The sequence below is a fragment of the Ambystoma mexicanum genome, chromosome 5q, assembly GCF_040938575.1.
Source record: "Ambystoma mexicanum isolate Mex_15411 chromosome 5q, UKY_AmexF1_1, whole genome shotgun sequence".
In the NCBI taxonomy this organism is placed as follows: Eukaryota; Metazoa; Chordata; class Amphibia; order Caudata; family Ambystomatidae; genus Ambystoma; species Ambystoma mexicanum.
This window is the reverse complement of record NC_090933.1, coordinates 1,187,320,151-1,187,464,329: the sequence shown is the minus strand read 5'-3', so window position 1 is coordinate 1,187,464,329 and position 144,179 is coordinate 1,187,320,151.

Below are 144,179 nucleotides of genomic sequence, written 5' to 3'. Positions count from 1 at the left end.
ACGGTGCCGTAATTAGCTCCAAAGTCCCTTTGCGGGTTGGATTTTTAACGCCTGCTAAAAGCAGGCGTTAAACACCAACCCGCAAAGGGACACTTGTAATCAGGCGTTAAGGGTTAACGGCGCCGACGGCGCCGTTAAACCCTTAACGCCTGAGTTGTCATGAGGGCCAATATATTATGTCAATGTCGTTACGGAAGAGATGGGGTATCGGAATGGGATACATAAATGGGAGAGGTTAGAATTTCTGTACAATGATCATCAGGGGAAGGAGGGAGTGAAGCACCTTTCATTTATTTTTTGGTAATTTGATGGGGTGATTGCTGGGGGCAAGGCAAACAGGTCCAAACAGGCCCAAGAAGGACAGTGATAATCAACATTTCTAATACCATGATGTTTAACATCATTTAAAAGTTCCTTAAAGTCATTACTAAGTTCATCCAATTTTGCAGACCAGATCATGATTTCATCATGTACAGTTGGGGAAGAGATTGTCTTTGTGATTCTTGGGATTCTCCATAATTAAATTGGGCTGTTATTTCTTCATGTAAAGAATGTAATATGAGAAAAGAAGACATTATTATTTCACTGAGCTCTGTATAAATTACATTATTTGCTTGAATTGAAAATGTTACTGTTTACCATTAGAAATGTCATCTTCACTCATATCTTTTTTTGAAAAGTTTTCTTCCAACCACTCAAGTGTGTTTGCCATTTCTGTTCAAATAAATAAATATCGATATTTACATATAAGAAATGTTTATATAATGAATGGTAATAATAGATAAATAAATACAGTATACTTACTGTTTGGTAAGAGGTTGCTTTGAAATGAGTGCATGGTGTATGTGAGTCTGTATGAAGAGTTGCCCTGAAGTGATAATATGAGGTGTATAGTTATGGTTTGTGCTTGGTGTATTCCATTGTATTGTGTGCTAAATAACAGAATAATGTATACATTTTCAAATGATGATTTGTACAACAAGCTATGTTTGGGTGTTGTAAATATAAGTTTTATGTATATGTGTTTGTTGGTTGAAAGGTACAACATTTTCTGTTTGCACCTGTGCTTCTGGGTTTTGTGAATACAACCTCATGCCTGCAGACAATCGCACTGTGCACAGATTCTGGAGCAGCTAATTGCCAGTGAGTGTGATTTCTAGGTGTAATCATTAAAAATAGTTATAAGGAATTTATAGCAAATTAAGGGGGTCTGGTAAAAACCTATGAAATTCAGTGAACAAAACGTTGTTAAGCAGACGTTATGGTTAAGTTGCACTAATAAAAACCTATGAAATTTGGTGAAAAAGCTTTGATGGTGTTAGTCTTAGCAATTCACAGTGATGGTGCGAGTTATGGTTGCTTAGCTTACCATAACTTGTGAATTTCAAGGGTTTTTCGGTTTTACTTGTAACTATAACGTCCCTTTAACAAAATGTTTTCACTGAATACATATATATATATTGTTAAGTGACTTCAATTCAGAAATCCTGCTAACTCAGTGCCTCGTCTGGGACGTCCAAGGGAAGCCCTTATTTATATATTTTGATGACAAGTTATACTCTGGATGATAAACCCTTATATAACGCCCCTCTCTTTGAATCCTTTTAAATGTGGTATGCAGAGAAGGGAAAAATATGCTAAAAATGATTTTAATTCCCTGTAGGAGGTTCAGGGTAGGTGATAGCTATTTAAAATTAGTTCAAGTCACACTGGCAATACTCAATGAGGGATTAGGAATGCGTCAAGCGCGATTACGGAAAAACTATAAGGAGTAGGTTTAGAGCTTGTTGCAAAGCTAAGATTCTTAGCTTTAAAATGAAAGTTAAATCTCGTTCGTATCACACGCGGTTCCAAGGATACGGACGATTTTGTGAAGGTAGTTTTTCAGAAATTAAATAATGATTCAAAATGGCAAAATGACGCTTTTACAGGTTCAAAATCGGAGAAGGGACACACGGTTCTATGATGCAGTTCTGGACAGGTTAAAATGGTTTGAATCAGATTATTTTAGACTAAGAGATTGGCTCTGGCACAGTTCTAGCTGAGTACTCGCACTATAAATTTGAAATAGGCTGTCAAGATCTGGTCTGCGTTTCTCTCGCAACGGACGGTCTTTAGTACCGGTTCTGCTCACAGCGATCTGGTCTGGGTCTACTAGCAGCACTGCGGTCTGGTCTGGGTCTCTGGTTCTGCTGGTCTGGATCAAGTGGATTCTGGATACAGCACTGCTTTCTGGGTACTGGCACAGGGTTCTAGGCCAGAATCAAACACCTTGCCTGGCTGTTGAATAGTTTGATTAGGTTTGCTGGATGCTGAGGCCCGCTTAGAAGAGCTCAGCTGTTTGGGTTAGGCCTCTCTGCTTTAAGTTCTGGCTTGGTTCTGGATCTATCTGGAGTTGAGTTCTGGATCTTGAAGTCGTCTGGCAAAATGCTTCGCAAGAAAATGGAAAGTGAGTGTGTTGCCTGTCCAAAGCAGTCTCTTTTTATGTGTTTTGAAAATGGGTGTGTGCGTGGGCATAACTAAGCCTGCCCCTCACAACTTATCATTGGCCAAGCTCTCCTCTCTCCCTTGATTGGGGGAAGGAATGGAGTGTAATCAGGCATCAATTTTATGGCATACAGAAAGAACACTCCCCTTGTCAATTTGCACACAAATCTATTTTTGATCCAAATACATATTTATCTATGTACCATTTTTCTAATATTATATGTCCAGTTAACATATTTTCTGTAGCACCAAACCATCCGATCCCTGTCTTTGTAAGATGTCGTGTCCACTTATGACAGAATTCTGCCCTTTTCATCAAGAACACAACCTCTAAACTTTTCCAGAATTTACACAAACATGCACAAGGAATATGGGCATCAGATGATAAAGTGTCTGATTTTTAACATACAGACATTCGGAGTAATACCTTATTTTCCGCTACTACCCCCCAGAACATACCACAGAGTCCTAACACCTCTTAAAATGTGCACAGAAAAATCACAAGAATAATGATATTAATTATATAATTTTGACAAGTTCGTACTATGAATTATCCATCTTTTTAAAATGATGCTCTGGCCCAGAGGGGTGTGGTTTCCCAAAGCACATGGTGGAATTTCTGGTTTATCCACTTCCTCCAACTCAGGTTGCTCACAGAGGCACTGCTCCTCCCATTTTCATCCAAGAGGAAGCCATTTACGATCCCCCCTAATTTAACATTTGCCTGAGCCAAGGAAAGCTCATTGTTCTGTTTCCCTGCTCCCAGGTGCTCTTCCCCTGATTCAATCAGGGAGGTGTAATCTCCTTTTGGTGGATACAGCAGAAGGCAGCCAGGCCTGCGAATGCAGTGGCTGGGCAAGTTTCAACTCCTGTCGGGGGTAGTTGCCGGGCAGAATTCAATCTCTTCTACCCAGGCTTCAGCCAAATGTCACTTTTGTTCCAGTTTTCTTCATTCAAATCAAACTTACAATGTTTACACATGCCTGATTCTAAGTTCAAAACTATGACCTTTAAACAGTTGCAACCTATGTGACACTCAAAAGTAGGTCGCTCATTTATTTTAAACATTTTGATTTTAGTGGTTTTAAATCCAATTTCAGTTAAGCTGCTGACATCCACAGCTCAGCCAGTTTTGTTATAAACATTGCTTTAGGCTCTTCATCTTTCCAGATTTTGAATGCGCACAAGACTACATTCTGCCAAATGTCTGCTGGTGTTCAGTGAGATTTTTGAATATCTTCAATGTTTAAAATAGGCATTTTTAGCTTGCATTTCAGAGAAACAAAGGTGATTTCAAAGCGCTTTTTTTTGAGCTAACATACACTGCTGTTTTTTCCTTTGGCACCACGCTTCACTCATGATGCTTCTGGCCCATCACGCTCGCACTGGTGGGTGGCAGGTCAGGCGACCATTTTGGTGTGCGCAAAACTGCTCGGTTTTCCTGGATTCTGGAGCAAATATGGGCTTTTCTGCCATCTTGGATTTTCTAAGCCCACAGCACCAAATGTTGCAGCATAATAACTTGAACGTGGGTCAAGACACCCAACAAGCCCCCCCACCCGACTGCACTTTGATTTCGAGTCGAGGAGGAGTCGGGTGCAACGGATGTTTTGATCCACGCGCTGGTATGTCCGCATCTTCTTCCGATTCCACAGATGGCACAGTTCATCATCTTTTCCGATTCCGCAGATGGCACAGTTCAGCATTTTTCCTTCATCAGGGTCGATCGATCAGTTCTCCTTGCCGGTCCTGATGGGAGTATTGGGATTTACCCCGGGCCCCTCGGATCTTTGCTCTCGGTCCCCGGGTCGTCCTCCTTGGTCAGTCTCCATGGTTTCATCTCTCCTAGGATGACAAAGCAAAGCAGCAATTCCTATTCGTAGACATTTCTCCCCCACTATTGATATAGTGGGGCGGCATATACATTTTATAAATCAAGAGACGTTTACATTCTTATTTTAAAAAACAAGATATAATCAGGAGACAATTTCATTCAAGAATCATAATATTTTAGAGACTATATGTGGGATATTTTAGGGTTGGAACTGAATTACTCTGGCGCGGCCCCTTCTGGTATTGCAGAGGACTCCTCCAGTTGTTGCAGAGTGTGCCTAGGATGGAAACACTTTAGCTGATTGATATGGACCCACTTGTCTTCCCCTTCTGCCGAACTACCTTTGGGGATGCGGATCTTGTAGGCGACTGGGGAGATCTTGTCTACAATTTCAAAAGATCCCTTCCATGTAGGCAAACATTTTCGCTGTTTGGCCTGCTTCCTCTGGAAATTGTATAGATAGACCCGGTCTCCCACATTATATTCTTTCATGGTAGTTTTCAAATCGTAATGGGTCTTCATGCTATCAGCTGATCTTTCTAGATTCCGCTGAGAATAGGCAAAAGCATGTTGGAGGTGTTTCCTTAAATTCTCAATGTATTCGTGAGTTGTGGAGGCATTTGTTAATGTCTGCTCTTGGGTCCTGTAGAGCAAATGCTGGGGAAGCACCATCTTGCAGCCAGTCATCAGCTAAAACGGTGACATTTTAGTTGCAGATGAAGGGGTAGCTCTGATGGCCATTAGGACCAGAGGTAATCGGATATCCCAACTTGGCCCAGAATCTGCCACAAACTTTTTTAAGATGCTCACAATGGTTCTGTTGTATCTCTCCTATGCACCAGAAGATGCTGGCTGGTAAGCAATATGTAGCTTCCTTTTAACCCCCACTATCTCCCACATCTTAGTCATTACTTTGCTGGTGAAGTGGCTACCTCTGTCTGACTCAATCCTTTGGGGTAGACCAAAACGAAAAGATGTGGTTGATCATCAGGGCAGCTGCTGTTTCTGCCTTGCAGTTTGGGGCCGAAAGACATTCCACCCATTTTGTAAATAAGCAGGTCACTGTCAACATGTACTTATTCCCAATAGAGGAGCGAATCATGGGGCCTATGAAGTAGATTTGCAAATCTGACCATGGCAATGTCATCCCCCTCTTTTGGAGAGGCACACGGTGTGTGAGGGATGTTGGCTGAAATTGTGCACACACAAGACACCCCTTCAAGTATTGGTTGAGGTCCTGCCCCATGTGTGGCCAGTATGCAACCTCTCTTAAGATCTCAAGTGTTGGGTGAAACCCCCTATGACCGGCGGTGGCTGCATCATGGGCGTGACTTAACATCAGGCTTCGGAATGAGATAGGGACCACCCACTGATCATGGCCAGCTTGGGATTTCCTTACCAACAAACTGTCTTGGATTCGGAATATTTTTGGACATTTCATCAACACTCTAAGGTCCTCTTTCCCAATGTAATCGGTATCCGTCAGGGGAAAGTTCTCAGGGTCCTCAATGTGTTGGTAAAACTTACCAATTGTTGGATCCCCCTTCTGAGCCGTAATCAAATCAGCATCTGGGGTCTCCTTACCCCATTGTGCAGTTGAAAGATCATTGTGAGCATTTGTCTGGGACCTAGTGATAGCAGTGACCTGGATTTCCCCCAACAGGGACTCAAACTCTATTAGATCCCCTTGGATGGCCCCGGTTTTGGCCAGCTGATCAGCTAAGTCATTTCCAGTTTTTTTCTGGTCCCTCTTCTTTGGAATGACCGTTGATCTTTTTCCAGTAGAAGGTCATCCCATTCGAGGTGACCAGATCATCAATATTTTGGATTAACTTCCCATGTTCCAAGGGTTTGTTATTAGCACATAACATGCCTCTGGTTTTCCAATCAACCAGGTGCTCCACGAACCCGTTCCGTCATAATCTGAATCTGTGATTATGACCAGTTCGTGGAGTTGATGTTATACAGCAGTGAGGATGGCCTGATGCACAGCCATCAACTCTGCCACCTGACTACTTCGGGGACCAATTTTGTATCCAGCGGAGGGTTCTGGAGACTCATTCACCCATGCATTCCCTACGACGGCCACAAGTTCTTTTTACCCGTTGTTGTCAACATGGTAAGAGCATCCATCTACATAGACAGTGGGCATTCCCTCACACTTGTCTTCTTCAAAGACTTTGTGTGGGGAATTAAGGTATGCCTCCATGTTGTCCTTGATTTTTAGACTTTCGTCCTCGAGACAGTTTTCTCTGGCACAATCATGCAAGTCAGCCAGACCTTGCGCGAGGGGACTCTTCTTGTTTTGGCCATATCTGACCTCCACAGGAAAGCCTTGCATTGACAGAATCCAGGAAGTAATTCGGGAATTACTCACATTTCCGGCTCGGATTCTGTCACTTTGGAGATATTGCAGAGGCTGGTGTGGGGTCTCCACTATGATGTGTTCCCCCTGGATGAACAGGCGGTAATTCTCACAATCACTGAATTTTTTCTCCACAGAGGATAAAGTTTTGCTCGCATAGGAGATTACTTTATTGACATTGTCATGCTTTTGGTATAATACTGCCGTCAAGCACGTATAAGAGAACCCTGTCTCCAGGAATAACTCCTTGTTTCTGACACGGTAAGCTAGGCAGGGCGCTTGTGAGGGGCTTCTTTTGAGCTGTCTTACTGCCTCGGATTGTTCTGGACCCCATTTCCACTTGATCCCCCATTCAAGAGATGAATCAGGGGTCTGGTGATCTCTGCGTAGCCCCCAATGAACTTTCTGCTGTAATTAGTCAGTCCAAGGAGGCTCCTTAGTTCCCGCAGAGTGGTGGGGTCTTTCAGTTTCTGATGGGCTTCCACTTTCTTTTCCTGGGGACAGAGACCCTGATGAGTAATCTCATGCCTCAAGAAATTAACACGGGTTCTACACCACTGTGCTTTCTGAAAGGAAAGTTTTGCTCCGGCGCCCTCAACTAGGTCAGAACATAACGGATCTCCGCTATATGTTCCCCCACAGTTGAACTTTTGATGAGAACATCATCTACATAAGCCAGGTTACCCCTCGCACCCAGGTCGGGCATGGCCTTGTGTAGGAAAATGTTGACCTCATTGCCGGAGTTGAGGTATCCGAAGGGATTCCGGGTCCATGTGTACTGCTGGCCCCCAAAGGTAAAAGCCAGCTTGTATTGGTCCTTCCTACTGACAGGCACAGTCCAGTATCCATTGGTCAGGTCTATTGCAGTGAATACCTGTGACCCCTGCATCTGGGCCAGCCCTTGGTCAATGTAGGGCAGAGGCCATCGGGAAGTATGGACCCGTTTGTTGAGCTCCCTAAGGTCGGCACAGAGTCTCCACTGGCCGTTTGGCTTCAATATTCCCAGCACCTGATTATTGAAGGTGCTGTGGACTGGACGGATTATTCCCCGGGACTCAAGGTTCTTCATTATTTCAGTAAGGGACTCCATGGATGCGAGAGGCAAAAGATGTTGCTTCACAAACACTGGAGTCATGCCAGGGTCCGCGGGAATTGTTGCTGTGTGGATGTCGGTGAGACCACAGTCATATGAGTTTACCGCAAAGAGATCTTGGAAATCCAAGAAAACTTGTTTCAACTTTTGCTTCTGTTCCAGAGTCACGCAGGCATCAGCTAGGTTGACTCTCTCTTCCACCATCTGCCTGAAGCCTGGAAAGACTTCTGGTTTTGCTATCTCAGCGGCCTCCTCCAGCTGGGTGGAGAAGTCCCTGGTCAGAGTGCTGATTTGGACTGGAGGCTTCAGGTGGGAAAGGCAGACCTCATGGACCTGGAAAATCACCTCATCCCTCCTGAAGTCACAAGTCACATCTTCCATACCATAAGGGCAAGAAGTGTACACCAGGAAGTTCCCCCCATGCCGGGTAAAGATCCTGTCTGGTGTTGTATTGTCATCACTGTCACTGTCAAAACAGTCCTCGGGTATTGGTCCTAACAGTTCATTTCCTAAATCAATGGAAAAATGTCGGTCATCAACCGCCATTCCAATAATGGTGCCTGCGGTTAGAGTAATATTCTTTAAGTCCTTGTTATCCACCTCTATTGGAATGGTGTCATGTTCTATGTTGACTAATGGTGTTGGGTTTACCCCCAACCCTTGCTGTTGGAGGGAAGCGTTTAGATGAATATAAGCATCAGGGTTTTTCAATTTTTGTCCTCTTTTAACTTTCACTTCCCGGGAGAATTGTCGGGTCCTTTCTGGGATGGTGACTTCGTCTTTAACCTGAATTTCAACTGCATAAGGTAGCAATTGAGCTGACCTAAATGCTTTTTCTGGATCATCAAAGCCCATGGGATTATCTTCTAATCGGGACCAAGCTTTGAAGTTTATTAGGTTCAAACTAATGGCAAAGCGATTGAGAATGTCACTGCCTAAGTAAAAGGCGGCAGTGACGTCTCGCACGACCCAACAATTATGGACTATGCTCTTGTTGCCAATGGAGATTTTGAGCATACACCTGCTTGGCAGGAGATGTTTGGAATGGGGTGCTTCCAGGTCCATTTCCCATTTGTCTATCAGTTTGAATGTGGGAATGGCTGGATCTTTTTGGAGTTGGCGGAACATGGCTTCGCTGATGAAGCTCTTACCGTTGTTCACACACACTCGGGCGAGAACAGAGTCCTTCCCATCATTTAAATCAACAGGGATGAACAACTGCTCTCCAATTTGCTGAACATCAGCCAGGCTCTGAGCTGATTTCACATCTTTCTGGACTATTGGAGTGGGAGTTTCTGATTGTGGATTAGTAAAGAATTTCAGAGTATTTCCTTCCAGTGTGGAATACCACCTTAAACTGGAAGGAAGGTTGATTTTCAGAAATAGAGAAGACCCCCCATCACCTGTCTGTTGTCCTACTGCTATTACTGTCACGTCTGGAATTTGGTTGGTCTGGAAGTGAAATTCTACTTGGTCAGATTTTTGTTTAACCATGTGGCAGGTGCCGTTTAAACGAACATGGTTGACGCTCTATTTTAATTTTATTGGTCGGCTAGCCTGGGTCCAGAGGACCTTGTTTACGCAGTCGATTAGGGGTGACAACCTTCTCAGGAGGCCATTCCCTAGTAAACAAGGGGTGCCTTCTGGAGTCACTACTATGACTGGGTGTTTCACCTTGTGTCGCCCAATTTTGATGTCCAAATCTGCAGTCCTCTTGACCGGAATTTCCTTCCCGTCAAAGTTCTGAAGTTGTCCAGGAAGAGAGGTGAGAGGAATACGGTAATTCTCCCCCTTCCTGCATTTAGTTCATCAAAAGCCCTTTTGGACAGAAGAGTAGATTGGGATCCAGTGTCCACCAGTGCCAAAATTGTACCCTGCCCCTGTCCTTGTACCGGGGCATAGTATCTTCCCTCCTTCTCCTCAAGGGGGCACAGATAATGCACATTTTTGGACAACCGGTGGGCTAATTTTCTGGTTTTGGACATTGAGAGAGAAGAGATCTGGGCAGAGTTCGGCAGGGAGTTTTGGGAATCTGAAAGAAAAAGTTGGCAATCGGATATTGATGTGGTTTTGGGTTCCCCTGGTTCCCGTTCTGGGCCGCCCACCCCCCTTTTTGGAGGCAGTCACCAGGATGGGTTTGAACCAGGGGTTTTTGGTATTGTTGGTTCTGGGATAGAATGATGGGCGGCGACAGCTCAATCCCCACATCTACCAAGTTTATGGATGCGGTTTTGGGTTCCACTGGTTCCGGTTCTGGGCCCCCCCCCCTTTTTGGAGGCAGTCACCAGGTTGAGTTTGAACCAGGGGTTTTCGGTATTGTTGGTTCTGGGATAGAATGATGGGCGGCGACAGCTCAGTCCCCACATCTACCCAGTCTGCATTGGAATCCCTTGGGACCCATTTTTCCTTGGGAGGGGTTCCCCCATCTCTGACGGAGAAGATCCTTTTCCCAGGATCCTCTGAGGATCCCTCTCCCTCAAATTGGAAGACCTGTAACTCCTCCACAAAATGGGTCTGTTTGGGTCCTTTGTTTCTCCTACCTCCTCTCTGCTCCTTGGGTGGCAGACTTTCAGGGGTAGGAGATTTTGTTTCCAGTTCCTGGATTTCCAGGGGCTGTTTACAGGTGGGGAAGGAAGCTTCGTCCAAGGCTTTACACCCCCCTTCCCCTTGTGCCTCCTCTCTGGGAACCAGTGGTTTCTCGGGGTGCTGCCCCCATCATTGTTCTGGAGCACCAGGCCCAGAGTTTGGGGCATTCTGCGCCGCCATGCTCGTCTGAGGGTTCTGTTGAGCCCTCAGCATGTGACCCAGATCCCGTGCCATATTTTGGACCTAGCGCTCTAACTGGGAAACCGCTCAGGCTGATACGGGGTTCTATTTTCTCCCCTGGGCTGATCCCGGAAAGGGTAGCTATCCCTTCTCTGGTAGTACCCCGGGTTGGGAAGATTTGGGTACCCCTCCACCCTTAGCCTCCCCTCTCCCGGATTAGGTGGTCTGGGCTCAGGGAATTGGGGAAAGAAGGATGGATGATTTTGGGGCTGGAAATTGGGTGGATACCTGGGAAAAAAGTTCTGCCCAGGGTTTGGTGAAATTCTGCCCTCCTGTGGGAAGTTAGGAGGGAGGTTCCCTGGGTTGGGTGCCTGGTTGGATCCCCCCCCTTGGGCTGGAGGAGTCCACACATACCCCAGGATGGGTCTGTTTCCCTTGTAACGGGGACTTACATAATCAGGGGAGTGAGGGACACCATTTGTGGGACTACCTCCTTGACTCCCTGTCTGTGACTGGCCCAAGGGCCTTCTGGGCTTACAATTATTTGGTGCATGCAGGTTTTTAGGTCCCCCCATCTCCATATCTAAAATGGGGGCAACCTTTACCTCTGCCACGTTGGCAGCAGCAGGGGTGCTGTTGGTTTTGGGGTTTTTGGGCTGATTCTTATTTTCCACCGGTTTCTGCACCTCATAGATGCGGGTGGCTTGCTCAATGACCCAGTCTAAAGATCTTTTCTCGTGAAAATTTCTCACAAGCTGGGTCATTATGTATTTGGTAAGGCATGGAAAACGTATTAACAAATTCTTTACTGTCCGTGCGCACCCTTTTTGTAGTCTGTGCAAAAGCACGCTTCAATTCCTGCACAAATTCTTGTGGGGCCTGATCCTCCCCACATTGAAAATTGTAGGCTGCCTTGCGAGCCTCTTGGGGATTTCTGTGAACAGAATTTTTTTTCAAGATGGCTGCCCTGTAGGTGGACCATCTTGAATGATTTTGGTCCTCCAGCCCCGCAAAGAAACTGGAGTATTCTGGGGGAGAATGTCCCTTTTACATACTGAATGCAGCTACTGCTGTCTTTCAAATGGAAAGTCTCCATCATTTGCTCATAAAGCTCCAAGTGTTCCCAAACAGAATACTTGGTGTTCTTGTGATAAGGCGTGATGACACTCCTTATTGCCTTAATCTGTTTTAAGGGGTCCTTAAGCAAGGCCCTTTTTGCCTTATTGGCCTTTTTTGTTCGGGTAACCCTGGTCCATTCATCCTCTGACAGAGGTGCCGGTCTAATGTTCCAGGTTTTCCCGGATTCTGCGAGCCTGGGAATGGCTGGCAGAATGTGGGGACCTGGTCTCCTGTGTCCTGTGACGTTCAGAGGAGTCTTCCGATTCCTTCTTGCTGCCAGGATTTGATGGGTACCCCCCCACTGACCTAACTGGGCAGAGGTGTTCAGGATGCCCTTAGTGGGCCTACTCTCCTGGGGTTCCCCACTAAATTGCACTGTACTTTGGTGCCCATACCCGGATGCCCGCCCATCCATTCCCGGGTGATACTGGCCTATGAGCCCCATGCTTTTGGCTGGATAGTAATCTGCCATCCCTGTGGCCCTGTGCTCATGTGCGCCAGGGGACATGGGGTGGCAGAGTCCAAGGACTGGGAGAGATGAAGGCCTCTGGTACTAGGGCTCCTGAGGTTATGCTCAGGTGTTTCCCTTTCCCAGCAAACTTCATCTCTGTTAGCCTCTGCTCCCTGTTGCAATGCAAGAGCCTGCGCTTTCAGTTCCTCAGTTAAGGCCTTACTAGACTCTATCAGTCTCTCCTGCATGGCTACCTGTTGCTGGAGCCTATCATTGTGCTGACAGAGAGCCTCATTTTCTCTCTGAGCTTCCTGGTTGGTCCTGGAATACTGGGCCACTCTTTGCTGCAGGAGGGTTATCTCCTGCGTCCCATCCCTACCGGCCTGCTCCTTTCTTGCCAGAGCATCTTCCACCCTCCTGGTGTGCTCTAGAAAATCCTGATGCTCTTTTTGGAGGTCACCCAGCCCCTGGAGGGTCAGGTGATTTTCTTCAATTTTTTCTTTTAATTGGCAGTCTTCCTGGCCTAATGTGTCCCTTTCCTGACTAAGAGCCTGCATCTGTGCCTCCAGGTCATCCCTTTGCCTTGGGAAGGCACCAGATTTCTGTCGCTCTTCCTCAAATTCTGTCTGGGTATCCAGGTCTTTCAGAATCAGTTTATTGCTCTCCTCTTTTTCTCTATCCAATTGACTTTGCAGGGTGGCTACCTGCTTTGTGCATGCCCTGTTGAAATCTATCTGTTGCTCCAGCTTTTTCTGGCTCTGTAGTAGGGAGTCCAAACCTTCTTGGTACGCCTTCTGCAAGGCCAGAAATCTGGTATCCTGGTCAGACTTTTCCTGTTGCAGGATACCCATATCCTCTTTTATTTTAATGATATACTGCCTACTATCACTCCTGGCTCCTCTGTAGCCTCTGCTGAGAAGAGACCAGGTCAGATTGGGCCTTCTCTAATGCCATCAGTTGCCTATTTGCTAGATCTTGGCCTTCTGCACATTTGTCCTGTATGGCTCCCATATATAAATATAAATATGCCGCTACCCTGGCAATCTTGTTGTGCTCATCCTTAGCCTTAGGGGCCATATATAGTTCACTCAGGGCCACATGTAGGGGACCCTGGTCTCTCCATGTATCTGACCCTGTTTCAGTGATCTGGGGTGCGATTGCCTGCAACCAGACCGCCTGTTCCTGATGAGCCCACTCACCTCTCACAAATAGCTTATGTAAGAGGTGTTCTCTGGTTATTTTGATATCTACCAAAGTCGTCATTCTGGAAATTGATTTCCTTCCTGACTTACAGAAGTTTGTATTTTATTTTGCAAAACAGACCGTTTCCTTAGAGCGTTCCTTTGAGGGGTGTTTTTACAGTGTAACACGGCGTGGTGATCCAACAGGATTTGTATCCTGTCAGTTAGCATACTGTATTAATCTGCACAAGTGATAGATCTAATCCAGAATCCTTGGCTCGAACCCGGAATCTGTTGAATGACTTCAATTCAGCAATCCCGCTAAGTCAGTGCCTCGTCTGGGACGCCCAAAGGAAGCCCTTATTTATATATTTTTATGACAAGTTATACTCTGGATGACAAACCCTTATATAACGCCCCTCTCTTTGAATCCACCTGACCTCACTGAGCCAAGAAGTAGGTTTGTTTTGCAATTTAAAAGATGTATTGGATAAATTAAACAATATATATATATCACACTATAATATAATATGACAGTGATCAACAATGGATAATATTACAATTGTACGCTTATTTAATTACTTAGGAGTTGGTATAGAGGGGATAAGGTAGCTGAGAATGCTTTTATGGTTTCAAGGAAAACAATGATGGAAAAGAATGCAGTACAGAAATAAACTGATATGGTTTCAACCAGAGATAGTATAATCACTTTTCCCCTTGTGGCAATTCACCCCCCCTATGCAATATAAAAAGATGGAAAGGAGAGCACACAGTTCTCAGGTATACAATCAAATGTAGTTCAGTTCCCGTTCCCCACAGCAAGCTTAGAGAAACAGGGATGATTGTAAACACAGGCAAAAGTACTTTTAAATGTGGGATGCAAAGAAGGGAAAAATATGCTAAAAATTATTTTAATTCCCTGTAGGAGGATCAGGGTAGGTGATAGCTATTTAAGATTGGTTCAAGTCACACTGGCAATTCTCAATGAGGGATTAGTAGGTTGAAAACGAATTTTAGCAATGCAAGCCAAAGCAGCTATTTTGACAGAAAACGAAATTGAGCGAAATGACACATCGTGGCAATTTTTTTCCGAATGCGTCGAGCGCGATTATGGAATAACTATGAGGAGCAGGTTTAAGGATTGTTGGAAAGCTTAGATTCTTAGCTTTAAAATGAAAGTTAAATCTCGTTCCTAGCACACGCGGTTCCAAAGAAACGGACGATTTTGTGAAGGTAGTTTTTCAGAAATTAAATAATGAATCAAAATGGCAAAATGACGCTTTTACAGGTTTAAAATCGGAGAAAGGACACACAATTCTATGATGCAGTTCTGGACAGGCTAAAATGGTTTGAATCAGATTATTTTAGACTAAGAGATTGGTTCTGGCACAGTTCTAGCTGAGTACTCACACTATAAATTTGAAATAGGCCGTCAAGATCTGGTCAGGTTGGCTGTGGTTCTCTCGCGACGGACAGTCTTTAGTAACGGTTCTGCTCACAGCGATCTGGTCTGGGTCTGCTAGCGGCACTGTGGTCTGGTCTGGGTATCTGGTTCTGCTGGTCTGGATCAAGTGGATTCTGGATACAGCACTGCTTTCTGGGTACTGGCAAGGGTTCTAGGCCAGAATCAAACAGCTTGCCCAGCTGTTGAATAGTTTGCTTAGGTTTGGTGGATGCTGAGGCCCGCTGAGAAGAGTTCAGCTGTTTGGGTTAGGCCTCTCTGCTTTAAGTTCTGGCTTGGTTCTGGATCTATCTGGAGTTGAGTTCTGGATCTTGAAGTCGTCCGGCAAAATGCTTTGCAAGGAAATGGAAAGTGAGTGTGTTGCCTGTCCAAAGCAGTCTCTTTTTATATGTTTTGAAAATGGGTGTGTGCGTGGGCATAACTAAGCCACCCCCTCACAACTTATCTTTGGCCAAGCTCTCCTCTCTCCCTTGATTGGGGGAAGGAATGGAGTGTAATCAGGCATCAATTTTATGGCATACAGAAAGAACACTCCCCTTGTCAATTTGCACACAAATCTATTTTTGATACAAATACATATTTATCCATCTACCATTTTTCTAATATTATATGTCCAATTAACATATTTTCTTTAGCACCAAACCATCCGATCCCTTTCTTTGTAAGATGTCATGTCCACTTATGACAGAATTCTGCCCTTTTCATCAAAAACACAACCTCTAAACTTTTCCAGAATTTACACAAACATGCACAAGGAATATGGGCATCAGATGATAAAGTGTCAGATTTTTAACATACAGACATTCGGAGTAATACCTTATTTTCCGCTACTACCCCCCAGAACATACCACAGAGTCCTAACACCTCTTAAAATGTGTACAGAAAAATCACAAGAATAATGATATTCATTATATAATTTTGACAAGTCTGTACTATGAATTATCCATCTTTTTAAAATTATGGTCTGGCCCAGAGGGGTGTGGTTTCCCAAAGCACATGGTGGAATTTCTGGTTTATCCACTTCCTCCAACTCAGGTTGCTCACATAGGCACTGCTCCTCCCAGTTTCATCCAAGAGGAAGCCATTTACGACCCCCCCTAATTTAACATTTGCCTGAGCCAAGGAAAGCTCATTGTTCTGTTTCCCTGCTCCCAGGTGCTCCTCCCCTGATTCAATCAGAGAGGTGTAATCTCCTTTTGGTGGGAACAGCAGAAGGCATCCAGGCCTGCGAATGCAGTGGCTGGGAAAATTTCAACTCCTGTCGGGGGTAGTTGCTGGGCAGAATTCAATCTCTTCAAGCCAGGCTTCAGCCAAATGTCACTTTTGTTCCAGTTTTCTTCATTCAAATCAAACTTACAATTTTTACACATGCAGCTAGAATGCTGATTCTAAGTTCAAAACTATGACCTTTAAACAGTTCCAATCTATGTGACAATCAAAAGTAGATCACTAATTTATTTTAAACATTTTGATTTCAGTGGTTTTAAATCCAATTTTAGTTAAGCTGCTGACATCCACAGATCAGCCAGTTTTGTTATAAACATTGCTTTAGGCTCTTCATCTTTCCAGATTTTGTATGCACACAAGACTACATTCTGCCAAATGTCTGCTAGTGTTCAGTGAGATTTTCGAATATCTTGCAATGTTTAAAATAGGCATATTTAGCTTGCATTTCAGAGAAACAAAGGTGATTTCAAAGCGCTTTTTTTTAGCTAACAGGCACTGCTGTTTTTTCCTTTGGCACCACGTTTCACTCATGGCGCTTCTGGCCATTCACGCTCGCACTGGTGGGTGGCAGGTCAGGCAACCATTTTGGTGTGCGCAAAACTGCGCGGTTTTCCTGGATTCTGGCGCAAATGTGGGCTTTTTGGCCATCTTGGATTTTCTAAACCCACAGCACCAAATGTTGCAGCATGATAACTTGAACGTGGGTCAAGACACCCAACAATATATATATATATATATATATATTACACGCCCACGGTAGTGGCCGTGTAGTTATGGTTAAGTTGCTAAACCCATAGGAAGAGCTCCCCCTTGACAAATCTGTGCCAAACCTTGCTAAACAAGTATATGGCCCACTCTGAATTTGTTTGCAAAGTTTGGTGAGGTTTGGTCCAGGTGGGGAAAAGATATAGGGGGGATCCCAAAATGTCTTTTTTTCCCATAGACTGAATGGGGAAAAAACTTTGCTCACGCTTAGAGCCCAAACCGCCTGACGGATTTTCACCAAATTTGTGGCAGGAGCAGCGGCTTGGTCCCGAAATCGTGCTTTTGTAAATTTGGTCGTCCGGCAGTTTTTTTTAAAACGACTAAAAAGTAGGTCACAAAAAATGTGTGATATCTTTGTCAGCTCTGCGGACACACTTCCCTGTTTGCTCTGGGGACAGGCCACTGATTGGTTAATCAGCTTGCGTTTTGTCCGCGGACATGCAACGTGGCCGCTGATTGGCTGGGATGAAGCGTGAGGTGCGTCGGATTGTTTCGATGCGCCCGCCATCTTGCATCCGTGTTTGGTGTCCGCGGACATTGCGGTAAAAACATATTAAAAAACACAACATTGCACTTGTCAAACTTATCAAATAATCTCTGGGGAGGTGAGGGGTGATGAGGATGGGATGGGATATGGCTGCAAGAAGAAAAAAACAGGTGTTTTTTGTGTGGCAAAAGTCCAAACAGTTAGGATGTTCGTGAACAGTCCTGTGCAGGATCGGAAGAAGTGGTTGATTCCATCTTCGCCTCCACACAAACCACTTGAGAAGATTGTGTTTGATAAAACTCTCAAGAGATCTGACGGGACTCACGGCATTTTGTCACACAGTGGATTTGAAGGTGTTCCACAATATGTTCTTAAAGTACAGGCCAAAGAGATTGCATTTCGGCATTCAAGGGATGGAGATGTGTAATCATGGAATTGCGTGTGATTTTGTTGCGAGTACACATACATTGTCAGAAAACATTGCCATGGTGCCCTGCCCACCTAAACAGAGCTCGTGGAACAGTTCAAATCTAGGTACAAATAATTACCATCTGTTTTTTTGATCAACAATGTTTTTAAGAAGTGTCCAAATAAAGCATTCAATTGATCTGTTAAAATGTTTCCTCTTTGTTAATTTTTTTTCTCCAACTATTCCACTTTTTACAATTGCCTTACGATCCCACAAAAGGTATGAGACCTAGGCTACGTAAGTGAGGGAGTCTGTGACCTAAGCATAGATTGGGCTATTGCTAGAAACACTTTGACTCTTTTTTGTGTACCCTCTACTTCAATGTTGGAGTAGGGCTTATTCTGTCATTGCAAAGTTTCCCTACCCCTTAGAAGCGCTACGATCATCGAGCAAGGGCAGCCCCCACATTTTTCCTACTGTGCACATGCACAGGGCCGGTCTTAGACCAGATTGCACCCCAGGCAGGAAGCATCATTGGCACCCCCCAAAAATGTTGGCAGAGGTGCTAACTTCAGAGACGATGGGGAGGGGCAAACTTACTTGTGTGGGGGCATCTAACTTCTTTACACATTCTAAAGAGACTATTCTAGTGCAGCTTCAATGTTACAATCAGTTATATCTCTCTTTCACTTATAAAACCACTCAGAATCCACACACTTAAGCTCCGCTTTGAAAATGAACGACCTCCTGCCCTAACACTTACAATCACTCCCCTGACATGCAAGAATGAACACCCATCTGATTTCAATTGCCTAAAAATGTATGCATACGATTGCAGGTGCTAATAATAAAATGTTTTACATTGCCAATTGCCCGTCATTTGTTAAATGTGTTGCTGCCACCACCATTTATTTTCTGTGCCTTGTCTTTCTACGGCTCTGTTCGTCTTACCAAACATGAAGAATGGAAAAGTATCACTGAAGCTGATCATGGGTATTTGACTGGGCTCTGCTTGATTCACTCAAGGTGAGGGGTTGGGTGTACATGGGTGGGTGAGTGTTTCATCATTCTAACCGGTGGCTGTGCCCACCATTTATCCACACCCTCTCATTTGTGTCTGATCTGGTGCTTCTTCAGTGCCTGTGTGTGCCTCGGCATTTGGCTGGGTGCAACACAATGATGGGTGCAACTTTGTGTCGTCTCTGTGTGTGTCCTGTGCAGTCTCTTAGCAAAAGCAAGCAGCATGGGGAAGCCTGGCTTTGGGCACATGTAAGACAGATTGAAGAGTGCTAGGGAAGCGAGGACGACCCACAAAATATATAACCGCATGTGGGTGCTGTATCACTTCTCTGCACAGTGCTTTTAGCCTGCAACCTTCACTAATTTTCAAGTTGATTGCATTATTTTAGTGATAACACAAATGGTGAGGCAGAAACGTAAATGGTGGACTTGTAAACATAGATTGTTGCTTCTGCAGTCTGCAACCCAAACCTTACCTTGTGGTATTACAGAGTAATACTACATTCCGAATGCCTGTTCCTCTATATTGCTTATATTGATTGCCCAATATTTATTAATATTAAATAGAAGCAATTTCAGGTTATTTTACACTCTTAATTAAAACGCTTGATGTTTATAAATTGATGTGCTTGTGCTACACCCAGAGCGTGGCAAAGAAAGGGCTATTCATGTCTGTGTTAAAATGTAATTAAAATAATAATGGAGTCAGACTGCCTGATACAAAGACCGGCCCTGCACGTGCATCAGAATTACAGTTCTCATGGATGCGGTGAGGCAAGTTGTTGCAGACTAAGAATGTATGTTGATTCTGAGTGATGCTCACCAGCTTTGAATTTTTGCTTGCGATCTAAGGGAGCCCACGCATCGGACACACAGTATAAGGTTCAATTGTTTTTTGACCTTGAGAGAAAGGGACCATTCCGAAAGGAATTGAATGAAAGGAGGGTTGTAATAATGTAAGATATGATAAGGTTATGCATTCCAAATCTGGACTAAGGAACATGTAAATTCAGTTCATGAAAAATCGCTGGTGGGAACGGAGTCTGTGTTACGATCTGAGTTACGCCAAGAGAATGGAAATGGTGAATATAATGTAAGTTTTATTTTCGACGATTTTATACCCAAACGAGCATCAACTTATCATTATCTGACCATTATTTCTGGGTTACATTCTGTGTGGCATATTGCAATGAAATGCAAGTACAACCTTTGTGTGTAGTGGTCTTTCTAATGTGCACATGGGCAGTCCAGCATCGAGGTGCATGTAGACCACCACTCGGTTCCCCCAGGTTCAACGCTAATATTTCATTAAAATGCCATCTATGAGCACCTCGAATTGTAGCGTCAGCTTCCGTGTCCCGTTTAAAGTTGATCATACTACATAGCAATGTCCTCGGAAGCAAATTGTGTACCACTTTCCACATTGTTTTGTCTCTGTTGAGATTGTTTCATGTCTGTGCTAATCGTTAGTTTAAACTCTATGCCGAATTAATAAGTCAATAGATACATTGTAATAAAGATCCGCTAGTGAGACACATTTCTATTATGTTTTTGAAACAGGTACATCCTGCCATTCTGCGATTGTCATAGATTCCAGATGCCAACTGACGGGTTCTTTAACCGGCAGCTGCAGAGACTTGTGAATAACTGGATATATTTTACTCTTTTTTGGGACGATCGCCAAGGGCCCTTATGCCCTTACGCTGTACTAGCGATTAGGAGCAACATAACATCCTTTACAGTGGTCTAGCCCCAAGTTGATGCAAAAGCCCTGGAATTCACTGTGCGACCCAAGCGCTTCTTTTACCCAAAATGAACACCCTGTGTACGCAAAAAGAACAACGTGTGACTCACGATAAACATTTCGGATCACGAGCGAAGAAACAAATTTCCAATTTGATTGAATATGGCAATAGCCGGATGTTCTTGGAGCGTTTATTGTGAAATAAAAGTACTTTACAAATTGTTCAGTCTTGTTTCCTTTTAAAGTACGGTTTAATATTCCGAATTGTGACGTGCTGTGTTGTGAGACAATGGGCCTCATTACGACCCTGGCGCTAAGGGATTACCGGTACCGGTAAGGGTACCCGTACCGGTAATCCCTTAGCGCCTGATTACGAGGTCCCTTTGCGGGTTGGAGACTTTAAGGCCTGCTTTTTGCAGGCGTTAAAAACCAACCCGCAAAGGGACCTTGGTGCTAAGTACGGTGCCGCAATTTGCGGAACCGTACTTAGCGCCTTCCCCATTCCCATTGAGCCCTATGGGGCAAAAATGGGAATGGGGAAGGGCCATGGCGGCATGGGGAATTACCGCCCCGCCAACCTCGGAATGGGGCAGTAATTCCCCATTCCGCCATGGCGGAGTCGGTAAGTTACCGGCATGGACCATGGTGCTACTAGCACCATGGTCCAACGCCAGGGTCGTAATGAGGCCCAATGTGTGTTGATTTTCGGGTTCTGCGTCACGTCACGTAGGTGATTATGAGCACGTTTGGCTACGCTGCTGAGGAACGTCACCAAGAAAGTTGGAGAATATCACTAGGTTTGGTGATGTGAGGCTCAGGGGCGTGGCATATGATTTAGTGCCGTCAGGGCAATTCACCTTAAGCCGATGCAGCAATGGATAAGATTCGCACAAGATGGCCACGCCCTGCTGCCAGATTTTGCATGTTTACAAAAGAGGAAAACTAAAGTAAGGTGCATTGGAAATGTGTGTGCGATCGATCAACGTATGTATAAAAATACATGCCCGAACCCTCGGGACAATAATATTTTCTGAGCATTGCACTTTTTCAAACTTATCAAAAAATCTCTGGGGAGTTGAGGGGTGATGAGGATGGGATGGGATATTTCTGACCTGATTCCGAATGAGTTTACAAAGTTTGGTGGGATTCTGTCATGAAGGGGGAAAATTAGAGGGGGGTCCCAAAATAATGTAATGGCTTATAAATGAGGTGCCATTTGACGAATCTACATTTAATTTGGCAAACTGATAATAGATCTAGATATAAATGTTTTTGTAAAGTTTGGTGGGATGTTGTCATGAGGGGGCAACATTTGAGGGGGGTGCCAAAATAATGTAAAGGCTTATATATGTGGTGCCATTTGACAAATCTACACAAAGGTTTGCAAAAAGATTATAGATCTAGATATAAAGGTTTTTGTAAAGTCTGAATGGATTTTGTCAAGTGGGGGCTAGGTTATATGACGATTGTATGTGCATTCATTTGACACTTTTGAAAAAATAAAACATGGGTGGATTTCCAGAAAACTTGCGTAAGGCGCATTGGCAAGGACCTACAAGCATGGTTTTGCAAATGTGCCAGTGTTTTATTATTTGACATATGTTATAATGTAGTTACAAAAAATAGCGGCATACCTTTAGTGACTGAGGGGTAGCCTGTGGCCATGGGCAGTGGCCAGATTGTCCAGTTCATGGAATAAGGTCATGATCTGGACAATCTGGCTACTGGCCATGACCACAAGGGACAAAACATAGGATTAAAGTGGCCATGTCCACCTGGGACTGGCTATGCCGTGAAGTTATTCGAAATTAGGATAGATCTGAAAGGGAAGAAAAATGTGCTCATGGTAATATGGTCATAGGGTTCTCTTTTTGCCTTCTGCATGCTGCCATTAAAAGCGAAGAGGACCCTGTATGGAATCCTCACCTTCTCTTTCCATGGTGGCCATCTTGGAAAAGGATTTTCCTTCCTACACCGGGACGCCACAGGCGTTCCGGGGTTTGGAAGCAAATCCTCATTTTTAGCACCTCGGGTTCCTGCTTTGGGAACCTAGGTTGCTAATGGCCTTCATTCCCCATTTCAGGGACTGGAATGGGGGGATAATGGTCCAGAGACCTCGTTATCCACCCTCGCTTTGCTTGGGCTGATAACTTGGGCTGCTGGCCCGGTATCCATCGTTCCAGTCCCTGGAACAGAGGATGAACGCCACAATATTCCCATTAGCATAACACAAAATGCAAATGGAAATGTTGGAAAATCTTATTGAGTGTATGTACTTTACTGAGAATACTGAGAAATATAAAGTAGATGGAGTCTATATGTTTTTTTTAGTTCTATTTTTTAACTGTGAAAGGTGGTTCCTAAAGTAACATTTATTTTATTTTTGGATGCATTTTTTTTGGCAGGAGAGCAGAACGAAAGTTGGGGAGCTAAATGAGGGAAGAGGCACCAAACACTAATAGGGAGGGGTAGGCGGACAGGGGAAAATGTTGCGTGTGTGTTATTTCTAAGGTAGGGGGCAGTGTTTCTCATGCTCCTTGATTACAGCAGTGGGGGGATGAGGGATGGCATTAGCTGATTCCATTTTAAGATAAATAGCAGTTTTGCTAAAAGTATGTACTGTGTACTAGATTGTTAAAGGATGAGTAGGAATAGGTGTTGGAGCTGTGCAAGGGAAATTTTGAAGTTGAAAGTTCCTAAATCAGCAGAAAATGCAGTTCCGAATCGTCCGCGAAGCACAGATCTTATCGTGAAGTGCATACGGGTTCTCGGACACGTCATTATGCCGCGTGCCAACATATGTCATGTGGCACTCTCCGGAAGGTCTGCAATGAAGTCAGATGTTCTTAGACATTATGGTTAAGTTGCACTTATAAAAGCCTATGAAATTCAATGAAAAAACTTTGTTAAGGGGACGTTATGGTTAAGTTGCGCTACTAAAAACCTATGAAATGAAGTGAATAAACTTTGTTAAATGGACGCTATGGTTCCAAGTAAAACAGAAAAACCCCTGAAATTCGCCAGTTATGGTAAGCTAAGCAACCATAACTCGCGCCACCACCGTGCACTGCTAAGACTAACACCCAGGACATCAAAGATGACATCACAAATGTCATTGATGACATCAATAATTACATCACATGTGCATTTACCTTTCATGAAAAGTCAATACAAGGGATTCTTATTGTAATGTTAATAAAAAAGTGTCAAGGATCATTGGAATAAATATCATGAGGTACGTAGTGCATTAAGTAATGCATTAATCCAAATAGCATTGTATTATGACGTTTTTTCCAATATACTAAAGTACACATGTAGTAACATAGGCATAGTGTGCAGCAGACATGATGGAGATGCAATATTAAAAATCTTGTCATGTAAAATACTAAAATTATAAATGCTTTCTCATTAGATTCTTGCATACTGCGAAACATTTAATAAGTAGCTAATCATACCCACTTACTACATTATTGCATTACTGCACGCAAAACACAAACACACAACAACACATACAAATATAGCATATACAGGGAAAGTGAAGTAAACAAAAAAGCAGCCGTATTACCCGACAATCTTCATAACCTAACTGATTATCTTCATGCACAGAAATGATTGCTCTGCTTCAAAGCTACTACTTCCCTATGTATAACTATCACATACTGTGACTAGACCCTAAAGAAAGTAGTGTAAGTGCAACGTGTACAAATATGAGCATATCCTGGAAAAGTACAGTAATAAAAAAACAACAGAACTATAAGACAGTGTTGACAACCTTACTAATCATCTTCATACATAGAAAGCATTGCTGTCTTCCAAGTCTGTGTTTTCCCCTTTGTATATGTTTCATATGCTTTGAGTGGACCCTAAGTGAATTACTGTAAGACCATATTTGAAGTATAAGTCTACAAATATAGTACTTTGTACTATAGTATAGTGCATTTTTAGTTCCTGACTATTACTGGACTAGATATATCAGTAAAGGAAAAAAGAGTGAGCCAGACATATGATGTCATCAGTGATGTCATCAATGACAATTGTGATGTCATATTTAATGTCCTGGGTGTTAGTCTTAGCAGTGCACGGTGGTGGCACGAGTTATGGTTGCTAAGCTTACCATAACTGGTGGATTTCAGGGGTTTTTCAGTTTTACTTGGACCATAACGTCCGTTTATCAAAGTTTTTTCACTGAATTTCATAGGTTTTTAGTAGCGCAACGTAACCATAACGTCCCCTTACTAAAGTTTTTTCATTGAATATATATATATATATGTATATATATATTTATATAATTCTCTAGGGATTTTTGTGCTTTGGGATTGTCCTCATTTTCTAAATGTACCTCCAGAACGTCTGCTGAATCAGGCATTCAGACCATAATGGAATGATAGATGTTAGAGCAATGTTATCCCGAAATCCAAATTATGACACTGTCCAAATGAGTACACTTTAATATTAGCATGAGTGTAGTGAGAAAACAATTAATAGGAATCCTAGTGTGCTTTAAGTGCATGTAATGTCACGAATTCTAACACGGACATATATGCCAAAGAAAGGTCTGGAGTCATACTTATGGTCCCAAAATGCTCTTTGATGTTATGCAAAGCAGCCATATACCTTCATTTTTGTTTTTTGGCCCCCTTAATTTTCTCATAGGGGTATTTCAACAGAGTACAATAAGAAATCATTTGTATGATTTGTCTTTGTTTTGATAATGCACTTTGCTCATTCATTAATACAAGTACAGCATACTTAATATTACTACAAATTGTACTGGAAGTGATCAGTAGAAGTGAATATTGCAATACGACCCACTTTGCAATGTTAGGAGAATTACATGATTTATCTGTTTTAATAGCTTTTGTGGCCAAGAATGCACATCATTCTGTCCCTCAAATGTTCCTTTCTTCATGGAAAGAGTCACTCTCAGATTAACACATATGATCTCTGTCTTCTGTGACCACCAGGCAATGTTCAATTTTGCATACTGCCCACTGATTGGTGGATGAAACCTCACAGGAAGGATAACCCAGGTGAAACACGTTTGTCTTGGAAGCAAGACAACACAGGGCAACACAGGTTCGAATCCCGATCCCGTGCTTAGAAACTGCTCACTGGTATTAAGCATGTTATAAATTAACAATTATAATTATGCACAAGCATCAACTATTGACAAGGTCTGGCAGATCCTCAGCAACCCCTCTCGTCCCCCATTTGGACACTGCCTCTCGGTGCAATGGCAACATTCCTCCAGGGCGCACACAATGACAATATAAGTTTCAAAATATCAGGAGGCCCCCACGTCAAGAGATGCCTTCTCTCTGTTTCTCTCATTCCACTTTTCACCATAAAACACTCAGCAATGTTCCCCCACGTCTACAAGATATCTGTGTTTTGTTAATTTGGTTGTGCTGCACTCAGCAACTTCTAGGGTGGCTCTAGTAAATTGGTGCATGCGATTTATAAAGAGCAAGAGGGATGCATGCGAGTGGAGAGGACGAGGTGGCAGAGATGTGCAGAAACCACTCCTCCCTATATAGGACCCTGATAAGACCTGCCATTTTGGTATTTTGTTGTGGATGGCTCCCTTCCTGAACATCTCCCTAAATAATAGTGCGGGGGGAGGCAAAGAACTGTTCACCAGTGGATGATAAATACAATTCAATGCAGTAACACTTTAATGGCATGACTTCCAGTTGGGTAAATCGTTTTTGGAACTGAGATGACCTTGATGAGCATTTCAAGTTATGAAATCTCTGCCAAAGTAAAGGTAAGTAGAGAACATCCTATGTTAAACTGTGCCCCCTGTGTTACTCAAGTGTAGGCCAAATTTTTGTTGGCAGCCACTGTCAAATTGTAGTCTTACTTTGAAATTGGATCCTATCTCGGTTTTTGGTTATGAAAGCCTGGTCAGCCTACATATACAGCCTTGTATCCCCCGATCAGTCTCACCCTTCCAAAGCTCAACAGGGCCCCTCCTCACATAACACACAAGAAAGATTATGAAACAGAGTGTGTCGGCTCTCCAGACTGCTGCCCAGGCATTCCTCAGATGCCTTCAAGGAGAAGGAGACTGAAGAGATTGGCAATAAAGTGAACGAGTGAGAGAGAGGGGGTAGAGAGAGGGGCAGAGGGAGCCCGATGGACATATGATATGCCGGGTGCAGCGAATACAGTAGTTCTCCTTATTGATGACTGACAAGCATTCAAAGTGGTAACACATAAGTAGCCATCTTCAGTTGTGCAGAGGAAGCTAGACAGGAAACCAGCCAGTCATGTATGCAAAAGTATCTAATAGTTTTGGGCGATTGTTTGCACACAAGTACATTTCTGTGCTGTAAAACAGCACATGTTACAGCTATACATGTTTGCGCACATTTCTCTGAAGCCCCTTAAGAGTTATGCCATTAGGGAGATGTTTCCTTTGTTTACGTATGCACTTAATTTTGTGATTTTTAATAACAACTTATTAATGTCAATTTAGTTGTAAGCTATACAGCTCAAGGTTGGTGATGTTGAGTCCCAAAGTTCCTGATAGTTCACAGGGTTAATGACACCCCAGGAAAAGTGTACTTTTGATGTCCCAGACCTTGCAATGGATGTAAATGTCTTGATTTGAAGGCCAACTTCTCACCTCCTGCTCCTCCGCCCGAGGGGGCACCCTGGGCAAAGGCCCACCCTTCCCTTAGTGTAGCAATGGCCCTGATGACAGGCCATCACTGGATGTACTAGGATGTTATATGTAGCGTTTAGGTGTTTCGTGTTGCATACTGGAAAACCCTACACGTACATCTTTTGAGGAGATCCATCACATAACACTTGTGTATAAGTGCATAATAAATAAATAAACAATCAATCAATCATTGTGAAATTGTGCTGAAAACATTCTTTAGGGCCCAAACCTTACTCTATACCCAACATAATAATGATAATGGGAACATTCTTAAAATATGGGGAAGAACATATTGAAGCTTAAGAGACATAGGGCCTCGTCAGGAGTTGGGCGGAGCGGAAAAATGCGGCGGTAACGCCACATTTACTGCTCCGCCCAATCCCGAGTATTGCCCTACCTGGATGCATTCTCCTCCAGCTCTCAGCTGGAGATCAATGCTCCCGCTGTATGGGCATGTTTGGAGCTATTACAGCCGGCGGTATTTGCGCCAGCGGTAATTGTGCCACTCATCCCCATTGGGTCCAATGGACCCAATTGGGAATGGGGATTTACCACCTTACCACTACTCGCGATCTTGCGTATATTGCGCCAGACCGAGTGAGATAATTCTTATTGCGTTGGGTGGAATCCTGGCGCAATTACCGACGGGATGCCCATACAATCGAGTTTAAAATGTATAAGCCTGGGAACACACTTAACAAAATATGCTAAAAGAGGAATATTTTAGAAATGCCTCAGGGAAAACAGCAAACATAGCATGACAGTTGAATTTGAAGAGCACTGGGGGGGCATCATCGTTCTATGCACAGATAACATGTTTATGGGCTGCCAGCTCACTAATACTCATTTTATCAATATCAAAGGATGAGGCCTGCGAGGAAGTGGTGGAATTTGAACCTGTGACTGTGACATTAAACACAGATCTCATAGTGGATGCCTGAGCCCATGAAATTGCTGATCCGGAAAAATAAGAAGCATGCAACCTTCCCCAGTAAATCAATCAAAGGAGTGGACTGCATCCAATACAGTCTACATGGATTGGTGGAGTTACAGTTTTGATTGTCCAAACATACCATTAGGGAAATATCACACTAGGTTAATATTATCAAGCATATTGGACAACCCGTGTGACTGTCAACAGGCATTGCTTCAAACGTGTTAATATTCAATTTAAAACTATATATGATTAGCGATTTCTCCTTCACTTGAAACATGGAAATTCAGAAAAATAATCATTCTTTAAAACAACAATGCTTCAAGAAAGATCCGTTCCCTGTTCCACTTTTCGAATTGCTTCTGAACATCAAATACAGATATTTCTCTTTGATGACGTTTGCAACTGCACAGTGAACCCATTTGAGTTCACACAGACTTGGGACGCCTGCCTTTTCCTGCCTTTTCTCAAGTGGTGTTTCAGTAATTTCTCTCTTTCCGTTGTACTGTTTATATGCCAATAAATATTGAATGGAATTATCTTTGTGATGAAGGACACACTTGCACCCCCTTGGATTAAAAGGTGCACCTTTCCATCTGCAGCACCTAGCCACTGTTCCTAATGGATTTAGCAGGCCTGAGGTCTTGTCTTAACATCTCCACCAGAAAGCTCTCCCAACCTCAGAATGGTGTAATGGCCCTATACCCTAGGTGACCCATAAGCACTAAAATGATGCCACATACTGACATTTTGCTTTTTCTGAAACTGTTCAGTAATCACATTGTTTAGCTGCCAATAGTTTGTTTTCCAAGCAGGGAATGGTCAAGTGGGATAGATACAGAGTCACTATTAGAGGAACCACCTGCTTGGCCCAATCTGCTTTATTTTCAGAACTAGAATAAAGACCATCAATAACTTCCTTTCAAAAAAGGGTCTTCAGAAATGTTGATCTTTACCTATAAAAGAATTGAGGCCAGAGATATTTTTGCTGTTATTCGCGATCTCAATAATTCCCAATAAATTGCTAGCTTTATTGGAGTCAAGCTTCTCTGAAGACTTCTCAGATTTCTTCCCCATAAAGCGTAGCTGCCACAGTCTTTGCATCCTACACCTTCAGAGTGATGTGCAGGATTTTTCCACCATCCATATTGGAAAAAACGAATGAGGCCGGCACTCCCCTTCGTCAATTTCAATCGTTGTAGCTGTAATGTGCGAATAGCAAGACCTTTTCCCAGAAAGAAAAAAACGACCAGATACTTATAGCTAGGTTTAACAATGTTCTGTACCCCATCAATAATACAAAGATATGGGAAGCCATTTAGGTCAAAATTACACCTTTGTGAATGTGACATATTGAAATGAATACAACATGCAATGAAATTAGTAAGGCATACATTGAGATGACTATAATTCGATGAGTATTACATCTATAGAAACGAGTATGACACGTATTGAAATGAGTATGACATACACTGAAATTCATTGAATAAGACATACTCATTTCAATACATGTTATAGCCAACTCAATACATGTTACAGTCATCTCAATGCATGCTTTACTCATTTCAATGCACGATGTATTCATTTTAATATGTCACATTCATAAACGTCTAGTTTTGACCTGAACGGCTTCCCATGCAAAGCGCCAATGTTCCAGCTGAACCACCAAAGATAATTGTTTTAATCTTTGCACAGTTTGGCTCGAAAGAGCTGCATAGCAATTATTAATTTGTAGCTCTTATCCTTCTGATCAGGTCAATGTCCATCCTGTTCAGGATAACAATGTCATCCACTAAAAGGAGAACGAGTATCCCACTCTCTGCAGAGTGCAGAGCATATATGTTCCATATCTGCAAAATATAAAAGGAATAGTAAGGGGGTAGAATGCAGCCCAGCATAAATCATCTATCCAGAGGCAAAGCTTTGGTATGCCCCCTATCTGACAGCGAATTAAAAGCCAGAGGTCGAGCCCAGGGGTATTCCCCACAACCAAGTAGCGGAGAAGTCCAGGAATGTGACAAAATGACTGCTTTAAAAACACAATTTCAAAAAGCAGGGATATGCATGGATTTCTCAAGATTTCCAATGCTCTCAACTTGTTACACGCTTGTCATGGAGTTTTTATTACACAGTGACTTCACATGCCAATGATATGTTACAAAAACCTAAGGTGGGATAGGATTGGTTAGTGGGTCAGACTATATACACAAACAATAGGGGATTAGTGCCTCCATCAGCTAAAAGCTATTTGGTGACTCCACCTGTGTACACCTCTTAAATGTTGTAAAAAAAGGCATGTCAGGCTGGCATATTTCTATTGAGTCTTGCAACAAAGTGTGAGCTAGCATGGATGGTGAGTAGGGATTGCCAATTGTGGGCTCTCTCAGCCTAGGAAAGTTACCAAAAGTGTTAGGCAGAATCACCTGCAGTACCCTTGGGGAACACTACAGGCAATTAATAATACAAGTATCAGTACAATTTCACCTTTGGTACAAGTCTGTACTACACAGTTATGTGGTAGCAGTGGCCGAGCAGCCAGACTTAACTCAAGAGTTGAGTGAGCAGTAGAACACAAAGGACCAAATAATACAGTGATTCAAATAGAAAAGTACTCAATGTTTCTTGGTAAAAGAATATACATTTATTTACTCAGTCAGTTAGAAAACATTACACTAGCACAAGCAGCTCAATATAATAAACCACAAAAATCTAACCGGTAAGTAACTGAACAAGTTTAGCTCCCAAATGAAGTGGGAGCAAAATGGCACATGAGATACTTAATAAAGGAGGGAAAAGACAAGGTTATAAGAATAGATAGCCCAAATACATTCATAGGCAGAGCAAAGGGTTTCATTTAAATACAACCGGCAATTCTTCTCAATAGGCCTGGGCCAAAGTCAATGGTTCAGAGTCTTTTGTATAGGACAGCACAGTTCTGGTAAGTAACGGTTAAGTCTTTGCCACAGATTTTTAAAGGATTTGGCTAGGCGAAAAGTTTGATGAATGTTAAGGGAAGAACAAGCCTTTGTAGTTGAGGAAAGTTTCACAAACTTTCTCGATGGCCGAAAGAATTTCCAGACCGCGTTTGCACAGTACCTTGTCAATGAAGAAAGCTGTAGCTGAGGCAGTTGTACCTGGCAGTTTGAGTAGATCTTGCTGTTCCTGAGCTTCAGTCGTGGGGACAAGAAGGAGGACATTGGGAGGTTCCTGCACTGCCCAGGGAAGAGGCCAAAAGCTGTAGCAAGATGTCAGTTTAAGGTGTGAATGCCTTAAAGTCCACAAGCTGGTTTCCTTCCCTCTGCCTATCCGGTTTTCAACAGCACTATGATGACAATTCGACCAGATAGGGATGGTGTCCAGGTGGCTTGCGAGATGGTTGTTCCCACCAAACGCAAGGGAAGAAGTTAACCTAGAAGGGCTTCTCTGTCGTCGGAGTTTCAGGCAATTCAAACCTGCAGCAGGGCTTCACTGGTCGTCCAGGAGTTGCAGCCGTCCTCAACCTTCCACTCCTCCTCTGTCACTCACACAGCACGGTGGCTTTCCTTGCCGGACAGCCAGCCGGCCAATCACACCAGAGTGCATTCAGGTCTCCTAGGAGACTAAGCACAGGGAGTTCCGGGCACCTCCCTCACATCTTGTCCACCTCAGGCCCTCAGGCACCAGAGGAGGGCTTCAGCACTGAAGCCTGCCAAAGGCCCACAAACGGGGCCAAAGCTGGTTTGGCATGCAGAGACAAACACAAGAAGGACCTTTCCTAAAAGAAATGGCAAAAAAAGACGACCAGAGTCTGTTTTTACAAATAGGTTTTCGGCGCCATATTGAAAAACATGGCTGACCCAATTTTTAGCTACCGTTCTTAGCGGTCGGGAAACATCATGGTAGTTTGATCTAAACCACTGCCACCAGCCAATTAAAGTAAGAAAGGGTAACATTTTACTGTTACATGAGTGTTTTGACTCAGGGGAAGCTAAGCAACCCATCCAGCACTCTATAGGAAGATATTGTGTGCTGGGTCAGTAAATTTAAAGAGACTAGTAAAGTCAATTTAACTTTACATGCTCTGGGAGATAGTAGTCAGTTCCAGAGAAGGTATTTAAATCTCGGGGAGTCTGAAAGACACCCCTGTGCCACTGCACTGAAGGTGCTGTGTGACACACAGAAAAAGATGATCCCATGGAGTTTGTTTAAAACACCATAAACAATGAACACAAAAGTAAAACACACATCAAAATACATGAACGAGTGGGAAAAACGGCTCACACTCTTTCCAGGTAAAAAAATGAAATCCTAGAAATCCAGCAAAGTTGCTGGGTGTCTGAAAAGGTAAGGGAAATTAGCACATTTTGAGAATTCTCCCTAACAATGAGCACAATGGGTGGTGGGGAGAAGGGCCCCAGGGTGCCCTCTTGTCGCAAAAAGGTTACCCCCCTCTGCCTCACCTGGCCCTGAGCAAGGACATTCTAGCTTCCAACTTCATGCTGTATTTCTTGTATATCATCTGTACTCAGTTGAGTGGGAACAACGGTCTCTGTCTGGCTCAAAGGAATAGGCTTTGTCATTCAAATTCAGACCACGTGTGCAGGGACCACAAACGTTATTTTCCCAGCCTGCATTTATGAAGATTTTCATCTTATACACATGCAGGTGTCCTATCTCGCCTGCTTTTGTGTAACTTTCTCTCCCTCAGTGTCCTTGGCAAGAATACACACAATGGCTGCACTGCCAGCCTGGTCTGCGTTTCTCAGTAAAATCAGTGTGTCAGGTCTTTCCCTTTGTTCTCCAGCATCGTCAGTATCTTCCATTCATTTCAATGCGGTTGTGGGTTCCATCTTGATTTAAATGGCCACTTATGTCAGCTGCATTCTAAATCAAGCAAGCAGTTTATATATATTCTTGTGCAACCTGTGGTAACTGCATAGCAACAGTGTGTCCATCCTCTGTCTGAGTGGGTCATAAGCATGCTCTTCATGTCTGAAAACAATGTAATCTAAGTGTCTGTGTTTCTTCGTGCAGGGATGCATTTGTGCTTCATGTCTAATGCATCTATGCGTGTGGGTGTTCAGCCATGTCGCCTCTTCATGATTATTTTGGTGATGTCATCCGGTTGTGGTCGGTGGGGCTGCCTCAGTGAGTGGCATCTGTCACCTTGGTGGTATGGTGGTGGGGGGTAGATGCCCCCACTACTCTTATAAAAGGCTTTTAAAAGATCAAAGGCTTACTAGAAAGCCCTTCTACCTTAGTTTACACCATAACTGTTAACTGTGTTGAAGGCCTGTCTTCTGTCTAAAGAGATGCATTGCGTTTCATCTCCTTTTCCTTCCGATATATTTATCAAACAGTGTTCGGAGGATGAAGCTTTTATCGACCTTGGAGCATTCTTTTTGAAATCCAACTTGGTATTTCAAGATCAGCTTTTCCGTTTCTACCAAACAATCCATCTGCTACTGAGCCCACTAGGCACTGAATTTGCCATCTCGATCCAGCTAATGCACTGGTCTAAAAGAGGTTGCGTTTTTTTGTTTCCCTTTTTTGTACGTCGGAACAATACTCCCGTTGTTCAAAGATTAAGACACAAATGACTCTGCGGACTCTTGTTCATATAGCTGCCCACTAGTCTGCCACGGGTACATACACCGTTGGGACCAGCTGCTGTCCTAAGCAGTAACGCCTCTATGATGCCTCTTACTTCTCCCATGGTTTGTTTTAGATTACTACCCATCCCCCTATATGCAATGGATCTGTATCTGATGCTTGATGACACAACTCTTGAAAGACGTTGGTGCAATATTCAACCCACTTCTGCGCCAGAACCTCTGGCTGTGTACACATTTCATTCTGCACTTTTCCCTTCACCACTAGACCACAAAACCATCTAGCTTTGTTCTTTATCACGCTATAGAGCAGGCCATCCCAAAAACACTAGAATGGACTTGCTCTTTTGATCACACCATGTGTAGTGGTTGGCGCCATGAATGGTTTTTGTTGGCATTGCCTCGCTAAACATTTTAGCCTTGTTTTCGGCCATCTGCATTGTTCGCCCAACTACCTTGGAGTTGCCCCTACTTTCTACGGTCTACATAACTAGGTCCATATAAATCTCTACAATCCTCTCCAAATTTATTCAGGGGTCTTTTGGCTCTGCTTTTTTTTAACTCAATCATCCTCTTAATTTAGCAAGATCATATTTGGTTGTTTTTGGCAGTAATCGATCCACTTTCTTTATTGGTCTTTTATGCTTTGTTATTATATTTATTACCAACTCTATCAACAAATGATCATGCTCAAGCTACTGAATGATAAACACCTGCAATAGAACCATTCCTCAGCTGAAATGACTGCCCAGTCCTGAGTAGAGACACTTTCCCTTTCCAAAGTTTCCAAAGTTTCCAAAGTTGGTTTCGTTGGAGCTTGAGGTGCCGCGTCTTCCATTTCTGACTACAATGATTTGCTCGTCCAACACTTCCTTAGGGAATTTACTCCTCTCGTCCAAACAATAGGTGTGATATGTTGCCCCGTGGATATCAAAGAGTGGTTCCCACTCATGAGTTGCAGTTTTATCTCCATTTTGGACTGTTATCGTGTCAATAAATTCCCCAGCAAACACTTTTATAGCTTTTGATCTTCTGTTCTTTATACAGTTCCAGCACTAGTTTACACCATGTCATGGCGGAACAGTAAGGCAGGATATGTACGTTCCCAAATCACTTTATCCTATTCAAATTGTTGGTACTCCCCATTTCCACACTATTTTTATACTTTATGGAGGAGTTTAATTTAACTTACTTGGATTGCCAAATTAGATTTTCAGCTCAGTGATGGGCACACCACCATGAATCTAGTTCAACCAATCTCCATCCTGTTTTGGCTGCCCCCCTATTTATATGTCAGAATAAAATCTTGCAGGGCCACACCCGATAATCTAGATGCTAATACTTATTAGTTAGATTCACATTAGACGTGACAGAGGTTTCTTCCAAATGACAGCGCATTGTTGTCTTATGGGATGCAGTGTTTTATCCTTCATCTTAGGTGTCTGTTCTAGTTGTGCCAGGATTTAATTATCCTTTCTATTTAGGATGTTGGTGAGCCAGCTCAATCTACCGCCTCAATTTGAAATGTCTCCAATGCAGTGATATTGTTTAGGCCACTATGGAAGTTGTCCCCCAAATAGTCTGTCATTCTTTCCCTTTTGCCAAAATTATGACAAACGCCATTCCTTTTTTTGACCGACAACAGCAGTGGCTTGTTTTGCTTTTTGTCGTCCTCTAGTTTTATAACTGTCAATGTGGTAACACCATACATAATTGCATTCCGACCCCTAAAATCTAGTGCCCAAAATTCAGGCTTCTTTTGGCTGGGCTGAATTTATGGTTCATGAGCCAGCACATACATTCCTGTGTAGCCTGGGGAGGGCTCATCCAGAATGGGCAGCTGAGTGGCGATCCGCCACCCTTGCACCCATTATGGTGGAGCTAGCAGCCCAGATTGATGCAGACAGAGGACAGCACACAGGAGTGCTCTCTCTCCTTGCAGGAATCCCTCATTGTAGTACCTGACCAGTGGGCCATGGCTGGCTTATTTGTACAACTCTCGCAGCCAGGCATGACTCATTGACCATGTTGGCTGAGTTGTTGCGTTGAGAAATCACACTCCCATTGTGGCTGACTTGGAAAATTTGCGGCATTCATGTTTCACAGCCGCAGTATTTACAATGTTTGCATGTGTAGGGCTCTGAACTATGACATCCCTGAAGCTTCCTGGTGCGTGGTTTCCTTGGTGGCGTAATGTGGAATCCTGCCTGGGGGCAGAGCACAGAGGGACCAGGCGGAACTGTGAGGTAAGTGTGTGAGTGCGTGTTTGCATTTGCATGTGTGTGTGTGTCTGTCTGAGTCTGTGTGTGCGTGTGTGTGTAAGTGTGCTGATAAGAGGATATGGGTGCCTGAAGGAAGGCTGCCTTTTTTGGTTTATGGGTGCATTCAAAGTCACATGGATGACATATTGGCATCACCAATGCTATTACAGTTAACCAAAAATGTGAAAGCCCCTCTCCTGAGAATGACCACATCTTAAATGGCCAGATCAGTGGTACGTTCTCACTCAAGAGGTCTACAATAATGTGTTAGCCTACTATGCCTTACCAGAGGAGAAGTATCCATCTGCATATGAGTCTGGTCCTGCCAACAAGAACAGGCTAGCACCAGAAATGCTAGAATATTCTCCTCTGAATAACAGTGGCATAAGCAACCCCAGGCATGTGTTTCTACCTTGTTGGGTGTCATCAGTGAGTTGAAGCTGAGTATTTGGTAAGGCACATCGGCTATAATGTGACTAAAAGTGCCAATGATGACATATATTCATGGCAGTAGCGTCATGAACATGATTTAAAGAGGCAATGATGGCATATACTGTAAGCACCAGCGTCATTAATATTCTTACCAGTGGTGGCAGTGGTGACATATATTGTGGGCACAGGCATCACAAAGGTGTGCTTTACAGTGACCTTGCTGGCATGTATTGTTGACAGAGACATCGTGAAAATGTTTTGTAAAATGGCCCTGTGTACTGTTGGTAACACATCATCTATTGGATTTTTTTCAAGTGTTACCCAACAGCACTGTTTGGAAATTGTATAGCATTTTTACCCACTTAAGCCCAATATTTTAAAAGATTTCTTTAGGGAGAACTCTGTCAAACCTGCCTGATTGGTTTGGGCTCCCTCGCTATGCTCCTACACATTTGTGGGAAATGTTTACTCCCCTCTGCTGTGAAATTCCTGTACCTATCACTGCCCTTTATGCTAACAAATAATTTACACTGCACCAAGTCACCACCACACTAGTCTCCGAGCAACCAAGACTTGTGTTTTTGGATATCAAGACTGCCTTTAGCTCAGCAGTGGTCTAAGGTTTACTGCTTCATGTATGTATATTTACATTTATTTTTTAAGCGTTCTTATGATGTAAGGAAGTCTGACTAAGATAATGTAGAACATCAACATTTGATTCCGTTGTACTGTGTGCTGTTATTTAACCCTGGTGCATATACTTACATCCAGGGTTCCACATTCTGTATCTGTTAATGTTGAAGGGTGGCTGGGTGGCCGTGGTTCATTGAAAAATAAACTTGATTGTTCTTACCTTCATTTCTGCCTGGACAACCATTTCTTCACTGGTGATGAGACACACTGTAAACAGACCTTGACGGGACCCTGATGCGTGCAGCCTTTGCAACCGGCACACCCTTTGTGCCCCCTAGCCGCACCCCAGGAGCTTGCTTCGCCACCTGCTATACCTACAAAGTAGAAGCCCGCATCGGCATTAGTTCGCCTCCCCATCCGCCTAAGAGGGAGGTACTGGGAGCATCGATTCCCAAAAAGTGAATCGTAAGTTCAGGCCATCCCTGTGTGCTCTTTGCATACACAGGAAAAGGTCTGAGGAAAGGACCCTGCGATGTCCCGTGTTTGGTGGCCATTTTGGGTTGCTTGGCAACCTGTTGTCCACATGCCCGCACACTAAAACAGAGGAAACGCCCTGCAACACGACTACAGTATAATTGCGAAGGATACCACTCTCAATGCTAGTCCTGCTACAAACACACCTGAGCCTTTAAGGTACGTTCATCTTGGCAGAGAGCAACAGAACTGAGGTGTTAAGCAAGTTGCCAGATTCTGCAAGAGTTTTATTTTTGTAAAGTACCATCATGCAACAAAGTAGTGCTCGCCCTCATCCTGCATTTATGGCAAAGCCTGGCAAACCCCCAACGTCATGGGATCTTTCGCTTAATGCGTTCAAGGTGTATCTAAGGGCGGCTGGTGGTGCAAAATACTCTGATGATGAAAAAGAACCAGCATTATTGAACTGTTTGGGGACTGAAGGGCTGAGAGTCTTCAGGCATCTGATGGGCAAAGATGTATGTTCCTCGGTGGAGGCGAGGGAGAGACAGTAGTTAGCTTGTATGAGACCGCATTGAAAAAGTTAGAAGGCCCAACGTAGTATTAGAGAGGTATCATTTCTTCTCGAGTTCACAAGGTGCTGGTGAGTCAATTTGTTCCTACATCACAGCACTACCCCTCTTATCTCGACTTGCAAGTTCACTGATGTACTAGAGGAATACATAAGAGACCAGGTTATGATGAAAATGAGTAATGCCAAGGTGAGAGATAGAGACTATGGATCAACAGAGACCCTCTCTTAGAGAAAGTGATTGAGGTTGCCAGAGCCATTGAAGAAGATCAAGTCAGTGTGTAGGTAGTGATGGAGAAAAATGACAAGACAGTTCAAGGCAAACAGGTACAAGCCAAGTGAAACATTGGGAAGATAAAGGGGAGATTTGACAGAGGAGAGAACTCAAACAAGAACACTCAAGGACTGTCTGTGGGCAGACATACTTTAAGAAGATGTGGATATAATGGTAGAGGACACTTTGCTAGGATGTGCAGAACGAATGGGGAAGGAAGACAAACTGTGAGGATGGTGGAGGCTGAAGCAAGTGTGGATGGAGTGGTAGGGGGTACGTGAGTGAAGGAGCATGTGGAGGTGTGTTATTACAAGTGGGAGGAGCATCCAAGAAAGGGGAATGGGATGTACTCACTATAAATGGTGCACAAATTGAAATGCTAGTGCATTTGGTATCACCATAGACCATGATATCTCCGGAATTATACACAAAGAGCTATGGAAAGGGATTAGCTACACTTAAAACTGCTGACTCCAGTCCATTTACATATGGTTAGGTACCCATAAAGGTTCTAGGGTATGAGTGGGCACACATGTAAGGGCAGTGCAACTGAAGTGAATTATACATAGTGCACAAGGGTGATAGTGTCCTACGTAGGGGTGAGCAAGAAAAGCCATTCCTGTGTTGCGTGTGGAGGAGGGTGAATGAATGCAGACTGAGTGCATTGTGACTGCTGAGTATTTGAAGAATACCTTTCCAACTGTGTTTTCAGACACGTTAGGTGTGCTGGATGGTTTTCCCATAAAATTGTGTTGAAAAGAAGGGCGGTGCCCAAGACTCTCAAAGTCAGGAGGGTGCCAATAATGGGCAGGGAAGGACTAAGGAATGAATTAGCTAAATTTATGGAGGCAGGAATAATAGAGGAAACTGAGTCCTCCGAGTGGTTATCACCAGTGGATTTGGCACTCAAGGCAGATGGGAGTCTCAGGATGTGTGTTGACTTTAGAGAATTAAACGCCAATATTTGGGTTGACCGTCATCGCTTACCCAACATAAATGAACTTTTGGCAACTGTAGGACAAGCAACATGGTTCTCCATGTTTGATCTGTCTTCTGCTTACCATCAAATAAATTTGCATGAGCAGTCCCATCCCCTGACTTCTTTTTGGGCATACCAACTTTGCTGCATGCCCTTCTGTTTAGCATCTGCCACTCTGTGTTTCATCGGTTGATGCAGACGTTGTTCGGGGAGGTACAATGCGTATGCTACTTCCAAGATTATATTTTGGCATGGGGCAAAGACCATAAAGAGCACGATGCAAGGGTGACTCAAGTGATGCAAGTTTTGAAGAGAAGTGGGCTGACTATCAAGTTATCGAAGTGCCATGTCAGTTTTCCAATGTGATTTATCTGGGCCATATGTTGGATGCAAAGGGGAGAAGGCCTAAAGAAGAGTTAATCAATGTGATGAGAGGCACTCCATTTCCAGTGAACAAAGAGGTCTTTCTTGGGTGTGACAGAATATTATGTTAGGTTCATTCCATCTTATGCAGGATAAATAACATCAGGCTTGAGTGGTCTAAGGCAACAGGAATTTGGCAATTTGAAGGATGATGTGGACCGTGCTCCGTCTCTGGGTTCATTTGATCTGAGGTGCAAAACTGTATTTACTGTGTATTCTAGTGATGTTGGATTGGGGGCAGTGTTGGAGCAGTGGCAGGATGGTGAATTCTGGCCCATTGCCTTTGCTTCTAGAGTGCTGAGAGACTCTGAGAAGGGTTATGCAGTTATTGAGAGAGAAACATTGGCAGATATTTTGGGCATCTAAGCACTTTGGGACGTTTTATGGGGCAACTTTAGGGTGCAACACATTCCGGGGTCGAGAAATGTGGTAGCGGATTGTTTGTCCCACCAACCGGGGGATTGTCATGAAGCAGAGGAGGAGGTGTGAGAGAGCACCCAGTTTTCATGTGTACTTCCAACCATTGACAAGTGCAAATGGCAAAAGCAGTGTGCGGAGGACTCAGAGTTAGCATGGATTAATGAAGGTTTTAGAATTGGCTCGAAAGATCTGAACAGCAAAGAGGAAAGGAAAGATTATGTGCATATTTTGAATAAGTTATCTGAAGGGCAGTGGGGTTTTGTGAGAGGGGACAGGTCATTCCCTCCTCTCAGTTTAAGGTTCAAACTTGTAGATGTGCACACAAAGGACATCTAGGTATATCTCTGACTAAAATAAGATTGCAGGAGTTGAATTGGATGTGGAGCAGGTTGTGAAGGAGTGTGTTGCATGTTCTGTAAGCGATAAGAGCAAGGTTTTGGAACCGTAGCCTGTCTACCCGGTGGAGATTCCCAAAGAGGTGTGGTCAAAGTTGGCATTAGACATTATAGGGCCCATGGGCGTGCTTGGTGGGGAGTTGAGGTGTGTTGTACTTCTAGTAGTTTATACTTCAAGATTGTTGGAAGCTACTGCTTTGGAGACAGTAACTGCTGAGAGAATTGTGAATTTTCTGGGCAATGTATTTGACAGTTTAGGAATTCCTGCTGGTATTGTCACAGATAATGGGGTGCAATTTGTGTCAGTTTGTATGGAGGAATATTTGAAGAATTTGGGGATAAAGCACCACAGAACCTCTTTGTACAATCCTTCAGCCAATGCGTTAGTGGCGAGGATGAACAGATTCATAAAGGGTGCGATTCAATTGGTTGTAGCCAATGGACTGGTTTGGACTGAAGTGATGTCAAAAGCATTGTCTGCTTATAGTCGTACGCCATCAGCTATCACCGGATCACCAGACACCGGACCCCTTTTGAACTCATGAGGGGTAGAAAAGCTGGTTCGAAGTTGAGGACAGTTGCTCTTGGTGGGGGTGTTGGTACAGAAGTGAATTTGATGGAGGTTTTGGAGAGGGTGTGTATTCGTCCGGAGAGGGTGGGGTTGCAGCAGGCAAACAAGAAGCCTCTAGAGTTGTTGGTTGGTCATTGTGTTCTGGTGAAAAATCCAAGGTTTTCACCTAAAGGAGGCAGTGTGTACATGGCTCTGTGCACCATGGTGAAAGTCAGTGCACGTTATGCTGTACTTGATGATGGTTCAAAGTGGAGCAAAAGGAGGTTGGTAGTGGAGAGGGACTAAACTGTCGGGCAAGTTCCTAATACGGGAAGTGATTGTGTTTGCGGACCTAGTGAGGGTTCCAGATCGGTTTTGACTTCACGTGTGCAGGGAAGTGTGGCTGTAAATGGAGGAAGTGGTGTGAGCAGAAACGTAACAGAGAGAGCATACGCCTCAGGTGTTGAAGATGGTGTAGCCCTGAGGGCCGCTGGAGGGCAGATGGGTAGGGGTCATGCTACTGTCGTGGTTGGGAAGGACGGGATGGGTAAGACATCCGATGAGAAACGAGTTGGTTCTGGTCGCACTTCAAGGATTAGGTTACCTCCCAGCAAACTGAGATGTTATGTGCTTTGGATTCAGAGGAAGTGATCCTGTAGGTTTTTGCATCTCTCTTGGTTACTCATTGTGTTGTGTTCATTTTGGGAAATTGTTTCTTCCCCTCTCTTTGTCTTTCATCGTTTCTGGTTCCCCGCTGTACTTATCCTTCCCTTTCTTTTCTTGTTTCCTTTTCCTCATTTGTTCAACCTCATGGGGGACGAATTGTTTTTAATGGAACTCTGGTGCATTTACTTACATCCAGGGTTCCACTTTCTGTATCCGTTAATGTTGGATGGCGGCTGGTTGGCTAGGGTCCGTTGAGCGGTAAACTGGATTGTTCCTTACCTTCATCCCTTCCAGGGCAACCATTTATTCACTGTGCATGTTCTTGCTGTACTCTCAATAAGGTCCCTGTTAACGGAGAGGATTGGCTGCAAGGCCGCTGTGCATCAGTTATAGGAAATGCAGCTCATTTCTTCCGCTTGCCCCAATGCCGGCAATCAAGGTGGCATTGGTTCCGGGGCCGGTGCGGCGCGCTGTCAGGGTTACCGTGACTTTTGTACCATGGTGGCTTTTGATGCTCATCATTTTGAAGAGCCGGGTAAACTGAGCACGATAATGGAAAAGATTTAATGTAATGTCATGGTGATCATTTAATAAAATGATGAATTTGTTGACTTGTTGACTTGTTGTGCAGCAGAATGATAAATACAGAAGCATCGACCTGGATGGAAGAACTAATGGGCGCCTGTAGTACAGCCTAGTGCATTTAATATTTATACTGAGCTTAGTTAAGCTTGCAGAACACTAAACATCGGAGCCCAATAAGTTTCTGCGAGGCTGCATCGGAAAAATACAAGGCCAACATTTTAGCATGTTAAACCACTTGTGGATAATTAGCACCCTCCAATTTTATGATTCTTCATGCCCGAATTTCCTCTATAATGAACAGTAAATTGACATAACTACATTCTTGTTAAGTGTAAAACATCGTCTTGTGTCATACCTTAAAACACTAATCCCTTGAAGTGGAACTTAATACGGATGGAGGGAGGTTTTCCAAAGCATTCACTGTGAAGTTAGCCATCACGGCGGTCTCAGGGCTAGGATTTCAGTCAAATGTAATACTTTTAGGTCTGGATGAAGATAGATTAGCAGGCTCGCTGAAAGTCCAACCTATTGGTGGAAGTTCAGAAAGGGGCTCTGCATTGACAGCACATGGCACTGTGTCAACAGTTGTTGAGTGTTTTTTTATTCTCTGAGTCTGTAAAGGTGCAGTGCACACTGGCAACACAACACTGTTTTTCCTTTTCGAGAGTAGTCTGTACCTAGATTTAAGATGCGTTTTTAACTTTTAGTGGACTTGACTTCTCACTCATTGGACCTCATTACGAGGAAGGCGGTAGAGGGTTAACGGCACCGGTAGAGCTGCCGGCCCCGTTAACCCTCTACAGCCTCATTACGAGGTCTGCTCGTGGGTCCCGCTAAGAACGTCTGGTAAAACCAGGAGTACTTAGCGGGACCCGCGAGCAGACCAGGATGCTAACAACGGGCCCGTCATGAACGGGCCCATTGTTAGCATCCTCCCCATTCCCATTGAACCCTATGGGGGCTCAAATGGGAATGGGGATGTACTGGGTCCGGGTTCCTGGAATGGGGAAATACCAGGCCCTCCAAGGTCGGAATGGCCCAGTATTTCCCAATTTCAGGAACCCGGACCCGGCATGGCTACCTCGTACTCGTAATGAGGCCCATTGTCTTAAGCTGCAAGTTACAGCTGTTTGCAGCTGAATTCTAAATGACCTGCTTGGATATGAAATTTTGAAAGCACAACATAAGGATTTCTTTATCACACAAGACAGAAATCCTCCTTTTCAACTTTACTTCACTCTGGTCGATCACTTGATGCTTTTAAACTAGCACAGATTGAAATAAAACATACCAAAATGCTACCTTTCTTTCAATCAGCAGCAGCACACAGAAAACACAAGCTGGTGACTATCTAAGGCTTTGCGTTTTATTTTGGTGGTTTTCTCATAGAGCAATGAGCAACCTATCAATATGAGTGTTCTATGGAGGATGTTCAGTGCCAAATCATGGCCGCGGCCGCAGGGCCATCTGAAGCACTTTTGGGGCCCTGGGCACGGACATCTTTGGGGCCCCCTTTCACCAAACCAAAGGGATTAAGGGATCAAGAAAACTGGCCGCTCCCCCCACCTGTCGCGCTCACAACGTATAGGTTGATATGCTGTCTTGCAGCACAATAAGCATGTTTACTCCCTTTAAGTCCCCTTGCCCTCTTCATTCTTGCTCTAATCAGAATGATAAACAAGTAGCATTTGAAGACCAACATTAGCAGTCTACAAAGGGGTTACTGTTCTAGTACATACAGGATACTTGTTATCAATAACATCCAGGAAGATAGATGTAGTATTAATAACATTTGACCCATAATAGACAGAGAACTCACATTAAATACCTCACAGAATGCAAAAGTGCTCATGCATGGACAGCGACCACCAATTGGAAGGAAGGAGAACGAAACACATACCGTAGCATGGATCGTGGAGGCAGTTTAGAAGCTACCAGGAAGGTGTCTTCATCCAGGTAGACGGAGATTAGAAGTATGATATGGTTTTCAAATAGTGTTGCCATTAGATATCAAATGAAGAAATGCCTATAAATATGCTCACTATTAACAAAGTGAAATCATGAATAAGGCTTTTATGAAGATCATACCATGAGAAGGCAATCACTCACTCAGAAGGGCTGACAATTTTGAAAGGTTTAGGGACTGGCAATATTGAGAGGTTTGGCCATACGAGATTAAATGAGATGATCAGGATCACACCTTGGTTAAGGGGTGAAGCTGGGATTTGTGCCAACTCTGCAATTTCTGTATTTGAACACTTTCTTTACATGAACTAAAACAATCTAATTGTATTTTAAAAAACTGACTTAGAAAGTACACAAACCACATTACCAAACATAAACAAAATATTGTAGAAGGGTGCTATACAAAAGGGGTGTGATTCTAGCTTCATTTTCTCCATCATCAAGAGAAGTATATAAAAACCAGCATATCAATCTATGTGATTTAACACATATAATCTGGGTTTGTCTTTTGTATTTTAAAGCTTTAAATGCTTTCAAACAAGACCTTACAATATGCTTACTTGAGGCCTGCAACATATGGTCCGCTCTCTTCTGTCTACCAACCCTTCCACCCAAATGGCCTACATAAGAAGAAAGATCAAGTAATGGGCTAAATGATACCAGCAGCATGAAAGAAGGCAAACCTCACAGAAGTGTATGATATATTAGATGATTTGACCAGGATCACTGTATCGTCTGCTGGCAAATCCAAGATACAAACATGAGCCCTGTCATCCCATAGTCTTGAATTTGGATACTTATTCACCTCTTGGACTAACAGTTTATGCCATCGTTGGAGGCGATTGCCTAGGTTTTACAACACCCCATCTGAACAAACCAATTTGTAGACCTTCATCATACGGATGATATGTCAGTTTTTATAGCAACCCCTATCTGGTACAGGTACATTGCTGATAATAGCAGATGTTGTTCTGCAAAACCAAGTACATATGCAGGCAGGTTTATAAACTTCAGACATAGGAAAGGCTCAACCAGCCTTGCTGGAATGTGATATTCTATTTTTGCATATGAACACATATCTCTGCAATGGGTGCTTCACAGACTGACCTAACTTCTGAACCATTGTGGCACTCAATTTATCAATATGCATTTCACCATTGCATATTGCACATGATCAACATAATATCCACAGGAACGAAAGAATGCTACAGAGCTGTCCCATAACGAACACACAAACTATGTATACCACAGTGAACACAGAAAGCAATACATGATGTGATCAAGGCAGAATGCACTTGCCAAAACAGAAAGCCAGTGGGTTTATAGACTCAGCAGCACCCCATAAAATATCCTTACGTGTGCTATTTAAGACTGGTGAACAATAGAATCTTGCTTATTCAGATCTGCTAGCATTGTAGGGCCCCCTCCAAGGGGGAGCCCTGGACAAGTGCCCCTTTTGCCCTCCAATAAAAATGTCTCTGAGTGGCTGTAGTCACAAAATAAACCCTCCCCTGTAACAACGTCTCCCCCTGGAGACTTCATTCTGAAATAATGTGTCCCTGGGAGAATATATTAATTCATTTCACCTGGGGTGTAAAAGTATTCCTCCCCCTCTGAGATTATATTTCAGAATAAAGTCTCTGGTGGAAAATGAATGCTGAAAAATAATCACCGGGGGAGAGTCCTTGTGGAGGTGGATAAATTTCGTGACACCAGCAATCCAGGAGGACTGTTATGTTATGGTATGCTATGTTGTTGTTCTAGAGCACATTAACTGCTCAAAGGAGGAAAACTGGCTCATTACCATGCCAATCTAGCTATCTATCTATCTATCTATCTATCTATCTATCTATCTATCTATCTATCTATCTATCTATCTATCTATCTATCTATCTATCTATCTATCTATCTATCTATCTATCTATCTTAAGGAAACTCTCACAAACACTCTCACACACACACTAGTGATTGATGAGTATCCACTGCAGTAAGGGGGCCAGTTTAGCAGGCTCATCTGCAAAGGTGCATTTTTAGAGCCTTTCCCAATTTACCATGAACCTTCTTCTTTCGTAGATGTAATAGTTTATTCCAAAGCTGTGCTGTGCAGATGGCAAATGCTCTGCCTCCATGTGTTGCCAGCTGACAATTTGGTGTAACTAACTGATTCAGATGTGCCGAGTGTGATGCCCAACTAAGGGTGCAAATATGGATCTTTGTCATGAAAGCCTATCATTGATGGTGAGGTGGCCCTTGAATTTTTATTATTCCTGTGTGCCGCTGTTATAACAGAGTCAGGATTCTATGAATTGCACACATGCGAGTATTGCACATACATAACTAGTTTTTTATAGCATTAAGAAAACCAAAACAAACTACCATTCCCATAAAACCGGTCCCATGTCACAGTTCATACACCAAAAGATCCCCCACAGTCCCGCTAAATCAGTCTTTTTTCAAATGCCGCGTCCAGAAAGTCCATCCACCACCTTAGGTGACACCATCAAGAAGAACATGACACCCAACAATCGAGTGCAGCAGGAAAATCCCCAAGACCTACAAAAGGAGGAACAAAAGAGGTGAGTCAGAAGGGTGGAATAATCCTCGCCTCAATGCCATTAACAGACACACCATCCTACCACTTGAAAAAATCCATAAGTGTATGCTGTGAAAGCCTTGGGCACCATCATACCCTGTCATGATGCCTACCCCCGGGGACCCAGACCAAGTCCAGCAACCCCGGAAGCAGGCATCAAGTTATCCCAAGCAAGCCCAACAACCCCTGCTAGGGGCTATTTGGGTGCAGTCCTGGCGCCTATGGCGCCAGGCTCATATGGAGAGTCAGTCCTGGCGCCATAGGCACCAGGCTCATAGATCAAAACTTACCTGATGCAGACCATGCTGCAAACTTACCTGTTGCAGACCATGCTGCAGGAGCTCCAAGCCAAAAGAGGCTTGGAAGGGACTACTTTACCTAGGGACTATTTTTTTACTCGGGTTGGGCTGAGGAGGAATACTTACCTGGGAATACTTTGGAAGCTATTTAAACCACGCCCGAAGAGCAGCACATGCTTCGCGTTATTCTGCATCCAGCAGCGTAACGCTCACCATGCCTGCAAGTCTGCACCCAGCCTTCTGCCACGCCCGCCTCGAGTTTGGAGCTCCTAGAAAAAGGGAGAAAGAAGGAGAAAAGGTTAGAACAAGAGCAATACCTTTGATCCTTACCTGAATTCCCGATCCATCTCACCTTCGAGCTGGAAGATAGAAGTTATTTTATGCGTGTCGCCTCGCCTGCTGCACCGCCGCGCTGAACTCACCGGCCTTCGCAGCATCTTCACGTTCCACCGCATCCTCCTGCATGTTCCCGCCAACTCCGGAACCTAAGGAGAAGACAAGAACAGCAAGGTGAGCCAAGGGAATACACAGAGGAATATTAGTTACCCCCATAGACTTACCTGATTTTACCACCTGGGGTACTATTCCTCTTCACGGGTCGGCGCAGCTTCCACTGCATCTTCGCCGAACCCCGGCCCCTAAGGGGAAACAAAAGGACAGCAAGGAGGAACAAAGGGACTAACAAGGGGAACCCTCCTCACCACAATAGACTTACCTGATTTTACCACCGGAGGTATTATTCCCCGAGACTTCATACTTTCTCTCAGCACCTGAATAAGGGAGAAAGCAACAGGTTACATATTGACATTATTTTATCAAACTGTGTTGGAAAATACAAATCCTTACCAGAATATCTCCGGTTGCCATGAGGAACTCTTCACTAGGGTCAAGCTGCAACCTGCAAGGAATCGGACAAGAGTGAAAGTCAGGCATTTGAACTCTTACGAACTACATACTTACGGCGTCTTGCCGGGAATCTCGGAGTCAATATTGTTCTGGAACTCATCAATTCCTTCGAGCCAGTGAAGCAACTGGTTATCAACGCGCCCCTGCGCTCAATGCAGGATGGAGAGCTCATATTTTTAAACCATCAGGTGAGACTATAAGAGGGGACATCAAAGGTGATCTGTGGGAAGAACAGCAGGGGTGGGGGATTTACGCTCAACTCCACGGATGGTTAATTCCCTTTCTCCATTTGCAGAAGAATATTCCTACGGGCCAAGCTAACGAAGCTAGGTGGGCCAGTCCAGTCCGTCATCTCGGCCCAACGCGTCACATTGGTGGAGACCGCCGCTGTCCAGTTCAGATCGACGCCTCTGTGGGAGCCAGGTGAGCGTAACATACCCCTAGTAAAATGGCAACAAAAATTGAAATGTCTCCGCCTACCAGAGCCATAATGCAAAAAACCAACATCGCCAAATTGTGTGAGGAAACAGGGGAATGAGGTTTACAAAAAGAGATCAAAAGCTGGTCCGTGGACCTCCTCAATGCAGCTGTTCTGCGTTCATACACATTATGTAAATCTACCACACAGAAACAAGGCATATGGGAGATATCAGGAAACTAAATAGCTGTAGATCCAGCTTCTGTTTGTCTAAAAATTCTAAAGTGAGCATTATCCTGAGTAAATTATCTGCCTTACGGATCCATTATCCCCAACATTGGACACAGCACTAAACACATCAGCTGTACTCATTCGGTGCACAGTTCAGGATTAGCAGGGCAGCCTCTAAACAATGACAAAACCTTGTTCCCATGCCATACATCTGGATATGGAGGTATGGGAATCCTGGAGAATCGCAAGTGAAGAAATTGGAGAACAGTACAAATTGAAGGTACAGACATATGAGGATGATAAAGAGGTCCAAAGATTGACCACCTGCACTTCATGTGCGTGAAAAGGATGACAACTCAGGCCTTTCAAGCACACTGGTATGACATAATGACACTTGAAACCCAGAATTGCCTAATAAAGTCAGAAGCCTCTATTGAATGGATGCCGCCTAACCAACTAGGCCTAAACCCCATAAAGTTAAAAGGGAGATGGAATTTGCAGAAAACAGTCGATGTGGGTCATCAATAATGTTCAGGAGAAGCTTCCTGAGGATGTTGAGAGCCACCAGAAGATTTGTGGGTGTCCCCATTATCAACGGGAACTCCTCATTCTCCTTCCAAATGGAGGGTGATGACAACCAGAGAACAGTTCTTCTTCTGAGTGTACAGGAGCATTGAAGCAATCTTTGTAAATGGGTGGGAACTCATGTTGTATACCTCTCAAAATGACCTGATCTCAAACTGGTGTAACTTGGTAGCTGGGTGTTCTGTCAAGACCTCAAAAGATTAGTATGAAAAGGGTCCCAACAGTCCAAAAAGTGCCAAAACACAGCCCATTACAACTTCTACTCGATCACATTAATAAGTGGTGAAAGCACCAGTCTTCAACCAGATTCTTTGTCCCTGGCCGAAACTCCACCTTGACCTTGTTGCGATACTGGAGACAAAAGGTGCTAAAATTAACCGCTATATCGGACACGCATTTGGATCTTGTGCTACCCAATATGCTGATATAACTCACCACAGTCCGATTGGACATGAAAAATCTTACCATGCATACCTCGGAGAACCCAGCACGAATCTCTAAACAGTTTATGTGACAGAGTGGCTCCTGGTGAGACAGAACCTCCTCCTTGCACCCTAACTCTTAGACTGGCATCTTATTCTAAAAAAAGATCAGCAGCATAAGCAAAACTGACTCTGCCATTCCAGGCCTCCACATTTCTCAGTGAAGTGGGGGGATGGGAAAATACCCTCCCCCCAGTCTCATCCAGACCATGGCCTAGGGGATCATGGCCTAAGCACCCCCCGCAAGAGGAGTTCGACCAAACCTCTTCCTTACCAGATGACAAAGTATCCTGTTTCAAAGGCATACACATACGAGGAGCATGCCCACTAGTACGCCCTGGTCAAGCCAACGCCTGCGCCATGGACCAGCTCGATTAGACACCAACCACGAAAATCATCATCGTTAGAGATGCCATGACGACATAGCCAACAAACAAGAACACTCGTGCCACCATGCACACTGGTCACTCACACACCAACCCACACGAAGAACATACTCAGTGCTATGACGTAGCGGACTGACATACCCACGGACATGCATTGTTGTTATTTTTCACATAGGCCTTCTACAGCACCGCAGAAACGCAAGACGCCTGAAGAGCTCGTGTATATGCTTGCTGATGCTTTCTCGTTACCTATCCCTATGAAGACGACACCATGTATACCTAATGCTGCTTGTGACACTGTCGCCGCGTGACCCCCATATTATGGGTTATGTACCGCCACCCAGAAACTAAGCCCAAGTAGGCCGCAAGCAAGAGTCCCCAGGCAGGAGGCTCGCAGACGACATCCTCCTAAGACAAAATGCAAGTGCTGACCATGCAGAATGAGCCCCCAACAAGAGCTCACAGCCAAGGCTGCAATGTTGCAACCCACATGCCGTGCTCCCAGCGCCAAGGTTACACCTGCCGGTCAAGCCCTCGAAGCCGAAAAACACAAATCTAATGCTCATAATTCTGCTCCAGCTACGGTCTCCCCACACGTGACCAAGCCGAACTGACAAGATGCCAAGCTCGCCAGACAGAAAAGTCGCCAGGGTCCCACGTTTGGGACACAATCTGCAACAACGAAGCGGCAAGTTGGACACCTACAGCGATGGGAAAGACATGAGCACCAGCCCTTAAGCAGACCTGTCCATTGTCTACCACAAACACATAGTTGCACATTGTTGCCAACGCCAGGTACACCGCGAGCTGGGAACGGCGATGGTCCCAGGCTTGGGGGCTCGCGGGAGAACCAATCGGAATACAAGGGGCTCATCACTGACACCATTACCGTAGACAATCACCAAGTGTCCCCTTGTAACAATTACGGTGTAGCAACTGTTAGGGACAGCCCACGTGTACCACCTGACCTGTCCTTATCCACTAATATTTCCTTCCATAGGCACCTATGCTAACCCTACCACTCGGGGGACCAACCTGAAGTGGCATTAGGTTTTGTGATGATTTTTCCCAGGTGACGCAAGTAGCGCATCATACTGCTGTAAAAAGGGCCTGCGAGCCCCACTAACGGCGAGAGCCTCTCTGGATGCATACGGTCTGAGCATATCCCTGCCATTACTCTAATGAATAGCAGTTATTACCTTGCTCTTGGGTCTGTCTCATATTCCTTTTGGGACGTGGGAGGAGTTGGGGCCTCCCCAGCCCCGGAGGTCCACGGACGGCTCTGACGGCACCTGGGAAAATCACCCCAACAAGTTGGAGGCACTGCTGAGATCTATTTGAGGTCTACCTAACCTGAGGGCAGCACTCCAAGGCCTCTTGCAATGAGGCAACCCGGCAGCGCGGCCCCCTCTGACGTTGCCCCCTTTTGAGGACTACAGGACCATTGCGGAACTGCGAGACACCCGGACAGCGCAAACAGGATATTGGCCCTCGGGAGCCGACTTGAGAACTATCCCGCCCGCGGTTGGCGAGTGTCCAGACGTGGTCCAGACGAGGGGAGGTGGCGAGCTGCTTTGGAGGGGTGCATGCGGTCAAGCGGCCCTGGCTCATGAGGTCTTGGTGAGTATGACACACCCAACCAGCAATGTAATGTTGTGTGGGAGGGGGGAGGAATTGTAATGAGCGTGGCGGGAGGCGTTTACAGTGTGTTGCAGAAGATTTGATTAATAAGTGGTGAAAGACGAGTGAGTGGTAGTGGGACAGGCACGAGGGCCGTCTTCTACCACGTCACAAAGTGAACTGGGTAGAGCTCAAGGCTACCACCTGTGGTTGTTAGAAGGCACTGATTTGTCCAGATCATGGGCACCTGTAGGGGAAAGGTGTGGTTTTCCTATGAATTGACGTTATAGATCAATGAGTAGACGAGGATTCCTACTAATTGAGTGTTGAAGCTTGTTAGGTAGATGATGTTTTCCTGCAGGAGGTAGCTAGTTTTTTTTCCCCAAGTGTGGAAGATAATTGGCTGGTTAAGCTCCCCGAGTGAGGGGGGGGTGTCACACGCGAGGCGACACAGTGTGCGCAGTCCGATTGTAATGAGTTGATGATTTTCGTGGTTGGTGTCTAATCGAGCTGGTCCATGGCGCAGGCGTTGGCTTGACCAGGGCGTACTAGTGGGCATACTCCATCATAGATGAGGTGGGAAGACAGCTGTGGGGTTTATGGGGGACAAGAGGGTTAAAACATATCACGCGCTCTTTGGTTTTGTAAAGTTTTCTTACCGGTAATAGCTTGCAGAAATTGGTGACGTCACCCGTAGGACTCAGCGACCATCTTGTGCTCATCAAAGAGTGGCCGGGGGGCAGGAAGTGGAAAAGGGTGGGACGGAAGGGGTGAGAAGGCTGCGTACGGAGAACGCCGGCAGCACTCAATAAGGGAGGGGGGAAAAAGGGTGAGGTGGCCGCACACGGTGAACGCCGGTCACGCTCAACAAGGGGGTTGAAAAAGGGGAGGGAGAGGTCTGACGAAGAAAGAAAGGTGGGGCGGCTATAAAGCACGCCACACAGGGCAAGCAGCCACAGGGGGCTTCGTGCACCACAGCAACAGGGGGCCATAATAGTAAGATTTAGGGAAACAAATAATGAAAGAGAAGGAACTGTATACTTGCAATTGTATTACTTTTCAGCGGACAGTCGGAAGTCCCCAATTTACGGGACCAGGTAAAAAAGATTGATATCGGGAACAAGCAAATTGTAATATGGCTACGTACTACGGGTTGGGGACGAGAGGAAGCACTTTAACTACACCCCTTCAGCACATTTGCATGTCTCTATCACCACATAAGGAGAACATTATAAAGTACAGCATTGACTGGACACAAGGGACAGATAACAAAATACTAACACCATGGCTGCCTAACGGCAGCTTTGATTCATATACACAGCAGTCACTCTTGACATACATACACAACACAAACAAAGGAAAGAAATTAGCTCACCATATAGAGATGTTTAACTTATGGAAGATGTTCCAGGGAGCCAGGCCAGGGGCAATGGGAATGTTTACTATGGAAGGGGCAACAGAGGAGAAAGGGAGCAAAGAAAAGAAGGAGGTTAAAGAGGAGAAGGAGAACAGAGGGGGTGTGGGTACGGCGCGCAGCAACGCACTATGCACAGAAGAGGGCAAGAGGAAGAAAGAAGGATCGGTTGCAGTATCAGAAGCAAAGGTGAAAAAGGAAGGGACAGAAGATATGCCTCTGGCAAAGGTAGTGAAGAAGGAAGATGGAGGATTGTACCCAGTAACAGAATTAAGAGAAGCCGCCAGACAACAATTAACAGCCGCTGAGAGGTACTCAAAACAGCCCTCCACCATATGCCCCTACAGATAGCTACCAGAGGGGGGTGGCGGCGACCGGCACGATAGACTTAAGCACAACACAGGCAGGCACGGGGGAGGGAAGGTAACTATGGAAAACATCGCAAACATAGGACCAGGTGAATGGGTAGCAGCACAGGTGCTCCTAAAGCTCCTGAAGCTTCATCTGGTCCTATGTCCTAAAGCTCCGGGGGACACTAACAGGGGAACAAGAGGACGCAGTGAGGAGAGTGAACAAGGAAGAAATGGACAACGCACCGACAGGGACCGAGGTGAGTAAAACAAGAGAAGGGCGACTGTCACAGGTAGAGGAAGAAATGTTGGAGCAAAGGTTGGCTGAATTAAGGGAAGTGCAAAGCACACTGATCAGACAGTTTGAGCAAGAAACACGAGAAAGGAAGAAGGAAAGAAATGAGAATAGGGAGGAGCAGGCGAGGATGAAGGAACAAACTGAAGAGAGGAAGAAGGAGGAGGAGCGGATGAGGGCAATAGCAGAGACGGTGTCACGCGCCGAGCAACGGGAAATGAAAAGGAAGGAGGAAGAGAAGGACAGGGAAATGGAACTGTGGAAAAAGAAGATACTATCTGAAAGCGCCCGGTAGTATGAAGAAGGTAAAGGAATATAGAGCATATTAAAGAGGGAAAGGGGAATAAGGGGGAGAAAGGAAGAAGAAGAGAGGATATTGGCAAAGTTGACTTAAGAGGTATTGGAAGAACTACACAGGAAACGAGCGGAAACACGAGGTGAAATAGTGGGAGAGAAGGAAGAGGAGAAAAGAGATAGGAGAGTGGAACACAGAGTTAAAAAGTAGACACACCAGGACTTGGAGGTGGCAACAACGTCAACACAGGTGACCGCTGTTAAAGGAGCTGAGCACAAGAAAATGGACTTAATAGATTTAAGGATGGTAACAGTGGGGGGAAAACGCACAGAGTGGGGATTGTCATTTCCTGTATGATTTTGCAGCAAGGAAGAGGAAGGTTCGACAACAAGTGGAAGAGATGGCAATAGGGAGAGTTTAGACACGCTATACATAACGCGCACTAACTGCGAGTCAACATGGGCATGCGAAAGGAGGGAAGAAGTAAACACAGGAGAAACACAGGTAAGGGAGGCAACAAGAAAAAAGCCACAACCACTAACACCAACACCAGTACAAACACCACGCCCATTGACACCATAACCACTGACACCCAACCCTGCGCACACCCCATATGTCGACAGACTAAGGGACCTCCCAGGGCGCAGGCAGGAAGAACGGGTGAGCATGCCCACGGTGAGAGAAGAGGGTAACAGGAGAGGAAGGAAGGATGCAGGGGACGAAAGAACAAACAATTGTAACATTGACATCATTGAAGAGCTACCTGACACAGAGGAAGAAGATGAATACAACAACATAACCACACGAACACCGGGGGAGGTGAGGGTGAAGAGGGAGAATGGGATAACACCCTCCCCCAATCTCATCCAGACCATGGCCTAGGGGATCACGGCCCAGGCACCCCCCACGAGAGGAGTTCGCTTATTTACCAGATGACAAAGTACCCTGCTTCAAAAACATGCATATACGAAGAGCATGCCCACTAGTAGGCCCGGGTCAAGCCAACGTCTGCAACATGGATCAGCTCGACTAAAACAACAGCCACAAGTATTCACATCGTTAGAGATGCCATGACGACATAGCCAACAGACAAGAACACACGTGCCACCATGCACACTGGTCACTCACACACCAACCAACACGAAGAATATACTCAGTGCTATGACGTAGCAGACTGACATACCCACGGACATGCATCATTGTTATTTTTCACATAGGCCATCTACAGCACCGCAGAAACGCAAGACGTCTGAACAGCTCGTGTATATGCTTGCCGATGCTTTCCTGCTACTTATCACTATGAAGATACCACCATGTATATCTAATGCTGCGCATGACACTCTGACACCCTGCGACACCCACGATATGGATTATGTACCGCCACCCACGAACTAGGCCCAAGTAGGCCGCAAGCAAGAGTCCCCAGGCAGGAGCCTCGCAAACAAATTTCCTCTCAGAATGAAATACAAGTGCTGACCATGCAGAACGAGCCCCAACGAGAGCCCGCAGCCAAGGCCACGATGTTGCAACCTGCATGCTGCGCGCCCAGCACCAAGGTTATACCTACCGGTGCCAAGCCCTCATAGACAAAATACTAAATCTAATGCTCATAATTCTACTCCAGCTACGGTCTCCCCACATGTGACTAAGCCGAACTGACAAGGTGCCAAGCCTACGAGACAGAGAACCCGCAGGGTCCCACGTCTGGGACACAATCTGCAACAACGAAGCGGCAAGTTGGACACCTACAGCGATGGGAAAGACCTGCTCACCAGCCCGTAAGCAGACCTGTCCATTGTCCGCACAAACACATAGTTGCACATTGTTGCTAATGTCAGGTGCACCGCGAACTGAGAACAACGATGGTCCCAGGCTTGGGGACTCGCGGGAGAACCAATCAGAATACAGGGGGGCTCATCACTGACGCTATTACTCTTAGCCAATCACCAAAGGTCCCCTTGTAACAATTCCAATGTAACAATTGTTAGGGACAACCCAAGTGTACAACCTGAGCCGTCCTCATCCACTAACATTTCTGCCCATAGGGGATCTATACTAACCCTACCACTCGATGAACCAACCCGAAGTGGCGAAAGGTTTTGTGATGATTTTCCCAGGTGACGCAAGTAGCGCAACATACTGCTGTAAAAAGGGCCTGCGAGCCCTGCTAACGACGAGAGCCACTCCAGATGCATACAGACTGAGCATATCCCTGCCGTTACTTTAATAAACAGAAGTAGTTGCCTTGCTCCTTGTGTGTGTCTCATACTCCTTTTGGGACGCGGGAGGAGTTGGGGCCTCCCCAGCCCCAGAGGTCCGCGGACGGCTCTGCCGGCCCCTGGAGATCACCCTGACAAGTAGGGGGCACTGCTGAGATCTGTTTGAGGTCTATTACCCTGAGAGCACCACTCCAAAACCTCTTGCAATGAGGAGACCCGGCAGCGTGGCCCCCTCTGCCATTGCCCCCTTTTGAGGACTACAGGACCATTGCGGAACTGCGAGAAGACCGGACAGCGCAAACCGGATATTGGCCCTCGGGAGCCGACTTGAGAAGTATCCCACCCGCAGTTGGCGAGTGTCCAGACGTGGTCCAGACGAGGGGAGGTGGCGAGCTGCTTTGAAGGGGTGCACGCAGTCGGGCGGCCCCGCCTCAAGAGGACTTGGTGAGTATGACACACCCAACAAGCAATGTAATGATGTGCGGGAGGGGGGAGGAATTGTGAAAAGGGATGTGTTTACAGTGTGCCGCAAAAGATTTGATAAATAAGTGACGATAGACGAGTGAGTGGTGGCTGGACAGGCACAAGGGCCATCTTCTACCGCGTGATGGAGCGAATTAGGTGGAGCGGAAAGGTACCACGTGTGGTTGTCAGAAGGCACTGATTTGTTCAGATCGCGGGCACCTGTAGGGAAGGGGTGTGGCTTTCCTATGAATTGGCATTATAGATCAACGAGTAGATGAGGATCCCTACTAATTGAGTGTTGAAGCTCGCTAGGTAGATGAAGTTTCCCCGCAGGAGGTAGCTAGTTTGGTTCCAAGTGCGGAAGATAATTGGCTGGTTAAGCTTCCCTGGAGAGGGGCGTACCACACGCGAGAAGACGCAGCGTGCGCAGTCCGATTATAAGAGTTTATTGTGACTTACCTTGATCCGGTTGAAGCGAGGGGACAGCTGTGGGATTTACGGGGGCGAAAAGGGTTAAAACATATTGCACGCTCTTTTTTCATCTTATAAAGGTTTCTTACCAGTAATAGTTGCAGAAGGTGGTGACGTCACCCGCAGTGCTTGTATAGGACACCGCGACCATATTGGGTTGATCAAGGAGTGGCCGGGGGATCAGAAGAAGGAAAGAGCGTGATAGAAGAGGGGAGAGGGCCGCGCACGGAGAATGCCGGCAACTCTTGATAAGGGAGGGGCAAAAAGGGGAGAGGTGGCTGCACGCGGAGAATTCATGCTCAGCAAGGGGGTTGGAAAAGGGGAAGGAGAGGTTTGAAGAAGAAGGAAAGGTGGGGCGGCTGTAAAAGCACGCCAGAAAGGGCGCACAGCCACAGGGGGCTTCATGCGCCACGGTCATAGGGCGCAATACTGGTGACATCAAGGGGGACAAATAATAAAGGAAAAGAATTGTATGTTTTGCAATTGTATTACATTTCAGCGGAAGGTCGGAAGTCCCCAGTTTACGGGGCCAGGTAAAGAAGGTTGATATTGAGAAAACAAAAACGGTAACATGGCCACATATTAAGGGTCAGGGTCTGGGATGAGGGGAGATGCTTTAACTACACCCCTCCAACACATTTGCACGTCACGATCACCATACAAGGAGAAAATGATCAAGTACAGTATCGACTGGACACAAGGAACAGACAACAAAATACTGACACCATGGCCGCCTAACGGCAGCTTTGACTCATACACCCAACACTCGCGAGAAAGGGAGCAAAGAAAAGAAATGAAGGGAGGCAAATAGGAGAAGGAGAACGGAGGGGGCATGGGCACGGCGGGCAGCAACGCACTATGCGCAGAAGAGAGCTAGAAGGAGAAAGAAGGATCGGGTACAGTATCAGAAGAGAAGGTGAATAAGGAAGGGACAGAAGATATGCCTCTGGCGAAGGTAGTGAAAAAGTAAGAAGGGGGGGTTGTACCCAGTAACGGAATTAAGGGAAGCCGCCAGACAACAACTGACAGCCGCTGAGGGATACTCCAACCCTGCATACAGCCCTCCACCATATGCCCCTACAGATAGCTACCAGAGGGGGGAGGAGGTGATGAGCACAATGAACTTAAACTCCACACAGGCAGGAATGAAGGGAGGGAAGGAAATTGGGGAACACATCGCAACCATAGGACCAGACAAATGGGTAGCAGCACAGGTGCTCCTAAAGCTCTGAGGAACATTAATAGGGTAAGAAGAGGACGTAGTGAGGAGGATGGCAAAGGATGAAATGGATATCACACAGACAGGGACCGAGGTGAGTAAGACAACAGAAGGTCAACTGTCACCGGCAGAGGAAGAAATGTTGGAGGAAAGGTTAGCTGATTTAAGAGACGCACAAAGTACACTGATCAGACAGTTCGAGCAAGAAACACGAGGAAGGAAAAAGGAGAGAACGGAGAATAGGGACGAGCAGGAGAGGATGAAGGAACAAATGGAAGACAGGAAGAAGGAAGCAGAGCAGATGAAGGCAATAGCAGAGAAGGTGTCACGAGCGGAGCAACGAGAACTGAAACGGAGGGAGGAAGAGAAAGAAAGGGAAATGGAACTGTGGAAAAAGAAAATACTATCTGAAAGCGTCCGGAAATATGAAGAAGGTAAAGTAATAGGGAGCATATTAAAAAGGGAAAGGGGCGAAATGGGAAAGGAAGAAAGAGGAAGAGAGGATACTAGTGAAGGTAAGTGCGGAAGTGTTGGAAGAACTAAAAAGGAAGAAAGAGGAAATAGGTGGTGAAATAATAGGAAAAAAGGATGAGGAGAGTGGAGATAGGAGAGTGGAGCATGGAGTAAAAACATTCACATGCCAGGACTCAGTGGTGGCTACAACGTCATCACAGGTGGCAACTGTTAAAGGAGGTGAGTACAAAGAAGCGGACTTAATAGATTTAAGGACGGTGACAGTGGGTGGAAAACGCACAGAGTGGGGATTGTCTTTTCCTGATGGATTTTTCAGCGAGGAGGAAGAATGTTTGGGAAAAGATGGAAGAGATGGCAATATGGAGAGTTTAGATAAACTGTACATTACACGCACTAACTGCAAGTCACCATGGGCATGCGGAAAAAGGGAAGAAGGAAATATAGGTGAAGCACAGGTAAGAGAGGTAGCAAGGAGAAGGCCACAACCATTAACACCGTCACCAGCACTAACACCACGCCCACTGACACCCACCCCTGCGCATACCCCTTATGTCGCCAGACTTAGGGACCTCCGAGGACGCAGACAGGAATAACGGGCAAGCACGCCCACAGTGAGACAAGAGGGTAACAGGAAAGGGAGGAAGAATGAAGAGGACGATAGAGCAATTAACTGTAATATTGATATGATTGAAGAATTACCCGACACAGAGGAAGAGGTTGAATACACTGACATAACCCCACGGGCACTGGGGGAAATGAGGGGATACAATTTAATGCCACTTTTGGAAAGGGGAGGTGCCAGACCACAATATGTCCCCTGGAAGCATGCCGATAAAGAGAACATAAAATGCAGACTTCCATCACTAAGTGGAGGAGCTGGGAAATGGATATATGATATGGAAAAACACACTGCAGGGCAAACATTAGCAATATCAATATTGGGGGATGCTGCAGATGACATTTGGAAAAGGGCGGGCTTCCCATGGGTCACTATAACTGACACATCACATGATGGAGCACCATTTGCCAACTGCAGACATGAGCTGTGGCAGTCTCTACGGGTCCAGTACCCAGGCACGTCAGACATAGAAGCTATAACGTCACGCAAGATGCGTGTGAATGAAGATCCTGTTGATTACATCCAGGAGATTCAGGAGAAGTGGTGCCTGGAAACTCGGGAGCCGTGGGATAAAACACTAGCATTTTTCTACCATATATTAGTACAAGGGCTCCTGGAGCAAGTACAAAGACAGCTGAAGAAAATAGTGGGGATGGAAGCTAAGGCCTGGCTGGAAATACAACTAACTATAGTACACCACTGCAGGATGTGGCAGGAAAAGATGAAACAAAAGGAGGAAGATAGAAAGGCAGAGGAGGCAAAATTGGTGCAGAAAAAGCTATCTAAATATGCATTGGAAGGAGCACTAATAACCACGCCCATGGTAGCAACACCAACCCCCGCACAAGTAACGGTTGCACAAGACACAACACAAAACAGGTAGCACAATTACAGCAGCCAGCCCAAATTATAACACAGCAGATGCCCCCGCCCCCACCATACACGGCACAGGTAGAAGGAGGATAAATGCCAATGGGAAATGGATACTATAACAACTACAGGGGGAGGGGCGGCATGATAAGAGGGAGGGGCTATGGCCAACCTGCACAACAGCAAGGGGGAGGGTTCCGGGGCCACTACCCAAACGGACAGCAAGGGTACCAGGACAACACAGGGAGTTTCCTATAGCAAGCTGAGAACCACCAATATGTTGGAATTGCGGGATGGTGGGACACATGTAACACACTTGCAGGATGAGGCCCACACCAACAGTCTGGGGGGAACAAGGGCAGCAAGGGCCTATGGGAGAACAACTAGCTTACCAACCACAACAAGGAATACAACAATGCCTACCACAACAACAAGGGCCACCGCAACAACCACAGCAGCAGGTACAAACATACACACCACCACAGCAACAGGCGATAGCAACGCAACAACATCAAGTACAACCGGTACAGCAGCTTACACAAATACAGGAGAATGCAGTATCAACAACTGCTGAACCGCTACAGCAGACACAGCTGGGGAAGGTGACAATATTGGGTCACAACCCTTACACGGGGGAAGCAATCAGTCACTATATCCACAATAGGACAGCCCACAGGTGTCTTTGATGTTTCCCATCCTATCGGTAACACCTAATACTGCGGAGGAACCACGCATACAGGTAGCGATAGGTGACAAAAAATGTTCCATCGTAGTTGACACTGGGACCACTATGTCCTGCATAAGGGAGGGTAAATTTAAAATGTCAGGCGAGGACATGCACACTCAAGGATTATCTGGGGCTCGAGGGTTGGTTCCCTTCATTGATAACATCTCTTTATCTATAGGAGATCACGACATGTCTCTCCCACTTCTGTACTCGAAGCAGTCACCAGTAAACATACTTGGGAGGGACATAATGAGCAGATTGAATATGACCATCTCCTTCAGGGAGAAGGGCATAATTTGCTCTACACCAGGAATTTACATGCTCACAGCTCGACAAATACTGCAGGCTTACTGTGGCCAAACAGTGGCCCGGGCGATCCTGTAGATGCAGAGATCTTCCAATATGGGACAGACATGGCGATTGCATGGTTGCCAGGAATTGAGGGCAAAATTTGGAGGAGGCCAGCAGCATACCAATTCAGACCAGAGACACCAGCAAGTGAAATTGAGGGGAAAATTATTTCAGTGAGCATCGAGAGCATTATGGCAAATGCTGACTACATCTCAGTACATGCCCAAGACAGGGAGGGGAGAGCTTGGAGAGGTGTAATAGCACTGGCAGAGGGATGCAGGCTTACACAGGTGTCTGAAGAGGAGCTCTTCTCAGACGACAATGGAGAGGGAGAGATGTTGTTTGGGATGAGCATTAACATTTGGTTGAAGGTAACATACAAGCAGGTGGCACAGAAAATGGCAATGGCACTCGAGGCACCTGCCCCTACACCAGTGCCATTTTACGAGGAAGACATGGTAACTATACCAACATCACTCTGGACCACCAGTCCATATGACGTTGGCTGCATCAAGAGCATTGGTGGTGTAAAAATAAAATTGAAAAAAGGAGCAGTGCTACCAAGAGTGAAACAATACCCACTATAAAAAGAGGCAGATGAGGGCATATATGAAACAATAACCGCCCTAACGAACAATGGTATACTAGTATAACAATTCCAATGTAACAAGTCTTTGGGACAACCCAAGTGTACCACCTGACCCGTCCTCATCCACTAACATTTCTTCCCATAGGGGATCTATACTAACCCTACCACTCGGGGAACCAACCCGAAGTGGCGATAGGTTTTGTGATGATTTTCCCAGGGGACGCAAGTAGCGCATCATACTGCTGTAAAAAGGGCCTGCGAGACCCTCTAAGGACGAGAGCCACTCCGGATGCATACGGACTGAGCATATCCCTGCCATTACTCTAATAAACAGAAGTAGTTGCCTTGCTCCTTGTGTGTGTCTCATACTCCTTTTGGGATGCGGGAGGAGTTGGGGCCTCCCCAGCCCCGGAGGTCCGCAGATGGCTCTGCCGGCCCTTGGGAGATCACCCCGACCATGGAGTACAATTTAATGCCACTTCTGGAGAGGGGAGAGACCAGACAACAATATGTACCCTGGAAGCATGCCGATAAAGAAAATATAAAATGCAGGCTTCCATCACTAAGTGGAGGAGTTGGGAAGTGGATCTATGAGTGGAAAAACACACTGCGGGGCAAAAACTAGCGGTGGGGGACATCAAGGGGCTCCTGATTTCAATATTCGGAAATGCTGCAGATGACATTTGGAGAAGGGCGGGCTTCCCATCGGTCACAATAACAGACACGTCGCATGATGGAGCACCATTTGCCAACTGCAGACATGCGCTGTGGCAGGCATTGAGGGTCCAGTATCCAGACACGTCAGACATAGGAGCAATAACGTCACGCAAGATGCGTGAGAATGAAGATCCTGTTGATTACATCTAGGAGATTCAGGAGAAGTGGCGCTTGGAAACGCGGGAACCGAGGGATAAAACACTAGCACTTTTTTATTATATACTAGTACAAGGGCTCCCGGAGCAAGTACAAAAGCAGTTGAAGAAAATAGTGGGGATGGAAGTTAATGCCTGGCCAGAAATACAATTAACTATAGTTCACCACTGCAGGATGTGGCAGGAAAAGATGAAACAAAAGGAGGAAGATAGAAAGGCAGAGGAGGCAAAATTGGTACAGAAGAAACTATCAAAATATGCCATGGAAGGAGCACTAATAACTACACCCGCCCCCGCACAGGTCGCGGTTGCAAAAGCCACAACACAACAGCAGGTGGCACAGTTAGAGCAGCCAGCACAAATAATAACACAGCAGATGCCCCCATCACCACCATACACGGCATACACTGGAGGAGGGTATATGCAGATGGGAAATGGATATTTAAACAACTACAGGGGGAGGGGCAGTCAGATGAGAGGGAGGGGTTATGGCCCACCTGCACAACAACAAGGGGGAGGGTTCCGGGGCTACAACACAAATGGACAACAGGGGTACCAAGACAACACGGGGGGTTTCCCATGGCAGGCCCGAGAACCACCAATATGTTGGATATGTGGGATGGTGGGACACATGTCACACACTTGCAGGATGAGACCCCCCCAAGCAGCCTGAGGGGATCAAGGGCAGCAAAGGCCTATGGGCGAACAGCAATTCTACCAACAACAGCAAGGAACACAGCCATTTATACCACAACAATCAGCGCCACCGTAACAACCCCAACCACAAACACCGGCATACATACAACAACAACAGGCACAGCAGGCACCACCACAGCCACAGATACAGGTACAAACATACACACCACCACAGCAACAGGCGATAGCCACACAACAACATCAAGTACAACAGATACAGCAGCTCACACAAACACAGGACAATGCAGTATCAACAAATGATGCTCTCCTACAGCAGACACAGCTAGGGAAGGTGACAATTATGGGTCACAACCCTTACACAGGAAGCGGTCAGTCACTATGTCAGTCACTATATCCACAATAGGACAGCCCACATATGTCTTTGATGTGTCCCATCCTATCAGTAACACCTAATACTGCGGAGGAACCACGCATACAGGTGGCGATAGGTGACAAAAAATGTTCCTTCCTAGTTGACACCGGGGCATCTAGGTCTTGCATAAGGGAGGGGAAGTTTAAAATGTCAAGCGAGGCTATGCACACTCAAGGATTTTCTGGGGCTCGAGGGTTGGTTCCCTTCACTGATAACATCTCCTTATCTATAGGAGTTCACGACATGTCTCTTCCACTTCTGTATTCAGAGCAGTCACCAGTAAACATACTTGGAAGAGATATCATGAGCAGGTCGAATATGACCATCTCCTTCACGGAGAAGGGCATAATTTGCTCTACACCAGGTATTAACATGCTCACAGCACGACAAATATTGCAGGCTTATTGTGGACAAACAGTGGCCCGGACTGAGCCGGTGGATGGAGACCTCTTCCATTACGGGACTGACATGGTAATAGCATGGTTGCCTGGAATTGAGGGCAAAATATGGAAGAGGCCAGCAGCTTACCTATTCAGACCAGAAACACCAGCAAATGAAAAGGAGGGGAAAATGATTTCAGTAAGCATCGAGAGAATTTTGGCTATTGCAGTACATGTCCAGGATAGGGAGGGGAGGACCTGGAGAGCTGTAATAGCACTGGCAGAGGGATGCAGGCTTACACAGGTTTCTGATGAGGAGCTCTTCTCAGACGACAGTGGAGAGGGAGAGATGGTATTTGGGATGGGCATTAACATTTGGTTAAGGGTAACATACAAGCAGGTGCCACAGAAAATGGCAATGGCACTTGAGGCACCTGCCCCTACACCAGTGCCATTTTACAAGGAAGACATGGCAACTGTACCAACATCCCTGTGGACCACCAGTCCATATGACGTTGGCTGCATCAAAAGCATTGGAGCAGTACAAATAAAACTGAAAAAAGGAGCAATGCTACCAAGAGTGAAGCAATACCCACTATCTAAAGAGGCAGATGAGGGCATATATGAAACAATAACAGCCCTAATAAACAATGGTATGCTAGTACCATCAGATTCACCATGCAACACTGCTGTGTACCCTGTGCGCAAAGCGAAAGGAGGGTCTTGGTGTTTTATCCAGGACCTGAGACCTTTGAACTACATTGTAGAAGCAGAGTGCCCCATAGCAGCTAACCCAGCCACCATACTGTGTGGAATACCAGCAGAGGAATCACGGTTCACCGTGATTGACCTAAAAAATGCATTCTTTTCGATACCTCTGCACCCTGACTCACAAGACCTGACAAGCTTCACATACCGCAACACAAAATGGAAACACACAAGACTGCCACAAGGGTACTGTGAGTCACCATCCATCTTCAACAGAGTGATACAAATGGATTTGGGCAACATTGAGATGGAGAGCACGGTGCTGCAATATGTGGATGACATAATCATCTGCAGCACCACAGAGGAGAGGTGTAGGAAGGACTCAGTGAAGACGCGCACAGTGTTAGCTGAGAAGGGGTATAAGGTAGACAAAGAGAAGTTACAGTACTGCCAAGAACAGGTGCTCTACATTGGTCAGCTCATTTCACAACATGTAAGGAACATTGCACCACAAAGGGCACAAGCAATAACAAACACACCACAACCACAGACAGTGAGAGAGTTACAGCAGTTTTTGGGCATATGCAACTACTGCAGGGCGTGGGTTTTTGACTACAGCTCAGACATAGGACCCCTACTAGAGGTCCTCAGAGAAGCACAGAAGAGGGATAAGAAGTTGGGATGGACAAGAGAAATGAAAGAGGCATTTGATGAATTGAAACACGCCATCTCAACAGCACCTGTACTGGCCACTCCAAACAATGAACACCAATTTTTCATCTTCTCACATTGCGACTCAGCAGTAATGAAGGCAGTACTGACACAGAAAACATGGGGCACAAGCCTGTAGCATTTTACAGCGGACACTTGGACCCTGTAATGTTAGGTAACTTCCTTTGCAAACTGAGCCTGGTCGCCGCAGCCTTTGCGGTGGAAAAAATCATCATCTATAACAATGGGGTGCCCCACCACACTGTTTGTGGAACATGCGCTCTTTGCAATACTGAAAAAACCCAAATCAACATTGACCACACAGAGGGCATCAGATTACGAGATCATTTTATCCAGACCGGAACTGACGATTGTAAGATGCAGTAATGTAAACCCAGCAAGTTTCATAGCAGAGATAGTAGAAGATGGTGACTACGCTCATGATTGCACACAGGCCATCGAAATATACTCCAGCACAAGAAAAGTTGAGGAAAATGCCCTAGGGGGGGAGATAATATACATTGATGGGTCCTCAACAATTGACCAGAGTGATGGGGTACGAAGGACAGGAGCAGCAGTGGTTCGTTTGACAGAGGATTGGATGTATGTACCAGTAAAATATGTTCAACTACCACAACGTTACTCAAGCAGCAGAACTAGTGGCCCTAATTTTGGAACTAAAAGAGAGCAATGACATGAGGGTAACAATATATTTGGATAGTGTATACGTTACATCGACAGTGCACTCAGGGTTAATAAAATGGCAACAAAGGGAGTTCAGAAGAGCAGATGGTACCCCAGTACAACATGCCCTCCTACTTGCTGAACTGATTGAAGTGATTAATGACCCTAGAGAAATAGCCCTGGTGAAGTGTCAGGTGCACACTAACGGGGATGACCCTATCTTAAAGGTAATGAAACAGCAGACGCACATGCCAAACAAGCAGCGTATTTTGGCGAGATTTGGACCCTCCCAGAAAAACAAAAAGATAATGGGAGGGCGTGGGCAAGACAGATGTTGATGAAGGAGGGGTACACACACATCCTAGAAACTCAAATTATGGAATTACAGGCAGCAGCACCCATGGCAGAAAAGAACTGCGGGTCAAAAGAGGATGCACAATGTCCTCTACAGATGCATTATGGTGTCAGAATAATACAGGCAAAGTTGTGATGCCCCTAACCCTATTGAAAACAGCCCTGGCTCAACTACACCACCCCACACACACAGGAAAGGAAGTGATTGCAGCATGGATAAAAGAGGCCTGGTTCTGTCCCGAGCTAAATTCACACGTTACAAACTTTATCTGGAATTGCCTAACCTGTCAACAGTTTACGGTCGGTCACATGCTGCAAGTGATCAAAGGTACTATACCCCGGCCAGAAGGACCCTTTCTGCACTTGCACATTGACTATGTTGACATGATCAACGTATGTCAAGGACACAGATACATGATTGTGGTGATATGCCCATTTTCAAGGTGGATCGAGGCTGGACCCTGCTCTCATGCAGACGCCTTCAGAGCAGCTAGGTTCCTGGTGAGGGAGGTCTTCCTGAGTTGGGGGGTTTGCGAGGTGCTGCGGTCAGACAATGGCCCACACTTTGCCAATGAAATGTTCCAACACATAACTACACTACTTGGCATTAAACACAAATTTGCATATGCATACCACCCGCAAGCTAATGGTGTTTGCGAACGCCTGGATGGCCTCCTAAAAGAAGAGATTGCAAAAATTCAGCAGACAACTAAGAAAAATTGGTTGTACTGCCTCCCCTTGGCCCTGTTTGAATTAAGGAATAAGCCAGGGTCAGATCACCACCTCACACCCCACGAGGTGGTGACTGGACATCAGATGCGCCTTCCACTAACTCCACCATCAAGGGCTATGTCAGACTACCATAATGTTTTTGGTGATGAAATGTACGAATATGTGTCTTCCTTGATTACTAGTGTCGCCTTTATCTCTCAACAGCTCGAGCGGAAGCAGGGCGGGTTGAAAAACACCCAACAAGAAGAAACAAATGAGGAACAGGAACAACCATCACAGTGGACTGTTAAGGAAGGGGACAACGTCCTCCTCCGAAACTTCATCCGCCGGTGGAATCGCCCACGATTTACCGGGCCCCACCAGGTGGAAGCAGTAGCTCCTAGAGCAATAAAGTTGAGAGATAAGCATGTCTGGAATCATCTGCATGAAGTCAAGCCCTACAAAGATCAGACCCGCCCTTGCGTTGACGACAGGGCCAACACTGCAGCAACAGCAACAGAAGACAACAAAGCAAAAGACAATTGCGATACCGCCCCTAACCCCTCCCAAACAACAGACACTACTAAGCACTCAAATGGACAATTTCCCATAGCCCACCCCATGGTCACGAGATCCCAGAGCAAACAAAACACTGCCCCGGCCAGCCCCGCCCCTGCCACTACCCAAATAAAGGACATTCCCTAACAAACTGTAATATTGCACCACACTTGTAGACACGTGCATGTTCTCTTTCTCTTTTTGTCTCGCACATGCAGGTACCGCTTACAACTGTTTATGTATAAAAGAAAAGTGATGTAACTAACGTGCGTTTTTGCCCAAGAGTAAATGCTGCCCACAGACGACAACACACCTGAACCACTGTCACACCAATTTGTATACACTATAAAAAGACCAAAATATCTAAAAAAGAGAAGGATATGTGTGTATTACAACACGTTCATTTTGGCCATAGAACAATCATTCCCACATCTCCACGAGCACTTACCAGCCCTGAGAGATAGGTCACTAAGACTAGCGTGGAAACAGCTTTTCGCTTGGGCATTAAACGATTTTTTTTTTTTTTTTATTGTTACAGTTGATAAATCAACTTTTCAATATAAAATATAGAATAAAAATACAAAATTAAAGCATTACATATCAATTCAATTCCACCTTGATAACATGACAACATAGATTAAAACTTACAAAGGTAAAAAGGAAAACCATAAACATAACCATAATCATAACCAACGCCTTGGCCAACGACTAATAATCAATCGTCAGATCATATCCAATCAAACTAAATCCTTAATGACACTAACTAACAAAATTTCATTCAACTCTCTATTTACAATACAACCCACAGAAAAGTAAAAGGCGAGAAAAGTGAGAATAAAAACTAAATTAAAAATTCCTTCCTATCTTCTTTGCCCTTACAATACAATTTATTCTTCATTATTTCAGCAGCCGACGCCCTTATACGGGAGCAAAGTTAAATACATTTAATATGACCAAGGCATTGATTGAACACATTCTTGCTTATTGATCGTATTCAACTATCACATCAAACATTGAATCATTTGTTGTCATCAGTTAATTTCAAGGCCAATAGATAGTTGACTATTGCAATTCTGACTTTGGTCAGTCTGGTATTATATAAATACCACCACAGTGATTCCTTCGACAATAGTGTGTAATCTTCGAAGTGAGGTCTAAAAAACACAGTTCTTTTCTCAATTAGAGAGGGGCAGATGACTATTAGATGATGTAATGTTTCCCTCACTCCAGTAATTTTACAAAATCTACAATAGCTCATCTTTTCAGGGATTAGTTTCCATTTTGCTAATACATCCCTCGTATGCCAGATATTAAGCCTAAATCTCAAGAACATGTCTCTATGTCTCGCACCCGGGAATTTCATTACGTATGATTCAGCTGTTCTTAACTTTTTTATCTCCACCTTATACACATTTCCTTGTTTACTATTTATGCATTGGTCATAGGTGTTGCACCAATCCCATAATAGAATTTTGGTCTTTGCCTTCACTGGATTAGTGATCAACATATTATCAGATACATCAGTTTTTATCAAAAATTATCTAACCATTCGCCTCCACAATGCCATTGCATGGTGCTCTGTCGTTAGAATATATGTTGACAAGATATACATGATTGAGTTTTCTACTATTGAGATAAGACATTTACGATATATGCAGCACATTTTCCACATATATATTGTGTAGAGTGATGTCAACCCGAACTCATATCGAATTAGATGTATTGACACCGATTTAGGCAGCTTCAAGATCGATTTCCAATAAGTACCCCCTAACACAGACCAAAACCTATCATCTCTCCAGGATCTCGTTTCAGCACCATAGGTCACTGTTGGTACTGCTTTCTGGCAGTAAAATATGATAATAGGTTTCCATGTAAACATTCCATATTTATGATTCAATAAGGTAGCCTGGGCAGTGGCTGTTTTCATTTTCTGTCTGATTTCCTTATAATAAGGTGTGTCTGCCTCAGTTGTATTTACATTGAGGCCAAGGTATTTATATTCCTTAACATCTTCTAACCGCTGCGCTTGCAAAAACCAGGAGAGATGAGCGGTCTTTCTCTAGTGCTTATTTTCAATCTTCATAGTCTTTGACTTTGCCAAGTTTATACTCAATTCATTTTGCTTGACAAAAGTTCCTACTACTTCCAACATCCTCTGTAACCCCCTGGCTGTTTTTGACAGCAGAACCAAATCATCTGCATAAAACAACCAGGGGATCACACTTGCAGCCAGCCGTGGAGAGTCCGCCACCACAGTCTTAAAATCCTCAGCTATATTAGCTATATAGAAATTGAATAAGGAGAAGGCCATTCGGCACCCCTGCTTCAAACCTCTAAAGGTAAGAATGTTGCGAGTTAGGGTGCCATCAAGTGAAGTTCTCACTTGAATTGAGGTATTCGTGTGAAACTCCTGAATCCAATGTTTCACATATTCTGGACATCTCCTAAGTTCTAACTTCCTGAATAGCAGAGGCCTAGATACAGAGTCAAAGGCGGTTTCAAAATCTATGAACGCCATGTATAGGTTTTGATTCATCTGGAGTTCGTGTTTTTTGATGGCATGAAGGACCTGTAGATTAACTACTGTTCCCAGCCCCGAGCGAAAGCCCGTCTGAAATGGATCGTTAATTCCAGATTTTACGGTCCATTGGTTAAATTCTTCCAACACAAAATGGGCAAACACTTTCCCAGGTGCATCCAATAATGCCACCGGCCTATAATTTCTGGGATTAGTTCTATCCCCTTTTTTATAGATAGGGATTAGTATCGATTTCTGCCAAGAGGTTGGTAGTTTGTTTGTGTATATTACTTGATCAAAAATTACATGCAGAATGGCAGCCCATGCTTCTGGATGGTCTTTTAACATGGAATTTAAAAGCTCATCCGGGCCAATTGCTCTTGAAGAGCTCACTTTCTTTATATAGTATAAAATATCTTCCTCTGTGATTTTTAGTTGTACTAATCCCTCAGGAACCTGACCTGGTAGATGTTTAGCCCAAACACTACTCGCATATAGAGATGAATAATACTCTGTCCAAACTTCCTCCGGCACAGCATTGACTTGGCTAATAGATTGAACAGGAACATATACACTTTTTATCAAACCCCAAATCAAAGCAGAACTTTTAGTTGTCAATGAATATAGCATGATTTTTGCATCTTGAGAAATCATATGTGCTCGATGCTGTTTTAGCCAATTTTTATATGAGTTCTTCAATTTAATAGTTGCTGCTTTACATAGTACAGGATCCCATGTCTTGATTCTATCTCCTTCCTGAGTTGCGTTTTTCTTAAGGACACCTCATTATCGCTCACGTGTCTACGAGTTTTATAATCATTCTGCCCCCCATTAACACTTTTCTTTTTGAATAAATGCAAAGCTGGAAGATAGTTCCCCTCTTGATATAATAGGTTTGGCTCCAACATATCTTTTGGATATGAGATGATTTTCAGTAGGTCTGATAACATAGGCGGAGTCCATCTGAAACGATTGCCCTTCGCAGAAACCACTACGGAGTTGTGATATGAATCCTTGGCTTTCCCCATCAAATCGACATTCCATTGCCAATTCATTGCCAATATGCTGTGATCACTCACGATTATTTGATAGGGAGAGCTTGAATAAACATAACTAACAAATTAGTGCTTATTTTTAGAAATATTCAGGTGGGCATTTATATAGTAAAGAATAATAAGCTGCAGGACCGCAGCAAAGGTAAGAGGAAAATGCTGGTGATATTAGCTATTGTAATAAATATAATAGGCATGTTGTTTATCACTGGTCTACTCGTTGCCTCTGTCTGACAGACACACCATGCTGCTTCCTCTGTTATGGCTGCACCTCCTACTAACGAACCCCTCACCACGGCTGCAACAGGTACGGTGTTAGGTGGTACAAGTAGAACAAGAATAAAAAGGGGAAGAAGTAGACGTAGCACATCTAGTGATAATAATGGGGTTGACACATATCTTACAGATTCAGCACATGTCTCAAACAACATGTGGTATCAGCACATGTCTAAAATTGGTAAGGGGACAACTAAGGACAGCTGCTATGTGTGCTCATTGATCCCATGTGCCATGGGCACCTCCAGAACATTTGTGGCTACAGAAGTACCAGCAACATCAGTAGAATGCCTGATATACCTGGCCATGTTCCAAACGAAAAGACGTTTTCAAGGGAGAATGGCAATAATAAAATGGAAGACAAGAGACACATACCCGTATGAAAATAATTTCATCAAGACACTTCACATGTACAATCACTACTGGCAGCTAACAGAATGGCTCCAGTACGTGACAGATGGGCCAAATAAAGGAGAGATGAAGGAAGTGATGTTGAATTACCTACCATGTGAATGGCACACAATTGAAGTTGCAGGAGCAATGGGGTGCTGGGAAAGACCACTACTTCTCATTTATGGGAAAATATACACAAAAGAAGGATGGACAGATGGAGTTGTGGGGAGCGAGATGGTAACCCTGACGAAACCAAACATAGCAAAAATAGACAAAATACATAACAAGTGTTTCAATGGATGAATAAAGACAGCTGGACTGGTAACATGGTTGGAGAAGGACAAAGACCCAGTAACAATACGTTCACTAACTGCACTGACACTATGCTATCAACACAACAGAGACGTCCATGTCGGAAGGAACAGCAATTGCAAAAGGATAGTGGTGATAACTAAGGAGGGTGCCGGTACAGCGGTTTTAATGGACCACTATTGAGCCTGTGGAGATAAGGCATACCACAGTTTGCCGCCATCTTGGAATGGACTATGCACAATGGTACACATAAATGTGCCATCCTTAGTGGTACCACAAAAGGATGTCAACTTGGGGAATTTCCCTAAGATGGATGAAGGGAATAAAAGGAGGAAAAGATCTGTGACGATTGAAGAAGGTAAAGAAAATAACGACACAATCACATTGTCAAGAGTGAAAAGACAAGGAGAACCACTGACAGGAAACTACCTGTGGGAAAGATCGGAAACAGCTCTCAGTGACATTCCACCTGGACACAGACTGTTTAGCAGAGCAGCAATGTTCTTCTCATCAATAATACATCTAGGACTGCAGGCATATTCGAATGCAAAATGGCTCCAGATAACAAGATGGGAGCTAATGATGACAATAAACTCCACCGCCAATGGATTTAATGCAATAAAAGAAGAATCGAGGGCAGTACGAATGGTAGCACTGCAGAACAGATATGTGCTGGATCTACTGACGCCGATGGAAGGAGGAGCTTGTGCAAAAATTGGAAAATCATGTTGCACATTCGCCCAGTAAATGACACAGACAACGGCACACTTACTGAGGCAGTATCACAACTTGCCAAGATGCACTCCAAGATGGAAGAAGAAGATAAGGGAGTGAAGAAAGATGGCAGCTGCTTTTCCTTCCTGTGGTCGTGGATGCCATCATGGCTGTCAGATGGACTAAAAATACCAGCTGGGTGCATAATACTGGGAATGGTTGTGTTGATAGGAATGAGATTATGGAAAGCAAGAACAGCACGTACAACAGATGAAATGATGGAAATGGTCGGCATGCACGCCTTACTACCAGCCGAAGATGACAAGCAACCAGACATAATTATACACGAACGAGAAAGGTTGTGCAAGCAAATACTAGAAACACACTTGGACCCACCATCTGTGAAGTTAGAGAACCCAAGGAACCCGAAGTGCTATGTTGGAAAGTGGGTCTACTGCAAACCTGGTGGTGGCTGTGTTTATATGTGGTCATTTGAAGATCATGTCAACCACTATGGACACCTGGCTGGAATAACGAAAATATGGCGAGTACGTGGAGATAAGAAAAAGGATAATTTTGGGGTCGACAAGTCAACCAGAGGGGGAACTGAAGTGGGAGAATGGGAAAATACCCTAACCCCAGTCTCATCCAGACCATGGCCTGGGGGATCACCGCCTAAGCACCCCCCACGAGAGGAGATCGACCAAACCTCTTCTTTACCAGATGACAAAGTATCATGTTTCAAAGGGATACACGTACGAGGAGCATGCCCACTAGTATGCCTTGGTCAAGCCGACGCCTGTGCCATGGACCAGCTCGATTAGACACCAACCAGGAAAATCATCATCGTTAGAGATGCCATGATGACATAGCCAACAGACAAGAACACTCATGCCAACATGCACACTGGTCACTCACACACCAACCCACACGAAGAACATACTCAGTGCTATGACGTAGCGGACTGACATACCCACAGACTTGCATCATTGTTATTTTTCACATAGTCCTTCTACAGCACTGCAGAAACGCAAGACGCCTGATGAGCTTGTGTATATGCTTGCTGATGCTGTCTCGCTACCTAGCCCAATGAAGACGACACCATGTATACCTAATGCTGCTTGTGACACTGTCGCCCCGCGACCCCCATATTATGGGTTATGTACCGCCACCCAGAAACTAGGCCCAAGTGGGCCGCAAGCAAGAGTCCTCAGGCAGGAGCCTCTCAGACGAAATCCTCCCAAGACGAAATGCAAATGCTGACCATGCAGAACGAGCCCCCAGCGAGAGCTCACAGCCAAGGCTGCGATGTTGCAACCAACATGCCGCGCTCCCAGCGCCAAGGTTACACCTGCCAGTGCCAAGCCCTCAGAGCCGAAAAACACAAATCTAATGCTCATAATTCAGCTCCAGCTACGGTCTCCCCACACGTGACCATGCCAAACTGACAAGATGCCAAGCTCGCCAGACAGAAAAGTCGCCAGGGTTCCACGTTTGGGACACAATCTGCAACAACGAAGTGGCAAGTTGGACACCTACAGCGATGGGAAAGACATGAGCACCAGCCCTTAAGCAGACCTGTCCATTGTCCACCACAAACACATAGTTGCACATTGTTGCCAATGCAAGGTACACCGCGAGCTGGGAACGGCGACGGTCCCAGGGTTGGGGGCTCGCGGGTGAACCAATCAGAATGTAAGGGGCTCTTCACTGACGCCATTACTCTTAGCCAATCACCAAGTGTCCCCTTGTAACAATTTCGGTGTAGCAACGGTTAGGGACAGCCCAAGTGTACCACCAAGGCACCTATACTAACCCTACCATTCGGGGGACCAGCCCGAAGTGGCGTTAGGTTTTGTGACAATTTTTCCCAGGTGACGCAAGTAGCGCATCATACTGCTGTAAAAAGGGCCTGCGAGCCCCACTAACGACGAGAACCTCTCCGGATGCATACGGTCGGAGCGTATCCCTGCCGTTACTCTAATAAACAGCAGTTATTACCTTGCTCTTGTGTGTGTCATACTCCTTTTGGGACGCAGGAGGAGTTGGGGCCTTCACCAAATGCCAAAACGTCCTCTGCTGCACCATCCATCTGCACACATGCAGCAGATTCACGTAGTTGAATGGAATTGAGGTACAGACAAGAAAAGGCACACAGTAACAGATTTTCAGGTCAGTGTATTACCTATAGTATTGCTGTTGACCTGGTGTTTGTGGCAATAAACCCTAGGGTGCTTATTTGACACACTTCCTACTCCCCATTGCCATGCGGGATAACACCTTTGTACCACAAGCCATGTATTGCAGTGGTACGAAAATGTAAACGTCTCCTCATCATCAGGCCTTCAACACTATAAACAGACCTCTCCCAGATCACTTATGAGTTCTCTATAACTTAAGCCCAGGCCCTCCAGACAGCTACCCTCCATCCAGGAGTTTGATATTTCCACATCTTCAGTCATGCTAGGCCCTGGATGGGCCCACTGCACCGAGTGTCTGTAAATGTTTTTCAGAGCTTAAAGGCAAGAGGACAATGATGCGTGCACATGCATGCCAATTTTTTACACCAGTTGTGATGTCTATAAGCTGTTCAAGACCTTACCTATAGGAGACAGGTCTTATTGCACGGTAACGCATGCTTTGACAGCATACTTCACGCCAGTGGCAAACATGGATTATGAAAGTTCTCAACTTTAGCAAAATAGTCAAACCTACACAAAAACCTTAGATGCTTTATATACATATAAATATTTTGGGCACCCTGCTGCCACCTGTGCACAGGGTCGGATTGGCCCCTCAGCCTTTTGGCCTGTGGCCAGTCCGAAATCGTCCCTGGGGAGTGGGGACTGGTTTCTGGCCATGCCTGGGCCGGTTTGGAAGAAAAAGAAATAGAATATATATTTTTTTTCAATTTTTTTTTTTTGCCAAAAAGCATTTCATCCGTCTTAGGTCGATAAATGAGTACCAACACAGGTTGGGTGATATTTTATGCATATTTGTTCTATAAAAAAGAGCTTAACTGTAAGTGCTATACAATAACATATTATTATTTGGCCTTGCATGTCTGCTTGGATTCACAGTAATCTAGTGTACTCAGGTACAGGGCTATTTGATGCCACAGTCTGTTTTTTGAAGGGGTGAAAGATCGTGTTTCATCACTTCACAGGTGTCACTTTAGGGTGTGGTCAAAATACATCACTTCCGGTAATGTCATCAGAGGTCAAGGGTAATGAGGCGAGGGGTGGGCCACTTTTTTTGAGGCAATAGGTGGGCCACTTTTTTTTGGGTGACCAGGCCTATACCTTGTCTCAGTCCAACCCTGCCTGTGCACAACTGGATGAAAAAAGCAAGATTCAGGGGCAAATCGTCCAGAAGCGCTATTTGTGGCAACTATGTAAAAAACTGTTCCCTGTTGCTAGTCTACTTCAAATGAACTGAAATGGAATAAAAGGAGAATACTTTACTTGCTCGATGACACATTTTAGAGAAATTAGTATACTCTGTCTAATTTTTACTTGCATTGCAATGAAGAGAAACTGACTCTGCTACCGTTTCTTTAAAGTTTTAACCATAATGGGAGGAACCCTTTATAGTATTTTAAAAGGTCCTGGTATCCAAACCCCCCTTCCTTGACACTACACAATAAAATGTATCTGGGGATCTTTGGATGTTTAGGAATCCCCCACAAAAATTCGGGAAAACTTTATCAATTTTCCGCAGAACCTTTTTGGGTACTGGAAAAGTGAGCCATTGTATCACATACAGCACTTTTGGCAAAAGGACCATTTTTATTGCACATACTTTTGCCCATATGCTCAAAATGTATCTCTCCCATTTACTTATATCATTTAAAGGTTTCTCTATTATTCTATCCACATTAAATTGAACAATTTTCTTTAGATCCCTAATAACATGTATTCCTAATCATTTCACACCAGTCGGTAACCACCTATAATTCTATGATTCCAATACACCTTTATCACAAGCAGCCGAGAGAGGGAACATTTCCATGGTACTACGATTGATTTTATGTCCTGACATTTTCCAAACTTATTCAAACATCCATTTCAGTGCTGGACCACACTCTGTTGGGTTCAAAAGAAGTCCATCATATCACCTGCATATGCCAGTATGCCAGTATTTTCAATTCATTATCACTTATCCGAATTCCATATATTCTTCCACTCTGTCTAATATAAGCGGCCAGTGTTTCCAGAGCTAAGTTAAATAAAGATGGTGACAATGGACACCCTTGCATAGTACCCCATGATAATTGAAACAAGTCTGATATCAGACCATTAACTTGCACTTTTGACCATATTTTCCAATGTAAACAATTTACCGCCTTTATGAAGACTGTGCCAAACCCCATTTTCTATAGTGTGTATTCTGAAAAACGCCTAGGTCACTGTATCGAATGCCTTCTCTGCCTCAATAAAGGCTAACACTAAATCTGACACCTCATTACCCTGCATTCCCAACACATCCAAAATTATTCTAATGTTATCATAAACAAAAATACCCAATGTAAAACCTACTTGTGACTTATCAATCAAATCTCTTATGTATCCATTCAGTCTATTAGCTCATATTTTAGAAAATATCTTTAAATCTACATTCAACAGCAATATTGGTCTGTAGTTTCTACATTGTCTATGATCTTTGTCTGGCTTTAGGATCAGAATGATCAAGGCTTCCTGCATTGTCTCACACAATGACCCAGTTGCTAAGAAAGGATTGAACAGTTCACATAAGAACGGTGATAGCTGAGTAACAAAACATTTATACAATTCAGATGTTAAGCCATTGGCCATGGGGATGTCACAGTATTGACTGTTTAATTGCATTAAGTACCTCACTGATCTGAATGTTTGCTTCAATACTGGTCTTCCCTTCTAATTACAGAATTGGAAGTTCAATTTTTCTAAAGATGTCCTCAAAATCGTTAACACTTAGAAAAATGTCTTCTGTATATATTTTCGAATAATATTCTCAAAAGCAGTCACAAATCTCTGCATTTTTCAGTAGAGTTTTCCCATCTATGCACTTAGTACATGTATTCTCTACTATTCCTTTCAGTTTGTTTGCCAATAATTTTCCACTTTCCTCTCCCAGAATGTTTGTTCTGTATAAAAAATCCCTTTCTCTGCCATTATATCTATCTGACCAAAGCGCCCTTCACTCTTTTCAACTCAAGTCTGTTTTTTTCAGTATTCAATATAGAAAACGTTTGTTGCAAACTTCTTAGTTTACCCTCAAATGGTTTCAGATTCTCTAAACTTTACTTCCTAGCATGTGCAGATCTACTAATAAATTCTCCCGTCACTACAGTTTTAAAACAATCCTAAACTACCCTTGTATCGGCCATCCCCGCATTTTAATTAAAATATTCAGCAGTAATAGTCTCCATTTCTGTAGTTACTGTACATTAAGTATTCCTGCATATAGTCTCCATTTTATTGTTTTAGCCCCTACACCTGTCATTATCAGCTGCAGTTTCACATTGCATGGCCAGAGATGGCTCTCTACCTTATCTCTGTGCAGATAACCTGACTAACCATCCTATCACTGATTAGTATATAATCTATTCTTGAGTGTGAATTATGTGCTGGTGAGTAAAATGTATATTCCCTTCCTGTTGGATGCATTGCCCACCAGATATGAACTAGGCTGTATTTCTGAAGAAAGTTATTGAATTCCCTGCTCATTGCTTTGCCTGTGAACCTGCATTGTGCATGTCTGTCCAATTTACTGTCAAGTACACCATTGAAATCACTGCCTAATACAATATTGTCAGCATCCATTCCATTCAAAAGTTTACTCAACCCATCGAAGAAGGCTATACTCAGTAAACACGGAACATAGACCATTCCCACAGTCAATTTCTTTCCATCATATATAATATCAGTTAACAAAATATGCTCCTCATCATTCTTCACTATCATCTCTGTCTGAATAGCCAGCCCTCTTGCAAACAATAGATTTATTCCCCGCAAATTCGACACATAACAATTGAACTGTGCACGTGTATAACTAGAATTAATTAAATCAGATTGTTCAACTAGGTGCACTTCCTGGATAAGCACAATGCCTGCTTTACTCCTCCAAATCCTTACTAGCACACTTCTCCTTTTGTATACACAATTTAACTCCTTTACATTCCACGAAATGAAAGATAATGGTTTGAAACCCCAATTGCAACAGACAAATCTATTTTATGTAATAGAACCCTTTAAAGTATAACATGTAACATTCTCTATTAAAGCTGTAAAGAGTGACAGAGCACAAACAAAACAAAACAGAATAAGATAACACACAAGACAAAACATAAAACTAACATATGAAATCGCTCTTGAGTAAGGCCATAGTAGTAGTGTCTGATCCTCATCAGACACATTTTGCGTTAATTTATATACACAAGTCGCCTCATCTCGAACCATACTCATCATTAAGGCCTGTGTCCAATACAGTGACGTTGGTTGACAAAATGTTTCCCCAACCCTCCTCCTCTGTATCTATCACACCCTTCAAACACTACCATATCATACATACAATTTCATTAAGTCAGCATATGTGTTATTGTATTATTGCCATATGGCAATTGTTTGTACCAATGTTCATATCAGATAAGAACCTTCACCTCTAAACCGATGACCATTTCATCTGTCAATTTCCCAATAATACACATTTTTGTTTTTTATTCCCAAACAGCTTGGTTTAACTACCTGCTTTCCCCACCCCAGCATAGCCACTAAATAATATGCAAGCCTTTATGCTATCAAATTACAGAATATCGTAAGCGCAAATGGAGCTCAGTTAGCAAACTAATTCATGTATCATAGTGACTCTGAGCAAAAAAGGCATGCCCACAATATGATTTCATCACAGTCTAACAAAATACGAATTATTAGTTCGATTTAAACGAAGATAATTCAGGGAAGCATTATACATATAAGAGGAAATTTTACAGAAATACGAAAAGGAAAAAAGTATTGCTTAGGTGTTAAGTTTTCATGTGCAACAAAACCAACATTCTTTCTCACTGTATACATTTTTTCAGGAATATTATGTGTCAATGCTTCATTTTTTAAAATGTTTACTGACAACCATCAACCAAAGTTACCAAAATATCTTGGGAAACCACGTTTATATAAAAGTAAATGTTTCCGGACGATGGCAAAATAATTTTTACTAAACACTAGTGTGTCTGTACACATTCTACTTGAACTTGTATTGTATTGTATTGTATTGTTTATTTATAGTGCGCACATAACCCCAAGGGTAGCAAGGCGCAAAAGTATCAAGAGGTTTGTGAAGCTTAGTTACATAGCAGCAGGAGGTCTGTTCCAGCAGAGGTTACATTGCTGGTGGCACCTGGACAATAATGGACAATCAATCAAGTATCACACAAGATGTACAGTATATACAAATATTCTAGCATGTATCCTCTAATAGGCAAAAATAGACATTAGTATGTAAAATTTACAGGGGTTATGGTGAAGCACAACCTAGAGAGATATTAAGTATCGTGTTCCTTAAACCAGTGGATAGTTTTAACTCTAAATTGTAAGTACGGGAGGTCCTCCCTAAGTGGTGGAGGTAGTGAGTTCCAACATAGGGTTGTTTTGACGGGGAAACTGTTCCCCCCAGACCTCATGTGTTTGAATTTGGGCACAAGGAGGATATTGGCGTTGGCCTTTCTAGATGGGCGCGAGGAGATAGGTCTGGAAAATCTAGTTATTAAATATTGAGGAGCTGCCTGGTGGAGGCACTTATGCGCCAGGGAGACAGATTTAAGGAAGATTTTGTCTTTGGTTGATAGCCAGTTGACAGATCTTCTAGTATCCAAGATATGTGCTTTTTTAGGGATGCTCAGGGCAGCTCTTAGAGCGTGGTTTTGAAGGATTTGGATTTTATTGGTGATATATTTGTTGCAGCCTACATATAGGACATTACAATAATCCAGCTTGGACAGTATTAGAGCTCTAGCTAGTGTAATGCAGTTGGACGATGAGAGGAAAGGTTTAGCTGCTCTAATAAGTTTGCAGGTGTATGATGTGGCAGAAGCCATAGCATTAACTTGTTTTGAGAGAGTGAGTGTAGAATCTAAGTAGAAACCAAGGGTTTTGACCTCTTTGGCTACTGTAATCTTGTTGTTGTCGATTACAACGGAGGAGTAATTTGGTCCTAATTTGGTAATGTTTGAAGAGGGGCCGAGAATGAGAAGTTCTGTTTTGTCATCATCAGGCATAGACCGTGTGAGGCCATCCATGCCTGAATGATGAGGTACACTTTATTTACAAAGGCCAAATCCTTATCGTAGTCCCCCATCATCGGGATGAGGATCTGAGTATCTTCAGCATAATTAGTATAGGTAATACCCAGACCATCTAGATCATCGAAAAGGGGCTTGTAAAGATGTTGTACAGGGTGGGAGAGACACAGGAGCCTTGGGGTATGCCACAAATAATAGGTGTAGGGTAAGCGGCTGCTAAGGGGGAGAAAACGCTCATAGTGCGGTTGTTAAGGAAGGATTGGATCCAGTCAGTTGCCTTTTGAGAGAAGTGGGCTGCTGATTGTAGATGATTTCAGAGTATCTCACGGTCAACCAAATCAAAGGCTGCTGAGAGATCAAGGAGTAACAGTAGTGCAGTCTTCCCCTTGTCTCTCAGATCGTCTATCTGTGTCTTGAGTTCCAAGAGAGCATTTTCGGTGCTGTGCAGTGGCCTGAAGCCGGACTGTCGGACTCCTAGGAGGTGAAAGTGTTCAAGGTAATATTAAATTTGTTGGTATGCTATTTTGTCAAGGATTTTAAGTAAGAATGGTACTGTGGTAATAGGGCGATAGTTCATAGGAGTCGAGGGAATCTAAGTTAGGTTTTTTAAGGAGGGGGAGGACCCACGCTTGTTTCAAGGTATTAGGTATAGTACTTGTGGTGAAGGAGGCATTTATTAATTTGGTGATGAATGGTGCAAGCTCACGCGGCGCATCTTTTATCAGTTGTGCAGGACAAAGGACCCCATGGCAATGTGAAGGTTTGAGAGTTAGGATAACCTTTTCAACCTTTTTAGTTGTGACTTATGGAAGTTGAACTGGGGAGTGGGAGTAGAGGGGGGTGGCTGAATGGGTGGTACTGTTGTAGAGTCGGTGATACTCGTTTTGATGGTTGGGGGAAGTGAGTCTTTTTTTATTATGTATCTTAGTTTGCAAGGAGGTGATTTTATTAGCTAGGGCATTTTGTATGCTTGTGCACCAATTTTCATCTTTAAGGCAAGAGTCGGGTGTTTGAACAGGAGATTCTACCTGAAGAGCTAGTGAAGAGCTCCTTGGTGTTAGATTTGGTAAGCAAGATTCGGGAGTTGTAGGAGGTTTGTTTTGCCTGAATTATTTCTTTTTTATACTGGGTGGCTAGTATATTCAATTTGATCTTATTGATTTCTGTGGGGTGTGATCTCCAAGTTTTTTCGCAGCGTCGTTTCTCCTGTCTAAGGGCTTTGAGATGGGGGGAGAACCAGGTGTTGACGTGTTTGAGGGCTTTGCTTTTTCTCAACTTTAAGGGTGCAATGTTATCAAGGGAGGAAAGCATAACTTTGTTATACAGATCTACCATGATGGAGGGGTCTGTGTGGTCAGGGATAGCGTTCAAGGTCGGTAAGATCAGAGGGATGAGATTTTCAGAGATAATATTTCTTATGTTTCTAGTCTGGGCAGCTGGGGCGATACTAATAACTTGTGCTGGTAATGCCTTTAATGAGAACATGATCAAATGGTGGTCAGTCCAAGGCTGTGGCAGTATAGATGAGACCAGAATAGGGCAGTTATGCACAGCTAGCCAGTCAAGACTTCTACCTTTGATGTGGGTAGGCTCTGTGATCATCTGGAAGCCTAATTCCTCTAGGGTGTTGTTAATTAATAAGGTATTGACATCTGAAGAGTCGTTAAGTCCAAGGTTGAAGTCGCCTAGTAAAATACTTTGGGATGAATTCTATAGATTATTTGAGATGATGTTAGTGAGGTCTTCCTCAAAGGACCCTAGAGGGCCTGGGGGTCGGTAAAGAGGTGGATAGATATAGATTGTGTATTAGATAGCGTTAATTTGGCAGTTAAGGATTCACAGGATCCTAAGTTGAGGGATGGAGAGCATTTCAGAGTGAGTTTAGATTTAGCTATTATCGCAAGGCCTCCGCCTCTAGATGTAGTTCGGTCCAGTCTTAGCAGGGTATAGTCATCTGGTAGGGCTAGCATAATTGCGGGACCAGCTGCTGGGTGAAGCCAGGATTCAGTGATGGCTAAGAAGTATAAATCTTCGTTGGATAGTATGTCAGCTAGTTCTGTTGCATGGGCTACCATGGAGCGGGCATTTATAAGTGCACCCTTAATTCCAGGTTGTGTTGGTTTCAACAGTGAGAGCTGAGTTTTGAGGGCATCCTTCTGGGTGCGGATAGGCTCACGGAGGAGTCTGCTGTTGAGTTGAAGAGGATGTTGAGAGGGGCTAGTATAACCAGGGGTGGCCCTGATATTGCTATGTAATGATTTGGATAGAGGGTGATAAAGCCTTGGTAGTCTGGCGCGTAGTTTAAGGTTCCTTTGTGGAACAGTGCAGGGAGTGGTAATCATGTCACTTAGTTTGTGAGGATTAGTCGTAGGCATGAGTGGCATGAGTGAGAGCGAGTTAGGGAGCAAGGTGAAAAAGTCTGAATTTATGATGTATAGTAAGGATCTGAGTAGAGCCGTGTAGAGTAATGGGAAATGCATTATGGGATTGTACAAAGTAAAAATAGTGTAGTGTGGCTACTAGCACTTAGCGTACAGATTGTAGCACAGCTGGATGAATGATGGCAGTGAGGTTTATGGCCTCCTAGATTCAACAAATCAGGAGCGCAAGTAGAAAAACATCTAGATTCGACTGTAATAGTTTACCTATGACACAATAGTTCCTAATGCACGGATAAAAAAGCATCTAGATTCGACTTTTACATTACGCCTGAGAAACAGTGATTCCAGTGCAGGATAGGAACACAGCTAGGCTTTGGCATTTAATCTAGGAAATGGCAATTATGGTACAAAGATAAGAACACAACTGGAATCTGCATTAGCAATTAACCTAATAAGCGGCAATTTCAATGCAAAGATACTAGCACATTTAAATTTGGCATTAGTGGTTAGCCTGGGGCATCAGTAATACATGGCTAAAAAGCACGTTTCAGTCGGACTTTACACTTGTCCTGAGGCAGTTTTTCCGAAACCCAGGGAGTAAAGATGTCTTGACTCTAATGCCTAGGAGGATTAATAGTGATAGTGATTGATAGTGACATGAAACATCGTATACATGACAAGTAGTTCTAGCCTCGATAATATGGTGCCAGGTCGCATTCGGTGGGGAGATGCCGATAGTGTGAACAATGGGGAGCCTGCGGTGCTTATGAAACACGTTTCCTGAGTAGGTGGCAATAGTTGGTGTAACGCTTTGGGAAATACAGGTGAGCGCAATGCGGCTGTACCGTATTCGATCAGAAGGGGTTCAGAACAACAGGACACTAATGGCTAATGCTAACTGGCTAACTGGCTAGGCAACTGCTGTGCCGTAATTATTGTCGGGTTTGCATGCTAGTGTAGGTTCGTAGCAAAGCGAAATGCGCTAAGGACAGAAGTGTGCTTTAATTAAGGCAATAATACTGTGTACTAGGTGCAACCATCAAGGCAAGCAGTCTCATAATACTCAATGGGTATAGCATTAATGGTTAATTATCTTGCATCACAAGGTAATGTCTTAATACTTGAGATGAGGTAGGGGAGCCTTACCCTAGAGTTCAAAGGTCAGTAGAGAGGCGTGCAGCATAGCTGTCCCCTCGGCTCCGTACGGCACGGACAGGCACGGACATGCTCCAGCCTTTTGTGTCGGGCCTTTGGTGGGAGGGACACCCGGCTTGCGCCTTCCGGTGAAGGAGGACGGGAGAAGTAAGCTTCCTCCACCAATGAATGAACGGCAGCTCACGGCATCAGCTGCTATGTTTGCTTAGCAACCAATAAACACTAAAATGACGGCAGCCATTTTAGGTGAAGTGAACGCTCGCCTCCACGTGCAGTGCTCGATTGTATTGTGTGGACGCTTGCAGGCATGATAACTCGGTGTAGATTCTTTCAATTTAAACTGAACTGTATTGCATTTCTGTGTGTAATGATAATTAACAAATGCTGTTGTTTACTGATGACAACGATTATGTCTCATTCACTTTTTGGTTTCCTTTTCTCATCAAACCGCCTTACAGAACCCTGGATGAAAAAACATAACCATAGCGATTCTCCACTGGCAAAACTGGAGAAAATAAACTATGCAACGTTAGGCAGCAGAGATGTTTGTAACGTCTAAACGAATGGCTTCATCAGCTTCGCCCATTTGCTACTTTTAGGACAATTAAGTACTGGCAGTGAAAATGTCACTAATCATCAAAAACCAACACTGCAATTACTTTATGTCTTTGGCATATTGTGCTGCAAGCAGTGTTTATTATTGTGTTGCTCCAGTTGTGGAGGAATGAGGAAGGATGGCAAGGCCTCGTGCATGTCAGACCCATGTATTTATAAAAAGTTGTCAATCAAGACTGAACCTGGCCCGGTCAATGCCCCAAAAATCTGTAACAATAAAAGGAATGAATGTGTATATATGGGCAACTTGGACATCTTTAACTCTAATTGCACCCAGACATGCGGGAACTAGTCAAAGCTAACATCTGGCCTACACATTTTTTCTCATACTGATATTGTGGAACAATTAAAAGGATATCCAGATCCTATACCCAAGATTTATGACAAATGAATCCAGGAGTTCAAGTTACAGAGTAAGCGATGGTCCCAATTAGAGTATTGTTTACTTTCTGAACATTTAATGAGTTAATTTCTCTTCACGCCTTCATTTTTCCCTTTTCTCTTTCCCGTGCGTTATCTTTTACTGCCATCGGAATGCTGTCGTTAGGTTCTTTAGTGTATTGGGACCATCTAAATTGTTAAAACTGAGCAGACACGCCAACTCCCTGTCATTATGCTTCTACTGACCGATTAAACACCTAATCGTTTTTCCCATCTGCTTACCCTAATTCCATATTGGTATTTTCAGTCATCATGTATCTGGCCTCATATGATCCATAAGTTCTTTATTGAGACTTTTCTCCATTAACGCTGTATTACAAACTGCGCACCATCCATATTTCCATGCGGTCCTTGGTGGCTTTGTTTTTTATCACCCAATGTCACTGAGATTCATTTCCTCACACATGTCGCTGCGTGCGTAATGCATTGACCTTGTCTTGTTGTATTGGTGGGCTCTTTCCCCGTTTCACAGAGATTGCTTCACCAAATAAAAACAAATATGAGAGTGCTTTAGGTTCAAAACTGAAGCGAAAATAATGGTAACTTTGCAGTAGCCATTGTATACTATGTAAAGTCTCCAAAACGAAATAATATATAAACTACTAAGAAACTAAAATGTATTAATAATACATGTTAAATAGCATATTAAACCAATGCAGTCTGTCAGGAATACAAGTTAAATGCACTTGTTTCTATTGCTATATCGTCTCACCCGCTCTGATTCATCTCTTTTTCTTTGTTGTTTTGGGTGCCATCCTGCATAGGTGAAGTGCCCTCCATTACATCTAAGCGTAGATCTGCCAAATAGGCTTCAGCACATTTGTGATCCCTAAAGGTGTGCAATTAACCTTCTAGTGTTACTCTTAATATAGCAGGATATACCATATCATATTGCAGATTCTTGCCTCTCGCTTTTTCTTTTGCTTTGTCAAAGGCACATCTCTTTTCCAAAATTTCCCTGCTCAAGTAAACAAAAATCCTTATTTTGTGTCTTCCCCATACCAGAGCTGGTTTGTGGGCTGGAGATTGGTGAGCTCTTTCAATTTCTAATGGTATTTTTGGGTCTAAATTGAGTATTTTAATCAGATTCATCTGTAGGAAATCAATTGTGTTACCTTTCTCTACATTTCCAGGAAATCCAGCATCCAGAGGTTGTTTTCCCTTGAGAAACACTCCTGTTCAGAGATCTTCAAATCAAGCTTCTGATTTAGTGTCATCGGTTCTCTGACTCCACCCTCAGTGACAGTTCCATAAACTCTTCTTCTGAATTGAAGAGTTTGGTCTTGAATTCAGCGATGTGCAAGGTTACTTTGGTCAGTAGCTCCAGTAGTCTGTCATCACTGTTTTCATTAACAGTATCACTTTTTTCCACCCTTTTTGTCTGTTGCCTGGTTGGGTCACCTCAGGGGTGTCATGTGTTGAAATCTTTAAGATGATGGGAGTCAGTCTTGGGCACAGGAGCACAGCTTTCAAGCTGCCATCCGTGGAGCTGACATATCTAAAATCCCGCCTGTTTTTTTTTCTGACAACTGAAGAGATATTTTTATGTTCTGAACCTTAATAATAATCAAAATCAACAATTACAATTAACATTAGTGAATAGGTAGTAGATATTCAACCTACTTTACTTTAAAATTCATGAACCTAATTAGGAGATGGTAACAATGTCTACTATGTCTATAGTATCCTATTATTCTGATAAATTCTGTGAAATCTAGAATTGAATATATAGATGATATTTGAGGTATGTATTTATTGAAAATTCTCAGGCCGATATTTTAGAAAAGATCAAAATGTTACTCTCTAGATGAGGTGACATAAGGCATCCATTACTAACATTATGTTGAATGGTGGATTAACCAAATAGTCTTCCTCCCTTCTGTCTCAGAACAATGTTCCAATCAATAATAAAAGTATTTTGTACTCTACTCATCTGCTAAAGTTAAACAGGAGGGAACACATCACTCTGGCCTGCTGACACTATTTACTGTTGAAAAAAAAAATCCACTTCAAAGGTCTCTGTGTCGCTTATGGACAAATGAATGAACAGGGAGCAGAATTCCACCAATCAAAAAAGAAGGTAATTGAGATCAAACAGTGACATACTCATAGACTCAAGGCACTATGAGAAAAACAAATATGAAGGTACTGCCTTTTCTATCCTCATAGCAACATTATGGTACTCAGTCCCAAAAGAAATCCGAACAACAGAAGACCATATGACATTTTGATTTTTTTTAAAAAACCTGCCTATTCAATACACCAGGATAGAGAACTGTCAACAAGCCAAAAATAGGAAGCACACTTTTGCAAGCTGTCACAATGATGCCACTACCACAGAAACCCACACTGTATTCAATGAATAATACAACTAAATGAACACAATCAGCAACACACCCTTGAAGGAACAACACATAACATAAACAGACATCTTCCACAACGAATGACACATCAAAATAAAATATACGACTGAACACCTTTGAAAGAACAACATGAAAAGAACACATAAGAAAGGATGATCACCAAACAGGGCTAGTGTACAGAAACAACCTTGCAAGACATCATGAAACACGCCTGCAAGAATCAGTCTAGCAGATATGTCCCTTTAATCTAAATGACTAACAACCTTTCTCTTCACACACTCACCAACTTGTGGAAACAAAACACAGCACAGATCCCCCCCTTTCCCTGCGGTGCCCCATCTGGAAATACAGCCCTCTGGGAAAAATACCACAAACCACAAAGATAACTCACCGATATAAGACACCAGTTGCTCCTGGCTCTACCAGCACCAGCAGTTAAGCACAATATCTTGCATTTTCCTGTTACACCACTATCCATGCTCCTGACTCTTTTTCCCTTCAGAAACACCAAGGCACCTGGGCACCATGCAAATGGCAGCATTGCTGATACAAATTCTAATAACATAACATAACAGAACACTTCTCCTCCAGTTTTCCGTAGACTATAAATATATTAAATAGCAGATGCTTACTCTCGATTATCACCACTCAACTCCAAACTTGATCAGATACAAAATAGTGGTAGGATTTACTAAAAAGAGGTTCCATACCCCATGTTTGAACAACAATAATAGGTGAAAGGCTATATTTTGCATAACTTCATTCACTAGCTCTAGTTTGCTTCTGTTTCCAATGAAAAAGAGAATCATGTCATGCATTTGCAACTGTGATCTTCTAACCAAACATTTGCCCATGCCCAATTGCATTTATGCTAATGTTAATACTGAGAAATCATTTATACCTGTGTGTTGCAATTTCTCATGTGCAACATTCACTTGCACTGCATAACTATTTGTAATCTGGCCTCACATCCCAGACTATGTGAAAATATGCTCAGTTCTCGCTTATTCATCTTTTTGAATTGCCCTATGATGTTTCTCATATGTACTCTTCCACACTTGTGAGGCTTCTGCCCATTATTATTATGAAGATTTCTGGTTCCAGATTGCCAACCCTTGCACCAATGCTAAAATTGAGCAAATGCACTAAGCAGTTGTTTTTTTCTGTATACTACAGAATGGAATCCCCCTCCAATCTATCCTATATAAATAATTCTCTAGAGATGCATGTTCATGGGCTCATCCCCATACACACAGACATCCTAACAATGAGGACAACGTTCCCCTCTCAGTCCACCCTCTTCCAAAATTCTGCATCTCCATTTGGCCTTAAAATGTCAAAGATGTTTTATCCTGATATCCAAATCATGAGGCTGCTGGAATCGGTATACATGGTGGTTGCTTACACAAACTTTGAAGTCTGTCCAGTTTGCAATATTTGCTTGTTGATGTAAGCATGCAACTCTTTAATCACACCTTCTCTCTGGGTATCCTTCCACTGACCCCATATATGGTATGCCCCCTGATCACTGGTGAGATTGCACAGTCTTGTACCTCCACCCACCAGGTCCAGATTCTGCCCTGGACTGAGCCACTCCTCTGGAAACTCCCTGGTATTTCTTTAATGGGTTACCTGCTCTCCTCCCCCTCCTCAGGTATAGTAGCTGTATCCCTTGCTCTCCTCTCTGTTTCTGGTGCTAAGGGATTTTACCTCCTTCCCTCTATTGATATGTTATTTATCTGTGAGTTATTTTGCTCCAGCCTTCCTCAGTCCTCTCTTTCTAGGTGCTACCTATTGCCCCCATCCTCACAACTATTCTCCCCCTGATGACAACTTCGCTTCTCCTTAATGTAACGTTCTCCCTCCAACCTTTCTGATATACTTCCTCCAACATCCTCACAACTCTCCCTCGTTTCCTCCCCAAAATATCTTACTCTCCTGCTGGCATCTTTCTTGAACCACCCCTCAACTCTCTCTCTCTTTCGTGGCTTGCCTTCTCCACTCTCCCCAACAACTCCCCTCCCCCTGATGACAGCTATTCCTTATTCCAGCCTCCTCCAGATGCTTTCTCTAAACCTCAGTTTGCTCCTCCTTTTCTGCACTCAGTAAACCTATCTCTCACCACTCTCTGCTAAGGTCCTTCCTCAAACTCCTACTTGTACTCTCCACACTGCCAGACTGAACTGGCATTGATTTTATAGCAGAGTTACCCCTCTGCCGGTATGATGCCTGAAGACATTAAGGACACCTATGAGGGTTTGCTCTTTTGTGATTGGACCATGTGGTGGTGATCAGGTGGTGATCATGTGGTTTGTAAAGAGACTGACCTTACATAAGTCATCTTGGAATATACTCTCCTTTCCTACACCTTTGATCCTGGCTGCCATTTCCTGAGTCAATATGGGTGTCCCGCTCTGTCCAAATGTATATTTGGAGTCATGAAATCCTTGTGAAAGTCAGGAAAGTTGCCATTATGTTATTGTTGTGACAATGGTTAAATTGGGAGAATGGGATCTGTTTATCTTCTTGCCTACACGACACGTGCCAAACATTCCTGCCTTGTTTGAGTTAATATTGTACCCATGGGAAATCTGTGAAGCAGGAGCCACAGTATAGGATGTTTCCAAGGAAGAAAAAAGGACGTCTTTGTGTTTTGGCTCCCTTGAACAGTTACAGTATTAATCCATCAAAGAGAGAGGGTCTCAATTCCATGACGCATGTGTGGGTGTGCTTAAACGGCTTGATTGGCTCTCCTGTGTCCACCTTATGAGAGGAGGTTTCCTGGAATGGCTCGGCCAGCCGCCTCCTCTTTGGGTAGTCTCTGGCATGAGTAAAGTTGGTAGGATTATGAGTGTCTGTGTGTCTACCCCCTTTGTCTTCCTGTGCATGTATAGGATTGGTAGAGTAGTGATCATTCCTGTGAAAACCCCCTTGGCAGAGCCGCTGGTCAGCTTGAATGGTGGGGGTACAAATACCCCTGTGACTATCTCTTATGCAGTCACAGGAGTCTGTAGGGTTGGGAAGGTTGTTTTTGCTCCTGTGACTGCCCGCTCAGTGCAGAGACCCAGTTGGGGTGGTGGAGGGATCCCCATGTACCTCTGCACGCTCCAGCTTTCACTAGTTCAGACTGGCCCCGTCAAGCAGAGAGCTTCCTTACAATATGTGCGTGTCACATGTAAATAAAGACCAGGGAGACATGTAAATAGAGCAATCACTACAGGGAAGTGTTTGGTAAACTGCAAGGCCAATGTGCGATGATTGAAACTCAGGCAGGCTCTGAATATGCAACGTCTCCTTTAAAACTATTCAGGCAGTGCCTAGAAACAAATATGTAGAACACTACATACACTGCAGTACACTACACTACAGACTGCAGAATGTCTTTTGATTATGCACACATGGCAATCATGCAAAACGGAAGACACTTGTATCAATTTAGATCTCATTGTTAAATTGCAGTGAGTCACAGTGCAAGACATTTTAGAATGTGTTAAGTTCATATACATCCCTGTGATATTGTGAAGCTGTTCAATATATTACATTTGAAAGAAATATTGCATATATTAATTGTGTGAACTCACTTCAATAAGCACTACAAAAGAAGATTATTGCTTACACTTAGACACCGAAATGTTGATTCCAAATGGGTATACTTAACACGTTGAGCTGTGTCAACAAAAGGAATCTGCAAACCTCACTGAGACGCAGCAGGTTTAATCATATAAGGCAGTGGAGTAAATGGTCTCTAAATGCAAATTATTGCCATTTTGAAATGACCATGGCAAATTTCACCTTAGACCATGTCAAAACATAGCCCACACAACCTTTGAAAAATTGCACTGTACCTGCACTGACAACCACAAAGTGGAGGGTGCCCCGCAATACAGGAGAGTAATGCAAGAACACAAATAGGAGTCACCATGACATGGTGGGGATATTGCTGTTGTACTCCCAAGTTGAAGCAGACAGGCCAGCGGCAAGAGGACATTCCACCTGCTAATTATTATGTCTTGGATTAGTATTGATGGGGCCAGCTTTTCATCAGTTTTAGGTGTGGCTTGTGGCCTTGCCTTTGTATATCCATCCTCTTCTCTCATTCACCTCTCACTGCCCATTCTACGCGAATATCTCATGTTCCCATTCAGGATCTCAAAATCCTTCACTAACAAATGTCTCTTCCATGTACACTCATCAGGCTCTTGCAATTTTGCATTTGCAGACGTTGTTGCTAATCTCCTCTTCTCTTGCTCCCCATTGATGACTATTGAAGATGTCAACATTCGGATCGACCAGAATGGCATGTCGTCAGTGATAAAAAATAACTTATTTCTGGTTCCATCCAATTAAATGATGATACCTTCAACCCATAGTTCACAAACAATGATGTCCTAACAGCTTGCTCTTATACCTTGTCGTTCCCATAGTAGAAATCCATTGGTATTCCTTTCTCTTATCCCCTATCATTCCCATAGTAATAATCCATTGGTATCCCTTTCTATTATCCCTTGTCATTGCCATAGTAGAACTCCATTGATATCCCTTTCTCTTATCCCTTATTATTCCCATAGTAGAAATCCATTGGTATCCCTTTCTCTTATCCCTTGTCATCCCCATAGTAGAAATCCATTGGTATCCCTTTCTCTTATCCCTTGTCATCCCCATAGTAGAAATCCATTAGAATCACTTTCTCGTATCCCTTGTCATCCCCATTGTAGAAATCCATTGGTATCACATTCTCTTATCACTTGTTATTCCCATGGTAGAAATCCATTGGTATCCCTTTCTCTTATCCCTTGTCATCCCCATTGTAGAAATCCATTGGTATCACTTTCTCTTATATCTTGTCATCCCCATTGTAGAAATCCATTGGTATCACTTTTTCTTATCCCTGTCATTCCCATAGTAGAAATCCATTGGTATCCCTTTCTCTTATCCCTTGTCATCCCCAGAGTAGAAATCCATTGGTATCCATTTCTCTTGTCCCTTGTCATTCCCATAGTAGAAATCCATTGGTATCACTTTCTCTTATCCCTTGTTATTCCCATAGTAGAAATCCATTGGTATCCCTTTCTCTCATCCCTTGCCATCCCCATAGTAGAAATCCATTGGTATCACTTTCTCTTATCCCTTGTCATCCCCAATGTAGAAATCCATTGGTATCACTTTCTCTTATCCATTGTCATTTCCATAGTAGAAATCCATTGGTATCCCTTTCTCTTATCCCTTGTCATCCCCATAGTAGAAATCCATTGGTATCACTTTCTCTTATCCCTTGTTATCCCCATTGTAGAAATCCATTGGTATCACTTTCTCTTATCCCCTCTCGTCCCCATAGTAGAAATCCATTGGTATCCATTTCTCTTATCCCTTGTCAGTCCCATAGTAGAAATCCATTGGTATCCCTTTATCATGGCCACTCCTAACAAGAACAGATTTTCCTCCCTCACGTTTGATAGTGGTTTCCTTCAGGACGTAGAAGAAAGTCTCCATGCAACCCGTGGCTCTTCGCCAATACCTGCACCTTGATGGGTCAGCTTTAACAATTGTGTCTCCTAACCCGGGTCAAATCACCCCTGCTAAACAGATTACTTTCTCAACCAAGCAGCCCCTGAATATGTTTCATCATGGAAATCTTCCAATGCAAGCTCACACTATGCCGTCTATAATAAAACTGTCACCAATCCTGTAATCGATCAGCTAAACCTATCTTCCTATCAAACCTGCATAGTTACAAATACAAATAAGGAATTCTGGGTAAGCATACGTCACATTCCGGCCCATTGAAACCCCAAAACATCTACAGACCTTTTAAGAGGATGGCCTGAGGTCTCCACACCTATCCACTCAAATTCCTCAACTACCTCCTTCTGTCCATTCTCTTGGAAACCAGATATCTACCTTTAATCATGCAACCTTCAACTTCTCTGTTTTAACTGAGTTTGTCAATCTCCCAACCTTAACAATGACTGGTCTGTGGAGCCATGCCTTGCCCTCTACCTTCTGTGGGATAGCATCCTTTCTACTAAACAGACTGTATTACCTACTCATCTAATCACATGCATTAGGAGTTGTGTGCCCTTTCTTAAAGCAGGAAGTTGTAACTCCAGCCATGGAATAAAACCTTCCCAATATCTAATTTCTCCATCACAGCAAAATGTCCTGAAATCTATGTGGCACACAAACCCATGTCTGGTTTCCACCATCTGCGCTGTGCTGGCATCACTGCAGTTATGGCTGGGAGCCGGTGCCCTCTTAATTCTAGACCTAAAACCAGCATTAAAGCCTTTCACTCACTTTATTCTTCTCTGTAAATATGGTTTGTCAGTGTCTAAGTCTTGGTGCCTTCTTGAAACTCCTCATTACATTCTGTCAGATGCAAGTGCATCACCTTTGCCCCTTCCTAATCCAAGTAATAGCACTCATACTGTGGTGTTTCTCAAGACACCTCAGTTCCATTCGCTCCTCCGCAATATCTACCTATACCAACTAGTCTTTCTCAGGCTGGCTTTCAATTTCTATTCCCTCACTGCCGACACCCAGATCCTATTCATTGCAGAAAAACGTCTGAAAATGCATCTACTGAAAATGTAAGCAGCTATCCACGACTGGACTGGAGGCGAGAAAGTTGGCTTATACTTACCAACAATAACATTAGAATACTAATCATCACAAATCATAATACTGTCCAAGGTCAGTCTTCAATGCCATCTCCACTAACAAAACCTTTTGCATCTGACTTGATAATGTCCTATCACTCACACAAGATTAATTTGGTATATTCTGCAGAACAGAAACCTCCACTCATCACTTGGTTTAACAGTTCCCTCTCTGGAGGACAATTCTTTGTTGTTATGGCAATACGGTAGATCAGAGAGATGAGTTCTGCTCGCCTGTGTGGGACCTGCCATCACATCTTCAAATCCCGACCTAGTAGACTCATCATCTGTCCTAGGTTGATAAACTGAGTGCAACTAAAATTGGATAATATTAATGGGTGTTATTTCAGCGCTTTAGGCACCACATACAAAGCTGATGCTATTTGTATAATTATATATATTAATATCATTGTTGTTATTATTATTTCCCAACTCTCTAATCAAATCTCTCTTAAGATTCAGACCATCCCTGACCAGTAAGCCTGTTAGCTTTCAGCTCTCTGACAACACTTTAACATAGCGCCAAGGGACGGCAGACCTCATTCTCATAATATGAGTGATGATAATGATCATTTCAAATTAATGAATATAATATTAATGAATGGTAATGATAGTTTAGATGCATCATAAAAAAGCATATGGTATCCACATTTTGGTTGGATGGTTAAGGTGCTGACAGTATTCTGCAAGCATAAACCAGTGCAAAATAATAGGAAAATCCTCTTAATACTAAAGGGAGAAAAAACAACTCAATAATCCTAAATTCACTAGGATGCAGGTCTTTGACAAAGGCATATTCAGAATAAGGAAGACAACATATTAAGTGGCATAGCACAGCAGCCACACATGATGCATGTCATTTGTAAGAACACACTTAGACCTACAGAGGTGTGTCTCCTAACCAACCCATTCCTCACTGTCCAAGGAAACCAAGCAATAAATAAGGCCCCCACCATTTCTTAATATCATGGTAATAACTGTGCGTCAAAAAAGTAGAAATGGAGACAAGTCGAACAGAGAATTGGACACTAACAACCCTGCACATCCGATGAGAGAACAGATATCAGTGTTAGACATTACAGTGCAAAACTGATACACAGGCATGATCCATTGTACATTAAAATTATACCCTAACAGCAGACAAAGAAGCATTTGATGTTGAAGGAGGAATATAAGACAATGGAAAACAGCACACTATCATATTATATCACAGGATATACTCTTCACCGGAGATAACCATTCGCCAACAGAGAAGAGCATGAGATAATCAATTCACATAATCATTAACACCATCAATCCCTAGATCAGAACTACTCATTATGTGCAGCATGTTCACAACAATCATCATATTTAATCTTATGATTTTCGCTGTGGTTCTGAACATCAGGCTTTAAGGCAGTGGCATTGAAAGGGCATTAACAGTGTTTTCTACCAGGGGGTGACCGGTCCCTGGGGCACCCATGTATTCTGCTCACACGCATGTGATGCCAAGTCATAATGTTTCCACCTGCTTGAAAGTATGGGGGTGGGGAGAGATTGGCCATGTAGCATCCAGTGCACACATCAAAGATGTGTCAATAGAAAGGAAACTCCTGAAGAACACCAAATACCTGCACCGGTCAAACGGCAGCTGCGACAAAACACCCACCAAAGGAAATGAGACACATGCATGAGACTCCACTGACATATTCTGGCCCCACCAACCAGCTGCCAAGGGGCAGCGAGAAGTGACACAAAAGGACACCAGAGAGATTAAACATGCCAGAGCATCCATTAAGTGCCACGGACCTAACACCAGAATATATCACTAGAGCCTCCAAACCCCCAAAACCGATGAAATCTCTGCTGTCTCATGCTGGGTGTAGGGGATCTATCATCCCTTTGCTGTAACCACAAATTGTTTGCTTGTTTGCAACCATTTTCAACCAACATAGAGCAGTGGGGTCAATGCATATTTGTGCAACTTCCCGTGTTTTGGTTTGATTTGATTTGATTTGATTTTATTTTATTCATAAAGCGCAAAAAACCAGGCCCAGGGGCAACCGGGCGCATACTCTTAAACATGTTACAAAAAGCAGTAGTTACAGAAGTTACAAAATTATACAGAATATATACATGTACATACTCTTAAACATGTTACAAAGAGCAGTAGTTACAGTGAGTTACAAAAATATACAGCATATATACATGTACCGAAGGGTACCATTAACAGCGTATAATACAGGGACAGAGCAGAGAGAAAATGTATATTCAGTTCTGTACCCCACATGGAGTCTGGACTGTGTCAAGGTCTCATGAGTCTTGGGAGAGCAGCCATGTTTTAGCATTGTTCTTGAAGGAGTGGAATGATGGTTCAATTCTGATAGGTGTGGGCAAGGTGTTCCAGAGTTTGGAGGCCAGGACGGGGAAGCTCACCCCACTAGCTTTTTGGAGTTTGCATCTAGGCACGATGAGGCTGTGAGTTTGGGCTGCTCTGGTAGGTCGAGTGGAGGTGTGGCGTGAGAAGCGAGTGGACAGGTGAGGTGGGGCGTTGTTGTTCAGACATTTGTGAGTCAAAGCTAGGGTTTTCAGGGCAATTCTCTGTTTTACCGGGAGCCAGCGTAAGTCCAATCTGACGGAGGAGAAATGAGAGCGTCTCGGGATGTTTAAGGCTGCCCTTAAGGCATTATTTTGTACAGTTTGCAATTTATTAAGGTTAGACTGACTGGTCCCTAGGTAGAGAGCACTACAGTAGTCGATTTTGGCCATAACAAGAGTTCTGGCGAGTGTGATACAGTTGGTGGGGTTTAGGAAGGGTCTACAGGCAGTGATAAGTTTGCAGGTATAGGCCGAAGCTGACCTAACTGCATTTATTTGCCTGTTCAGAGAAAGCGAGGAGTCAAGATAGACCCCTAGCGTCTTAATTTCTTTGGAGACTTTAATGTCATTGCCGTTAATAATGAAGGACTTGTAGGTTTGGTCTAGTTTGTTGAGCCGATGATTTGATCCTAAAAGTAAGAGCTCAGTCTTATCATTGTTAAGGCAAAGTTTGTGCTGTGCCATCCAGGCCTGGATGACCGAGTAAACATCGTTAAGGGCTTTGGTGTCAGCTGTGTAGTCTCCTGTGATAGGGATGAGTATCTGGGTGTCGTCCGCGTAGTTAGTGTAGGAGACACCCAGATAGTCAAGCACATCGAAGAGGGGCTTGGTGAATACGTTATACAACGTAGGGGATAAACACAAGCCTTGAGGAACGCCACAGTGAATGGGGAGGGATCCGCTGATGCTGATCCAAGGGATTTGTCCATTTGCATGGACAAATCCCACAGTAAAGTGTAGCTCATTTGTATCACTTCCACTCCACTGGAAATTGACATTATTGCAAATTTCATTCACCCCTCACTCTCGATCTTGCACAGCGTGACCCGATTCACAAAGTAAAGTTGGAGGGGTACTCTTGCTTGTATTAGAAAATCACAAAAACATGTTCCTATCTTGGGTGGCCAGACTGACATCATGAGTGTACTAAACTGATACCACTGCTTTCCAGACCCAAATCACCAGAATTCTGATGCATATCATTTTAGCCTGCATTTAAATCCCATGCACAAAAATTAGAAATACACAACCCCACATTCACACAGGGAGGTGATCTAATGTAAATAGTTGTATGTAAATGTCATTTATCCACGCAACCTTTCTCTAGTAGCAATAATTGCTTTTGATACTGGAGAAAATGCAATGTGCTGAATTTGCTATTTTTTGGTGGAAGCTGATTTTGTGTAAATGTTAATTGAAGAGAGCTTTAAAAACAGGGGTGGATAAACAGAATTATTAATAATATAAGTACTGCTCAGAGGTGGCCTTGTAGTATTTATGTTGTGTGACACAATGCGTGTATTACATTTAGTTAGATTGCCACGGGCAGGGTTAGTTTAATTGGGTAGATAAGCACATCTAATGTGTATCTGATATTTTGTGGTGAAGTACCTTCAATTTATTTTATTTCAATACATTTGAGTTTTAATCAAACCACTTACCTGTTGTCCCAGAATTGTGGGGTGGAACTTTATAACACAGAGATTTAAATTAATGACGCCTGCTTAGCAAACACATCCACATATATCAACATGATCTCTACAACAAGGCCATGAAAATGATCTGGAAATCCACTGGGAGAGAGTAAAGTCTTCAAGGACCGGTGAGAGGTGCTCCTGCTTCTTGGTGGTCATTATCGGCTTGGTTGTGTGGTGGTATATTGGCTCGCTGTGTTTGGTTGGGTACCTGGCCACCTCGTCTCAGCAGTTTCATCGCATTTGGTGAAACAGCCCTGTTGCTGCCTTATTCAGCATGCTTTTATAGGGATAAGCTGGTTAAGGGAACATGTAATCAAGATTTTAGAGTAGTAGGGGATGGGGTAGGGATGTGGGCTTGGGAGTGGGGTATGGGATGCTAGAGACCCAAGCTACTCCTCACTGATGAGCCCCAACAAGGGCGAAACATGTTTGGGGATGCTTGTGGTCTCGTGCAGAAGGGATGTGGCCTAGCAGTTCGGGCTGGACTGCCCCTTTTGGGGTGGGGCCAAGCCTGATTTGCATATGGTCTTTCCCTTCTGTAATGGCTTGGCAGGCGAAGAACGGTGGTCTGGAGGGTTGCCCAGAGCATTGCCAGTGGTTAAGATTAATTCTAAACCTTCCAGCCATCACCTCTTTGTTTTTGCTATGCCACTCATAAAGTAACACAGTGGAACATTTGAGAAATGCCTGGGTGCAGTGGTGGGCCAGATCTGTGTGTTTTGCTTCTTTGCCGTGCCAATGAAGACACTGTTAACATAGTCTAGTTGGTGGGTAGGGGGTGAACTTGGCAAGAAGGCATTCTAGGCATTCTATGATTTTCTTAAACCTGTGCATTAAAAAATTCTACTCTAATAGACTGCACTGTTAGAAACAAAGATGACACTGTGGTTTCATGCTCGGTAAGTAGTGGTAGGAGTGGTAGCAGTGGTAAGAGCAAGGCCAGCAAAGCGAGTCAAGTGTGAGATGCTAAGACTAACACCTTAGTGTTTGCGTGCTTAGACCCCATTCGTCTAGATGCTGATGGCCTCCATCCAATCCTGGATCCTGTCAATGCAAAGGACCAAGTTAATTTCCAGGTTGTTGTCTGCCTTAGTTTGGAAAGCATCCACATAAAGTTGGAAAGGTGCAGCAAAGGAGCACAAAGGGGAGACCAGAGATTTCATGCACACGGTGAAGAGAAAGGATTAAATCAAAGAATTTTGTTGAGCATCAAAACGGAAAGACGAGCCCAGGTTCAGGTGGAATGCTCTGCTCGAAAGGAACAATTCAAACCAGTTGGCTACTCTGCCAGAGCCATTCATGTGTTAGGGGCGATGGCATAATGTTGCATGGGACATCTTGTCGTTGGTGGTTTAGAGGATTTGTGAGAACGGATGGTTGTTTACTGTGGAGCCCAAGAGGTACTCTTTTATGTCCAGCACTGTACCTTTTTTTTTTATCCTGGGGAGAGATAGGCACTTGTGCAGATGGGCATATGGATTTCTGTTCTTGCTGTTATGAGGACAGCAATGGAAGCTGTTTCCGTTCCCCGGGACAACCTATGATTTGTGTGAAAGATGGAATTGTGTAGGATATTTAGGATAGGCAGTGTGGCTGTTGTCCACTGCTAGTGGACTTAGTGAGAACAGTATGTTTCTTTACATGGGAAATCTATGCCATTGACATAAGTTCAGGGGGACACCATAAGATTTGTCTAGTGATATAAGATGAATGCCAGATGGAGATTGAGAGACTCCAAGAGAGTGCGGCCACAGGCTGGCACAGGACTTCCTGGGGGAAATTGACATTTTCGATCTAAGGCATTTCAGGGGTATAGTTCTCTGGCAAACATGATGTCAGCAAGCATAATTGGGTGCTTAAAGCCAATGTGATGTGTTAACTGCTTATTTTCTTTTGTATTAGTCTGAGACCCCCAGATGAAACTGATCGAACTCCGAGAGCTAGTGATCTCTGCGGGAGGGCCAAACCTGCTCCCCTTAGGAATGAATCATGCACATCTTTGGGTTGCCTGATAAATCAAGTGAGAGGGTCATTAATTCCTCTTTGAGCCCCATGGTTGCTTATATCTTGGACGAGCTGGTTCCAGAATGCAGAAGGTGTGACCTGAGAAACAGAGAGCAACGCATGGCCAATGGAGCAGATTGTGTGGAACCTACAGTGGATTTTGCTGAACAAATGGGGTGAGTAGCTTCAATTGGAATGGGCTGAAAACCTCGGGGGTACTAGGTCTTACTTGTCAACTACTAGATTCCCTATCAGCAGGTAGTCTGGTATGGCCGCTAGTAGGTAGGATTCCTAGTTTCCGTAGACCGTAGTAGAGCATCAGGATTTACAGCACAGTTCCATAAGCTTTACCTCATTTGCCAAGACAGGGAGAGACTGAGGGAGAGATAAAAACGGAGGCCTAAGCCAGAGGTTTGGTGGAAACACTGGGTGGGAAGAAAGGAGTGCCTGTGCTCTTGAAGTAGGGACATCACCTTGGGCACGAAGGTTTCGGATGGAGTGACCCTATTTATCTGGGTGCCATACCTTGACTGGCAGATGGGTGTAACCAAAAGGTTGAATTCGCAGAATTGTCCTCAAAATGTTACCCCTAGGGATGAGGCTGAATTGAGGGGAACGTTTCATTTGTAATGTTGTGCTACTATAAAGAACGGAATGACACATGAAAGCAATGTTGTGCATGGATATTGCTGTGCAGGGACACTTACACATGCCTCACAGCCTACTATTTGGTGACGCATAATTGTAGCTAGAACTCAGGTTCCCCCTTCGTTATTAGGCGAGGGACCAGTTAGCTGACTTCTCTCATTCAGGTAATGGTCTATGTAAGTACAGCCTGTGCTTCAGGGGTCCGGAGAACGCCTACCAAGGGAAACATGAGTGGGCAGCCCCGACTGGAACTGTGCTCACAGAGCGGGAAAATACTCCCAGTGCGGTGTGTGGCTTCCCTTCCAAGGATCCTGCCTGAAGCACCTAGCGGCTTGCAGCCAGAAGGAAGCTCTGCAGAGACTGCCAGATGCGGCTTACAAAGGCCCACCCAAGGGATATCAAAAGCACCTCACTATCCAAGTGACTCAAACATCCAGAAGTATCTTTAGTGCTTCTAATTTAAGCCTCTTTAATACTCTTGATTTCTTTGTTTTCAGTGCCCCTGACTTCATTGTTCTTCAGTGCAATCATTTCCCTGTTACAAGGGCTTTTCCCTGAAAACGTCTAGCCCTATGTCACATCCTCCTCTCCATTTTGTGATCCGGGTTGTTTAGCAGTAAAACAGTGCTAGCTTGCTAGTCAGTCCCCACATTCCTCCTTATATTTATAGTATCGGTGGACAATTAGAACTAACTTCATTTCAGTCCATTGTTTTGAGGTTTGCAAGGTCCTCAAAGTACATTGTGAGATGATCAGTTGTGTAAACTTGACTCCATCAGAGCCACGCTGTTGGCCTTTGCCGTGAGTGATTGTGGAGGCGGTGATGAGCTCAAGCTCATGTCCATTTGGGAGGCGGGCTCTATTCCAGCAGGATCCATGGATGCCAGTAACTCGGGTTCTCCATCATTTCATAATTCTGTTTGACATTGACATCATTCAATGACAACATTTTAGACCTGGACATATTTAGGCTTCAACATAAATAAAATGATTTTCAAGCATTAGGACTTTAATTTGATGTCTTCTTCTCCAAAACAAAGAAACTCTTGCACTGGGCACAGCAAAATTGAGTCAGTTTCCCACTGAAACAATTAAATATATTTGTTGGAAGAAACTCATTCCCCTATCGCTTTGACCTCAATACAGCATAGTAGTGTTGGCGTATCACCAATTCAGGCTACTTCGGACGAGTGTGATGAAGAAGACATGGCGGAGCATCAAACAAAACAGTTCATGTGAGACAAGGACCACAAAGCTTGCCTCTGTTAATCTTTATCTATTATGGACTATTATGATTCAAACATGGGTCTCCAGGTGTTTTGGACTACAACTCCCATCAGCCCAAGCCAAGGTAGTTATTAGTGAGGAATCCTGGGAGTTCCAGTCCAAACCATCTGGTGAACCCCAAGTGCAGACCCAAGCATCAAGGAATGTTACAATTGTAAATGATTAACTCCTTCCCAGATACTCAGCTTGACAGTAGTAAATATCATTTTCTCCTGGCATTGCTGTAAAGGTCACGGTCCCTCAAAAGGCTTCCTGTCAGATTATGCATTCCTTTTGAGTGTTTCACTTTCTCTCAAAGTTCTATGCACTTGTTCCGTGTACTAGATTTTCTAAGAAAAGGTTTCACGTTTTATCTTTTTATGACTTTCACCCAATTGCGCCTTCATCATCTCAAGACCCGCGATCTTAGACTGTTGACTCATCGAGGTCTTTATAGGTTTTGACCCCTTTCCTTGATATTCAACCTAATGCAACCCAATTTACAATATTTGAATTATTTTTCGTCAGGATTCACAGGCCCTTCAGTGTGCAAGTCTCACATCAGAGCTCCTAGTGTCTCTCAGGTTGAAGCACCACTTCAGAGTCCAAAGCGTCTCTCTGGTTCAAGCACTACTTCCGGGTTCAAAGCGTCTCACAGAATCAAGTGCTACTTCAGGGTTCAAAGCGTCTCCCAGGTTCAAGCGCTATTTCAGGGTTCAAAGCATCTCACAGGGTCAGGTGCTACTTCAGGGTTCAAAGCATCTCTAAGGTTAAATCGCTACTTCAGCGTTCAAAGCGTCTCACAGGATCAAGCGCTACTTCAGGGTTCAAAGCGTCTCTCAGGTTCAAGCGCTACTTCAGGGTTCAAAGCCTATCTAGTTCAAGCGCTAATTCAGGGTTAAAGAGTTACTTCAAGTTTCATATGCTCTCTCTTTCTGGTCCAATTAGCAGCTCCACATTTGGAATTGCATTTTATAGTGTTGTATTCCTTGCGTTGCATTGACGCTGTCTTCTGATAGGTTCAGATGATCTTTCTTCTTCTTCGAGTGAGAATGTTCTGGTTTCATGACCAGCGCCTTTTACCACCGGACCACTACGGGCAGGCAATAATTCACATAATGACCATCTGGCCCTTTGGAGCTTATTCTTTTACGCTACCCCCCTCGTTGCGTTGCTATCTCCCAATGAGAATGATGCCTTCTTGGTAGTACATTCATAACTCTAGCAGCTCCTCTTTTTGGCTATGCCTCAGCGGTTGAGTGATGGCTGGGTAGAGCGCTGAAATTAAAACTTTGAACCACTATTCTACACATTGTGACTTAGCTATTTAATAATACGAATCTGCAATTCCTGAGGAAGCTTCCCATTTATGGCAAAGCACAATAAAAACTGATTATGTTAAATAACGTTCTGTGCAGCCTCAGTGATTCACAGAATAGAATTAGCTGGTTATTAAGCAGACTTTACGCAGAGTGTAGTTATCATTGCCCGCCAGACACAGCACTGCACCGGAATAACATTATGTACATGGCTGAGATTAGCAACGCTGGATTTAAACTAATGAATGATCCACTTAATTAATTAAGGAATGAGGAATCTGTTAATTCGTTTGTTTGACAATGCCCGTCAAAATTGGGAGGGGTCTTGTATCCCGGCTGCGTGATTACCATATGACGCCGTCCCTATATTACAGGACAGGGCAACATGGTGGTGCTGTCATTTGCACACAAGGTTTCCTTGCATCGCAACCCTGTCACTAAACCATTCATATACAACTACATTTTAATAAGCAGTGATTGGTGAATTTTTAAAGGGGTGGCACTGAAATATTTTCCCCAAATTTTTGTATAGAAATGAATCGTTGAAGACACTATGGGACTGAGTCAACAGAAGCGTTGTATAGTGGTGCACTCCCATAGGAAAACGCTCTGTGAATCAGGCCCTATCCATTTAAAGTGACTCAAGAGGGAAAGACAGGAGCGGGCAGGGGTTCCCCTCCAATGACCTATTTGATAGCACTTTACAATAGGGTGCAGCAGCACTGAATTCATAGAAGAATAATGAATTTGCAATTGTGTGGTGCAACACACATTTGCTAATTAGTAACAACTTAAATAAAGAGTGATTCACCGGGATAATAGAGGAAATGTCACTTGTCGCCTCTACTGCAAACTGTCCAGACACTGAATAATCCGTTTTTGCTTTGTCTGTGAAGCTTGCATTCTGTGACTGGCTGTGCCGCTGACACCCACTGCGGGCTGTGCGGAGCTATACATAATACACATGGAAAGGGGATCATTTGGGGTCAAATCAGTCTGGGCTGCAAAGAATGTCATATTCCACCTTTAACCCTGGTGAACCCATACACAGCCGTTTGGCCGACAGGTGTTTTTTCAATGGAATTTTTACTGAACATATTCCATTGAAAAGACTCATTGGCCCTCATTACGACCCTGGCAGAAAGTGACTGACCGGACCGCCACAGCGTAAATAGCGTTTCCGCCATTGCACGATGGAGCAATGACCCCAAAACGGCCCACACCGCCGCCGTACGGCGCCCTAGGTGCAATACCGCCACCCATCTCAGCGGACACCGCAGTGAGCGTCAACCGGAAAGTACGGTGACAGTAAATATACGGAAACGGAAGTAAAAGCATGGTCCCGGAACGGGAAACATCACGCCGTACACCTATAAAACCACTAAATCCACACAACCATTAAAAATACTACCCTGAGACACATCCCAACCCGTCATCCACCCTAGTGAAACCAAGAAAAATGGGAAAAGTAGCGAAGAAAGCGTGCGACCGCAAGCGGCAGGTCCACTTCTCCCGTGAGGAACTCACCGTACTCACAGAGACCCTCCAGGAGAATGCAGCCGCCGTCTTCTCCACGCAAATGACCAGGACGGCACTTGCGAACAAGAAGGCCATATGGGCCCTGGTGGCACAGCGGGTAAGTGCGGTGGGGACCGCACCCCGCAACCCACAGCAATGCAGAAAGCGATGGGACGACCTGCGGATACGCGTCCGTAGCATACTGTCTGCCAATGGCAACATTGCCACAGCCGCCGGGGGAGGATCGGAATCACCCATCAAGTTGACCCCCTGGGAAGAAATCTGTGCCTCCACCATAGGAATGGAGAGCATAGAGGGAGTCGGAGGGATGGAGAAAGGAGTGCAGACATCCGAAGAATCAGGTAGGTGGCCCAAATAAAACAATGCCAAAACCACAATGTCCAATCATGCGAAGTACCACGTGCCCACATAGTGCAACAGTAACACATGTCCAGGAGAACGTCCACATACATAGGCCTGATAGCACACTTCAAAACTCACATCAAATACATAAATAATTAAAAATCCTAAAAACACCCTCTACACGTGCAGCAGGCACACCCTAACTGCAGGCTGCCAAACAACTGCACCCTCACACCACACACAAATGAAACCACCTCCAAGGCCCCGACCCAAATCACCCTCAGGTACCACCCCAATGCATGTGATACATTGCCATTCCAATTCCCACAGACCCATCAATAACGCTCGCCCTCCTTTACTCCACCACAGGGTGCGATCCAAACGACGAGCTCCAGGACACCCCTACCAGCACACCTGCAAAGAGGGCCAAGACCAACGGCCAAAGACCCTCCACCTCAGCTGCACGCATCAAGACACGGCAGCAGCACAAATCAAGTGGCAGCACAGAGGAGGGAACTCCAACAGGTACCCCAGCAGCCAGCATGCCCACACCACCACCACCACAGGTCCCCCCAATGGATGCCACAGTAGGCACTGCTTCTGGTGGCAGCAGCACCATAGGTGACACTGCATTAATGGCAGCATGCTCCGACACAGAAAACGGGGATGTCGAAGTCAGATCCATCCATGACCTGTCCCAATCCCCCTGTCTGTTCCATCCCGTACACCATGAGGATACCACGCAGGGGCACCCACAAGACGACGACTGGCCATCCCCCACAAGCCCTGTGGCAGGGCAACATGAGGCGAACAGCCACTCTGTGACACCACCGCAAATGGCCATGGCCCAGCAGAGGCAACAGTCCCTCGACCAGTTAATCGTGCAACAGCAGCAACTGGCCACGCTCCTCAAGGACCATGCCGATGAATGTGGGGGCACTAAGGCAGACATAGAAACATCAACTGAGACACTTAGGGCAGAAATGGAGAGAAGTACAGAGACACTAAGGGCACAAATGGAGAGTAGCACCGAGTGCCTGAGAGTCCAAATGGAGAGTAGCACCGAGAGCCTGAGAGTCCAAATGGAGAGAAGCACCGAGAGCCTGAGGGGGGAACTGCATGCGACGTCCAAAGACGTATGTGCCGAACTTGCCGCAGTGCGCCGTGTGCTCACTGAGCTCTCACAAACCCTTAGGGACATGCATGGACGTGAGCAGACAGAGACATCATCCGTTGCAAGTTCCGTCCAGGGCAGCCCCCAACGTAGATCTGGGAGGAACCTGCGCTCCACAGGCAGGGGTGCCCCTGATACCCGCAGAGGGGGCTTGCAATAGCGACTGCCCACTGACAATGAGCATCTCTGGACACTGGTGTTCGGGGGGGAGGTAGGAGGGTGGAGGGGGGGTGTTGGGCTCACTTGGGTGGCGGGTCGATAGGGTGTTTAACATGATATCACATATGCCATAAACAATGCACGATCAACCAATGAGATGTGTGGACATTGATCTTTGTGTACGAGGCCATTATAGGCGTACAGTCCATATTGTGCATGTACCATACACACACAGTGCCACGAGTCCCGTGTCCATGTATCAGCCACCAGGCGTGAGTGCTAGAAGCATGCATCTATGAGATGCTGACGAATGTCACGGCCCTCCTGTGCCTCGCAGACTCCTTGAGGTGCTGCCACATCCCCACCCTCATCATGACCATCTTCAGGTGCTTGCAGTTCTGCGTCAGGGGGCATGGGCACATTTCTACGTACGCACATGTTGTGTAGCATGACACATGCCATCACCATCTTCGCAACCTTCACATGGCGGTACAGGAGTGCCCCGCCAGACCTGCTGAGGCACCGGAAACGAGTCTTCAGTAGGCCGAATGCCTGTTCTATGACTACACGGGTACGTGAGTGGGCATGGTTGTAGTCCTCCTCATGCTGGTCCCGTGGGTTCCGGACTGGTGTGAGGAGCCATCTCTTCAGTGGATATCCGGCATCACCTGTATGTGGACGATAAACGAATCATGTGGAATGCCATTGCTACGTACGCACCCCCCCCCTTCCTGCCAGGTCATTGCCGCATCACATACCCCACATCATCATGCATGAAATGAGACTCACGGAGTAGCCAGGATCTGTTCCCTGCGTGTCGCTCCATGTAGCGTGGTATTGTAGAGTTCCTCAAGATCATAGAATCATGGGTTGATCCAGGGAATCGGGCACAACAATGTGTAATGATCCTGTTGGAGTCACACACCATTTGTACATTCAGAGAATTAAATTGTTTCCGGTTGCGGTACTGGGCCTCCATGGCATGTGGGACGACCAATTCCACATGGGTGCAGTCGATGGCACCAATGCAACCCGGTATGCCGGCAAGTGCATGGAATCCCACTTTTGTGTTCGTAATTTCCTGCTCCGAGCGTGGTAGAGAGATGTAGTCGTCTGCGTGCTGCAGGAGGGCATCGAGCACTTGCAATAGTGTCCGTGAGAACAGTGGCTGTGAAATGCCATGCAACTGTCCGACTGTGTGCTGGTAGGTGCCTGTGGCCAGGAAGTGGAGTACAGACACCACCTTCAGTAGGGGTGGGATGGCGGTTGGGCTATCTATCATGCTGACAAGGTCAGCCTGTGTCATGTCCACAATGGCGGTTATGGTGTCCCGGTCCAAACGGTAGAGGGTGTGGATCTGCTCATCAGTGAGGTTGAACGGATGTGCTCGGAGGCGTGGGATTGCGGGCTGCCTGCGTGGTGGTAGTGGCTGTGCTGGCGGCCCTTGCTGGCCCTGCCTTGCCCTCCTCCTCCTCCTGCGTCTCCTCCGTGCGGCCGGTTGTAGTTGGTGTTCGTCTTCTTCTTGAAGTTGGAGTACCTGCAGTGCTATCAGGTCCCCCAGGGCCAACATAGCTAGTCCTGCCGGTAGCATTTCGGAGTGGTTGTGGGAGGAGACTGGGCGTGCAATTTATGTGTTTTCAGGCTGTATGGCCTCCACCTGTGGTGATTCATTCCACCTGTGCAAGCTGCTCTCCCCTTTGGGCGAGCACGTCCCGCACACAACGCTGCAATTCGACGAATGGCATCTTGCTATTACAATCATGTATTTGTACCCGATGGCAGTGTAACATTGGTTGATATGTTCATTCGGCTATGGTCCCATTGTTTCACATACTATCTTTGCAGTCGCGAACAGACTTGTGAAGGGTCAGTGGAACGAAGTACTCGAGTAACGGTGGACCCTCATGCATCACTGCACCGAGGTTCAACGACGGGCGGGGCGTCCCATTTGTGAGTGAAGGCAGTTGCCATTTTCACACACAGCCGCACTAGATGGATTAATTTGTGATTTCAAGCGGCCACAGATGCCTTTTCGACGTGATGTTGCAAATGAGGAATTCGAAGGGCGGCGCTTTCGGTTTTCAGCTAGCGGCGAGGAGATGCCCACAGGTCTGACTGCAAATATAACGTTCTATTGTTCAATGTCCTTGGGACAGGGGCCATGGCGAGGATGCAATGATTGATATGAATAGTTTGGGATGCGCAATGGCGAAGTGGACGGTGAGGCCGGACGTTCCCAAATACATGTTACTTCACAACACTGGAATTACGGGCTGGGGCACAGTGGATTTTGCAGGCTGCATAACGCACAGACTCAATGGAAATTTCACATGTTATGTGAGTATGGAAACAGGCGTTCTCATTACGGGATGAGGGAATGATGAATGGATGCATGGACAGATGAATTGATACAGAGTTTGCCATGTACAGGGCTTCTTGGAATCTGTCCGCCTCCCCTGTGCTATGTGATGCAGGGCTGCCATAGTGGGACCATCGTCTATCTGGCCTTGTTGAGCCCTCCCTGTCTCGACGCGCCTTCAGACACTTGTGTCTATGCACGTTACCAATCCCATCTGATGGATTCTGTTTTAACAGACGCATGCACAGGTACACTCGTTTGTGATGGTGTTTTCACCTCGATATAGATAGTTATGATTCGCAAGTGGTTTTTGGGTGGTGATGATCCTTTGGAGTGGGCTAGCATGCATATGGCTGTGGATTTGGTGTGATCATTGAAGTGAGTAATACTAATGAAGTTCTGATGGCCATACTGTTCTTTTTCATTTCATTTGGTTGACAGGTATCTCCTCCCCTTTTGCCACTGCCATCTGTATGCCACTCCTGCAGATGGATTTTACTCCCGACACCTGCTGCTTCGTGTTCATCAGTGGAGCAGCATTACGATCTTATGGGACGATCGCCAATGGGCCACATGCCCTTACGCAGTACTAGTGGCTAGGAGCAACATTTCGGCCTTTCAGCTGGACTAGTGCCTCCCTATTGGGACGGCCCTGCGGTTCTAGGCGCTTCCATGTTGCCCTTTCGTACGAGAATGTAGCCCCTGTGTACCATGAAGGAACAGGGCGTCACACAAGAAGTAGCTGGTCATTTATTGCGGATGCAGCCCACAATGGTGAAATGTGTTTTGGAGTTCATGGCCTAATGGCTGTATGGGCTTGGTGAATTTGTTGTGCATTAAATTTCTATTCTGATATGGACCGTGTAGCGTTCTTCTTTGCAAGTGATGTGGCATATTCCTATTTGGGGAGCGATGTATTGTGAGGAGATCTGCATTGGGTTCCAGCTTCGGAGTATAGTTGCGTGGTACTGTGCTGGGCGCGTTTGCCTACGAAGCCCAGTGAGGTCAGGGATGAGGGCTGCCAATATGACTGTTTTAATGATGTCCTGCTCATGGGCGGGGGATTTGCTTTTGTGTAACAGATGCCGGTCAGCCAGGTGGATTGGTGGAATGATGTGATTTTCGGAATATTGCTGGTCACAGGTGCCTGTGTTTGCGTGCGTTTCTTGGTGGGGGACTGAGGTCATGTCCATTGGGATGGCTTCTGTATTCGTGCCATCTGTGCCCTGCAGCTCCCATTGGCCCCTCTTGAGATTCATTTGTTCGTTGGCAGGCATGGATGACTAGTACATTTCACTGGTTGCATTGTGTGACTTCATTGCACCTACGGGGAGTTGTACAATGTGGCCAGGGAGCGGTGTACAGGCACTCAGTGGGGCCGTTTACGGTTGATTCGCGATGCCGTACTTCTCACCATGGCGGAATGGTACTTTCCGCCGTGCTTGATGGCGTTAGGTGCATGTCCGCTAGGGTCAGAATTCGCGTACCGTTGCGCCATGGTGGTAATTACGGTTTGGCATGGCGCGCGCGCGCGTACTTGGTGCAGTTAGCGTTGGCGTTCACTACGGTGTCGCTAATGGCATCGTACTTTGCGGTGACGTGTCATAGTCGCACCGAGCGCTATTCGATGGCGGTATTGCATTTCCGCCATCGTTTTTCGATTTCCGCCAGGGTCGTAATGAGGCCCATTGAAATATAGAGGGGTTAAGGGGATAAAAAGGGCAGTGGGGAGGTTGGGTATGGTTTAAAATATAGGGATCACAGGGTTTGGGGGTTAACCCTTTCAAATAGAAATACATGTGATTTGTTTTTTCTATGGAATTTTTTCAGTAAATATTCCATCGAAAAAGCACCTGTCATCAAACGGACATATAACCAGGTAAAACTCTGCTCCGTACAGCTTCATTCTGTAGAGAATGGCAACAGACCTATTCGTTATGTGTATGACACACATTTAATAGTAATGTGTTAATGGTTACTACATGGTGGTTACATTTTTGTGGCAGATTAATTATCCATTCATAAAAGTACTCTTTGTGCAGCTTATTTTAAAGTGTTAGCTTCAAAGGGCGCAGTGTACAGAAACATGTTTGGAAACAAATCAGATGTAAAAAGACATATCATTTACAAGTATGGGAACACAGGATATATTTCAATACATCGGATGCCAGTTCAAATTGCTGTAGTTAATGTCGCTTTGTCAATGTAATAGTCGTTTTACCAGTGTTATGCGAGCGTTTCCCTTGTAAAGCCCAAGTGATGCTGGTTTCTTCTTTTCACAAAGAAAAAATGAGAAGTCAGTAACCACATTGATATGCCAGTTTTTTCCCTGAAACAACACATTCTCACACTCACACATTGCTTCTAGAAAATTGAGATACCAGTCTCAATAATTCCATGAAAGAAGTTACAGATTGCCAAAGAAAAATCCTGCAGTGCTCAAATTAAATAGCAACAGGTGACAGAGACAGCTTCATTTCATCACAGTGCAAGGAGCCCCATCTCATCATTGTAAAAACATATGACAAAGAAGCCCCTCCAACACAAATTCAACTCATTTTTATCATTAATTACCCCAGCAAGATAACTACTAAATACTGTTGAGGGTGATCACATTCTAGTAAGATTCTCCCAACATTTTAATATGGAAAATGTTGCTATCATAAGAGTGTCCTGCCTCTCGCTCGGCTCAGACTGGGAACAACATGGCATTTACTCCATTTCCATGAAACCCTACATTTCTGCTTCTGCGGGTCACATGGGTCATACTGGGAACTCCATGGCATTCACTCCATTTCCATGAAACCCTACATTCCTGCTTCTGCGGGTCACATGGCTCATACTGGGAACAACATGGCATTCACTCCATTTCCATGGAACCTGTGGGATGTTTTGACCCACTTTTGCGCTGCTATGCTGCATCACTCTGCTATGATGGTAGCAGAAATAGAAAAATGGCCACGAAACCCTTGTGCGCGCCAAAATCCCTGAATATCACGCTTCTCAATGCACAAAAAATGACTGCCAAATCTGGCCACGCATGTTGTCAGTGGTGGAACAGAGCTCTCACTACCGGAATGTGTCACTGGGCCCCAAAACAATTGAAAGTGGAGTGCAGAAGGAAAAAGCAGTGCTTTGCTAAATGAAACCCCAAATCTTGCTTTAAATCACCTTTTCTTTGTTGCTGAAACTGCAGAATGCCGGTACAGAACACCTTTCAAATGTTCAAAATTCTTGCTGGGTGCTACAATTCACTTAGTTTAAGAAATCATTGTGAACTTACAAGGTCCTGAAAAGACAAAAGCATAAAGAGATTTTCACAGCAAAAGTGGCCTGTCTGTGGATCTGTCAAAAATCTCTGTGCAGCAGAGGGCTGCTGGGATGACAGCTGGCAGGGGCCTGCCTGATTAAACTTTGACATGTATAAACTGAAATCAAATGTTTGCAATCTAAGAGGCCTGTTACTGATAGCAACCCATATTGTAATTGTTTTGATCCCATGGTTTAACATCCTGAATGAGAATTCTAGCTGTGATTTGATACAAGTTTGTTTTGTGCTAAGAAAAAAGGCCACATAATTTAACAATTAATTTAAACCTGGCTGAAAACTGCAGAACTTGAATAGCAGGTTTTCTCACAGAAGGAAGGTCTTTCCCCCCAGCAGGAAATCACAGAGAAGTGTTAATTACAGGGCAGGAAAGAACCTGGTCTACAGAGGCAAAAGGGAACAATGAGCAGCTCCAGCTCAGGAAATGCGAAGTGCGAAGACCGTCGTAAATGGCCTCTGCCAGGAACAAACAAGGGCAATGGCTCCTGGGCTTCCAGGGAGAGACCAAAGGGGTGGAGCTAAACAACCATTTGTTGCTTAAGAAGGACAAAAGACACATTTTAAAAAGACTGATAACGTACTATTTAAAATTGTGAAAAATATAAAAATAACAGCATTGTTAATGTCATTTCTGAGTGGACGGGTGAAGAGGCGCCAGAACTGCATGGCATGTTCTGGACAGAAATGGCAAGAAATATGATTTTACACAAAATGTATTTCCGCTAGAACTGTGAAACTTTATACACTTATGCCCATGTTAAACACGCACACTTGCAGAAATTTGCTTACAAATTGGACATTGTATTCCTAGTGAAAAGGGCAAACATTTGTGAAAAGTGGAGACAAAATCCCACGGCTACGGGGTTTTGAGGAGTAGCTGCTAGGTAAAATTTGTAATCTGTATATGTGATTTTTACAGAGGTTGCACATGTGTAAATATGTATTTTGCCAAAAGTAGATTTTGTGTTCCAGGGGCTAGGGGTGGCTTCTCAGCCTCATTAAATCACACCATAAAGATGACTCTCTGTTTCTCTCCTCCTATCAAGGCAGAGAGCAGACTCTGACCCAATTACCTTTCCAAGGGGTAAGCTTAGACTAAACCAGCCCACATACACCTTTATGACGTCATTTCATAAGCATAAATAGGGACAGCTCACCACACATAAGGACCGACAGATTCACTCACTATCCTGATGCTGGTGCAGCACCCGGCTGCTGAACTCTACATCTTCCTTGATCCAGACTCCAGAAACTTGACAAAGCAAAAAGCCTACTACATAGCTGAACCATTCTCAGCTAGGCCTCAATTCCAGAAAAGAACCCACAAGCCTAAAGGGGAAGCATCATAATACAGCCGTGCTGTGCTGTTACTGCTTGCCTGCTGAAAATAAATATACTCAGAACCAAGAAGGGCAGATCCAGTCCAGTCCTGTGCCGTGCTGTGGCCAGAGTGCATTGCAGATCCAGTCCAGTCCTGTGCCGTGCTGTGACCAGAGCGCCTTGCTGACGTTGCCCGTCCGATGTGCCCAGTCATCTTTCCTTAACCCGATCCAATCCCCTGACCAGAACTAACAGTTCCATTTAAAAACGTATCCAGTGAGTAGAAATAGGAAGAATTGTGTCACTAGCATATGTACTTTGCCTAGACTTAGCCCATTCTTAGACCCATCCTATCTTGTATTCATAACCTGTATTGTAGGAGTATCTGTGCCTTGTCTGAACCTCTCTCCAAACCATTCTATCTTTTCTCCATAGCTAGTATTATTAAAACTATCTCTGCGCTGATCTTTTTCCTCATCTGAAGAAGGCGAATTTCCTAGGCAGGCAGTCACCCTGATCAAGTGACTGTGTTTCTGTGTAGTCTTCGTTTTTTTCATAGTCATCCTCTAGTATAAGAAACCCTTTCGTCATTTTAAAATTGCATTCCCGTTTTCCCTTCTCGTGCCTATCTTGCAAAAACGGCCTCCACTAAAACGTCTGTAACTTCCTCAGTTTTTGTGCTAGAAACAAAATTGCAACTCCTACTTGTAGCTAACATCCATATCTATCAATCACACCTAATTTAAGTGAAATGTTTGCCACAAAGTTTCATTTTGGGAAACTTTTAGACATATAAAACAGCTTTTAATTGCTTTCAACTTGAATTTTAAGATCTCAAATGTCTTCTTTGGATTAAATCATTACTTGTGTTTGTGTGCAACTATCCAAAGCGGCTCCCATAAGAATTTGTAACAATTTCATCAATTTTGATCATATTTGGTGTTTTTGCCCAGTCCATTCTAAAGATAACTTAAAAAAGCCATTCTGACAGCTTGACAGTCAATTCCGTTTTCTCTTGTGTTTGAAAGGGGGAAAGGGGAATTTATATTCTGTTTGAATTCTGCCATTCCTGAAACCTGTTCTTTCCTCCTATCACTTTGCATTACCTATTGGGGGTTGAGGGGTGTGCAGGGGGAACCTCTAACCACAGTGCTATCAGATCTGATCCCACACAAAAGTATTATTTTCTGTGCTGAATTGTTTTGCTCACTACTTACTCCTTGTGTATTAAAGAGATTATTCAGTGTTACATCACCCCATGGGTGATTGTTGTGTACCTATTAAAACATATTGTGATTACATTTTAAATACATAAATAAATATTTACTTTTGCAAACCAGCCTGATTCCTGGTTCAGTGTGACCGTTCGGGTTCCAGGAGAAGGGTGTGATATGAGTGGTATATCGTTCAGATTAAAGAACTTTTAGACAAAAAATAAATAATTATTTCAGATGTGCACTAAATGCTAGGCGTTGACTTGGGAGTGTGCCGAATTATAACCACTTACAAACCCTACATTCCTGCTTCTGCGGGTCACATGGCTCATACTAGGAACAACATGGCAATCACTCCATTTCCATGAAACCCTACAATCCTGCTTCTGCGGGTCACATGGGTCATACTGGGAACAACATGGCATACACTTCATTACCATGAAAACCTACATTCCTGCTTATGCGGGTAACATGGGTCATACTGCGAACAACATGGCATACACTCCTTTTCCATGAAACCCTACATTGCTGCTTCTGCGGGTCACATGGCAAATACTGGGAACAACATGACATTCACTCCATTTCCATGAAACCCTACATTCCTGCTTCTGCTGGTCACATGGTTCATACTGGGAACAACTGCTGCTTGCATACCACTATATCACGTGCAATAGCTTTCTTGCGTTATCAAAGGCAGAGCCTCGCTCTGGAGACTTGCCACCACCTAATCGCATAGCCTGGTTGGGTTTACCTATTCCGAGTGCCAATCAAGCATAGGTCTTTGAGGACCTGTTGTTCACGACCTTGCCTTCAAAGTGGTTAACAGAGTTTATTGATTATACCAGACATAACATTTCATTTAGTCAAAATGGGAACTCATCCAAATCAGGTTCTGCAGTGCTCCTTTTTGTGCTCTAAGCACAACCAATGCGCTTCCACATGGCATTGGCATTAGCATTCATTGTTTGGGTTACATGATGCAAACATCTGTCCCTACCTGGCCCATCCCAGGGACCTTCATTAAACCATCCTAGCCCAAACAGAGTTTGCTAAATACAGTACACAATTTGTATTTGTATTTGTATTTTGTTTATTTGTAGAGTGCGTCGAGCCCTAGTGTTAAAACTGATATAGTATTGTTTCGTCCTCATTGTATATGTTGGCATATGCCCAGTCGCTCTGCGAGAAAATCCACATTGCAAGGTCGCAACCTTAAGTTAATCGAGGCTCCATTTTAGGTCAAAGCCGTCATTTTAGTTATTCATGCAAAGTCACCCCGTGGCCTAAAATGGCTGACCTGTGTTCTCTTGTTCTAACTTAACTTCTTCAACCTTTGTAGGAGAGTTAATGTCCAACCTGCCTGCAGGCTACATGTTAGGGTCATGTAGACCTTGTCCTTTGTTGACCTCGGGATCAGGGGATTACTTGAATCGGTGATGTTAACCTACAAGTATATAAGAACAATAACACTGTTAAAACATGTCATGCGAAACATCTGTTTGACCTGCATTAAAGCAATGTGTAAAGAGTGTAAAGTTAAACCCAGAGAATAATAGTGCTTGTTAGTAAATGTACTAAAAGGTAAACCGCATGCACGAGATATGTAAATTAGGAATGAACCTGGCGTGACCCTAGCCCAGTACATGATTAACTTGTAGGAGGCTGGACATCGTTATCAAGAAATTGTATAAATACGCTGGTGTCCAGCTAGCAATTCCTGTTCACTGCTCACATTGAACCTGCTGGTGGTCTCTGTGATGTACTGACGGCCAAATAGCTATTTGTGCACTTTATTTTGTAAACTTTACAGTATTGCAATAAAGATTATGGGAATCTTTACAAGCCTGTGTTGGTGTATTCCTCTTTGCATGGTGTAAAAGCCTTAATATTGTATTTTTCTGATTCCACACTAGGGCAACTGAGCCCTATTCCTATAATATAATACAATTTTACACACTTTTATACAATTCTACAATTTTACACACTTTTTAATTTTAAAAATACACTTTTGCAGTGAGAGATAAGATCTCAGGTTCATCACTAGAGGAATTCTCCCAAAGCTTTAATAAGTCCTGGCTGCTTTTTTATCATTATGGATATGTGGCGGCCATCTTTATCTGTTTCTACAATGCCAGCAATAAAATAACATAATATTGGAAACATGTATTACTGCAATATGAGTAGCCCACGTGTGGAGGCGGGAGTGACTGTTTTGGTAACATAACGGAGAACAGCGCAGGGGAGACACATGGTGGCTATTCTACAGGTTGTTCTCATCATTATAAATAATGTCCAAGGTATGGGTCTACTTGTCTATCTCTGATGTTTTTGACAACCATTCTAACAGGTTGTGAAAGCAATGAGCAAATAAGAAAATCCAATCAAAAGGAATGTCAAAATGCAAGCTTGCTTGCTTTCTTGTTCAGCAGGCCAGAAAATAGTGTACTGTTTAACATGGGCAGTCAGTGTGAAATTAATATCCTGTGTAAGTTCATCATTGGGCCAGATGCAGCTGTCATTGGCAACGTGCTCGCCTCGGAAACAAGACGAAGCAACACAGGTTTGATCCCCGGGTCCGCGCTTAGAAACCTCAGGGTATTAAGCGTGTTATAAATACGCAACTAAGAGACATATTCCTATAACAGTGCCTCGATGCCCCCGGGCTGTGTACGCGCTTTAAAAATGCAAATAAATAATAAATAAATAACATTCCTTTTCTTCCATGGAAAACCTACCAGATATTCCTTCCCAGCAGTACGTACTTGACCTGCTCTGAGGTTCTCTATGCACTGAATCTGGGTGGCTTTACTTGGCATGGGTCTCCGTTATGTTAAAATAAATCCACTCAAGAAATCAGCAGTAACCCCATGGATGCTGCTTGGTCCTCCAGGATTCTTAATCTCCCATACATTCTGCTGGATATTCCATCCCAGTTACACCCTAACCAAGCACTGGGTAAGATCTGGAAGGTAGCGGGCCCATATTCCAGGCATTGGTCCATCTGCAAGAAAGGAACATGGAGAGCATTTAAACTGCCCAGCAGAGAGCTTAATGAATGTTCACCATGGCCACAGGTCAGTGGGTGCTCTTGAGGTATTTGCAAGGGCTCTTGGCCAGGACTGATGTGTGATGTCACCACAGCTAACTCTTACCAGAGCATTCAGGAAGTATCACACCTATGGCTAGACAATGTCCTTTTCCATTTGCTCTCCAGCTAAAGTAATGTTAGAGATTACATCTGTTAGCAAGTTCTGAGTTAGAGTAAATTAGCTCAATTCATGTATTATCCACAGCTCTCCCAAAATTGCATCTACATTAGTCAGTTGGCAAATGCTATCAGGGCAGTGACATGTTCTACTGGCTGTCCAGCATGGACCAATCCTTTCTCCACTTTCCAGGCCAAACCCACGGTGTTAGCACTGACCTCTATATATCCCACTAAATCTGTTCTTTTCTTGTTACATATTATGACTTTTGCTCATGCAATTCGAGCAGTGCCCCCTTTTTTTGCAAATTGGGAAATTGGATGCTTTCGAAAACAAACAGACAAAGTTAAGGATACGTTTTTTGATTATTCCTAAAGAAGCATCCAGGATCATCCATCTCTCTGGCAATTTCACTTCTCAGGTTGCTGAAATGTACCACAGGTGCTGCTGTCCTGTTGTAGTGAGGTGATTAAAGTGTGAAGTGCATGAAAGGTAGCATATTGGTAGAACCTCATACATGACATTTATAGGGCATCAGTGCAGCATATTCCAGTAACAGTACCATCACTGACTAAGAGGGTGTCCAGAAATCAGCTAGATCCTTGCTCATCTTCTGGCACACAGCATCCAGGTGCAGCTACCATTTCCACATCTACAGTAATGGAGACATTGAAACATGACACACCTATAGTCATATCATTAGTAGGACTACCAGAGACTTCTACGGTTCCATAAACGACTGCGGCCCACTGAATCAACCTTTGGTGTGTTTTCTATTGATCTGAAAAATAGAGGTTTTTAAAGCAATATATGGTCCATTAGGTCTGACTTCATTTCCTTCTGTATGTGGCATAATGATCACAGGGGCAGTGGTAATAGTACGGAGTGTACTTAAAGTCTGCCTTTGTTTTAGAAAGGGCTTACTGTTCCGATTCATTGGGGAACCAGTTTGGAAGGCCATAACACCCACAGGTCCCATCCTTGTATCCCAATATACACAAGGCTGCTACAAGGACAACACCTAAACAATATTGACTATAAAATGGGGCAAAGTTATTTTATAGCCTGGCCTTTGAAATGCATTCCTTGTCACTGTTCAATTGAACAAACCATGAGACACAATCCCCAATAATCACCTAAATAAACCCCATTCTTAGAATCTACCTTCTTACGGGAAAAAAGCGGTCACCCAAATTGAAAACAGGTCCAACAAAACGAGAACATATTCATACACCTGTCATTTTAGCATACACATGAAATCGACCTGCACATTTACAAAGTGCCCCTATGGCGATGGGTGTGTCCCTGTACCTGTTTCCATAGTCTTGGCAATGGTGTGCTAATAACACACAATGCACTTTCAGCAATTGTGTTGCACCACAGAAGAAAATCACGGCATGTACTGTGAAAACAGAACTGGCCCTGTCCTGTGTGCACCACACTGTGGTGTACTTGGGTAAAATAATGTGCTGGCACCCTAGGTGTAACAAAATAAACATCTGAGGTGTGCCAGAGGTTATCAGAATGTAAGGAATACCCTGTCATAATCAATGCACGTTTCTCTACGGCCTCAATCTGTATTTTGGCAAGTTCTTGAAGGGAATTAAAGGGAGGTTGCTCCATATTAATTTGGGGAAACAGATGAACAGCCTGAGAGCATGGAGGAAGGACAACTTCTTTCATTGCAGCATCAGCTAGGGCATTTCCTCTTGTAACGTCATCTCAGAGGGGATGGTGAGCAATGCATAAATATGGCCACTTCTTTTGTGGTAACATAAGAGCATCAAACTTTTCCTTTCAAAACTGTCTATAATCATGAACAACACTAAAACCATACATGTGTCCTGTATAGACAATGCTCAATCTCTAGTGAAGGCCGCTAATTTGGTAATTTGTGCAAAATGTACATCAGGAGGTTTCACACTTTTGACAATGTTTGGGAAGAATAGACTGCATACCTAGCAGTCATTTTATCATGTGTGTTGCATAGACAGTACCCATTGTTACAATCAATATGACCAGGATTTTTCACAGGAACATTAAGATGTTTTTTTTCTACAACAAGTGAGTGCAGAATTCACAGTAATAAAATCATATGGTTCATCATCTGCCAGGCTCTGCAGTAATGCCATTGGATTAAGAGAAGATCACTGGGTAAGTGTACTGTTTGCATTATTTAATACAAATCAATTCACAATGTTGTAAGGCAGAAAATGTAAACATTGTGAATTTTCCTTTTCAACAATTAAGCAGCCACTGTATAAGAGACAACAACAAGACGTGGTAAATTCAGAACCATACACTCAGATACCTAAATCTCTAGATCAGCAGCATCTAGAGACCATAAGCATGAGGTTAATCCAACTGTGACAGGCTTCAATGCAGTGATGTGATAGGTGAATGGGTGGTGCTTGTCACTGTGTTTATGTGTCAGTACCAATAGAGCAAACCCACCACTTTCATGATAGTAATGTGTAATGGGTATTTTAGAATTGAGGAGATTTAGTGTTGGTGCACTGGGGAGTGTTTGTTTAATACTGGTAAACATGTGTTCTGCCTCAGAGGACCATTAAAGGGGTTAAGATATATCTAAACATGCCATGTACTGCAAAGCCCAGACACGGGGAGCATACCCGAGGCTCCACTGCAGTCAATGCTCAACCATGACCAAGAAAGACTGAATCTGTATACCAGTTGTGGCTTTTGGCATATTACAAACTGCTATAGCACAAGTGTCTGTTGAATGCTGAGCATCTGCATAGATATCATGATGCAAAAAATACTCCTTCTTGACAGAACTGTAATTTCATAAGAGGGGTGTGCTAAAAGTAGACCCTCAACATATTGCACAAGTGTTCAAGTCCAGGAAAGGCAATGCAATATTTTCTAAATCCTTCTATAACATCTGAGAAAATAGGGTCATGCTTTCAGTTTACCTTGGGTTAGGGTGTGCACCTGTACTGTAAAATGAGATAGATAAAGGTGAACTGATATTAGAATTCAGGGTGTATAGGAATAATAGAAAATGCAGAACCCAGATAAAGAACAGGGAAGCATACAGCAGAAGGTGGAGTACAAGAGAAATAAATTGCAAAGTTTGGCAGCACTGTGAAAGTGGGTAACACTGTAGAATTCAGAGATTTGTGATCCTATACAAATGAAAAGGTAATGTCTTGCTTTCTTCACAGGTGGGATTACAGTGCCTAGTGATGGGTACAATGTTACCTTGTGTCAACAAGGAATCAATAATCAGTACAAAATGTTTTTCAGGCTTGGGGCGTAACATGGAAATCTCTTGGGAGGAGTATACAGGATCTATGTTGTGTATTTAACCAACCTCATAAATATGTTGTGACCATTAAGAGCTGGTAAACGTAGACACAACTCAGTTATCTTTTTTCTTAGAGAACATTCCATTGGGGAGGGTGGTACAATTGACCCTCCGGAAATGTTGCCAGAACAATATTTTCATTTTCATAGGGGATTGCCAGAAAAACACCATCAGGGGGTAGTGAATGATACAATTTATTTTTCATAAAAGGTTGCACCCTAATAAACCTATGGCATTTTAAGTTTATATCGCATATTGTTGGTATTGCACCCAGGGATACAGAAATGGGTGTAGTTACAGGGTGAAATACAGGCTGGGTTGAAATACCAATAGCTCCTGAGCAACCGTGTGCAGTTGGGAAATCATTAAATGGGAAGCTTGACTTTGGTATCTATATGGCACAGTATAGGTTCTTATAAAAAAAAACTACATTCTGCAAAGGGGCCTTCTTGATTAACATGATTCGGAGCCACCACTGACTGTTTTTCTTAAACTTGGCTGTAAACTGTTACCCTGCATTGCAGTCATGGCAGAGGGTTGAGCAAGGAGGCTGTCCCTCCATTCTGGCATCTGTTTATTTCACCACTGGTGCTGCAGGCTTTGTGCTGGCCCTGCCTCCATCCTGTGACGTGCCACAGCTGTCATGACCCCCATAAAGCAAGTCCTGTTAGGGCACCCTTAGCACTGGGTTTCCGGTCTAAGGGCAGTGACCTTCCTGATAGTTCCTGTTTGTGAATGGGGTGACTGTATCCATCTATGATTTCCAGCTATCATGAGATTTCCCCTCTGATCATGTTTTCTTTCATAAAGTCACTCCTGATGCCTCCTCCCAGTTGAGGCAATTTGCAATCCAACATCACGGTCTTCTGTCCCAACAATGCCGGCCACTCACTTTACTATCTTGACAGATTTTTCTAGCTACAGTTGTTTTTTCCTGTGTACTTATGCCTGCATTTATTCCTGTTGACTGCAATAGCCATCCCTTTCTTCGCAATTCACCTGGCCATTGCAATCTTTCCAATCTTTCCTCTATTCCCCCTCATCATGGTTCCGCTCTTCTTAATGTTCACTCTATCTGCTATAAAACTCATCTTCTTCTAGATGCATGTGTTCATCTTAATCTGTACTTATGTCTTACAGAGACCTGGTTCTCCCCTTGTGGTACAACTACTTCTGCTTTCCTATTTACATGCTCATCCAGTTTTTCCCATCCCCCTCGTTCCTTGTCAGGTGTGGTGGAACTGGTATCCTTTTTAGCTCTTCCTTTTCCATCTTTTCCCCCTCTGATGCTCTTTCTGTTTTTTGTTTGTTTGAGGACCATTTACTTTTTTTTTACAAAACCGTATGCTATTTCTTTTCTTATATTATATTGTCCTCTTGGCCCCCTTTCAACTTTTTGAGCTGACTTGGATTTTCTACTCGCTTACCTCTTTCTTCAACATGCTTTCTTCTTGGGGGCTTCGATCTCCATCTTTCCACTGTTCATTCTTCCCATTCCTTTCTTGCTATTATGGATTCTTATAACCTCTTTTAGTAGCTTACTACACCTTCTCGGTTGTTTTGGCTGATCTCTTGATCTTACTTTTTCTGCTGCCCCTTCATCTTCATAGTTTCTCTTTACCCTTTTATACTTTTAGATTTCCCACTGTTCCTGTTTCCACTACCACTAAGCAGACTTTTTTCCACTGCAATTTCCGCTCATTCGATACTTCAGTCTTTCGGCTCACTCTCTTTTTTCTCTTCCCTCTCCTACACCCTTTTCTACTCTCCCAGTAGATACAGCACTCTCAGCCATTAAAATGGCTCTTTCTTCTTTCTTTTTGACCTTCTGCAAAATCTTCTCAGCCATGGTTAACATTAGACCTCCACTCATTGCGCACTACTTTGAGACGCATTGAACAGCTGCGGAAGAAAAGTAAATTGCCCTGAGATTTTATTGCTCTTTCCTCAACCCACACTTCTTATGATACTGCCCTTTCTGCTGCTAAGAAATGGTATCTTCTAATCTCATTGGGCCTTATTTCGAATTTGGTGGTAGCCATGCCCTTAATAAGGGCATGGCTACCCCAAACTCGGATCTGGTCCCACAAAAGAGGACTTACTGGTCCATTCTGACCTTGGAGGGCCCGGTATTTCCCTTTCATGGAACCCAGAGCCGGTACGTCCCGATTCCAATTTGAGCCCCCATAGGGCTCAATGGGAATGGGGAGGATGGTAGCAGCGGTACCGTTCATAACAGTACCGTTGCTACCATCCTGTTCTGCTTGCGGGTGCCGCTCTGCACGCCTGTTCTGACCAGGCGTGCGGAGCGGCACCCCCGAGCAGCACTCGTAATGTGGAGATGTGGAGGTCCGGTATGAACGGTGCCGGTGCCTTACCTTGTCTTACCCGTTCATACCTTGGCCGCCACTGTCGTAATGAGGCCCATTGTTTCTTATTCCACTCACTTAATATTTCTCTTCTGCTATATTTCCTTCTGATTTTAAGGCAGCCATCATTCTCTGACTCTACAAGAAAACCTTCCCTAGACAGTTCTGCACCTTCTAACTATTGTGCCATTTCCCTTCTTCCTTATCTTTCCAAGATCCTAAAACAGGTGGTTTACACCCAAATGTCTTTTTATCTTGACTTGCACTCTTTTTTTCCACCTTCTAAATCTGGTTTTCGCCCTCTCCACTCTACGGAAACGGCACTTCTTTCTGTCTTTAGTTCTTTGCTATCTGTTTCTATTCTTGTTCTTCTTGACCTCTCTGTGGCTTTTGACATGGAGGATCACTCCACATTACTTTGGATTCTACTGGATTTTCTGGCACTGTGTTATCTTGGTTTAGGTTCTATTTATCTGGTTGTTCTTTCTCAGTTGCCTGGGGAGGTGCTAATTCCCCTTCTTTTCCTTTGGCTCATGCGGTTCCTGAGGGTTCTGCTTTAGGTCCTCTGCTCTTCTCTCTATACACTGATTTCTCTCTCTCCTATTGTCTTTTCTTTCAGGTTGTCGGCACATTCTTATACAGAAGACTCCGAACTTTTTCTTTTCCTTTTCTTCTTTTTCTAATTCTCTACAATCTGCTATTTATGAATGCTTACTGACCATCCAAGTTCAGATGCATACTCGTTTTTCTACACTTGAATGCATCTAAAACAGACATTATTTTCTTCCCAGACTTCAATTTTCCTCCATCCTTTTCTCCCCCTTTTCTAAGTTCCCCCTCTGTTTCTTCCCTTTTCTTATACCCCCTGTAGTGTAGGTGTTCTTTTGATTCCTCGCTTTCCTCCACTTCAAATATTTTCAGTACTGCATGATCTTTTTTTTTTCAACGTTTTAATATTAGAAACGCATGTTCTTTCCTTACTTTTCATGCCACTAAACTGTTGATTACTACTCTTGTTTTCTCTTGTCTTTATTAGTGTTCCTGTATTCTTCTTGATCTTCGTGCTTCTCACTTGGCCTCCTCACTTGGCCCTCAACCACTCAGCTCCTCCTCTCTGAGACTTCAACATCCATCTGGATGCTTCCTGCCCTGACACAGGACTCTTATGTGACCTTTGCGACTCTCTCTCTCTATTCTTACCTCTTTCCCCGACTCACTCTGTAGGGCACACTGACGATGTTCTGATCTCCTCTAACCTTCCCCTCTCTAACACTCTCACCACTCCTCCCTCCTGGAGTGAACACTTTCTCCTCCCACCTCTCTCTCTCCACCCCTCAGGCCAAGCCTACCCCCACACTGCCACCTACCTTCTATGTCATTCGACCCATGAAGTGTGTGTCAGTTGAAGCTTTTGCTGCCTCTTTCTCTCCCCCTCCTGCACCCTGGCTGACTCACACCCTGACACAGCCCTTTCTATGCTCTACTCTGCTGTCTCTGATACTCTTGGCTCACTTGTCCCTGTCATGAGGATCCGCATGTAGCCTAAAGCTAAGTGCAACTCCTGGTATGACTCTGATCTTGTCACCCTAAAACGCAAGTGTAGGGTGGCAGAGAGGAAATGCCTGGCATCTTGTACATCCTCTCACAAACTGGCCTGCTGTCTACTCCAAAGACAATACCAACTCTCTGTCCTCACTAAGAAGAGAACTCACATTCAAGCCTGCATTTCTACGGCATCTAACAACTCGGACGAACTCTTTAAAATCTGCAAGGAGCTGGCCAATTCTGCCACCTCCTCTACCTCTCCTTTTCCTTCCCAGCCCCTCCGTACGGCCCTGGCTTACCACTTCCATAACTTAGGAAGGAAGTGATTGAAGTAATATTACCACCGCAGTTTCTCCCCAACTCTGGAGAACCCATGGTGAGGTCGGACACTTGGAAGGAAGATTTTCAGGACTATGAGTGAGCTATTCACAGTCCAACATTCAGTGTAGATAGGAAACGTGTCTTCCAAATGCACAGTTAAGGGTTTGAAAGGTGCAGCATTTTAAAAAGTCTACCTGATCCAGGAAGTGTTTCTGGAAGAGGTGAAGGGGAAGGACAAGCTATTGGGGCGACACTAAACCCCCATGAATTCTTCCTGAGCAAGATAGATATCCACTTTGAAAAGACAACCAGAATATTTCTGGAAAGATATTATTTTGGCATTTGTGAGCAAAGGATTAGTGAATCCATTGAAGATTACAGAGCAGGATCACGAGAATAAGCCAATAAGTGCAATTTTGGCACAACATACAATGAACGTCTCAGGGATCAGTTCATGTTAAAAGTACAGGAGAATAAAATAGGAGGAGACATTTGGATGAAAGGGGATCCCAGTCTAGACGAAGTACTGGGCATCGATAAGACGCTAGAACACATGATGGCAGGTTTAAAGGAATTGGAGAAAAAAAGGAGCACTAGCCTCAGAACAGATTTGTTCCATGACTGATTGCAGGAACCTAAGGAAAATAGCAGTAAAGAAATCTATTGGAATGCAAAAAGCAGATCCATTAAAAAAGGGAAGCAGCACATAAGGGAAAAGTGCTTCAATAAAGAGATGCTTCAGGTGTGGAAGCACCTTTCACTTCATGAACTCCGAAAAATGTCCAGGTATCAAATCTGAGTGCCATAAATGTGGAAACAAGGGACACTTCGTCCAATTGTGTGAACAATTTTCACATGGAACTGTAAGGGAAATTGTCGGACTGTCTGAGGAAGATGAACAAGAAGTTGTCCCATATACATTTGCAGAAGGAGTAAGCTGGTCCATTACCCAAATGGGTTCCAAACCAAGGAGAGGAAATAAACCTAACGCAGTTGTCACACTAAACAGGAATGAAGTTTCCATGCTAGTAGACACTGGTCTGATTCTACTATCATAGAGAATGGAGTGTGGAGAGAACGATTTGAAGGGATGCAGCTAAAAGCACCAGATGTGAGAGGGAATGCCTACAGGGGAGGCCACAATGAAAATGTCAGAAATGTTTCAGGAACAGCTGCAATGTAAACAGTTGCTAAGATATATATGTCAGAAAAAGGGGCAATCATTTAGGTTTGTATGAACAAAGTGACATGGGTATTACATTTGATCCACGAATGCCAGTTCATATTGCTGCTGTGAGTAATGATGTTAGTCCTGAAGAACAAATAAAAGACATATTCAGAGAGGAACTAGAGTGCATCAGCGGATACCCCCATCTGATACAAATAAAAAGTTATGCACTGGCCATTGTCGTGCGAGTCAGGAATATTCCCATTTCCCTAAGAGAAGACGTTAAACATGCTGTCCGGTCATTTGGTCGACAGACAATTGGTCGACAGACAAATGGTCGACGTAATTTGGTCGAAAGACAAATGGTTGAATTTCTTTTTTCATTTTTATATATATTTTTCAGGTTTTCGTTTAGAAAAAAAGGGTTTTTAAGCAAAAAAAGGGGGGTGGGTCCCCGGTGGGACCCACCCCCCCAAAAAAAAAAAAATTGTGAAAATACAAAAACAAATATTTGACCATTTGTCTTTCGACCAAATTGCGTCGACCATTTGTCCTGTCGACCTTTTTTGTTCGACCAAATGACCTGTAACCGTTAAACAGGAGATTGGCAAGTTCATAAGGAATGGTGTGATTGATATTGATATTGATATTTTATTTGTATCTCACTCGTACACAAGTGTTTCAGAGCGTGACAAGGTAAGGGAGGGGAACAAGGGAGAACAAAAACAACAATCTTACTAGGCCTGTGACATTGGGCATGCGCAAGTACATGGGAGAGGGAAAGAGGATAAGTGCAAGGAATGGGGGGAGAAGTGGAAAGTGCAGAGCAAAGGAAAACAGATAAATAATACAAATAAATAAATAATACAAGGTAACAAACAGTGGTAGTGCAGGCAGCAAGTGGCACGTGCTGGGTTTAAGGCAGCAGGCAGGATATGTCTTATAAGTACAGGAAAGAAAAAGGTGGGGGGACTGTATGGTTACAGACACAGACCCCAGTGCAAGGGGTTCCCCGGAGGCAGTGTGAGTGGGTGGCAGGGTGAGCAGGTACCTGGGCCGGAAGACAGAAGCAAAGAGGAAGGTCTTGGGGTACTTCCGGAACCGGAGATGGTGCTCCTCAAGTTTCAGAGTGGCAAGGAGGCTGTTGCAGATGGAGGCTCTAGCCGAAGACAGCTTGTTTCTTTGAAAAACGACTGACCCTGAGGAGTTAGAGGTAGAGGAGTGAAAAAAGCTCGAGATGGGAAGTATTTAGGAAGGGATAGCTGAAGGTATTTTGAACCCAGCCGCCAGAAAGCCTTGTGGACAATGGGTTTTGTATTTAATCCTTGCATCCACAGGGAGCCAGTGGAGAGATTTCAGGGCTGGAGAAATGCGATCCCAGGGTTTCAGGCCAAGGACAAGTCTCGCAGTCCTGTACTGGATGAGTTGCATGGGGCGGAGAGTAGAGGCAGGTAGATCTAAAAAGAGGCTATTGCAAGAATCCAACTTAGAGAGAACCAGGGATCGGGAGACAGTGAGCTTCTGGTGGAAGGAGAGAAAAGGAAGCGTGCCTCTAGCGAGGTGCAGTAGGAAGTTTGAATTTTTAGAGACATCAGAGATGTGGGCAGAGTAGGAAAGCGTGGAATCAAAGATGACCTCGAGGTTCTTAGCCTCGCAGGTGAATGAAGGAGGAGGGCCAAGGGAGGCCGGCCAGAGAGTGAGGGAAAAGGAGGGGGAAGGTGTGCTGATGAGGAGGATCTCCGTTTTGCTGCCATTCAGGCAGAGATCATTGGCGGCACACCAATCCTGAATGGCAGTTAGGCAATCAGAGATGAGGAGGTGGCTGAGGGAAACCTGATAATGAGTTGAGTGTCGCCAGCATAGCACTGGAAATTCAAGCAGAAAATGCCAATACTGTGTGCGAGAGTTGCCAGATATTGGTTGAAAAGCCAGGGTGAGAGGTTAGAATTCTGGGAAACACCACAGGTAGAAAGGAAGATAGATGAAAGGAAGGACCCAAGTTGGACCTGGGAGGGACGCTCAGAGAAGAAAGAGGTCAGCCAGGCCAGAGCCTGATCGGTGATACCCAGGTTATCACGGAGATGGTTAAGCAGGATGGTATGGTTGACTGTGTCGAAGGCAGAAGAGAGCTCAAGTAGGATGAGGACACAAGGAATGTTAGAGTCAAGGTTGGAGAGCAGATTTTCACGGATGTTCTGGAGAGCAGTTTCTGTGCTTCTGGCAGTTCTAAGGCCAGACTGATGGTCATGGAGACAGCCGACAGAATCAGAATGAAGGTTAAGCTGAAAGATGGCCAGCTTTTCCAGGAGTTTGCCCAGAAAAGGAGTAACGGAAATTGGGCAGTAGTTAGCCGGACAAGAAGGATTGGCTGTGAGATTCTTGAGAAGAGGATGCACAAGAGAATGCTTCAGATGGGAGGGGAAGGCTCCTGAGGCAAAGGAAAGGTTGCAGAAATCGGCAAAGTCTCAGAGCAAGGGTATCAATGTGGTCCTTGATGGTTTTAGAGGAACAGGGATGAACCTGTTTTGACAAGGCTTTCATAGATCGGACTTGTCTAGCGACCTTGTCGGGGGAGAAAAGAGTGAAGGACTAGAAAGAGGGTTGGGGTTGGCTGAAGGAGTGACAGCATTCACAGAAGGAGAGGGAAGAGGAGGGGTAGGGGAAGAGAGAGTGGACATGATGTCCTGAGTTTTTGAGATGACGTCAGAGGCAATGGCATTGTAAAGGGCCTGGGAGGCAACAGGAGGGGTAGAGACTGCAGCATGGTCAGCTCCTTGCAGATTTTAAAGAGTTTGGCCAAGTTGTTAGATGCTGCAGAGACACGAGCTTGGATGTGGGCTCTCTTCTTGGTGTGAAGAGAGTCGGTATTAACTTTGGAGAAGGTGACAGGCCAGTTTGTCAGAGGATGAGCAAGAAGCTCTCCATTTCCTCTCTGCCACCCTACACTTATGTTTAAGTGTAGTTAGGTCAGAGTCAAACCAATAATTGCACTTGCTTTGGACTTCAAACGGATCCTCATGACAGGGGCAAGCGCATCAAGAGTATCAGAGATAGAAGAGTAGAGCAGTGACAGGGCTGTGTCAGGATGTGGGTCAGCCCACGAGGTGGAGTATCAGAGATAGAAGAGTAGAGCAGTGACAGGGCTGTGTCAGGATGTGAGTCAGCCCACGAGGTGGAGGGGGGGAGAGAAGGTGGTGGTGAAAGCCTCCAATGACACACGCTTCATGGCCGGATGTCCGAGAAAGTAGGTGGCAGTGTTGGGGTAGGTTTGGCCTGGGGGAAGAGAGGGTGAGATGAGAGGAGACAGTGATAGATCCAAGGGAAGGAGAAGGACGGTCAAAGGAGATCAAGACATCAAGTATGTACCCTGCAGAGTGAGTTGGGCCAGAGGGGAGGATAAAAAGGGAGAGGGAGTCGCAGAGGTCTCTGAAAAGTACAGAAGATGAGCAAGGAGAGTCAAGATGGATATTGAGGTCACCAAGGAGGAGGATTTGAGTGGTTGAGGCCAGGAGGGCGGAGGAGAGGTCCACCCACTCAGAGAGATATGAGGCGATTCAGAAGGCCGGTAGATAGTAGCCACAGTAACAGAATGGCTAGGTGAGAGAGAGAGCCTGCAGACAAGGCATTTCAAAGAGGAGTAAGATTGAGTGAGAATGATAGGTGCAGGAATCCCTCTGGAAAAATCAGGGCTACACCCCTTCCGGGCTGAGAGGATCTAGGTGCAGAGAGAATCTTGCAGCCATCAGGGAGGAGAGTGTCAAAGCTTGTGACAGACCTGGCCGTGAACCATATCTCGGTAAGACCGAGGACATCAAAGTGAAGCTCTTCAAGGAGGTGGCAGATGTCAGAGGAGTGTTTGACAGCAGAGAGTGAGTTGAGAGTGGCAAGATGAAGAAGGTTTCCAGCCTTAAGAACCTTCTGGGGAACAGTACAAATCAGAGGTACACCCTGGGGAGGAGAAGGAACCCGAGGTGGGGCAGAGGAGGAGGACAGTGAAGGCAAGGTAGCCAAGTGGGGAGAGGAGGGGAAAACAGGAGATGAAAGGAAATTGATGAGGCAAGGGAAGCGCCTATCAAAGAGGAGGAGATCGGCCTGAGGGCCTTGGACCATGACAGTGTCATTAAGGTAGATATTTATGATGACTTTAGAGGAGTCGAAGGAAGCCATGAGAACTTCCCAGCGGGTGCCACCATTAATGGTAGAGGAGGAGGTAGGACAGAGCACAGAGATCATAGTAAGAGTCTATAGATCTAACGAAGGAACGACAAAGAAGATGTCGGTGATGGTCTGTCTGGAGGAAGTGCTGGAATGGGTGTAAGCAATAGGGAGACCAGGGTTTGAGGCCACAGACTTAGTGAGAACGGAAGGGTAGTCAATGGAGAAGCAGTTGGAAAAGATAGGAGAAACAGAAAGCGCCATGGGAGTAGTAGCAAGGAAAGGAAGGAGAAGCAGCGGGGCAAGTAGGAGTAGAACAAAGAGAACAGTGAAGTCACTGGGCCGGCAAGTTACAGAGAAGCAACAGTTACAAGCAAAGTGCAGAGCAAGTTAGCAAAATAGCAAAACAGCAAGATTTGACTTTGAAACCAAAAGGCAAAAACAGCAAGATTTGATTTTGAAACCAAAAGGCAAAAACAGCAAGATTTGACTTTGAAACCAAAAAGCAAAAACTGCAAGATTTGACTTTAATACCAAAAGCCAAAAAGAGCAAGATTTGATTTTGAAACCAAAAAGCAAAAACAGCAAGATTTGACTTTGAAACCAAAAAGCAAACATAGCAGGATTTGACTTTGAAACCAAAAAGCAAAAACCCCAAGATTTGACTTTGAAACCAAAAAGCAAAAACAGCAAGATTTGACTTTCCTATTGGGTTCAGATATTAGCGAAGGATTTATAAACTCAATATAAATCAGAATGCAAACATGGGAGAAACAAGCAGAAGAGACAGTGAGAGTTAGAAATGCGGTAGGAGTGAGTCCAGGGGGAGGGCCTAACCCATACTTCAGGAGGTGACAATGTCAAGGCAATCTGGAATTTCTTAGAAGAATGATGTGGCAGCATTGTTGATGTTTAAGTGCTACGAAACAGAGAGGACCTCAAGTAGCATGCTGGTAGCAGACAGCAAGCAGACATGGGCCTTCATAGTGGGCCTAGAAGAGTGGGCCGGCCCCCACCTCCCAATTGCTGCAATTGGCTAATCAAGCCAAGGGCAACCAATGGGAGGGGGTTTCTGGTCCAGGCCACAGAGGAAGGCTCACAGGGATCCATTAAGGACGTGGAAGCATCGGAGTGGGTGTCCCCAGTGGTGCATGTATGGAATAATAATGGCCAAGTGAGATTGTTTATCAATCTCAGGGGACTTAACAACATTGTGGTGATTGATACATTTCCCCTTCAGAATATCAGAGAATTGGTAAGCATGTCTGAGGGTGACAAAGTGTTCAGCCACTATCTTCCACAACATACCAAAGTGGAGACAGATGCAACGTGTAGACAACAGAGGACAGAGACTCATACAGACAATTTCAAAGCACATTCCTCCGTGACTTAACCCATCATGACAGTGCGCCCCAGCTATGGAAACAACATGACATGCTCCCACCCCCACAAGTTCATAAAGATCTTTTTTGTGTCCAAATAATACGGAGACACACAAGACTGCAGGAACTCCTGACTCCATCACAAAAGAGATACACAGTGTCCACTTCATCTGTCATCACTGTTACTCCGGCAAGACAGTAAACCCTGGAGATCCTTACTACCCGCCATTATAGTGGTCCACATAGATGCCCTGACAAAGTTGATTTGACTTCCAAATTGGATCACCGAAACGTGTCAAATGAGGGAACCCTATGAAGGAATCAGGAAGCTCCCCCCATGGACTCTAGAAATTTTGACTGAAATAAGGATTTATATCCAGGCAGACCCAATTCTAGATGGACTGGAAAATAATAATTGCAAGACATCCACAGGGATGCAAAATGATAAACTGAGTAGAATATTACCAAACATATATTTCACTCTTTGGACTGAAATAAGGATTTATATCCAGAATTAGACACACATATTAAGGTGCATACCTGTATGAGTGACAGTAGTAGAGACAGCATGATTGAGAATTAATTTCTTTTGTACTCCACTATACCACAGATTAGGTGGTTCTTCTGTCATTTAATTAATTTTTTTCGCACTTTTTTCTTTACTTCACAACTCACGTACCAATCTACGTACCAGGGAATCTTGACCTATGGGGACAGCACTTTATAGCCTATGAACCTTTGATCTACTGGAAAGCAAGAACACTTGACCATCGAGGGCACTGTCCCTATGAATTATTTAATTATTTAATTGTATTTATGAAATCAATGTTGTATGTCAAAATATATATCTTTTGTTAATCAGAAAAAATAGAGCCGTTTTCTCTTTTGTATATGTGGGTGTGTGTGTTTCAGTGCTCATGCCAGTTTCTAAGAAGCAGGATTTCAGAGATATATACCTGACCGTATAGTATACAAATGATTTTAAGTAATTCTAATCAAAACAACCCAACGGTGGAAATCTTCTTCCTTTTCTTCAAGTACCTTAACTGAGCCACCATTGAAAGAAGGGGTTACCCTATCCTGGTTACCATGACAATGTGTTCAGTACACCCGATTTGGCCTCGGTTTACCACCAAATTAGGCTTCACCCGGATCCAGGAGATTACACTACATTTGAACTCATGAAGGTACTTTTAAATTCAAGAGAATGCTGCTTCCGATCGTGTCAGATGTTGTTTTGTTCCAGAGGTTGATGCAAACCCTCTTGAAAGGAATTAAGGGTGTAGTGTGCTTTCAAGACAATGTTTTGTTCAGAGGAAAGGATGCAGTGGAGCATAATCAGCATATGTGTGAAGTTGTATAAATATTATAGATATTATCCCATGCCGGTCTCAGCCTTAGAAAGGAGAAGTGTCTCTTCTTGGTAGGCTCAATTGACCATTTAAGACATAAGATAAGTAGCCGGGGGCTGGAACTGAGAGAAGAATTGGTCTCAGAGATAGTGAACATGCAACCTCCTCAAGGATAAAAAAGGGTTAATGTAATTTGTAGGTCTAGTGGAATATTATTCCAGGTTCGCAAGGCATTTTGCAGACAGATATAGTACAATCAGAGTTGTGCAAGAAGGTTGTGAGTTTGACTTGACAGTGTCTGTCAGGAAGAATTTGAAGACATCAAAGATGCCATTGTGCGAGCACCGGCATTAGGCAACTTTGGCACTACATGTGAGGCTTATGTAATGATAGACGCGAGTGATTAGGGTTTAGGTGCATTCAAACAAAATGGTGTTGAAAAAGTAATTGCCTTTCCATCACGAGTACTGAAAGGTGCGGAGGAAAGTTATTCTGTGATTGAGAAACATGCCCTCTATGTGGTCTGGGCAGTGAGGAAGTTTAGAGCATTCCTGTTGGGAAGACCATTTATGATTTACACAGATTACAAGCCACTTGTGGTGGTGTTTATGAGCAAAGGCCTGAAAGGGTTCTGAAGAAGAATAATTAGATGTGTCATGTTATGCAAGATCATGAAGTGTTGGTGAATCATGAACCTAGAAAAAAGAATGTTATTGCTGACTATTTGTCTAGGGGGAGCTATCAATTATAGATGGAACAGGATGGTGGTGAGTTGGAAGAAGTTGGGTAACAAATGTTTGTGGTTTGTGAAGGAACCATCACAGAGCATGAGTGGTCAGAAACAGCAGGAGAGGATGTGAAGCTACAGCAGGGCACTGACTATCTCAGAGAGCTTGGAGTGGATGGGGGTCAGAAGATGGCTTATAAGTTTATCATAAGGTCAAAGATTATTTAAGTTTAGAAGGAGAGTACTTGTATAAGGCAGGATGCTTGGTACTGCCAAAGGGCATCTGAGGCGGACTACTGCAGATGGGTCATGGTTGTCATTTAGGAATGACAAAAAGCAAAGGAATATTGAGAAGAGATTATTGGTGGCCTGGGTTGGATTCAGAGATTTAGGAATTATTCAAGAGTTGTGTTTTGTGTGGAGAAGCAGACATGATGCCAAATAATTTTGTGCAGCCTTTGAGCCCTATAGGATAGACCAGCATGCCATGGAATTTCATGACATTGGACATCCTAGGTCCAGCCATTGGGAATAGTGGTGTTATGAAGTACGTCAATGTGTTGATGGACCTATCCTCCTAGTGGATCGAGATTAAAATTCCTAAAGAAGCCAACTCCAGGGCCGTGGTTGCATTTTTATGGAATGTTCCAGAGAGAAGGATCTCCCAGAAAACGTCTAACTGACAATGGAGTGCAATTGACTTTGAGGTTCATGGTGTCGTTTCCGGAAAGTATAGGAGTAAGTCATCAACACACCCCATTATATTATCCCAAAACAAATGGAGCTATGCAGAGATTTAATCACATGCTTAGGCAGGTAATTCGAATGGTGGCTGAGGCAGGTAGGAACGGGGAGGAATTATTAGACAAAATAGTGTGTACCTACCGTCTAGCGTCACATGCCACTGTGGGACTCATCCCTTTTGAGGTGTTAAAGAAAAGGAAGCCCTTAACCACAACCAATCCGCTGTGGCTGCGATGGTCTGGCTTTCTCGAATGGAATTGTAAAGATTTGAGAGAGAGTGTAACACTCAAGAGCATGATATGATGTGCAGAAGCATTTGAGGAGAAGAGAATATGGCTGAGGGTGACAAAGTGTTTATTAGAAGACCAGGACATGTTCTGAAATCTGAGAGCAGAATTTGGGGACCGCCGTCCATCCGAAGCGTGTTGGAGGCAGCTGCGGTGATGGAGGATGGTTGAGTTTGGAACAAGGGAACGTTAGCTAGCAGTGAAGTGGGGGAGTTGGAGGTGTGATGTGTTGTTTATTATTTAACCTGTTAGTTGTTTATATACCTATAGTGCATGATGGGACAGCAATATCATGAGAGAATGGATCACACTATGGAGCCATGGAGAGAGAATGTTTGGGGATGAGAAGGGTTCATCAGTTGGTGAAGTGAGACAGGGGCTGGAGTAGCTGGGTTCCCCATTTACTCATGTACTTGATGACTATTGATACTACAAATACAGCAACTCTTTGTATTTTACCTGGGTGCCAGCCTGCCTTTATATTACTAGACATTTATATTCATCACCCAGTTCTAGTGTACCTTAGAGAAACTCTATTTTTAATTGTATGCTTGCAGTCAAGATGGAGAAAAGAAGCCTGGCCCATGGAAGCAGTATTAACATGTGCACTAGCTTTCTGCTGCCTTAGCATAATTAGTCATAATCTTGCTTATACTGCCAAAAGTATATTCATTTATTAACATCCAAAGCAGCTTCAAATGAATGGTGATTGGAAAGTCTGTGTCTCAATTGTATTATGTATATACATCTTCCGTTGAAGATGGTAGGAATGACCCTGGGAGACCTGGCTTGCCCATCTCCTCATAGAAAACCATTGTACTTATAAGGAGTGAAATACTACTTAGTGAATTCAGTGAGTAAATGTGTTGAAAACCGATTTTAGTTGTTGAAGGGGCGGGGTTACACAGTGTTAGGTTTGCTTCTGGATTCTGCACTTTCAGTTCCTGTGTTTACCTTTTGGTGCTGCCGTTAAAGATTTACCAAACGAGTCTCACCCAAGATTCAAGGCCAGCATCAGATTTTTCGGAGAGGCGAATGCTGCTGTAAGGGGACCTGCTTGAATAAAAGTTCTTGCTGTGTTATAAGCACTGCGAGAGATAATGCAGAGTACTGTCACTATTGTGGTTGTGGCACAAGTAGAAGTAGTTAGGGTTCTAATTAAAAGATCAACAAATATATTCAACTGTTTCCTCCCCCTTATTTTCTTAGCTCTTTTTCATTTCATTTTTACATATTTGGATGTTGGTTTTGAATTTCTCATTAGAATCTTTTAGACGTCTAACTTTGGACTTGCTATGTCGCTTAGAAGCTTCCCAGTGCCAATCACGAAGCAATGCTTTGTTTTTTTAATTTAAGAGATCTTTTCAAATGCATAATTGTATTCCAATCAAATGTACCTGCTGCAGGAAACCCATCATATGTTTCCCCCTGCATAATGCAATTCCATTTCTGTAAATACTTTCAAATATCAGGACTTTAAAATATGTACCCAACATGAGCTGGAGTGCCTTGTCCATGGTTGGGCAGTCTCCCAACTGTGCTGTTCAAATTCTCACTCTTTCAACAAGGCACGTGGGCATATGAGATATCAATCAAACATGATGGTGTCACTGCCAGATTGCCAGATTGGAGACATCACATATCTGACTTCTCCAAGAAGTCACACTACCAGCTACACCTCCTCAGAGGTATCCTTCCTTTCCTCTCCTTCCCCCAGAAGCTCACTGTCTATAGAGCCCTGGTTCTCCCGAAGCTTGACTACTGTAACAGCCTCTATCTAAATCTGCCTGCCTCTACTCTCCGCCCTTTGCCACTCATCCAGAACAGGACTGCGAGACTTGTCCTTGGCCTCAAGCCCAGGGACCGTATCTCTCCAGGACTGAAATCGCTACACTGGCTCCCAATGACTGCAAGGATCAAGTTCAAAACCCTCTGCATTGTCCACAGGGCCTTTTGGGGCCTTGGGCCAAAATACCTTCAACTCTCTCTTCCTAAATATCTTCCTTCTCGAGCTCTTTGCTCATCCGCCTCCAACTCCCTCAGGGTCAGTCGCTTTTCCAAACAACGAGTTGGTGGCAGATCTCTATCCGTTGCAGGGGCCTCCCTCTGGAACAGCCTTCCTTCCTCCCTGAAACTTGAGGAGAACCATTTCCGGTTCCGGAAGCACCTCAAAACCTTCCTCTTCGCCTCCGCTTTCTCTCCCTCTCTCCCCTGCTAATGTTATTGAAACTGCACTGAATCTGCAACTGGGCCACTCGCCGTTCCCGGTCCTTGGTCCAGCCACTCTCCCCTGCACTGCCTCCCTGGCACCCCCTGCACTACGGGACTGTGTCTGTATCCCACAGCTCCCCCATCCCAGCACTTATCTGCACTTACTCGCACTGCCACTAGTTGGCCCTTGTTTTTTTTTCTTCCTGTATGCTATTAACCCTGTAATGCACTTCCCCCTCTCCCTCCCCCCCTGCACGTCTCCCTTTCCCCTCTACCCTTGAACTTGCGCGATCTGAATGACACCTGGCCTAGTAGGATCGTTGTCTGTCTCCCCTTGTTTCCCCCCTTGCCTCGTCGCGCCTTGATACACTTGTGTATAGGCGCGTTACAAATGCCATATCATATCATATCATATCATATCATATCATATTGCAGTCAGCAATAGGATGGATAACACCCTGTTAGACAATGCTCAGCTTTCCCACTAGCTTTAAAAACTCCCACACATAGGGGATACTTCGTACGGCTGGAGCCTGCTAATCCCAGTTCTGGTCAATGGCTTCATTCATTCGTTTATCATCATCCTTTCCTTTTCCCCATTAATTTATCACTGGTTCATCCCACTACTCTAATTAAAGTGTTTACCCTAGCAGATTTAAATAACCATTTTCAGTTACTTTTCACAGTTAATTCAGAAAGCATCAGTATATGATATTTTCTGCAATTATTAATGCATATTTATACAGATTCCAGAACTGATTGAACTTTTTAAAAATAAGTTTATGGCTTATGTCCAAGAAAGCCATGTCCAAAAAAATACATCAAGCTTGCAGCCAGCGCACCTCCACAATTCTACAGAGATTTAAAATGGCCCCTTATCTGTCAAAGTCGGTGTCAGGGCATCACAGATAAGCAGATATTGCCATGTCATCTGGCCATTGCGAGCCAACGTTGCAGCACCATGATTGTCAAAAGAAAATCCTTCAGCACTCATATTTTAGAGCAATAGCTACAGGTGATAGAGTCAGCTTTATTTCAGTGTGTCAGCAGTGAAAGGAATCAAGTGACCCCGTCTCATAAAGAAGAAACCCCCCAAAACAACACACTTTTCTAGGTGGTTCCACCTGCAAAATAACCAGATCTATTTGTGCGTGTTTCACATGACATCACATTTGATTCTCATAGTATTTCCACCTTGAAAATGTATCTATCTTGTGAGTGTGCTGTCTATTGCTTATACCTTTCCATCTAACAGAGCAATATACCCTCCTCCCCATCCCCATTGTAAGCCTGCCTCCCCGCTTCATTTGGCCACATAGTTAAAGCTGGAAACATCTGCCTCTTTGCGTCATGCTATATCACGTGCGATATCTTTATCAGGTTTTCAGAAGCAGAGCCTTGCTCTGGAGAATTGCCTTCCAAATGCATAGCCTTATGGGATTTACCACATTTAAATGGCATTGCATTTAAAAATGGCTACCAGTGTTCGTTCCCAACCACAGATATAGCATTTTCTGTAGACAAAGTGGGATCTCATTTAAATATATTCCATAAGATCTCAAGCATAATTTCCCCTTGTTTTTGTTTTAAATTGTGTTAAAGGCAATTTGGTTTACTTATAACCTTTTGCTTTAAAATGCTTTACACTTTTAAACATGAATGTACTACACATCTCACTTCTCTAATAACACTTAACATCTATTAAGTGCTTAGTAATAGTCCGAGATTACGCAATCATGATAATAAAGTACAATTCTTTTTCCCCATCAACATCGCTAAAAATGTCTAACTATTTAACATCTCTACATTAAACAGAAACCTTCCAAAATATTGCAAATGTATCGCATGTAAATCCTCACAGTCCACAAATTAGTGTGTAAGGGATTCAACCTTACAAGTGACTTGAAGATCTTGCACATCAGCCTGGAGTGTGGAATTTTTTCACAAGCTCCAATCTCATAAATTGGTAATTGATTAAACTGAAGTCTCATGAAAACTCTTACATTGACCTTACCAGGCCACTTTATGCAGCAAGATTTAGGGGCCGATTCATGGAACAAACGTGCGGCGAAAATCTTCGCGCAAGCAGGCGCAAGCAGGCGCAAGCAGGCGCAAGCGGAAAAAAACAGGCGCACGCGCACGAGTGCGATTCATGGAAGTCCCTGCGCGTGTTCACCTCAGGATGTGCGCCAAACCCGTGCATGGCGCACAAGTCACTGCAACATCCCGAAAGGCGTGCGCGACGCGCACAGTGAAAGCGCACAACCTCAGCTCATACACCAGAAAGTGGGCGGGACACGGGGCGTAACGCGCGGAATGGGGAACAACGCGCGAAAATAAGGGCGTAACTGGGGATGTACTGCAGGGAAGCAGACGGAACGCCCACACGCACGCGAACCACACGTATTCATGGAATCGAATAGGGCAAAGCCACGCACAGCCAAAGACACGCACAAGCTGAAACACGTCCGCCACACGAAGGCAGGCGGTAGAGTCCCAGCGCATCACAAAAGTGGGAACATACAGCAATTGGGCCTGTGCGAGCGGGGCACGTGTATTGCGGGGGTGCATGGGAAGCAACACACGCAATCGAGCGGGGTACGTGTATTTCGGGGGCGCGCGGGAAGTTACACATGCGATTGAGCGGGTTATGTGTATTTCGGGGGCGCGCGGGAAGTTACACACGCGATTGAGCGGGGTACGTGTATTTTGGGGGTGCGCGGGAAGTTACACACGCGATTGAGCGGGGTACGTGTATTTCGGGGGTGCGCGGGAAGTTACACACGCGATTGAGCGGGGTACGTGTATTTCGGGGGTGTGCGGGAAGTTACACACGCGATTGAGCGGGGTACGTGTATTTCTGGGGTGCGCGGGAAGTCACACACGCGATTGAGCGGGGTACGTGTATTTCGGGGGTGCGCGGGAAGTTACACATGCGATTGAGCGGGGTACGTGTATTTCGGGGGTGCGCGGGAAGTTACACACGCGATTGAGCGGGGTACGTGTATTTCGGGGTGCGGGGGAAGTATCCCATGCAACATCAGCAGGGTACGTGTATTCCAGGGGTGCGCGGGAAGTCCCACACGCAATTCCATCAGGGTACGTGTATTACAGGGGTGCGCGGGAAGTTCCACACGCAATATCATCAGGGTACATGTATTACAGGGGTGCGCGGGGAGCAGCACACGTGCATTGCACGTGTGGGTCCTCCCAGGTGTTCCCCCTACACCCTCCACGGCCCCTGCAGGTGGCTCACACCACAGGGGCCTACCCAGCACATGTCATGCAGGCACCCCATCCACCATGGCCATGCCCACCAGCCAACCCACATGTCAACTTGCACTACTGCCCAACAACGCATGTCCCCCTGCACCCCCAGCCACCAGGGGCACCCTCCACCAGGCCCCCACCCATGTCTCCCACCACCCCCAGCCCCCAGCAGTGCAGGGGCAGCCTCCACCAGGCCCCCACCCATGTCTCCCAACACCCCCACCCCCCAACCACCAGGGGCACCCACCACCAGGCCCCCACCCATGTCTCCCACCACCCCCACCCCCCAGCAGTGCAGGGGCAGCCTCCACCAGGCCCCCACCCATGTCTCCCACCACCCCCACTCCCCAGTCACCAGGGGCAGCCTCCACCAGGCCCCCACCCATGTCTCCCACCACCCCCACACCCCAGCCACCAGGGGCAGCCTCCACCAGTCCCCCACCCATGTCTCCCAGCACCCCCACCCACCAGCAGTGCAGGGGCAGCCTCCACCAGGCCCCCACCCATGTCTCCCAGCACCCCCACCCCCCAGCAGTGCAGGGGCAGCCTCCACCAGGCCCCCACCCATGTCTCACACCACCCCCACCCCCCAACCACCAGGGGCAGCCTCCACCAGGCCCCCACCCATGTCTCCCACCACCCCCACCCCCCAGCACTGTGGGGCACCTGCCAGCAGGCCCCCACCCATGTCCAACTCATGTTCCCCACCACCCCCAACCCCCAGCCACCAGGGGCAGCCTCCACCAGGCCCCCACCCATGTCTCCCAGCACCCCCACCCCCCAGCATTGTGGGGCACCTGCCAGCAGGCTCCCACCCATGTCCAACTCATGTTCCCCACCACCCCCAACCCCCAGCACTGTGGGGCACCTGCCAGCAGGCCCCCACCCATGTCCAACTCATGTTCCCCACCACCCCCACCCCCCAGCACTGTGGGGCACCTGCCAGCAGGCCCCCACCCATGTCTCCCAGCACCCCCACCCCCCAGCCACCAGGGGCAGCCTCCACCAGGCCCCCACCCATGTCTCCCACCACCCCCACCCCCCAGCACTGTGGGGCACCTGCCAGCAGGCCCCCACCCATGTCCAACTCATGTTCCCCACCACCCCCACCCCCCAGCCACCAGCAGCAGCCTCCACCAGGCCCCCAACCATGTCTCCCACCACCCCCACCCCCCAGCAGTGCAGGAGCAGCCTCTACCAGGCCCCCACCCATGTCTCCCACCACCCCCACCCCCCAGCCACCAGGGGCACCCACCACCAGGTCCCCACCCATGTGTCCCACCACCCCCACCCCCCAGCAGTGCAGGGGCAGCCTCCACCAGGCCCCCACCCATGTCTCCCACCAACCCCACCCCCAGTCACCAGGGGCAGCCTCCACCAGGCCCCCACCCATGTCTCCCAGAACCCCCACCCCCCAGCACTGTGGGGCACCTGCCAGCAGGCCCCCACCCATGTCCAACTCATGTTCCCCACCACCCCCACCCCCCAGCACTGTGGGGCACCTGCCAGCAGGCCCCACCCATGTGCAACTCATGTTCCCCAGCCAACATGTCATCACAATCTAGATCCCTGGTCCCTATGGTCAGCCTCCAAATGCAAAACACCCACCCGAGTATTGCATCCACCCCAATTGCAAGTTCCGAAACAAACACATTTCCCACACATACACCCAATGGGTGTCAGTGAATCTCAAAACACATATCATGAAATGCATGAAACCAATGAGATACCACACATTGAAGTTCACCAAAAAAAATATGTATTAAAGGAAACATAAATAGAATAAAAAATGAAAAACCGAAACGTGAATGTACAAAAATGAAAAGAAGCATGTCCGTTAAAAAAAACAAAACCAAAAATAAAATTCCAAAGTAATGTTGTCCAAAGTCAATGTCCACAAAACAAAATCCAATGGGAAATAAAAAAGAAAGCCATTGCTCCATGGTTAAAAAGTGAAAGAAAAATACAATCCAACTGCGAACTATGTACATGGAAACAAGCCAGGGTCCATTATCCCAACAAAATAAAGGAAACCTATCTAACTACACTAACTAATAAAATAAACTATATAC